The sequence below is a fragment of the Chelon labrosus genome (genome assembly GCF_963514085.1).
Source record: "Chelon labrosus genome assembly, chromosome: 12".
In the NCBI taxonomy this organism is placed as follows: Eukaryota; Metazoa; Chordata; class Actinopteri; order Mugiliformes; family Mugilidae; genus Chelon; species Chelon labrosus.
In genome coordinates this window covers 4,651,429-4,767,429 of record NC_140345.1, presented here as the reverse complement: position 1 = coordinate 4,767,429, position 116,001 = coordinate 4,651,429, and the positions used below count along the sequence as shown (strand labels likewise).

General features: G+C 41.4%; 11 protein-coding genes and 1 pseudogene across 13 annotated transcripts; 3 read left to right on the top strand and 9 right to left on the bottom strand.

Moving 5' to 3' along the window:
• Positions 1-26,286: 26,286 nt before the first annotated feature.
• hamp (hepcidin antimicrobial peptide) lies at positions 26,287-26,865 on the bottom strand. The gene is made up of 3 exons (XM_084557767.1): positions 26,760-26,865; positions 26,582-26,659; positions 26,287-26,419 (listed from the first exon to the last, which is right to left on the bottom strand). The coding sequence occupies exons 1-3, from the start codon at positions 26,844-26,846 to the stop codon at positions 26,312-26,314; spliced, it is 273 nt and encodes a 90-aa protein (XP_084413893.1). The 5' UTR covers positions 26,847-26,865; the 3' UTR covers positions 26,287-26,311.
• Positions 26,866-34,417: 7,552 nt separating this feature from the next.
• On the bottom strand, positions 34,418-49,023 carry usf2l (upstream transcription factor 2, c-fos interacting-like). Of its 2 annotated transcripts, XM_084556947.1 has the most exons (11): positions 48,734-49,023; positions 48,222-48,262; positions 47,848-47,954; positions 46,705-46,824; positions 45,731-45,878; positions 42,987-43,074; positions 41,419-41,457; positions 37,922-37,980; positions 37,554-37,648; positions 37,333-37,461; positions 34,418-36,470 (listed from the first exon to the last, which is right to left on the bottom strand). In XM_084556947.1, the coding sequence occupies exons 1-11, from the start codon at positions 48,766-48,768 to the stop codon at positions 36,381-36,383; spliced, it is 951 nt and encodes a 316-aa protein (XP_084413073.1). In that variant the 5' UTR covers positions 48,769-49,023; the 3' UTR covers positions 34,418-36,380. The 2 variants fall into 2 exon arrangements, with proteins under 2 accessions (XP_084413073.1, XP_084413074.1); XM_084556948.1 differs by lacking the exon at positions 41,419-41,457 and having other exon boundaries at positions 48,734-49,022.
• A 1,040-nt stretch (positions 49,024-50,063) lies between these two features.
• Positions 50,064-56,668, top strand: etfb (electron transfer flavoprotein subunit beta). The gene is made up of 7 exons (XM_084557766.1): positions 50,064-50,290; positions 51,647-51,805; positions 52,355-52,513; positions 52,617-52,679; positions 53,369-53,527; positions 53,700-53,915; positions 55,553-56,668. The coding sequence occupies exons 1-6, from the start codon at positions 50,237-50,239 to the stop codon at positions 53,868-53,870; spliced, it is 765 nt and encodes a 254-aa protein (XP_084413892.1). The 5' UTR covers positions 50,064-50,236; the 3' UTR covers positions 53,871-53,915; positions 55,553-56,668.
• A 741-nt stretch (positions 56,669-57,409) lies between these two features.
• Positions 57,410-64,166, top strand: vsig10l (V-set and immunoglobulin domain containing 10 like). The gene is made up of 12 exons (XM_084557709.1): positions 57,410-57,645; positions 57,828-58,157; positions 59,467-59,739; positions 59,828-60,094; positions 60,375-60,617; positions 61,002-61,274; positions 62,189-62,281; positions 62,688-62,912; positions 63,021-63,140; positions 63,224-63,264; positions 63,577-63,663; positions 63,755-64,166. The coding sequence occupies exons 1-12, from the start codon at positions 57,573-57,575 to the stop codon at positions 63,827-63,829; spliced, it is 2,100 nt and encodes a 699-aa protein (XP_084413835.1). The 5' UTR covers positions 57,410-57,572; the 3' UTR covers positions 63,830-64,166.
• A 5,008-nt stretch (positions 64,167-69,174) lies between these two features.
• Positions 69,175-80,876, top strand: lim2.5 (lens intrinsic membrane protein 2.5). The gene is made up of 4 exons (XM_084556946.1): positions 69,175-69,382; positions 70,303-70,452; positions 70,627-70,761; positions 80,730-80,876. The coding sequence occupies exons 1-4, from the start codon at positions 69,205-69,207 to the stop codon at positions 80,789-80,791; spliced, it is 525 nt and encodes a 174-aa protein (XP_084413072.1). The 5' UTR covers positions 69,175-69,204; the 3' UTR covers positions 80,792-80,876.
• On the bottom strand, positions 71,102-73,979 carry LOC311496913 (free fatty acid receptor 3-like). The gene is made up of 2 exons (XM_084556945.1): positions 72,833-73,979; positions 71,102-72,483 (listed from the first exon to the last, which is right to left on the bottom strand). The coding sequence occupies exon 2, from the start codon at positions 72,474-72,476 to the stop codon at positions 71,568-71,570; it is 909 nt and encodes a 302-aa protein (XP_084413071.1). The 5' UTR covers positions 72,477-72,483; positions 72,833-73,979; the 3' UTR covers positions 71,102-71,567.
• A 61-nt stretch (positions 80,877-80,937) lies between the features above and the next one.
• LOC311497445 (free fatty acid receptor 2-like) lies at positions 80,938-81,928 on the bottom strand. The gene has a single exon (XM_084557765.1). The coding sequence runs from the start codon at positions 81,911-81,913 to the stop codon at positions 80,996-80,998; it is 918 nt and encodes a 305-aa protein (XP_084413891.1). The 5' UTR covers positions 81,914-81,928; the 3' UTR covers positions 80,938-80,995.
• A 3,488-nt stretch (positions 81,929-85,416) lies between these two features.
• On the bottom strand, positions 85,417-87,074 carry LOC311496604 (free fatty acid receptor 2-like). Its single transcript, XM_084556494.1, has one exon. It carries the CDS (start codon positions 86,731-86,733, stop codon positions 85,825-85,827), a length of 909 nt encoding a protein of 302 aa, XP_084412620.1. The 5' UTR covers positions 86,734-87,074; the 3' UTR covers positions 85,417-85,824.
• Positions 87,075-90,263: 3,189 nt separating this feature from the next.
• Positions 90,264-92,387, bottom strand: LOC311496496 (free fatty acid receptor 2-like). Its single transcript, XM_084556380.1, has one exon. The coding sequence runs from the start codon at positions 91,579-91,581 to the stop codon at positions 90,664-90,666; it is 918 nt and encodes a 305-aa protein (XP_084412506.1). The 5' UTR covers positions 91,582-92,387; the 3' UTR covers positions 90,264-90,663.
• Positions 92,388-95,084: 2,697 nt separating this feature from the next.
• Positions 95,085-101,589, bottom strand: LOC311497511 (uncharacterized protein). Its single transcript, XM_084557828.1, has 2 exons — positions 100,336-101,589; positions 95,085-96,444 (listed from the first exon to the last, which is right to left on the bottom strand). Exons 1-2 carry the CDS (start codon positions 101,238-101,240, stop codon positions 95,493-95,495), a joined length of 1,857 nt encoding a protein of 618 aa, XP_084413954.1. The 5' UTR covers positions 101,241-101,589; the 3' UTR covers positions 95,085-95,492.
• A 3,565-nt stretch (positions 101,590-105,154) lies between these two features.
• On the bottom strand, positions 105,155-106,836 carry LOC311497510 (free fatty acid receptor 2-like; the record flags this gene model as incomplete). Its single annotated transcript, XM_084557827.1, has 1 exon — positions 105,155-106,836. The coding sequence occupies exon 1, from the start codon at positions 106,061-106,063 to the stop codon at positions 105,155-105,157; it is 909 nt and encodes a 302-aa protein (XP_084413953.1). The 5' UTR covers positions 106,064-106,836.
• A 2,343-nt stretch (positions 106,837-109,179) lies between these two features.
• LOC311497509 (free fatty acid receptor 2-like) lies at positions 109,180-110,708 on the bottom strand (annotated as a pseudogene). Its single transcript has one exon. The product of its transcript is annotated as a free fatty acid receptor 2-like (transcript).
• Positions 110,709-116,001: the final 5,293 nt, after the last annotated feature.

Below are 116,001 nucleotides of genomic sequence, written 5' to 3'. Positions count from 1 at the left end.
TTTTGTGTTTTCACTCTTTTTAGATTATCTCTGAAAGCAACATATCAAAATCCAGAAAGATAATTTCAAATCACAACAGGAGAGCTATGGAGAAGGCGGATAGTAATTTTTTGAATAAATGATCAGCTCATCTGGCTATTGGCAGACTGATTTATACTAAGCTCTGGAGATTTGACCGGAGCTCAACAGAGAAAACGCAGGTGACACATATTAACAGCTGTGGAGAATATTTCACTGTGATCTGAGCTTGATAATGAATAAAAGTGACCTGCAAGGCCATTGTGCATTCCCGCCTTAACGTCACACCCTGTCAGCAATACCCGCTCTGCGCTATGACATACTGTGCCCTGCGGCAGAAAAGAAGAAAAGAAGTTAAATGAAAAAGAGAAAAATAGGCAGACAGACACAAGTGGCACAAGCCTCTGTAGTCAGAACAAAATGTCTCACAGCGCCTTGATGGAGGTGAAGAGATGTCTTTAAAAAAGCTGAGGGGAAGACGGATTAAATACCATCTCTGACGGACCAAACACCACGAACACATACAGACTGTGGTTATATATAAAAAAAAACGTAATTAAACAAATTGTTTAACCTATAAATGATTTAATAGTTTGCGATTTCTTTGATACATACAAGGCTAACTGGAGATTGTACAGACAATTGCCTCATGAAATTCTGAATTGTCCTATAACAGAGAATGATGCCCACAAGTATATTTAATTATCAGGTCCACTTATAACATTACATGCATGGATATATCTGCAGTGCACATGGCACAGTATATATAGCAGTGTTTCTATGCATGCTGGGCACATACTGAGCATTGAGCTTAGAACCTTATTGTTAAGCTGTGTCCTTTTTACCTTGACTACAAAAGAAAGAAAGGGAGAATCCTAGGTTGTCCATCAACTACTATTCATTCTGCAGCCTGATAATAAATTGGAACTCAAGAGAGGTTATAAGGTGTATAGTCTGAAAACGAATGTGTGTCATGTAAGGGCCTGGCTTTGCAGCTTGTCATCAAAAGAAGAAAAAAAAAAAAGGAAAGTGCAAATAAAATGGGAAATTGTGTGCATTAAGTGAATAATAAAGCATAGTACCTACGCCTGTGTGCTTTTTTGTCAGACAGATTTATTTCACATCCTGAAAGAGAACCCATATGATGCAGACTTTGTGAAAATTACTTTTGTAGTCTCCTGAAAATCTTTAAGTAGGCGAAGATGTCCCTAGTAAATAGGTTGAAAAATATACAAAATTGCTGTTGTGTATTTGTGTGGTAACGGAACTTGCTTTGAGACTATTGGCCACATTTAGACACTGCAAAACCCATCACTACAAACCTGTAAGTGAGTCCGGCGCACCAAAATTGTGGAAACGTTTTTATATTTAACCCATGTAGCCTTAGCATGACAAAATGCTTGGCCTGTTTTTTGGCCATTCGGGGACAGCAGAAACAAGCTACAAACACCATGATCTTTTAAAGTAGATATTGCTGATATGGTGGGCTTGTTAGTGTGAAATATCCCCTTTACCTCTGTTTTGTGTCTCTACCATTTCCCAAAGAAATATCTGCTTCCTTTGCTGCTTAATGCTTTATGTTCATCTGCCAGTTGATTTAGTCTGTCTGTCTGTCTGTCTGTCTGTTGGTGGGCAGATTGGTTCCAATGGGCTTTTTTCCAATAGAATCAGCTGCCTGATGTACGTTGCAATGATAGTACCTGAAAAGTCAAAGTGAACTAAATCAATAAAGTTACTGACAGAAGGATCCCAAAACAATGAGATGGACAACGCTATGGAAAATGATTTGGAGCTGAGGGTAATTCAGTAAGGTATTCATTATCTCAATTTCAAAACATGATGTTCTGAAAATGCTTTGAGACCACTGACCTCATTTAGGTTGTCATGTAAGACACAACAAAACATAACGTAGCATTTGTCATGGATAATGTCACAGTTTTACATTTATTGCTTAATCAATAACTCCAACCCTAGCTTATCATGTATTAATGTTTTTTTCGAGTGAAGCTGCAAGTATGATAACCATCTAAAGACGATAGCGTTGCTATTTTGGATTTATTATTGTGAAATGTTATTTCAGTTTTAGCTCTGTTTTTGGTCTCCACCATATTTTTCAAACAAAATCCATTGTGTTCATATATTGGTTGCTGATTGCATCAGTCTACTGTTTGCTGTTGGGCATATAGGCTCCAGTAGGTTTTGAGAGTTTATTTTTTTCACTTCATGCTGCATCAGGAAATATTATTACCACAACAGTGAACCAAGTCAGGAAAGTTTCAGAAAGGATGATCCTAAAACAGTAAGGTGAAAGGCTGTGTAGCTCACTTGTGGCTGAGGGACATGCAGTAGGTCTCTTTGGTTTAGGTAATACAAATGACCAAATTCACATTACATGTTGCCGTCATATTTCCACTGTTATCATAAACACATACAGCAGCTTTTATGTTTGCTAATTGCCTTTCTAAAGTGTTTTGTGTGTCACCTCGCGAGTGAAGGAGATCAGATTGCGTCAGGGAATGTGTCTGTTATCATTCAAAGACATTCCTTGACATCAGACGGTGGGTAGAAAAGTACGAATTCAAAGCTGTGATTGATAAACATTGAATTTTCTATGTTTATCTGGTTTATGTATTAAGCATTTTGTATTATCCCTGATGGGATGCAGTTACCAGTGGGAGGACATAAAGTTGTTGCAATCACGAAGCAGCCTGGCCCTCCTTCAGTTGTGTGCTGGATAACAGATGTGTTGTATAGCCTGAAACGTATAAAAATCTGATGCGCACTATTGGATGCTGAAAGCAAATTCATCAAAACTTGAAAACCTTTATTGATTTTTTTTTGACAAACCCTCTACACAGGTGGAGGAGTGATATGGTCTGGCCCGAACACGCTGCCTCTGTGTGATTAGTAATATTTATTTTATGTTATTTATGTTATTTTATTTATTTATTTATTTATTCTATTTACTTTTATTACCAAGTGCCTTGAGCCACTGTGATGGTTCAGTTTGTGGAAACATGCCAGGTGGTGAACTCCTTTGTGTAATGAAACAGTTTCATCTTTTGGGTGACAGCTGCGGTTGGGGCGTGTTCTTGGTCGGGTGGGATTCTTTTAAACTTGTTTGTATGAACTTGCAGTTTTAGAAAATCACAATAAAAAGAACTGTGAAAGAATAGAAGCCATTTTTAATGAACGCACACTCCACTCTGCTCACCTGTTTGACCGTCAGCGCTGGCTTACTGAAAACTGTAGCCGATACCAAACTTCATTTTCCTGTTCAGCGTCTGCCAGGTCTTCTGCCCTCTACTCTGCCCTCTTCTTCTCCCTCATCTTCCTCTCTCGCTTTACCCTGCTGAGCGACTACACACACACACGCAAACATACACACTCTAGCACACGCATATTGTCCTATGGTGACAGATGACACCAAAGGCAGGGGTTCTACTGAGCCAGCCTCACCACCTCCCGACTGGCATATGCCAGCCCCTGCACCACTGCAGCACTCACCTGCTCAGCTGTCTGTTAATGGGCCAGGCGGACATAACTCCAGCCCCTAACTACTCTGCACTGAAGTGTTTGACTTTCACTCAGCGTCCCGGAGCTGTCCATTTCAGAAATCTGTCTGCAGGATCTGTCTTTGTCTGTGTCTGAGAGCATTTAGTGGAAGCAACTTCCATTGATACGGCCTGCTAGCGCGTTGCCAGGCGTCAGACTATTCCGTCACACATCAGTGCCTCCTCTTGGCGCGGTATGGCATTAAAGTGCATGGGCAAACTCGTGCATGTAGTCCAAGTTTGGATATTAATGGCAAAGGCTTGGGGCTGAGATTGTACCTGTATTACAAACTGAGAAGCATGCAAGGAAACATTAACAGTGTTCTCATTACCATCTTGCTAAAAGGTTTCAAATTGGATAATGAAATTAACGTTGCCCAAACCAGTTTGATCTCTAGAGCACAGAAAGTAGACTACAAAACAAAGTCACAGCAACATGCCTCAGTGAACAATCAATCTATTATAGCGCTAATGTGTTAGAAAACACTGACTAAACCGTGCTTACGCTTCCAGAAGAAGCGGAGCAACTCAGGCATTCAGTTGGACCTCCATTTCTCACCACCTGTTGAATGAAGTCCAACATCCACTGGCACTTTTTCCACAGTTTAGCCCGCCAGCTCCTGAGAAAAACATCTGGCTCGCTCTTGCTCCGTGCATGTTTGAATGCGTTCACTAGCCACTCAGATACTTTGGCTCTCCGTCCTTTCACGCTGGGCAGGAAGCCTACAATTAGTCTGTGTGTTCACGAGAGCTGAGAGTGGCTGCCCACAGTTTAATATGCAGGGGTTGGTTAGAAGTGACGCAACAAACCGAGACAGCGAGTGTGGCTCAAAGGAATCTAGATCTGTAGATTTTAGTAGACACTGGTGGTACATCAGCAGTCATAACCACTTCACGTTAGTCAGTGGCTTCATTTTAAACAAATACCACTGCTTCACGTACGTTTAACTGTAAAATATTTTACTCTGAACGCAGGTTTTCAGGATTTTATCATTTGTCACATTGCGATTCAGCAAAGTGAGAGCTCCTTCACTGATTCCATCACTCCCTGCCTCCATTTTTCAAGGCACAAGGAAGATTGAAACAGTAGACGTGGCAGATTCCCTGTGGATTAAAACCACCATCAAGCACCGCAATTATTACAAATCGCTCAATACGCCCAAGTGAAATTAGTCCCACAGGAAAAGGACTTTTCCCCTGTTTTTCGATCTTTCTTTGTTATATATTTCCTTCTTTTTCCTCGTTATCCCTTCTTTATCACATTTATATCTCAGTTTGGAACATGGCCTTAATTTTGGTTCCTTGTTTTGATACCTCCACAGTGAAGGTCTTTGCTTTTTTTGTGTGAAACAATGAAAAGGAAAGATCATCAAAACATTATGATATCACAATATTCATCTAGATAAATATACTACTGTTCTAATACCAAACATTTGTTTTACACTGATCCAAGCAATAATTTGTATAATGCAGACTGTGACTCCTCTTTCTCCCTATTTTCCTCCTCTGTTTTTGCCTCCCTAGTGACTCTTGGTCGCCCCCAGTTTTTTCAATGCATGTTGTTACGACACCCTTCAACTGCCTCTCAACAAAGAGGTCTAACGCTAAGAGGAACGCAAAGATTAATTAACAAAAATGTAAGCGACCCAAACAACAAACATAAACCTGATGGGCCAGTCAAAATAAGCTACACAGGTCAGGGCCTGATGTCTCCCCTCTAACCCTTCACTGTAATACATTTCATGTCAGTAAAACAAAAGTTCACCTGCTACCTAGTGATGTGCGGATCGATACTGAAATATCAATACCTCCGATACCAGATATTTATGCTCAAAAATCGATTCTCAAATCAAAATATCGATACTTTTGATACTTCAATCATTTGAAGTAATCTAGATCATTAACAGGAACACAGTGGAAAGTAACTAAACTATTGAGATCTTGTGTAAATGATACGCGATTGGTGGGAACTACTTTTTCTTCCGCCTGGGTAAGTGCGTAATGCGTAAGCACAGCAGGCTGCTCAATCAGTCAGTAAATCACTCAGTCTGTAGACACAATAGCAGAGCGTAAACAGAGTCATGTGTGGAACTATTTCAGCTCTTGCATTCTTCATGAAGCTATGATTTGAAATACACTACTTTTTTTAGATTTACCAGACACATTTGGTGTATTTGCACAAAGTATTGGTATTTTTATCAGAATCAGATCGGAAAGGAAATTGGTGGTATCGAACATCACCACTGCTGCCTTAAAAATGTGAGCAAACTCAACACGAAGAAAAGCTCAAAAACTTATAACTAATGATCATTTATTGTTTCAACGTGATACTATGAGTGAAAACAACTCATTAGGTTACATTATCCTTTGAAGAAAATTCATTTGAATTCACTATTTTAACTCACATTTCCAAGTTAAGGTAATTTTAATTATATTCATATCAATCGCTTGTCGTTTGTTCAGAAATTTGACAATTATTTTATTTAGGGCGTTTAGAGAGGAGGACGTTAAAATCTGATCCACCCAAAACAGCCACTTAGGAACGGATTCCTTGTAGGGAAATAGGTTCTAAAATCCGCTCATCTATTACGCTTATGGTGCCAATATTTTTGTTGACATTGTAATACCATGGTGTAATCCACTTTGTAGAGCCTTGTTTCAAAGATACCACTATTTTATAATTGTAATAGTTCTGTCTAATTAAAAAAGGGGAAGACAATGGATTACTTTAAGTTTTGTACAGTTAGAAAATTGAATTCAATATCAAAACCTTGTCATGATGGAGTTAAAGAAATATGTTCACATAACTGAATGGGGCTGTGATGTTATACATCAAAAGTAAACCCTGTTCAGAAATAAGAGCAAAAAGAAGGAAAGACCTCTGGACCCGTCAAACATAAAAAAATAAATAAAAAATTAGCAAATCAAAACCCACAATGAAAATAACACAGCCCCAGCTGCAGTGGATGGAAGAAGGAGTTGTAAGGTTTCTGCCCCTGTCATCAATGTGGTACAACCGTTCCGGTTATAAGCAAGCTTGCTTAATTATTATTGTTATTTCCCAGTGCCCCATAGTTCCAGCCTCCTCTGCCCATGCCCTTTCTCTTCAGTTTAACCAGCCAGACACACTCCATCCATTCGGTCTGCAATCTGCAACCCGCCTGACCTGCACTCAGCAGCCACTGGCGCTCATCTCCACCCCGCAACCTCCTATAATATTCAATAAAGCTGGTTCTCGTTCACCAGTCTGCCTCTGAGTTCTACTTTTAGGTCCTCAAGAAAAAAAAAGCAAAAAAAAAAACAAAAACATAACGAGCCACTGTAGCTTGGTGAAGTGTTTTTCTCTGATAGATTGCAACCATATTATTTATGGAGTGAATAGACAAGGGAAACACAAACAGAATACTTTCAATTAAATACTAGCAGACTCAAAGATATTTGCTCTGGCTTTTACATTAGAAGGGAAGTTTATGATTTAAAAGAAAAAAACAAGACTTTTTTAAGTGTCTTGATGCTGTTAAATGTGTCTCTCATCCATTTATTTTCAAAACATCTACTTTTCATCACTTTCCCAGTGGCTTTTTAATAGTTTATTTACTGCAAGGAGAGGGGGGATTTCTTAACACCTCCAGTTTAGCAGCAGAAAATAAGCCTGTGTTTTCACTTTATTCCTATGACTCAAATCTCAGATGTTTTGATAAATATGGATGCAATTATATAATAAGAAAAGACTGGTGCAATACTTTTTCATATCCCATATCTCGTCCTAACAATGTGCAGTATGGCCAGCCCTGAACTGTTTACACTGCACAACCTCAGTGAGTTGACCCCAAGACCATGTCTGATACTGATTTTGTGCCTATATTAGGCACATTTTGTCTATATTATATATATTGCATGTTGTTCTATGCCTATAAGTGCACTTTCTAACTTTAGTATATTTTAAAGTTTAAGTATATTTGTATTTTTTAAATATACCTGTTTTGTATGCCTGATATTTTTTTCATTTTTTTTATTTTATTTTATCTTTTATTGACTCAGGGAAAAACACACAAGAATTCCAATGTACCTGCACTGTAATGTGCCTGTGCAAATGCCAAATAAACTCTATTTTATTCCGTTCTATTCTATTCCTTTGTGAATGATGGTGCAATACATGCTTATATCACCAGAAATTACAAGAAAATTTAAGATTTTGCAGTTTATCATTTAAAACATCCTCATTCCTCTCTCCCGTCAGTGCTGATCAAAAAGGCTGCCCCTCCCTGGGTGATCCTGGTAGCTACTTTCGCAGAGTTAATGGGCCTTGTCCGTCTCTTCTCCTTTCCTTGAGCTACCTCTATAGACCCAGCCTGCAACTATCCCTGCTCCCAGAGCACACTCCTCTCTCTGACCCAGCAGCACATATTCCCAGGACACACTCCAGTGGGCCCCCTGGCTCTATTCATTTCATGCCCTTCACTCTGCAGGCCACAAATCTCTTTCATTCTTTTGCCATCTTTCCCTGTGTACACTATCTCGATCTGCTTGATGTACGTTGTCCCATTTGCCTTACTCGTGATGTCAATTTCTGTCTGTCTGTGCTTTGTTTTTCTCTCCTCCCTCTGCTCCTCCTTTCATATCACTTCCTTTTCTTCCATCTCTCCTCTTCCTCCTGTTCCTCTTTCTCGCATGTTTTATTGCTTTCTCCCTCCCGCACAACCCTCCAATCTGTTTACCCTTCCTCTTTCTTCCCAAATCCCCCAATGTGCTTTATTGGCATGGTGTGCAATCCATTCCTCATGGTTGAGGTGTAGCACCACATTCAAATATAATATGGAATCTGTCATGCAGAAACATTACAGGACATAAATATTTATTCTCCACTCTTCATTGCTGCTGCCTCCATCTTCATCTGTTCCTCTCCAAGACCCCCTCCCTCCCTCCCTCCCTCCCCTCTTGCTCTATTTTCTCCATAATTTCTTTGACTGCTCTCGTTCCAACCTGCGCTGGGTTAGGTCCAAGCCTGCGCTGTGCTCACCCGGGGAGGAAAAGGCCCTTGTTTATCAAAGAAAAACACTTCTGAAAAATTGATCCGCCATATCAAAGACCTCGCTTCTTTGTGAAAAAAAAATCAATTTCTGTGGTGCAAGCCAGACCAAACAACCATAAAGCTTATACTGTATGTCTTTGGCGGTCCCTGTGGGACTGCGGGAAACGGCACATTTAAGCAGATAAAAAATAATACTGTAAAGGTAAGAAATAATGAGGTACCGGAAAAATGTAATCATCCTCTTGCATGTATTATTTCACATATCTCTCTAATTATCCCCCCTGTTTCATTGTGGCCTTTGTGGGCCCTTGAGGAGGATCTTGATGAAAATATAAATTATGTTCACAAACAATAAGACAGAATTGCTCTCCTTGATTACATTTTGCCAACTTGCTTCGTTTTTTCTTCATGAAAAAATGAAAACACTTCATCACCTAGGCCTAACCGAAATCAGTACTGAGTTAATTTGTTCATTATGCTGGGAATGAAAACAAAAAAAAAGGCAACCTGAATAATTATAACAGAATCTCACCAACAGAATGCATATTGTAGCAGCTCTAAGATAAATTTTTATCTTACTCTTATTGTGTTGACTTTAATGATTTCGATGCTCTCTAATCCTGTTGTACTTCTCTCAGTTCTCCTTTCTCAGCCTGTTAATGCATTCACCAAAGCTGACAACCTTTCCATGCTTTTCTCTTGACCTTAAAGGTCCCATAGCCCCGACCTTACACAACCCTTTGACCCTCTGGCATACAAACCTTGTAATTCTGGGTGTCTCACACATCTGATCAGCTGGTTGACACTGTGTACAGTCATGACTCGGGCCTGACTGACGGGGAGGCGCTACCTGGTAGGAATTAAATCCACTGAAGTAGAGAGTTCGTTCCCACAATGCCCACAGCTCCAAATCAGCATTGGGATGAGCAAGACAGGGCATCAATCACTGTGCAACTCTACGTCAGTCTTTCCCTCCTTTCTAAGTAGTTCTCTGCAGGATCAGTGCAGGTTCAACAAATGAATCAGTGGAGCGATAAAGGCTGAATTACAATAGGTTTTTAGGTCTGACAGGATGTTGCACTTTGGGTTGAAGATTGTCTGATCATGCTGGTTAGTTTGATAAATACCGTATTTCTGAAGATGCATACGTGTTGATTCTGCACATGCTGGGTTTCATTGTCTGTGTATGCTCATGCAGTTGCGGTGTTTGCACACGAGTGACTGATTTCTCCTCCTATAAATATGCTCAGCCAAGCTTTCACCTAGCATATATATATATTCGAGGCCTATCTGTGTCAGCGGGATGTGTGAGCGCAACAATGGCAAGGTATTTATGATGTAGCTCGGCGTACGAGAGCGAGTGCATCTGGATTAAGGAGGCTTTTGCTCTGATGCATCAGTGTTCTTACAGGCGTTTCTCTTCTACCTGTCCTTGTTACATGACGCCTGCCTGTAGCTGGCACCACCTACAAGCCTGCTGTAATTAAAGTGTTTGATCTCCTCTCCTTCCCCGCCGAGTCACACATTTCCAGACCAGCAAACACTACGCTATTGCCATCTTGATCAATGACTGAATGAGAAGCGAGAGCCACAAACTGACAGTGCAGAGATTGAACAAGGGGGGTTGCGGGGATGGCGAAGGAGGGCGACAGGGTGGAGAGGAGAGGCGGAGGAAGTTAAGAGGAAAAATGAATGGGACAGGTGGTGAAGTGAGGGCTGATGAAATGAGCTGAGGAATGTACAGGCTTTATGTTGGGCTGGGAAAAACATTGCATTCTCATTGCTTGGAGCTGCAATACTGACATAAGAAGATGTTGCACTTTTGCAAGTATTGCGAAGCTCTCCAAAGACGAGAATAATTCAATTGCTATTGCGTTTTGACACAACTCAAATGTTGTGTAGGGGAAATCGCATTTTGATTAAAGCAGTTTTTAACCAGTACCCTGCTAGAAAATAAGCGATTTTAGTTGGGAAAGAGCTGTGTCTACATGTATTGCTATTTTCATTTCAGCTGCATTATTCAAAAAAATGCCCCATGATTTGCAGGCTAAGCTTTCAGAGTAAAGCTGGACTAAGATGTTTTGGAATAAAAAAAAGTATATGTTGTTGTTTTATGTTACCCTTATGGGGCACATTATAGATTTTTCTGAGCTATACTTACTCAGCTGCATCCAGAGATGAAGTGAGATTCATACAGTACACTCATGAGGCTGTCACGCACACACCTAAACATGTGGGTGTAGAGGGTAACAGCGGTCGGTGTAGCAAGTTTAAAACCAAAAGGATCTGAAGTCAGGTACCATACTCCACTTCATTCTGGTTTCAAAATCTGCTAGTTCAAAAATGCCATATCTTTCTACTTTATCTCAAGTTTCTCACCACAAGTCACGTCTGGCTCTCCTCCCCCAGGTCGAGACAGGAGGGATAAGGCAGCTCTAGCCACAAGGTGGAAAGTCCAATCCTAGTTTCAGAGAAGTATTTGAAGGAGGCATTTTAATCCACGGGTGATGTAAGAGAGCGCCAGTGACCAACAAACACCAACAGCAGCGAGCGGACAGGACGGTGTTAGCTGCACCGTTTAGCTAATTCAAACTGTCCCCGGGCCTTTCACATCAGCCGCACATGTTGTTAAAACTTCAAAAGTGTTTTATAGCTTTGAGTTTCTTCTTTTATCTCCAGATCTAAGTCCTAACCTTTACCATCCAAAATCAAATCCTTTTCCTAAAAAGGTTCAGTGCTTTTATCTGATCCTTGCTTCAGTGACGTTCCAGATAAAAGTGAGAATGGAGAGGTCGATTTGGTGATTGGGTCTGCAGCATGTCACACCTCTGTTCTGGAGATCAGAGTTTGTCACGGACCAGCATGGGTTGATGTATTTTTAGCCGACTGATTTGGTCACTTAACATTCAGAAAAACTCAAGAAATAATGTATATACTGTATATCACAAATCATTTGCAAACAAAACTAAACTGAGAGGGCTTTTATGAACATGATGAGGAATTATTTTTGCAAAGTTCTCCTAATGAAATAATTACTAAAGGATGAATAATCTGCCTTGTCTGTCTGTTTTTCTTTCCTTGAAGTTCCCTATCTGGTGTTTGAAATCTGAGCCTGAGAACTGAATGTGGATTTAAACTCCTGACTTCTGCTGTAGGCTACAGTGTTCTCTTTATTGTTGAAGTATCCCCATGCCAAGATCTAAAGAGCTTTGTAAGACTTTTCGACAAAAGGGTTGTAGAGGCCTACAATTCTGACAACAGAAAGAAAAAAGGTTGTCAAAATTATTTGAAATCAATCATTCCACTGGAAGGAAAATCTTCTAAAAGTGGCATAGATTTCAAACAACTGCTAATTTGCCCAGCACTCAGCGCCCCCAGAAAAATTCACAGCAGACTGATGAAAAAGAAGTCTCCAAGAACTTCATCACAGGATCCGTGGCTAACTCTTGTAACTGTCCATGCGGCTATGATCAGAAAGAGACTGCACAAGTTTCAAAAAGACCAGGCAGTCCTGAAGGCCATTAGAGCAAAACTAGGTTTGTCATTCCATTGAATAAATAGTTAAGAAATCGGACCATTTGGTCTGGATGGACGAATCAGTCATAAAGTTGTTTAGCTGTAGTAACACTTTGTTTGACATGCTTGGTCCAGATCAGAAACTACTTTTCCAGAGCAGAACTTTCTACAGACTGTGAAGCATTGTGGTAAACCAGGGTAAAGATTGCTTTGCTGCCTCGGGGACTGAGCAGCTTGCACACATTAATTCAGCAGTGGATTCCACATCATATCTAAAGGTGCATGAAGACAGTACGAGCCAATCTGTCCAAAAGTTGAACTAGACTCTTCTACAGGATACTGATCCTAAGCAGACTATAGCAAATCCAACAAGGAAGCACTTAATGGCTTAGTTAAGGCAAAAAAATAAAGAAAAATCCAGATTTGAATCCCGTTAAAATGTTCTAGGATTTCAATGAGGCAGAACATTTCAGCAAGTCATTTTCAGAGACAGGTGGATACGCTTTTTGTTTAATAAAGCATAAAAAGACAGCCAAACCATTTCTTCTCCAAATATGTCTAAAAAAAAGACAACCATTCCCAAAATGTGCTTATTTCTTCACCCCACTGTTTCTCTGCATTCTGTCAGGCGACATGTTTGGTGTGGAAAATGTCCACGGTATCTTTAAAAATCCAATTGGTTGACTGGCTTACAAGTCACGCTCATATATTGGCTGATTGGCGCTGGCTGTTTGCAGCATGCTTTGCAACAATTGGCTCATTCAGGCTAGCAATATGACTCAACATTTATCAATGTTCCCTCTGACATTCATGCTCACGCCAACACCCTTCCGCCACTTCAGCCTCCCCAGTGTTGTTTTTTTTTTTTGCAGTTGCTTAAACTACGCTGCTTTAATTGTCATATATGTGTTTCCTAAATGGGATTTACTCTATGAATGGGATCCCTTTCGCGTCTCACATTTAGTGAGACTTCCCTCAAAAATCTTCATAACCATTTCCAATAAATGGTCAATTCCTTAATAGTGAATGTCTGACTCAAATACAGTCTATATACAGTGTGTATAGACTTTACATTATTCATTTGGACTGATGTTTTCTCTTCTAACAGAAGAGCTGGGTGAACACATAAGTTGTCTTGGTTTCAATTCCGAGAGGCTGCGGAAACCAAAGCGAGACCAACGCACTTAACTGCAGGTGGGCCAAGCAAACGGCATGTTGGCAGGCTCCATCTCAGCAGCATGCTGATGGTGTTTGATGTATTTTTTTTTTTTTTTTTTTTGCGGTGCACACAGAAAAACACACATACACACTAAACAACCCACAGGACAAACAGAGGGCACACACGGACCTGCTCAGACCCAAGTCATGTACCTTCCTTGTAGATTCCCTGACATCTGTCTTCTCCCTCTAATACACACTCGCACACACCTCTGCCTCTGCCCCATCCACCTCTCTCTCTCTCTCTCTCTCTCTCTCTCCTCTGTCCTCAAGTCAGCCAGCCAACCAGCCCTCCCAGGCCCGCATTCCCATTCTCCACAACTCTGTGGCTGGCCGACCTTGGAGCAGCGAGGACAGATCAGAGACAGACAGGCCGGGAGAAGGAGCCGCTATTCATCTTACGTGAGCATGCCAGGCTGGCCAAACAAGCTTGGGGAAACAATCCCTAGCAAGGGAGAGCTGCAAGCATCACCAGCTTGAGTGGCACGATCCGTCAAATTACCTGAGCTCTCTGGGCTGTGGCCCGGCCCCATATTGAGAGGTTGGCTGCAGGCTTATGGCTGAGCACACAAACATACAGACTTTAAGGCTCCCCCACAGCAACAGGGGGGTTTGCAGTTTCTTCCATGACATTTATTTTTGGCAATGTGTTGCTTCTCTGTTGTTGATGCCTTTATGCTTTTGACCTTGTCTCAGCCCAGATTACCTATTCGACTTTCTTCTTCACTTTACTCGCATTGTATTAGCTTTATCCTGTTTTGAAGGGATTATGCAGCTTTTTCATCTTCACTTTCCCCTCCCTTTCCCTCCTTTATGATTGTCTAAAAGCAGCTAACCCATCTTCTCCTGCCACTCCCCATTTTCTCCTCATCTTTCTCTCCCAATCAGTTCTATTGTAGCCTTCCTTTTCCTCTGTCCTTTCCCTCCCTCACCCTTCTCCCTTTTTTCTGTGTCCCCTCCCCTCCTCTTCAAGTCTTCTTCTTTTCCATTTTCTGTGTTATTTTCTTTCTTTTTAGACAAAAAAAAGACACTTCTTCAGATTCACCGCTGTGTTTCTTTTTTTTCTTCTTACATGGTAATCAGTTTGCAAATCAGTGCAGTGTCAGGAAGAGTGTTGCCAAGTTGTTTGGATCACTCTGCCTTAATCTGCGAGACTGGAATCGTTGCGGACTGAGGAGCACGATAGTCTGGAGTGGATTTACGTTTTAAGGGAGGCTCAGGAGGCGGAGAAGAAAGAGATATTACGTTTGAGAAATAAAGTGCTCTATAAAAATACCCCAAGCACCAAGGATGCGACAGAATAAAGGGGCTCAAAGTCATAATAGCGTTCTTTATGATTCAGTGATGAATTACATTTTAAAAAGCACTAGCTCAATGGTAAGGAATCCATTTAGCTGTTCCATTCTGGCTAATAATTCTCAATTTTCAGAGCTTCTTAAATTTTAAGAAAAGGCTCAAATTAAAGTTTCATCAGTAAATGGTGGTATTCTCACTAATGCTGTGGTGTCACTAATGCATATTTTATAAATCTATTCTAGCATTCACCCTGAGTAAGCCCTGGCTAAGGCACTGGCAAATTGTCAGTTGCTTTGTTTTTCCTTGTCAAGAAAACAACTAAAGGTCATAATGGTTTACAAGCTTAGAAGTCAATACTTTATCTGCGTTGCTAGAATAATGGAAGCCTTAAAACGGGAGGAGCGGGAGGCGGGTTTTTATACAAGTTCCCCTCAGGGTCCTTATCTTAACACAAACTATATTTAGTGAAGATGAGAAATTGAAAAGGCTTTGTGAGTGTGCCGATTTTTCCGTGTAGACTTAGTTCAGTTTTGGCCTTGACAGCTTCAGTACAACCTGCGCAGTTTTGGATTATTGGTGGAAGTCTTTGTAAAGTGAGTAACATTTTGATAGGACTCATTGAAAGCCTTGGTTTTCAAAAATAACAGTGTTTGTTAAGTGTAATATTGGGCAGTACAGTGCTGCAGTGAATAGCACTGATGCCTGACAGCAAGAAAGTTCCTTATCTTATCTTATCTGGGTGCAGAGGTGCAGCAACAGGCAAGGCTGGCAACTGCTTAGAGCCCTGGGCCAGTAGGGGGCTCCAGAGAGCGAAAAAACTAACTACAGCAGTGACAATGTGCTAAGTTTTCAGTGACAGTAGGAGACACCCCTAAGAGGCCCCCATAGGACTAACTCTGCACACCAAATCCCGTGTGCATGAAACTTTAAAATACTAACTTATGACGATGGCGTCCAGTCCGAAATGAAAAGAAGTAGTTCACCTGGGAGTGACAAAAGAAAGAAAAAAGAGGAGGAGGAGAAACAAAAGCAAACGAGTGGTAAGAGAAGCGGATAACGACGATTAATAATAACAGTACTAATAGTCGACTTTACTGCTGTGCCATGAGCTTGAAGCAGTAAGTCGACTAGTCACTGATCACGTGACAATAAGTGGTTCATCAAGTGTGTGGAAATACTTTCTCACTAAAGATGAAGCCCATTCTCCCGTGACATGCAGAATATGTCAGTCAGTCCTGAAATCCAACAAATGTACTACTGCAACGGACACTCATCTGAAAAGGCATCTGCTAACGCTAGCAGAGGAACGGTCCAAGTCATATCAGCAGCAGTCATTTAACAACTTCACCTGCAGTAACAGAGGGAAGGAGGCTGCAAATCAACAATTTGATGGTGAATTTCATTATTTAAACTTATTAGACATTTAGCTGCTACACACGGAAAAGGCTTAGGAGATATACCGCTTTACAGTCTCATACTGACTGTGTTTATGGTGTTGGTGTTGGCGTGGGCTACAGCGGACAGTAGTTTGTGTTCAAGCTTCAGTTACCTTGCAGAAAAGCCTCTGTAACTTCTTTTGTGTGAGACGCTACAATATGTATTCAGGTCCAGAATATAGATTTCATTGTTTTGTACAAGTATTACTTTCTACTGGGTTTTTATGTGTGACGTCATCAACTAGTCGATGCCAACTCGACTTTCACCACATTAGTCAAATCGTTCAACCCCTAAATACTAACACTAGTATATGATTAGTTAGTACCATACTTAATATGATACTAACTAATCATACTGACTGAATGCTGTTAGTCTAGCATTGACTATGGAGAAGAGATCTGAATAAAATAACATCACTTCAAATAACATCACTTCCGTTTGTTCTTTCTTTGACAGATTATGAGCTAATTTAACAAGCATTGCAGTTTGTCCAGCTCTGTTGTCCGTGAACAAGTCTCTTGTGTGCACTGCCAGCTAATTTGGACAATTGATAGTTAATTATTAAAGGAACTTTTTGCCTTCGGCCCTAATAGACTCGAGAATCGCTAGTGTGTGTATATGAATGGTTGTTTGTCTCACCCCCACCCCCCACCCAATAAACCTTATAAGTAGTTAATGGATGGATAATGAAATAACTGAATGCCAACAGTTGCTCCCTGGACTCAGACATGTGGACAACCCCCAACATTACCTACGTACGAGCAACACACCAAGACTCAAAGAGATGCAAACTGACAAAAGCAGTGCAGTTGTGTGTGTCTTAGTGGTCCTTTTGCATCTGTTTGTTGTCATTCGAGCGACTTTCCAACAAATGTTAGAGTCAGTACATGCAGACGATCTGGACCAGTGCTTGGAAGTTCAGGAATCCTTCTACAATGCAAACTTCTGGCTCTGATAGTGAGTACCAGATTAAAGCAAGGGCCAGTGCCACCCCTGGCCACCTCTCTGGCCCTAAACCAGCCCATGAACGGTTAGAAAATGAGTCATCTTGGAGTCGAAGTGAGCTATGGTGGATGGGCAGTGGATTAACAAGGTATACTAACCAGAGCCAGGATTGGCACAGTTCATCTCACTGTGGGAACAGCTGGGTGCATCTCTCCTCCCCGTCCCAAAACTCTGTTCCTCTCCATTTAGCTCGTCATGCAGCAGCAAGCACAGATGGGATGTTTTTTGAGGGGAAGGCACATTTGAGGAGCAAAGGGACCCCCGGGCTGTGCCGTGTTGTAGCCATTTCACTCCCAGAATGCAGCCGCCTTGGAAAACCCTTGGATCGGGAGGGGCATTCGGTTGCAACAGATGATAGACACATACTGCACCACTTTACAGGGCCAGGAGCAGAGATAGATGGATGAATGTTTGGGGAATGAGGCTTGTGTTTGCTGATTTATGCTGTGGAGTGCCACTAGAGAGCTGAATCAGCAGGATGGAGAGATGCTGCATGTGTCTAATAAATAACTCCTCTTCAAGTGTGTGTCTGCCCCCAGTTTCTACCCACAGGAGAGTAGAGGAACCTTTTGGAGGCCTTTGCCCTCTGTGTCATCTTGTGTGTGATCGTTTTTTGATGAGAGTCATCTCCTCAGGGCTGGAGATGACATGACAGCTGTTCTAACAGGCTTGTTGATAAGTCATATTCTAACAAAACGACTGTGTCATCACACGCATACACTTTCACACATGCATACAGCACAGCTTGGTTTAAGCTACAGCTAGCTGCTCCGGGAACAAACTGAGACACCTTCCTTGAAATCCCTCCGAGGTGACATGATAAACAAATAAAGCTCTGTTGTTATCATTACGGTGTTTTTTTCAAGAGGTGCTTAGAAAATCCCTCTAAGGCCTTTTCTTAGGGAATCAATTCAGAGTTACATAAGAGGAAGTAAGAAAGTTGGGAGGCGTATGCATATGAGAGCACAGCAAAGACACCAGACAAGGGCTTTCTTAATTAAGGAGGATTTTCCTCTTCCATGATGCTGTGGTCTGGAGCATCCTTGGAGAGTCTGCACCACTGGAGATGAGTTAAACAGATATTGAGCTGTCCACAAGTCAGCGCATCCATTATTTACTAAAATATATTCCCATGTCTTTTTGTTGTTTACTGACCTATTTTCAGATAAAAGATTTTTCATTTTCGCCACTTAAGCAGCTTTTGGGAGAAACTCCCCATCATGTTTTGTTTTTCATTCATTCGTACAGAGTTCTTTTGCTGCTATCTGAATTGAACTGAAATGAAATTGTATTTTTACCAAAATAAAGTAGCACATGGCAGTTTGTGTAACTGTGTAACAAGGAAGCAAGCTGAAGAATAAGGAGCGAAGCTCCTTGACAGAAGTGCTTGCCAACAGTGGGGGAAGGGAGACAGAGAAGGAATCCTAGATCGATAGATGGTGCAACCTGAAACTCATTTTTAAGCTGGGAGGAAGTTATTTGTGGAAAAGCTGTGGCATTATCGATGGGGAAGCAGAAGACACACGCGCACATTTGCCTACAGAAGTGATGGCGTCAGCAGGAAACATGGCCCTCCTGAGACTCCAAACAGCCTGCTAATATCCGTTCCCAATGTACCACCGCACGTGACCTTACAAATCACCAGCCTCACAGCTCTCAACTCGCCGTGCCGCTGTCGAGCATATACACAGAGGCGGCTAATCGGAACCATCCATTATAAGAGGGCAGGCTTGTTTCAGGCCACCGGCCATTCATTGTGATGGATGTGAATGAGGGCTAAGGGAGAGACAGAGAAAGAGAGAGACCTTTAGAGTGTGAGAACGGATTAAGTAAGTCATCTACGGTATTATAGTATTACATGTAAACGCACCAATGCATGATCTCAGTGCAATGTATATTCCTTGTATTAGTTTATTACACAAATCTTGGACTAATCTAGCTACTTAACTGTGGACACGCTCTCACAGTTTTGCAGTATGACCCTTTGTTACAGGTGTGACTCTATACAAGCCTGTACAATAAAATATTAACATGCACCAACTGAAAAAAAAAAAAAATGTCTCTCTGGCAGAAAGAAAGAATCTCATTATCTTTTCTTATCTTTCACCCTGATCTGAAACAGTTACGTTTCTGCAGCGACACTAAACGACATTCATTTTAGTGTCTCAGCGCACAACGGCCGGTGAGAGATGGAACGCGCGTGAAAGCCAGAGTGACAAATCCATGCTGAATGATTTCGTAGTACCGTTACATTGACTACAGGCACACAGGGGAGCCTATACAGCTCCATAGTGGAGTGTGAGCCAGTAAAACAATGACAAGCCCTATCTATCCGCCCCAGGGTGGCTCCCTCGAAGTCTGGAGTATTAAACTGAGCCCTGAGATAAAGCGGCTTCTTGCACTGTTCAACCGTGGGGGAAGATGGGCCCAGTCTCCTTATGTATTCCAGTCGCGCTGCATATTGTTTGATATAATCAACATGGACTAGGGGTACCGCGTAGCAACTCAAACACATAGCCCTCCCAAGAGTAATATAGGTCTGAGTAACACTGACATGATATATGCAGATTTTAACACATAGCTATGTGCAATACTCCATGTGAGAGTACTACATGTTTTGGGAAGTAGTGGAATATGTGTGCACAATATATACTGAGTGTACAGTATGCATTGTGTACACAGCGTGTATTTATCCCCATGCAAGAAAGAAAGTTGCCTTAGTTTTGAGAAGCTGGCTTAATGCTTTAACTCAGATGCATTATCTTACCCACACGAGTTAGTCTCATATTCCAATGCAGGCTTGAAGTTGGAGCAATAGTTTTACACTGTATACATTTTTTACAGTTTGGCAGGGGCTCAAGAAACCTTGGAAAACGAAAAAAGTTCCACATGTCTGAACCAAGATAGGACTTTACATTCCAATGGGACTGACAGAGTGTTACAGGTTTTCAGAAACACTGGACTTATTTTTCAGAAATAAGTCCGTCAAACCCGCCGCCACCCGCCACCCGCCACCCCCAAGTTTGGCACACATGCGCTGCGAGGATGAGGTGCAGACTAAGCTATTCCAGTAGGCGGGAAGGCTGGGCTGAGTACTTTGACAGCAAGGGACTGGAAGATTTGATAGGTAATGTAAATCATGGAATATGCCTCAGTGGAGAGGAGGGAGGTGGTTGGAGCAGAGCGATTCTATCAGGAACCAAATCCTCCAAATGCAGCTTTGAATAAGAATGAAACAGATAAAGCTTGGAGGAGCCTTCATAGGAAGTGTAATATTAGACAAACAGGAGATTTGCAATACTGCTTCCTGAAATATCAGCAGACAATATCAGCGCGTACTGGCTAATCTCGTGCTTTTTCCTGAATTTAGAGTGCGGTGTGGTCCTTTATTTTTTTTCCCCCATTCCTCTGCTTGAGCTAACAAGGCATCTTTGAGGTGCGTGGGTGGAGTGTCAGGGCAGTGAAGGTGACAGCCGGTCTTACCAGTGTTGAGAGCGGGGTCACAAAGGGGAGGCCGTGTTTAAGGACACCAAAATCTACTGCTCAACTTCCTGCGCCTGTCGGGAGGTTAATTCCATGAAATATCTGCGGAGAGCTGCCCACTTGAGAAACCATATGTCATTCTCTCTCAGCTGACCTTTTCGACACAGATTCTGCTCCGGCGCCACACGTGGCTGTAAATAAGAACGACGCAGCAATTGACAGGAAAGCATTTTAATTAAGCAGCGGGGCTCATCAGTACGTTGACCTGATGACATTATAGTTAGTCGTCCACACGAACGCTTTGGATCTGTTACAGCAATTAAATAATAATAATAATAAAAGGATTGAAAAGAAAAAAAATATGCAGAAGTATGAGGGAGCATCAGTATTCAGCTGCTCTCCCCCAGAGGGGATAGGTGGGTGGGTGGGAGGCTGGTGAGAGGAGCTCCTATCACTCCCCTCCACTAATTAAAACTAACGACTCCAGGTGCTGCATGGTGCTGGGCAGAGGAACAACCAGGCGGCTTGTTTGTGTTGGTGGTTCGCCTTCATTACTAGCTCCATCCATTCTCCTTAGGAGCCCACCACAGTATCGACTCAAATCCCGACATGCAAGGTGCACTGCGAGAAGAAAAGGGGTGATCTAAATGCAAATGCTACTGTGTGATGCATTATACAGGGCGTGCGGGGGAGTGATACGGGCAGCAGGAAGAAGATGCTTTGTTTAAGCAAAAAGAGGTTGAATGGGCGCGATGGCGGCGGGTCAATAGCGGTACCAGCCCTCTAAATGTTCTCCAAAAGCTCGGGAACGGTGGAGGTTGTTTCTCAGCGGCTAAGGAGTCGATGAACATGTTCTCTCCCCAGCCTTTGAGGTATCTGCTGATCAATGGAAGGCTGGAAGAGAGTGAGATAGCAACAACGTCCGCTCCCATCCCCGCCTTACTGAATCACACCGGATCTCGAGAACCCTCGGGCCGTCCTGAAATTCCTCTGACGCGCGCACAGCGGAGTGTGGCGCTACCAAAAGGCTGCACTGCGCGGATCCATAATTGTGACAAATAGCACACCTCCTCGCTACTGCCGGCGCTATCACAAGTGCGAAATACGGCTGAATTTAATTCTGTGAAACTGATTTGAGTAAGAGGGCAGTTTGAGGGAGATGGTTGTCGTTTTGTGCAAGCTGAATCTTCACTAAGAGCGGGTGTCAGATCCCGGTGAATTTTTAAAATGACTAGATGTGAGGTTAAATAAATGACACCCACCAGCTTACCAATGCTGAATCAGTGCCTGTTTGACATAGAAGGGAAGAGAGATTCTGTGTTTCCTGCAGCTCCTGCTATTGAAGCGGTGATCAGCATAAACAAACAGTTGTCTTGATTAAGTTCAGGTCTTAATTAAAATATTGATGAATGCTGGGCCCCATTTAGTCACACTTGTGCATTTGTACTCTTTTTTGACGGATCTGTTATGAAAAAAAAAATGATAGTTTGGCTTTATTATACACTGCATACACTCTATACCCAGGTGAATGCAGTCTGCGTAATTAAATATGAATTTCCCTCCAGACTAAAACAATCACACAATGTGCTCTGATGAACCATTAAGGAACAAAAAATGTCTCTACAAAATGTCTGTATGCGGAAAGCGTTGACAAAAACGAGTGAAATTTGTGACCTACTTTGACTGTAAAGCATGCAGGGCCCTGACTCGGGATGCGGCATTTGTCTGCCAGAAGGAGGAGATGTGATCCTGCCGTGTTTGACATGAGGGATTCAGCCGTTCTCATAGGAAATAAATGGTGTCACTGGTTCACACCGCTCGTTTCATTTGTTGTAGCTCCCTGCAGACCCGCTGTACGTTGTTTTGTGCTGCCGTCATGTCACACCTGTCCACTAGATGCCCCCGGTGAGCTTCACCTGACACCTGACTGGCTTTATGATACCGTCCTGTCAGCGCGGATGTTTGTCCCCTGCACAAAGAAAAAATAATTACTCACACATGCATTATTAAGTCTGCAGTTGTTGCATTTAAGTGGACTAGTATTACACTTGGAATTGAAATTATAGCAAAATCAGAACATACTGGCTCAACCTGGAGCAGTATAAACCTTTTGATGATCTATTCAGTAGGAACATATTAACCATACCACGACCATAACAGTCATAACATTCTTAGTGGCCAGGATTGCCCCACATCGGGCAAAGATTAGATTATATGATAGTTACGCACCTTTTAAAATCTGTGCTCTTGTCAGTCCTTCTTGGCCATTTTTTTTTTTTTTTTGATGAATGAATTCAGTGCTGTTAATAAAGATCTTCCTCTGTTATATTACTGGCAAATTTGATGCCCCACAGCAGGCTGAACCACTTCACGCTTTCCAAAATAAAGTTGCGCCCCGGCTGATGTTTCGGCGGCGCCCATGTCAACAGATGAGTCCGCGTAGACGCAGCCGTTGTCTGTCTGCTTGTTGCCAGTTCTCATCTCCGTCTTACTCACAATAAGCTGCCTCTTGAACCCCTTGTTCGTCACGTGGACTCTCCAGCACTTCTTCCTCCTACGCATTAAATTTCACATTATTACACTCAATGACTTTAATTTGAATAAAATCCAATAAACAAACTTGCCCGCAGCCGGCAAGCTATCAAAGATGAGACAACACAGGGATCATTGCTGGTTATGCCTCTGGCATTCATTCTTGTTGTGTCATTAAAAAAAAATCTTATTGAACTTCCATTTGCCCTTAACGATGTTGATTTTCTTTTGATGACTCCTTTCTCCTCTAAGCATTTGACGATCACGGACGTATTAAAGGCCAAATCCTGGCTGTGTTAAGCAGGCAGGCAGAGCTTATTAGATGAATTTGGACTGGACACATCTGAGGTTTCTACAATTCTGTGTCGGCGCAGTAGTGACGGAGCAGCCCGTGATGTGCGGTAGCCAAGGCCTCGCAGCCACTTGATTTTCAGAGTAACTCGTGGTTTGAAATAACGCTCAAGGAGGAGTGGATTCTGAACTGACATGGCTTGGGCATATAGTTTACAATGTCAGCTTTGAGTAGCTCTGAAATAAAACATTTTGCCTTTTGGGTCCGAAGGTTTTCTCATTCCACCAGGCACTTAAATGAAAGAGCATTTTAAAAGCATGTTGTTTACTTGATGCACTTCCAAAACACACTGCTACAAGCCAATGTTGATGAAAATATAATATAGGGATTCATGAAAGCTTCTAAACATGTTGTTCTGAACTATTCTACGCAGAGTATTTCTTGGAGGCACTTAGCATTTACACCGGAGTAATGACCAGTTATTACGTTTTTAGCGAAAGAATCTCGCACATTTACATTCCTTTTTAAAGTGTGGGCTCACATCGGCTAAGATTTAAAGAGAATATTTAGTGTCCACATTCATCATGGAGTGACAGGACGCTCTGAGAGTATAATAAATGTTGAAGGATGTCTTGTATGTGAGTGGAAGTTTTGATGGCACGACAATACACTGAAGAAACGGCAATTTATGAAATGATCACCCATCGTTAGGCGTTGATTATTCTCCAAAATGATTCATTATCCATAATGAGTGATTGCAGAAATTTCTCTTATGGATTTGTGTGTTTGGGTGTGTGTGTGCGCGAGAGCACGTCTGCTGTGCGGAAAACGGCATGCTTGGTAGCCCGAACTGACTCCTTGCACGCTTCCCAAGCTGGTCACGGCTTATCACAAATTACGAGCTTGTTTATTCTGGCAACGTGTGCGATGTTGCTGCTGTGTGAGCTCACTGCTGGGTTGCTGCACTGCGTTTCCCCAAAAATGAATCAGCAACAGTGGTTCTGAACTTCGGCGCACCTATTTGAGAGTGTGGTGTATTAATCATATAAATTATACCAAAGGGAAATTGATAAATCTCACTATGAAAAACCAAAAGAAGATATGTTGTTAAGATATGTAGGTATGTACAAATTTAGTATATCTATAATTTAACATTAAAGCTGTAATGAGGCCTGGGTGTAAGTTAAAGACGATCTGTCCCCTCATGTTCCTCTTCTTTTCCTGTCTGATAATTACAGGCTGTTCCTGCTGTTCTGTTTCCTCATCTCCTCCACTTGAAGTCAAAATCCCAACATCACCAGTCTTGTCCACTGATCTCTTTGCCTGCCCTCTCTTCAATCCCTAGCCTCTGTTCTTTAAATTCCTTCTAAATCTGTCACTTGGCTTTCAGGCTGTCTTTCGTGCAGCCTTCCTCCTCCTCCTCCCCGTCTCCACCTCCTTTCTGGTTGCCCCAGGAGCCTTCAGCAGAGGTCTACATCAGCCACCTGCCAGCTCCATCTGCTGCACCTCGACCACCAGCCGCGTCTAGGCTCTGATGGGTCCCGTCTCCATACCCTGTTACGTGATACCGTTCCTCGTTGGAGTCCAACCAGCAAGTGAACAATTGCACATTTGCACATCCGGGAACTGCGCCTTTGCCCCTTTTCACCTTGTAGTCGCTAATTTTGCTTGTGTATGTTTGGCAGTGTTGCGGCGGAGGTCTCAAAACAGTCTTCGCCTTTAGCGGTTAGCAAGGAAGAATAATCTCTCAGTCCATGAACGTATTTCTTTTCTCTGGTTTGTGTCACGACTTGCCAGCTTTCGGTTGTAAATGTCACACTCGCTGTGGTGGAATAGTGAAGGCTGCATCTTTGAAAATAAAACTCCTTTAAAAGAAAATTCTCATCTGTAGTAGCTTCAGTTGATAGCTAAACAAGCAGAAGACAAAAGTGTCAGCACTTCAGCAAATCTGAGGAGCCAAGAAGCCTTTTCAATAATTTGCATCCGAGTGTTAAAGCTGCGGAGCTGGACTGGTTCCAGAGGCCGCTGTACATGATAATCAGCTTGAGCTGGTCTTAATATGCATGCTATGTAGATAACATGTTAAGTTATGATGATCATTTGCGGCCCCTGCTTAGAGGCCTAACAACCTGACTGTTAAATCGCTTCTGCTGACACTTCGTCTGGTTAATGTACTCCAAATAAGGAGTGTGTCAGGAGTTATGTGTTTTTGTACAAGAAACCCTAATTTAAATAAAAGCTTCTTTCAAGAATGTCGTTGCCAAGAACATCCTGCAATCACAAACAGTATGTCAGTTGATTCATTGCTGTGCAAAGGATTTGTCAGTGACAGAGAGCAGAACAAGTAGGTGTTAGTAGTGAATAGAAGTTATTCAGTGTCAACTGATGCTAAATCTCATTTTCTATCCAACTATTTCTTGAGTACTGTCCAACCATAATTCCAATTCAAATGAGATAAGTTGACTTTTAACCATAAATGTCTTTTTATCACATGTACTCAAATACAATATTTATCACATGGCCCGAGGATAACGATACTCCATTAAAGACTTATGATTGCGCAGTATTTGCATATTTCCATATCAATGACACAAAGCATCTTTGCAGTTGCTTCAGATGTTCATTATTTATTCAACTGAAAACATGAACACGAAAAAACAGCCACCTTTGACTTGTTCTTAAAAAGAAATTTACATCTCATTGAGCTTACAAAAAAAAGGGGTGAAAATGTTAAAACTTATAAAATAAATACAAAATATTACAGCTATTCATTTACCAGTGCTGCTCCTTGAATCATACCTCTTAAAACTACTACAAAAGTGTCTACAGCACTGCGAATGCGCCGCCCGCCGGAGAAAGAGATGAAGAGAGGGTCTTTAGACAAATAGAGCGTAATAAATTAATATTTTGTGGCCATTGCGGGACTCTTCAGAACTTGCAGCAGAAGCCGCAGCCCTTGTTGCCTCTGCAGCAGTTGCAGCACCAGCGGCACAGCGAGAGGTGGCTCTGGCGCTTTTGCCTGATGTGATTTGGCATCTGTGTGAAAGACAAGACACGTGAGCATGGTGTTCATCTCAAGCATTTCATCCCCTCCACACATGGAGGGAGTACCAGGCTACTCTATGGGGAAAACACACTCACTTAAAATTTAATTTGCTCATGGTAATTGGCTTAATTCATTCAGTATATTGGACATACCATCCAAGATTCCATTGACATCCCTTGATGTGCCACAACTGGAGTGTCATTGCTCCCTGCTTCCTCCGGCTCCTGCACCTGCTAATGAATTATGCACGCTTAGGAGCCATGCCTTAGCATCTTGGCAAAACATTTACAGTTAATAAGCAAATGAAGGGAGTTTAAGTCAAATTCTTACCCCAGCGAAGGGGACGGCAGAGCTCTCCAGAATGCAAATAAAGGCGAGCACGAGTGTCACTGCAACTGCAATGCTGAATGCCTTCATTTTGGTTGGGGTTCAGATGGTTTAGTTATTAAATCCTTTGAAGATTAGAGTTGATAGGTCTGCTTTCTCATGGGTGTTGGGCCAGCGAAGATCACCACAATGTCTTCAATTTATTCTTCAGCTTCAGTGATGGATGGCGATTGTCTGGGCAAGTGGATTTCTTCAGATCTCTCACTGACCCTTGTCAGCTCCTCCGCCGTTGGATGGTTGAGTATGCAGAGCGTGCTGGTATTTATACACACTTGGGCCCAGTGTTGCCTCATCACAGCTGGAGGCCCAGCCCATTCCTGGCAGCAGTTACCTAACTCCACTGGGGAAGTTATGACCTCCTCATTTCTCCTCTTCTTAGTTCTGCAACACTGGGGGAAATTCTCTGATCTATTTTTAATAGTGACCCCCTCACTGTCAGCAATATTAAATCAAGCACAAACTTTAATCAAATCACTTTCACAACACGGATAATTTCCCTAATGGACCAGCTACTGGAAACCATTGTTTTTATAACACATTAGAGAAAATGTATTGTGTAAATCATGCAAACCTGGACAGAGCACCGGAGTTTCCCCAGCAAAAGGCCAGGAATGCATGGGTCAGTCTATTGCACGGCTGAACGAGCTACTGAGCTGCACTTGTTTCGACCCGGGAAATCCTTCACCGTGGAGAAGGAGCCACTTTGGAATATCCATTGCTCAGTCTAAAGGATGTAATTACAACCTCTCAAATGGAATAATTAGCCCCTCATTTTCAACACGTTCAGTTCTTGCATAATACACAGGAACCTGCAGTTGAACCAAATTAAATCCCTTTGAGAGCTGCGGAGTAGTAGCCACGATTAAAATTCTGCGTTTGAGAGTCGAGGTGTTTCAATGTGCGTTAGTTAAACATGAATATGAAGCAATGCGATGAGGTTTATTATGTCTGGACATTGTGCCGCTTCAAACGTTTTATTCTGTAACTGTTTTATATCATATGTTTTCATATATTTCCATTCAGCATTCCTATGAAGAAAAAACACTACAGCGTAAGAAATATCATGTCCTGGCATGCAGCATGTTAACGTATGTCAGTAGGCTCATAAATATTTTAGACAGTGTGAAATTAAAACAGTGTTAATTACCCAGATTGTGAACTATTTCATAGGAAGACCTTAACTCTGAATTTGTAAGAATCATTTTTTCCCCCTTTTCACTGCAGCAGCCATAAACACATAGAGATTAATTAAGCTGTCAGTGCGAGAAAAACTACTCTGCAACAACATCAGGCCGTGAATAAATACAAAAATCAATAACGGTGGAAATGAAATAACAAAACAGCAAAATAAAGGTAGAAGCTGATAAACGGCGGGCAGCGCGCGCTGATAAAATCGGGGGCCATTTGAATTCTCATTATAGCTTCAAAGTCTTTCCAAATTGTCTGTGCTGACTCAATTAGGGAACAACATGTCGCTGGACCCCTGCGTCAGCCTGTCTCGTTTGCCGATAACCCCGCTGGCCTGCGTGCTTGCTTTGGGTGACCACAACGTTAGTGTCAACAAATACAGCCATGAATGGCTCCACTTCTTTTGGAAGCTGCCCATGCTTCTCTGTTATTCAGGGAGCTCGTCACATCATTACTACTTTGCGCATTCTCTTTGTTTTTTTGAATCAGCATGTGTAATCGAAAGGAGCGTCAGACCATTATTTGATCGGGAGCACATAATGTCTACTCACGATGAACATGTAATTTTGTCCTTGGGTTCTGAACATACTTGACTAAGACATACAAACGAATATGTTTGTGAGAGAAGAAGAAAGGGGCGAGAACAGAAAAAAAGAAAAGAGTTCTGTGTTTTCCAAGCATGCGTGTTTCTGACCTTTTTTTTTTCTGAGCACGCGTGTCCCTTAACAGTCCCCAAGGCCATCTGTAGGAATCTTCTGGCCAAACAAACCCAGGCACCAGCACGGCGGGCAGATTCACCTCAGCAGGCGCCACTCTACCTTTTCTCTCCAAATGGAGGGCATTGCCCCCGTCTGTGTTGCATCATCGTCCTCTGTTCCTGTCGCCGTTTCTCACCCCCATTTTCCCTCCTCCCCTCCGTCCCTACCAGCCTTGTATTGAGCAGCAAGACATTTCACACGATATACGTGCCCGCAGTCAAAGTCAACACACAGAACAGTCTCCAAAATATTGTCTTTCAGCAGAGCCAAAACGTTTCCCACAACTGATCCCTGACAACTGGGCCAGGGACGAACCGGTGCCGGGAACAACACATACTCGTATGTGTGTAAATAAACCTCAGAACATGATTGTGACCTCTAATCATGCACTTCTGTGCCAGACCTATGCCATGTGGCTTTGAGACTCATGAGGCAGAAAAGAGTTCAGGTCAGGAAGCTGCTGGTGACTGCAGGGATTTCCCCAGACTGTGTGGAATGAGAGGCACGTTACAACATATTTCTGGAAATTCCAGTTATTATGCTGGATCAGTTCTAACTCCGCACAGTAATGAGCCAAAATTCCCTTAAAATACATAGAAAGTAGGATTATTATTGGTATGATTTTATAGAAACTTGAATTAAATTATGAAATAAACACAGCTCTGAGGTTAAGGTTTCTTGACACCTAATAAAAAGCTCACTGGGCAAAGATGTAAAAAAAAAAAAAAAAAAATCTAGTTAAATTTAAACAGCTCAAAATATTACTGCAATAGAAATGCTCACTGAGGTGCCACAAAAATCATTTGTGGAATATAATTATGCAATTACGAAAGACTGCAAAAAAAAAAAAAAGCGTTCAAAAGTTTAGTTTAGGCATTCAAAGTTTTTGAAACTCAATATATACAGAGAGATGTGTGACACTTTGTGAGCTTTCAATTAGTTTCAGTGAAATTTCAAAGTCACCAGAAAAAAAAAAAAAGTGCTTTGTAATTGCAGCCTGCTTGAGATTGAAAAATGAATTAGCAGTTCAGGATCCTGCAGAAGTATAGACCGGAACAAACCGTGTCAGTATTACAGAGAGGAAAGACTGCTGCCTTGTTTGTTCTCTTGATATGTGAGTTAAAGCTGAGAGCTGAGTGTGATACACCTTTTGTCACGTCAGTGTAAAATTGCACCTAGATGTCTTTTATGGTCTTATGGTCTTTGTTGGTGTCTTTTCAATTCAAAGTAGCAGCTTCGTATGGTGCTTTACTGCTCTGCCTTTGCTTAGCTTAAACTGGCATGAAGTGTCATTGCTGAGGTCTACACCAATCAGGCATAAAATTATGACCACCTTCCTAATATTGTGTAGGTCTCCCTTGTGCCTCCAAAACAGTTGTGACTCATCAGAGAATGGACATGGGCCTTCTGAGGGTGAATGTTGTCAGTGGGGGCCTTTGGGTCCTATGGGTTGAGGGGAGGGGCCTCTGTGGATCATCCTGCAGATACTTGATCAGTTTTGGATCTAGTGAATTTGGAGGCCAGGTCAACACCTTGTGCTGTTCTTAATGATTTTTCAGTTGTTCCTGAAGCATTTTTGTGTGTGTGTCTGAGTCAGGCTGCATCCTGCTGGGGATGGCTGAGTGTCATTGCTATGGGGTGGGGGTGCCTGGTCTGGTCTAGGTGGGTGGTACATGTCTAAGTAACATCCACATGAATGCCAGGTCCAAAAGCTTCCCAGCAGAACACTGAATTGTCACAAGATGGTCAATGTTATTTACTTCTTCAGACAGTGGTTTTAATGTTTTTTTTTTTTTTATTATTAGTTTATTTGTCAGGGACAATGCAGCGCATATTATTACATACATAGCTATCACAGTCAATGCCATAACAATGTCTGTAGATGTGTTACATAAAAGGTTTCTAGCCAGTTGGCTAATTTGCAACCCCAGTCCCTGGTCAGACCTTTCTGTAAACATTTGTTGTGGCTGATCAGTGTACAACAATGTCTAACTCTCCTGGAATTGCTTAGAAAATCTTGAAAAATTATGATCTGAAACAGTAAAATCCATTTTTTTTTTTTACTTGTTGGTAATAATGGTGGACTAGTGGTTAGAGAATACATGGCTGAATTTTATTTCAGATGCTCATTTGATCTTGTCACAAGATTATTATTTTTTTTACCCTCCATTTAGTGTTAATTTGGTTGGTGTTCAGGGTTCCTGTCCTGATCAGACTTCCCTGAATCAAAGGAGCTAAATTAAAATACATGTGTTTTTTTTAAAAAAAACAAGTCATTTCTGCTGCAGCGTCTAGATCCTGAGCTCAGCTGTCAGAGTAATGATCAGAACTTGTAACAGTGGGTGAAGTGACATGTCTGATGTTTATCATCTGTGATATTACACCAAATATCACATTGGGGTGAAATCCAAACTGTATGTTTTTAAAGCTTTGAGAGGGAGTCAAACATGTCTTTAAATACTGACAAACAGTTTGGTCTGTCATTCTGATGTGTGCTAAAAATACTGTCAAATATGAGATTTAAAGAAAAAAAAAAACTGAGCTCAGTCCTCCATCTCTGACAGCAGCTGAAAACACACCGTTGCGCTGATACAACCACTCTTATGAGAGAGGCAGGTGGCATGTCGTTATTAATGAAGGCCCAAGAAAGATGAGAGTCAGTGTGCTGCACAAGGTATGAGGAACATTGCATGTCAGATGGAATATGACTCTTTCTGTCAGCCATTTCTAACAAATAACAGCCTCTGAGAGAAAAAGAGAGAGAGGGGGAAACATAATTAGGCAGTGGACAACACATGCTCCTGACAGTGTGCTAGTAGAGCTAAAAAAAACCCCACAAAGGTAAGACAAGCCTGCAGGCCATCTGTAGTTTTCTAGCTGAAGGTGTTAGCCAGCATGGGTTCAATGAAAACCAGACAACTGTGTGCTTCTGTACATGCGCTTAAACACACTTTTATTCCTTTTTTTTTCTTTTTTTTTTTTTGAAGGGACATTTTATTTTATTCACATAAAAGATTTTTTACAGCAGTGTCTTTGTCCCGTCCTCCGGGCAAATGAAACAGGCGTTCGCCCAGCGCTGACCAGACATAAACCGCTGTTCAAATCCATTAAATATAATTTCAGCAATAACAATTTATTGCTCAAAGCGGAGACACTTTCCTCTTCCAATTAATGCACCAATTAATTGTAAGTGAATTATCTGCACTGGAAGGTGAAAGTTGCAGTCCCCGGTACACGTTTCACATTATGTTTGTTAAAGGAACTCACATGCCTCCACGTCGTTTAATTTTCCTCTCGAGTTCATTTCGACTCTGCTTGCCTTCTGCAGGTTCGGGGTGGAAGAGGAAGACAGACAGACAGACAGACAGATAGACAGACAGATAGAGACTATGTATGTCTCAATCAGAGAGGGATCAGAGATCATCCACTTCAAACAGAAACAGGGACACACAGACGCCTGCCTGCCTGCCTGCCTGCCTGCGGAGCTGTGCATGTTCAAATGGCAGCTGACAAGCCCAGAAACACTGGAGGGGACGACAAGATCAAACCGAGGGAAATTTAACACATTGTGTCAGCCTAATGGCAATGAGTCCTAAAGTTGTAAATAGTCTTAAAATAAGCATCCAAATCATGGCTGCTTGCTTGCTCGCTCTTTAAGAACAGCAGAAAGTCTTAGACCTGCAGAGTCAAACTCAATCTCATCCAGAGCTTTTGATGCGCCTTTTATCAACCATTGATCTCTCACATCCAAGGTGCCCTGCGTGTGCTCTTACTGCTAACCGCTTCGAGTTTTCCACGTGTGTTCATCAGTCGATTGAATGAGATGGAGCGCACAGAGGACGCACGCCTCCTGCAAGGTCACACAGCCCGTAATAAATTAATTCTAATAATAGAAAATGCCTGAATATAAATTTATATTATTTTATCTGGACTGGCATCGCCGATACACAATCGTGATGATATCTAAACTTTTCTTGGTGGACACAAATTTTGTATCCTGGAGTGACAGTGAATTAACATGCATTGTGCCAGGACCTTGGCACTAACTCTTCTAAACTGAACGCTCTGGAGCTTTGTGTAAGATTGAATTTAACATATTTAAGGGAGTCAGACTGAGGGCTCTCACAATTTGCGGCCGCTTAAATGTATCATGTAACTGCAGGGCCATCTATAGGTGTGTGATATAAACTCTCTTCAGACAGACGCGTGCATTTCCCATCCAAATTTTACCATCTTTCTGGGATCATCTTAAACAGGCATGCAAACTGGTCAGGGGTCAAAAAGGTGAGAAGAGTGCGCGAAGAGGGAAATGGCCACGAACCCCCCCCCCCCCCCCCCCCGCTTGGTAAACAGAGATTTACAAAGACAACGGTTATATATACCGTATTTCCTCTAATACAGGCCCGGGCCTTTATTTTACTCAAGCGCATAGCGGTCCAGGCCTTTATTGGAAGGAAGCCAGAATTAGAGGCAGGCCTTAATTTCTATTTGAGCAAAACGAACTACGAGTAGAATTAATAAAAACAAGATTTTGAACCTATAAAATACCAGGTTCATTTATTGAAAACGTACAGTTACCATAACCTGGTATGCATACAGAACATTAACAACAAATGAGCGGCGCGACGCGGTCGGAGCGCACTGAGGACAGTGAGTCCGCGGGCCGGGAGCGAGTGGGCCCCGTCCCTCCCCGCAGGGAGAGAGGGCGCAGTGAGCACTGATTCCACGACCCCAGGGAAGCGGTGAAGTGAGATGCGGGGGGTCGCTGTAAAGCTCGCGGCCGGAGCCGACGAGCCACCTGCGCCCCGAGCACTTACAGGCCGCGCACCGCCACGGAGGAAATGCGCCCGGCGGGGGCCAGCCGACGCCGGGGAGAGGTCCCGCTGAGGGGATCCTCCCACACCGTGCCGCCGAAACCCTGACCCGCCGAGATGGTTCTAATAATAGCCCCGGCCGCTATTAGAGACCGGCCTTTATTTACCTCCGCTGACAGCGAGACCCGGCCGCTAATGGAATACAGGCCAATATTAGAGGATTTACGGTATATAGAACATTATACTATTATATTATTAAAATATATTAAAATAAAAGTCAACGAGTAGGCTACCCCCCCCCCCCCCCCCCACCAATAAATTATTTTCTCCTCGGATTTGCACGAATCACATAAGTCACCCAATTTGGATTGAAAACGGCGAATTTCGCCGAAAGGTGAGGAGTTTGCATGCCTGTTAAAGCTTCTCTGTTCCTCTCAGCGGTATTAAATGGAGCGGCTTTCATTATTAAAGGGGATGTTACGTATTTCTAAGCACTAATGAGGAACTGACATTAATAGAACTATAAAGACACATTATGTGTTGTGTTGCCAGTGCAAAATAAAGTTGAAATGCAGCAGGTTAGCTAGACTTTGATGAATTAATTCATAATATATATATATATATAAACTAGGTCCATTTAACTTTAATTATTGCAAATTTAGTCAGAAATATGTATAGAAAATTGACTTAAATACAAGAATCAAAATTCAAGACTATTGAGACAAATGAATTAGGCTGAGTAGCAGATAGACGAACACAAAAAGAACTGAAAACAAACCTTAGAGAAGAAATAATGAATCACGGGAAGCAAAATGAGCCACAACCAATGCCCATCAGGATTATTAGTGAAATATTTATTTTCCACCATTTTTCCTTAGAAAAGATGTCTCTAACCTGAGAACAGTGAGGCTGCTACACAGAGAGAAAAAAAAAAAAGGTCTTTTTTTATTCCTTTTGCCATTTCAAAAAAGAAATGCAGAAAAAAAAAAAATAGCCACGAATGACCTTTCATTTGTGAACATCCGTCTTCCAAAGCATTATTCATGTCTTCACATTCTGAACTCTCCTCCTGCCAAGGTGTGAAAAAAATAAAATAAAATAAAATAAAATCTATTGCGAAACATCTATCATTCAACGTTGGCCAGCAGCCTCGTTTGATGGATCAGACACTTGCACTATCCCTATCAGGTTTAAATCTAGCAGTTGTAGCAGAACAGCACTTCCAAAGCACAAGCTGTTAACTTACAGAGTGTGAGATATTAAAATGTGATAGTCTGACTGATTTTGCCAGGGGTCTGAGAGTTGGTTTTGCTTTGCTGGATCCTGAGCTGTTGATACACGGGGAAGAATTCGCACTCTAATAAGTGGCTCCGGAGCTTGATAGCCCTCTCCCAACTTTCACTCACATGGCCCCGAGCGGAACAAAAACACATCATGTATATTCATTCACAAAAACCATCAACAATGTTAATGTTGACTTTTGTCGTTCGTACAACCAATTACAGTTGAGTTATTGTTCGCCTGAGTGGGTGGAGAAACGTGAGATCATTTCCAAGTTTTCTACTTCCCAAGTATTCAGTCATTTCACGAGTTGTGTTCACCTAAAGAAGAACAACACAGAATCTCTGTGTACTCCTTTTCCATAGTGAGCGGAGTCTTTGAGTCCTGCTCTCCAGGGTGCCTCCCTCCCCTTGTGCGATGAGCTCCATTTGAAGTGTTGCAATACCAAAATAGAGCAAACAGCTTGAACAGAAACATGTGGGGATCATTCTTACACGTATAGAGACACAGATGATGGAAATAAAAATGCACAAAACCTAAATATAATTTGGCAAATGTTGGGATTTGCAACGCACTCCTCTCCAGTCCACGTTCCACTGAAACGTCCCGTCTACGTGATCCATACTTTTACATTTTCATTTGTAAATACTGTTGGACTTGAAAGCTATTTTTCTAGTAAAGCAAATGCCCAACAATTCAAGTATACCATTTTCTTTTCTCAAATCAAGCTTCACGATTGCACACTTTATGTTAATCATCATGACAAAGGGCCGGTGTGGAGTTAATGACTTATTGATTGTTTACTCCCAGAGATAACATTGTGTAACATCTGTATTAAAACATGAGAAGTTGCAAAAGGGCAGAAGCGTCAGCCCTTGTTTGTCTTTGGGTCTAGGTAAGCTATGTGTGTCACATTATTTCAGACTGCAGAATCATGTTTTGCATACTTTGATGTTTTTCTCGCTTAGAAATTCCATATTTAACGTAACTAGTCTCCATCAAGGCTGCCGTCAGCAAGCGGACTAATAAATTAGAAGAGCTAAAAACAACATAATAACACAGAACTCAAAAACACAAACAGAATAATAGCAGGAACTAAGATGAAATTCATAATTGGTGGTGGTGGTGGTGGGGAGTATTCTGGTCTGGGAACAAAATTAAAAGACAAACATCATAGTCCATGAGTGAGGCTACATAAATACGAAACCAGGGAGGAGTTCAGCAGAGGTTCGTTTTCAAAGCTAGTGCTTGTAAAGCACTCTGATGGAGGCTGAGTGGACATCTTTTCTTGAAGCACTTTTCTACTGAGCTGGAACGGGTGGTCACCTCAATAGAACTGAAACAGTCAAGTGCAGCCACAAAAGGCTGGTGAAGGGTTCGCAACCTGGGAACCCTGGGAAGGATGCATTCACTACAAAAAAGTGATTCTCCTCAAGTCCTTCAATAAACATCTCTCCTTATTTTCCACCGTGTCAGTTATATGTCTGAGTGGGCGGAGCTCCTCCCGGTTCCCGTCGTGTCTTTCACTGCGGCGGCGTCTCTCCCACCATCTCGATGCCGTGCTGCTGGAGTTGAGCTCGGAGCAACGCGTTCTCGTTCTTCAGCTCTTCAATCTTAAAGAAAAAGGACAGGTGGAAAAATCTCATCATCAACATCTTCATCCCTGTGACAGCTAAGCAGAGCTCGAAGTTTACAGAGCAAACTTTTTCGTTTGAAGGCTGAGGGCGCTGGCTGTGTGTAATGTACACACAGGGCTATGCAATCCCTGGGATTAGAGAGTAGCGTGTGCAGCCCTTTTCAAAGACCCCTGTCCACAACCAACTGGATTATCGAATCTTGAGGTGTGTCATCTCTTCTACATTTCCCTTGGGTGAATCCTGAATTCACTGCCTCCCGACTGAGGGACTGAGGGAAGGATATTGAGCTTTGAGCATCAGAATAAGAATATATTGCATAGTATATTGGAGGCCCGGGATACAAGGGGGAGACGTGGCTGCCTCAGAGGTGCAAGATTTCACAATACTTGGAGTGCATTAGCATGCACTTAGTTCTCACACAACCCCTGTGTATATTATTCCCACAGTCTCTCAGAGCGATGATTTCAGGTAACACTTCTCATTATATGAGTAGAAACTCTTTGATCCTCTCTGTGATGATCAGCTACACAGGCCGAAGCCTCAGGGGGGTTTGTTTTGGAGGAACGAAGGTGCACATGGGACTAGGTGGATTTCATGCTTGCGAGACTTAAGTGAAAGAATGTTGCAATGCACTATAAAGCAAACTAATCTATTCAGTGCAATGGCAATCTTCACAGCCACATATGCGGCCCACTATGGCTGCCCTATTATGAGCACGTTTATTTATCTGCTACACCCAACCACCTCAAAGGAAATTCTGAATTATCATTCATAGACTTTCTATCAACCATTACTGAAGCCATGCAAACTTCACTCAAAGCCACATTTGCTTTCATACCTGCTGTCTGCACAGCTCGTTGTCCAACTGTATCCTCTCCACCTCCTTCAGACTCTCTTGCAGTCGCTGGTTGCTTTGCCTCAGCTCACGGATGTAGTCGCAAGCTTTGGAGAGGATGCCTCCTTTGCTCTGGAAGGACAGAGACACGGTCACTCAGTTGAAAAGGGAATTTTTTAGTTTGAAGTCAGCAGAAGTTGAGAGTCAACTGAAAGACTGCGTACTGCTCCTGTCTTGGTGCTGTCCATACTGCAGTCTGGGATGATCTTGGAAAGTGTGACAATCCAGTTGTTGATCTTGTCTCTTCGCCGCCTCTCAACTGATAAATATAACAAATTTGTTAAGGTTTTAGGAACTGTTTTATTCCCAGGATGCTGCTGTTGCTACCAAATCTCCTGTCTGACTGTGACAGCTCAACAGTAGCCTCTGGTGGCCAGTCTAAAAACATATGTTATCTGCTCTTAATAGAATATTTTGACAGGGCTTGGAGATTTTCTTTCAGTGAAATAAAATGCTTCATTTACGCAACACGCTGCATTGTGTTACACTGCCTGATGAAATCAAAAAGCCACAATCATAGCTAATTACCCACCTTCATTATGTTGTGCTCTTCTCCTTTCATCTCTTGGTGTTCGGGGTCCGTCCATTTTCCTGCGGATAGACCGGAAAGAAAACACTTTTCATACAGAACAATATCTCTCATCTGTGAGCAGCACACAATCAGGAACAAATCCAGTCCAATCCCCCAAATTCAACTAATCCTGGGCCTATTAAAAAAACCCATTCTTCGCTGTTATCTTTAAATTCAAGCCTGTTGTAATTGCTAATTTAAAAGTGAGCCTCTGAAGTTGTGTGGTGCCTTTGGTGGAAATACTGAAGGATGCGCAGCCATATGAGGCCCTGACAACCCCGCCCTCCGCCTGGAGCTGGGCTGACTTGACTGAGACCCGGCCAACCTTCTTATCCTTACTGGCTGTCCACATCCCAGGTGAGGCCCAGAGGGAGCGAGCTGCTTTATTATGCCGTGAAATGACAACACTATAGAAAACCAGATGCTGTCTATTGGAGTCTGGGCGTTTGCCTAATAACACAACTGTCTCTTGTCTCTGTATCTTCCCCCAGGATTCCGTTAATTAAGTCCCAGAGACGTGACAGGAAGACTTATCAAACCACCCACCATGGCGTGAACAACACACTCACATATAATAATAGGTGGCCTACTCTATAGCTCAGCCGTGCCTCTCTCTTTCACTAATGGACTAGATCATACTCCACTCCACATCCTACTTCTTTCAATCAACGTTAATGAAAAAGAGGAGGAAGAATGCAGAAAAATGGTTGCTTCTGGATCACTTCTCCCGCTCTGTGCATGAAGTTAATAAACAGCCTCATAAGGTCATTCCTGTCCCTCTGCAACACCTCTTTATTCTGCAGCAGAGAATCAGCGCAACTCCACTGCTGATAGCTTCTTTTGAGATAGCCGGCTAAGCCAAACGACAGCCTCTCTTGTATCTCAACACATCTTAATGGGATTTCGGCAGTATAATGGACTCAGACCAACAGTACTCTTAGGCAAAATGTAAAAAAAAAACATGGATGGCTATATGAATAACTAAAGGCCTGGAGAAAGTTTTTTTTCTCCCTTGCTTTTACAATATAGGGTCAGACCTCATCTAAGTGCGCTGAGAGTTATTACTGCCAGAGAAATCAGAAAAACATTAACAGAGCACAGCCCCACCGCTGGAGCACTCTATCCATACTATTTGAAGCATGGCTGTGATAAAGAACCAAGTTTGTACAGTCTTTTATTGATCCGTGAGAGAGAAATGCAATTTTACTCCTCCTGGCCCCTCTTTTAAAGTATTATTATTATTACTACCAAACCATGGCCTAGACAATAAGTCAGTACACACTGAGACCCACTGGACTGCAGTATGGGCTTCACATCCTCTCACTGAATGATTTAACAGAGACGAGCCTTTGTGAGCATTAAAGGGATAGTTGGGTTTCTTTGAAGTGGGGTTGTATGAGGTTCTTATCCACAGTTGGTGAGTGGCACGCCCCCACTTTGGAGAAAACAGACAGGAGTGCCGGCAAAGGGGCCGCGTAATGAACTCATGTGGAGGCGTCCGCGGCCAAACGTACTTAAGCCACATAAAACAAGGGCTTATCTTGAATAAAAATCAATATCTGCTTAAGTGTATGCAGTCTCTGGAATATAATCACCGCCGCACCACGCCAACAGACAGTCTTTTTCCAACTGGGAACCGAAGCCGTTGTATCGATCTATGCTCTCCTCGATTGCACCAGGCTCCATTGACAAAAACAGTCATTTTATCCCACTGAACAAAGGAGGAGTCTCGTAGGTTAGTTTGTTTGAGTTACTGTGTAAATTTGGTGCGTTAACGTGTGAGCAAATTAAAACAGCAAAGTCACAAAGACGCAGACCAGGGGCCTCATGTACGAAGGTTGCGTGCGCACAAAAACGTTCCGTACGTACTCGCTCACGGAAAAGTTCGGATGTATCAAGAGTGAAATGTCCGGGAACTTTGTACGTCCCTACGCCAACGACGAGGCTGGCGTACGTAGGATTCTACAGATGTCGATCCTTTGGCGACACTTAGAGGTGATGCTGGGAAACTGTCATCAATGTGAAAACTATTACTCCGAATGATCGGGACTGAGCCAGTCGACCCTGAACAGAGCCATGCCAGCAGTGTGGGGCAGAGTTATACTCATGTCAGCCAGGTATATCAGATTCCCATACAATGCATCTGAACAGGTCAACATTAAAGAGCAATCTGCAGCGAGAGACGGTTTTCTGAATGTAATTGGAGCTATCGACTGCACACACATTGCTATAAAAGCGCCATCGCATGAATCTGTAAATGTCAACAGGAAACATTTTCATTCGATCAGTGTGCAGATCATACGTGATGCGCAAACGCAAGTAAACATTGTGGCAGCGTGCCAAAGAGGACATTTTTGCGCAACTCCACTCCAGTGAGTAGCGTCTCCAATTCACTTTCTGTGAAGTTCTTATTCTTTCCCGTCTTACTCATTCTTATGTTTTCGTTTTCTGATCGCCCAGAGAGGGGAATCTCAGGTGCAGGGTCAATTTAAATATAATTTGCATATTTAAAAGGGGTGTGCACAGGGAGGGGTCGGGTACGCTCGATTGGGATGTACAAAGGAAATGTGCTTCTAAATCTGAGCGTACGCCACGTTTTAGAAGGAAATCCACGCAAGTCTTCGTACATGAGGCCCCAGGAACTTACATGGTAAAATTTGCTTAGGTGGCTTTTAAGAGCGTTACAACAGCTTTGGTTTGCCATCATTAACAGCTGTTGGACTGCAGGGTAAAGCTGTGATAATATTCTTAATATATTGTACACTTACACTGAAATGATTGTTTTGGGTAGGTCTTGTTTGTAGGTGTTTTGCTGCTGACCTGTCGACACAGTTCATTGCTTGGCACCACTTTCTACCTCTTCAAATTTTGGCTGTACCAATAATCATCTACTATAGGTAAAACACTGACTCTGGACATCATAGAACCTCACTGCTAAGAAACCAAGCTATCCTTATAACTGGGCAGTAAACATTAACGGAGATTCTGACACTGACAACACTTGATTCAACTGTCCGGATACTCCAGTTCTATCAACATAATACACAAGTTTACTTACAGCATAGAAAACTTCAAATACTCTTCAGAACTAGGCTAAACGAGAACAAAACTAAAACAACTGCAACAGAGGACACTTTGAACATGATTCTAAAATAAATGTGCGGAGCGAGCCATTTGTTTCCACGTGGAGAACAATGACCTAATTTCTGGGTCCTAATGGAAAAATACAATTGCCACAAGCACAACTAACAACAACGAATCAGGGTCAGCACTGATGAAAGTCTACATCTGTGTCTCACACATCAAGGGTGGGGAGAATCACCGGGGACGTATGGGAAAGGGAGGAGGAGAGAAGGGCATAGGTTTGTGTGCTTCTTCTCTTCTGGTGATTTAATTTGATCAGTCAAAAAAAGAAAAAAGAAAAAGGAGTGTGGGAGAAATGTGGAAACTGTCCTCACCAGTTTAAACCTTCGGGCTGGAGCAGATCGTTTTCATCTCTGCGAACGGCAGATAGGGTGGAAAGTTTTCATTCACTTTCCTAATAATGTCACTGCTCATTGGTTTAAATGCAGCTCTGACACTTGAAATTATAAATTATTCATGTAGGAGGAAATAAATAGAAACAAACATATTTAAGATAGGCATTCTGAGAGATGGGAAAAAAACAATCCACTTTACATTTCAACACAAGGAAATACAGTGCAAACAAAGCTTGTTCTTCACTCTGGACTGGAAAACAAGTGTGCTGTGAAGATCAAGCAACATCAAACATGCTGCCAAATTTAAGGCAGATCTACAGCTCCCATTAGAGCTGCCCACAACAAAGGAGCTTTGAGAATTCCTGAAAATCACAGAAACACAAAAGCAGTCATCCATCTACAGTATATACCGGAACTGACAAATATTATATGAAAAATAGACACAGTTGTTAGTAAGGTGAATCATAAACTAGAGCATAGAATACGTTGCATTCTTGTATATAAGGCTTGCTCTGGGGGTTTCAGGCCAGGTTTTTGTAAAGCGTCTTGAGACGATTTGTATTGTTATTGACGCTATATAAATAAAATTGAATTGAATTGAATTGAATTATATAAAAAAAAAAAAACTGGTCTCTCCATATAGGAGCATTAGCTGGATGACTATAATCCAGTCACTTTCACGAGTTAGGCCGGGTGGAAAATGGAGCGATATTCACTTAAGTTAGAGCTAACTCAATTTGATAATGGGTCATGTGTTCATGTTTAGTGACCAAGCAAGCAAATGGCTGCGGCTACGCTTTTACCAAACAAGGGGACATGACTTCCTGGACATGAGAACACTCTTTTAATTAGTTTTTGCACCAGGCCAGAACGGGCCTGCAGTCATGCAATTAAAAAGACAAACTCTTTGCTCAGGTGAGCCCGCTGATCATCTTAATAACAGCAATCACAAGCATGTCGGGGGAGAACCTGAGACGGAGTTCCTTTGGTGCCTGATAACGATGATGCATGTGGTGAAGTTAAGAGATAAACTGTGTAGGGTTTTGCGGGAGAATAGAATAGAACTGGTCACCTGACATGTGCCAAAATGAAAAGAAACCAGGCATGAAAGGCAGAAGCAGGAGTAAAGAATCTGAGCATCAAAGTAGTTTTACAGTCATTCTCAAATATAAAACAAGAATTCAAAAACTAGTTGCTCTTTCGATCCACATTTTTTAACAATACATCCACTGGACATTTAGAGTTACACGAATTAAGCATGCTTTGTTAACTGAGTGCCAGTTTTGGGGGCATTACAGGAGCAGAATCACACCACCAAATGTGTTTTTGTCGCAGTAAATAGTTAAAGCCCAGACAACTGAGATTTAATTAACTGCTCTGAATTTTAAAGATTAAATCCACTTTTAAACTGCCACCAAAATTCACCATCAGACATCATTAAGGTGGGGGACAGCGCATGTGATTTAAAGGATCCGATAGTGTTTGTTTTGAGAAATAAATGGGTCCCAGACAGATTTTACACAGCAAATGACAGAGCTGATACTTACGCAGGGTAGGGTTGTGTGCGTGGGGCGATGGTTCGCGGTGTGCCTGTCTGAATGACATCAGGGGGGGTCATCATCACATAAAACTGACCTGTGGAAGGTGCGGGTGTATTCAGTCAGCGACAAGGAACGAGGCAGCGGAACATTTTATAAAAGACTGACCCCTTTCGACTATGAATAGCTCACGTCGCACGAGACTGTATTCACTTCAAAAAATAGATTCATCAAACCCTACACGTACAGCGGCAAGCACAAAATAATATATCCATAACTGGAAGCCCTGCCATGTACAATCAACAAGACATTAAGCAGAGCGCTGAATCTGCTGTAAATATAGCAGAAGAAGAAGAAGGTTCACTGACAGCAACACTGAAATCATGACAGATCATGGCTGACTAACAAACATAGACCCGTGTTCTCAACGCCGCCGGCCACATCCACTCCGGCTTCCTTCGACTATATTTACAACACAATAACAATACTTGTTTGAACGACTGGTTCTTCTGTGATTTCCATGTTTCTGTCCCTCCAGGAAACACATTGCATCACCTGATGTTTACCCCTAAGTGAGGCAAACATGCCCAGAAGAAAAGTGTTTATTCCAACCAGAAAGAAACAATCAGATCAAGCATTTACATGGCCATTAGGAGCTCCTTTTTTCCTACTATTTCTTATAAGTCTGCTCCAACGGAGGTGGATTCCTGAGACGCTTCGCTTCTGATTGAGTCATTATTCAGAATTTGTGTCCATATAACCACAGCACCTGTTATATGCTGCACAGCTAGAGTAAACACCTTATATTGTTGCTTCTGATGGCAAACCTAATTTGAAAAAACATTGAGCAACACAGCTTACTGCAATTTTAACGACTGACTAAATCAGGATAAAACTATAAGTAATTTCACAGAATACCTCCCCCTTTAACAGGACATAAGTAAAAAAAATCTAAAAAACACAAATTTACTTATTTATCTTATTTCAAAAGTCATGTGTTTACTCTGACTAGCTTGTAGTTCATACATTAAAAAAAACTATGATCTGGGACTAAAATGCTCTACAGTCACTCACAACAGCCGATAAAGAGGTAATACGACAAAAAAGGCATATCTGTGATAAAACCTAAATGATGCATTCAGTGTTATTTTCTAGACTCCTGTTACAACAGGCTGCAAAAGTTTCCACTTCACCGTCTCTAGATTCTCCACACCCCTTCATCACTTTACTGCTTACATTACACGTTGGCTCATATTTTGTCTCGCCTTTGGAGCCGCACCAAGAATCCATGATGCGTGTTACAACTGAGGTGTGTCAACCGAGATGGCCTTAAGGGCGTCTGACTTGTGTCACGTGATGCAGGCGGACGCACAGCGCTCGGCGAGAGAGACAGTCAGGGTGTGTGGACGCCTGGCGAGCTGCATCAGTAATCAGTTATGGGTGAAATACATCAAAGAGAGCTAATGGTTCGAGAACAACTCAATCGCTAGAGCAACACGATGACCGTGTGTGACTGCTTCTGTGCATTGTGTCGTTTCTGGAGTGTGACTGGACTCAAGTCGGATTCGTCTTATTAGAGATTAGAAACACAAATACGAGCTTTAGAATAACTTGGCAGGAAGAAGTTGATGGTTCATTACTGTGAAATGTTAGAGCCATATGGTGGCTGGAATTTGAGTTACTGCCACAAAGGAGTCATAAAAACTGTTTATCTGCCATTACAAGCTACATTTGCTTTGTGGCCAGCTCTTAGATGTATGCCTCATATGAGTATGTTAGGCTTAGCAATAATAATCAGGTCTAAATCCAGTATTTCTCTCTCTGGAATAAGGAATTATCAGCATATAACATAAGGTCACTTTAGGTTCAGTTTGTCTGGGTCAACACAGCGGCAAAAGGCCCAGACAGCAGCAGAAACACTCCATGATAAATTACAAGTTCCAACAATAACTGCTGTCCTGGCACAACACTAAATAAAACCCTGCGAGACCTGCAATGTTCAGCTCCTCAATAACAATCACAAAATAGTGACGACCCACCATTCAACTGCTAGCCATCTGTAACAGTGTGACAGCTAGAGCCAGGTCTGGCTGGATAACAATGAAAAAAAAAAAGCAGAAGCTGGTTGCTCAGAACAAAGCCAAAAGGCTACATCTTGCTCTTCAGGTCAAACAAGCTATCGTTATCCTCATCAAAAGCAGAGGGCGGCAAACTCCAGCCACCGAAATCCTGATCAGCCTCATCTGGACAACCACCATAGAAATCAAGGACAGAGGTAGTACAGCCAGACAGCAACATATGGCAGTTAAGAAGAGGAGAAGCAGAGTGGGAGGACATGTGACATGAAGTAAACAACAAGTAAATATGATAAGCGTTGCTAATTTCATTCTGGCCCCTGATAATATTTGACTGGGAACAGGCATATTTTAGTCATGGCAAAAAATGTTTCTGGCACATTACCGAGTCAAAAAATCATATTACTGATTTTTTGACTCAGTAATATGCATCAGTATCAGCTTGTATTTATAGCATCTGCTGTAAATTGGCTCTGCTTTCTTTTAAATCCACCAAAGATGAGCAGATCACGGTACATTTACAACTGCTAAAAAAAAAAAAAAAAGGGGGGGGGGGGGGGGCTGTCATTTTCCCATTAAGGTACTTTTTAATACACTCCTGCTTGTCAGTGCAAATAATGGCTAAATTAGGCCTGTAGCACCGTCATAAACCCAAATTAAGCGTGAGAAATGACTCACCTCCCGCCTGTGTGGGGTCCGTGGCGGCCTGCACAGACACAGTCCCGTCGCTCACCGCAGTTGCGGGGAAGTAAGCGAAGCGGGTCTCCCCTCCCACTGTGTCTCCTGCTGGGCTCCCTCCATTACTGAAAGGGTTTTGGATCACAGCCTGTGACAGACAAAAGAAAGACAGAGGAGAGGCATGAACAAGTAGCTATGGAGCACTCACAGCAGGTAAATGCACACCTCATTCTATGTCAGGCTTGATACTGGTATCTCTTTGAGACCCCCAAGCAAGGCGCAGCGGAGTTTGACAGCCGGGATAAAGAGAGGAAAAGGAGTAGCAGTGATCTTGTTAGCAGGTATAACAGCGGGGTCAGTGAAGATATCAGTATACTGTAAGTAAAAACATCTGTTCCTGCTAGAAAAACATTTATTTATTTTTTTTTTAAACCAAAAATATCTTCTATCCCTCACACTGCTGTAGTGACTGTTTTCATTGTTTTCCTATTTAACTCCAATTAATTATACCTGCAGCTTTAATCACAAGGAGTAACGATATCCCATAAATTAAATAATCAGCAATACGTTGTGTTAAAGACGTGATAAAAAGCAGCAGAAGTCACATTTCTAACTGCTCTTGTAGCAGGTCTCTGGGGCACGTAGGAATAGCAGCATTGGTATCACTGATTCTACTGACTAGAAGAAGAAGTCATGCTTAACAATTAACAGCAGGATAACATTACTGCAACAAAAAAATGTTCAGATTGTCTTTCTTATTGGCTAATGATATATATAACAGCTATCATTATATCATGCAACATTATAGAAAATTGGATACTCCTTAAAAGCTGTATAAGACTGTGTTTACAGGGTAAAAAACAATAAGTAGGGATAAGAGTGTCTCTTCAACAAATAGCACATATCTTACCTTTTGATCTAGGCCTAAAAATTAGCACTGTTACCATTTTCTTAAAGCACAAAATAAGTGGTACCTGTGCAACAGCCTGAGAAGCCCCGGTGAAGGCAGCTGTCGAGACAACGCTCACTGCTCCACCCGACTCATCTCGTCCCTCAAGGTGCGGGTCAGTCACGTGTACAACACGATACGTCACCTGCACAGGAAAGAAAAAAAAAAGCCTTAGAATGAGAGGGAAACAAGCAGAGCGACCAGCTTTAATTCACGATAGAGCCTACAGCGGCCGTACAGATCACAACCTTACCTGACTTGCGGATTTGTTTATCATGTCTGCTGTTTAAGTTCAGCCAAGCCTAGTATCTGTTGCTACAGTCCAACCCTCAGCAGTGTATTGATCTCACCATCCCACACAATGTGCTTACGCCTCAGAATGTGCTTGATTCAATTTTGAAAACAAGTGAAGAAAATGAGCTTGTTTGTTCCAAGAATCAGTATTTGTATCCCTCTATCATGTGACTCTCCTCCTGACTGACATGTGACAGCAGCCTCATGCCAATCCCAGGCCAGACTGGAATCACATGATCGCTCACACTAGCTCTGTTTACGCCAAATTAGCCACATGGATCACTGGCTTAATTCCCTCTGGTGCAAATCACCCAAATAAGGATACACCAACCTAAAATACTGCAATCGTCTTTTTGTTTTTTTGTTTCAGCACTTTCACTGCTGTAAGTGTCACTACGTCCATCGCTGACCACAGCTGAATGGAAGTCCACATTATAGTGGACAGCAAGGAGACACTCTTGACAAAGGTCACCAGTCAATCACGGGACTAGAAAAAGGAAAACACACATTCAGACCTTCAGGCAATTTACCGTCTGCTATCCTCCTGACTTTAGAATTGGGGAGGGAGCCAAAGCATCCGGAGGAAATACACAGTAGCTAAACAAGAATACGCAACCTTTAGCAAGAAGGATTGTGAAAATAACATCCCCACCAGTCTCAGATTGATGACACCTAAATTACAGTGCAGTGTAAAATGTTGTTTACACACAATCATGTTGTTTACAGAAACAACATACAACCGGACATCCCCAGAAAGTCTGAATGGTGCTGTTTTTAGATATGAGTGCTGGACAGATGCTATCTTACTTTAATTCTCTGGGCACGTATGGCAACAGGATCACTCTCTGAAGTGGAGCCCAACCTGGTTACTTACCTGCCCACCCTCTGTGCGGAACTGATACTGTATATTATGGTCAGCAAATGCTGCAGCCTGCTGAACGCTGGCTATTGTAACAGCTGTCTGCTCCTCTCCAGTTCCGTCTAAGGAGGACAAACACAAACAAACAGCGAGTTGTCAAAAAAGGTAAAAGACAGCTAACGAGAGTGCAGCTGCAGAAAACAATGGTGGATGCCGCAGAAGACGGAGAGTAGGAAATGCACGCCAAACCTCTCCTTTACCACATCAACCTCTTTAAATGTGTGGGAAATCCAACCCCCAGTTTGCTTTTTGCTATTTCAAAAAAGCTGCACACACATCGCTACTGCTCTAGAGCCAGATGCTGTGAGTCTTTCTAAATAAATTCCTACCTTCGGGTGCCAGGACAACTTCTTCTTCTTGCTTTTCTTGGCTGCAAATCGGATGAACAAATAACTTAAGTAACAAAAATACACAACAAGTTAATGTTCATTAGTATTCTGGATAAAATAAATAAACTTTGCTTTGGTTGAAGGCGAACTTGTGAACTTGCGAGCTGTCATCACCCAAAAGTATAAACGCAATGAAAAAAAAACAACAACATAATACTGCTACACGGCTATTTGCGTTTTAATAGCTAGCTTAAGCTATCTTAGCTGTTATTAGCTTATTATGAGTATGTATTTTTGCAACAGGTCATCTGTCTACTTGGTTCCAACTAGGCAGCGATGCCGCTTGTAATGTCTTCCACATTTCTTGCCAACCTGGCTGTAGTCTTCACACAAAATTCGTTTTGACGGCAGTTTTTAGGTCAGGCCTCGGTTAGCGTCGTAAACTAGCCACCCGAAATAGCATGTTGTTGCTAGCTTGTCTCAGTTAGCCATTTTGGCCGAGTCCCGGTTACCTTGCGGTGTCCAGACCCTGTTCGAGCATATCCATCAGAGTTAAAATAAAAAGTGATATTCGATGTCACAGACGGAGATGGAAGTGCTGATCACGGGAACAAACACTCGGGTCATGTGAGAGAGACAGCCCAGGACACGTGAGGTGCGGCTCGGTGTCGAAGTTAAAATGGAGGCCGCTGCTGCTGCCGCTAGGTGAAGTGAGGTGAACGCGCTCGATCAGCTGTCGCGCTGGAGGATTTGCTGCTCCCCGGAGACTGTGGTCAACACGTCCTAATAACAACGGGGTTCACCGGTGACGGCAGTACTTTATTATAATTATGTTGAATTAAAGATGAATTCGGATCCCCGATTTGAATGTTTCCAGTATTTCCTGATGAACTGGCATTTTCGTGTCTGTTTATTTTTATTTATACGTCTGAAGGGCAAAAAGAGTGCGAGAAAATAAAAACAACTATGCAGATAATTTGTAACTATTCCTTTATTTTGCTTCTGTAGCACAGATTCTTATAGAACAGGGAACTTGTCAAAACACTAAGGTAAATAAATAAAAAATTAAAAAAAAGTGGAAAAAGGTCCAGTTTGTTTTAATCTGAGTTCCCAGTTCACTAGACACGTTCATCTAAAAACAAACAAATAAATTAATTAAATTAAATTTAAAAAAGCAGTCTAATATCTTCATGAGAGTTCAGGATGTAGTGTGTGTTGCTGCCCATTTGTACAAAGTTTTTCTGGGTTAGGGGTATGGGAGACTGTGGACAGGTGTTAGAGCAGGTGATTTGCAATGTAACCTACTGCTAAAAATGTATTCACAAATCCCTGGTATGAGTGAACACACACACATATATATATATGGAAAATACAGTTTATTGTCAAACTGTTGATAGGTATGCACAGTAAACTGGCAACTGAGTGCATACACAACAATTAGTTTAATTACAGTTACTAAATATAGGACTACTTCATATGCACAATTAAAAATATACTGTATTATATAATGTATTTGTATGTACACGTGTCATTTGTAGCTCCAATGACCCGTTTGACCCTCATTATGTCCCCTTTCTGTCTACCGTGAACTTTGCTCTACATAAAGCGGAACGTTTCCGATATGGTCTTGTTTCCAGTACGGCTATGAGGAGCACCACATTACACTTACAGGCGATTCGTCATTATTCACATATTTTAAGCAGTTTGATCAATAAGATAATCAGTATTATTGCAATGCATGGGATCATAGAATATTTCCAATAAAGTCAAAATTAGTTTTTACTGTTTTTAAATCATTTTGTTTTGTTGACTTAAACAACGGCGTGTAGAGTGTTCAGCCAATCACTCTGCAGAGCGTACCATATTCTTGGCCTCTGGTTGGCTGGAATGGTAGGCGGTCCCCTCTTCGTCCTCCTCTGGGTTGCCCCGTAAAATAATTCCGATCTCTCCTCCTTGGGTGAAGGTTCATTGCGGTGACTGTCTATCGTTAGCTGTCTGCTACACGTTTAGCTACAATGTCTGGCCGTGTTCTCGTCGGAGTTAAGCGTGTCATTGACTACGCAGTGAAGGTAATTTTCCATTGCAGTTCTGGCTGGCACTGTTGCCCTTTTAAAACCTTTTTTTTTTCTGTGCTCACTCGATTGACTTTATGTGCTCTAGTAGCTAACGTTAGCCTGCTAATGTCAGCTGGTTGTGGCACAGGAGCTACACTACACAACTAAGTTTTCATGTTATATATTTAACTACTAACCTTTCAGTCCGCGGCTATTTGCATATATTACAAGATGTTGCATAGTAAAATGTTGAGATTTCTGTTAGCAGCACCACAGTGCGTGACTTCTTGCTAGTTACCTGGACTGCTGGAGTTCTCAGGTTGTGTAACATGTCCTCCCTGGAATCAGGTTTGGAGCTTTCTCCCACCTTGAATCGACCTGTTAGGTACAGACGTATGCTGGAGGCAAACAGTTATTGTAATCCCAATATTCAGTTGTCCTTCTGGAGATGGGGCACAAACACCATAATCAATAAACGTCAGCAGCTGTTTCACGTAACAGCAAGTGCACTCCTGCTCCAGCTGCTCTCAGCTGGAATTGTAAAGGGTCATTGCTTAGCACTGACACATCACCGTTGCCAGTAATATCAGGCAAATGATCCAAATGTAATCAACCGGATCAAGTACCTTCTGCTTTAAATTGGTTTGGAAAATACTCGTATTTGTCTGTCATATTATAGTATTTGTTGCGCATACATTCTCAGGATTCATCTGGCTGCAATATTGCCAGAATGTACATTTTAAATTAAGACTATTCAGTATATGTCAAGATCACTACATGGCCAGGTGGATATAGAAAGACATGCACATAGTATTCTCATGGTCTGCAGCTGCTTTCACGGCCCTGGGTTATTTTCCTTGCAGGAAATCCTCAGAGTCACAGAATACGGTGTCAATAAACAGCAATAGTACATGTCTTAAATTGATAGAGAAGATGATGCTTTATTGATCATGCAGTTGGGATAAGCAGTGTCACAGCAGCAGAGGGGATAAAATAGTATTTATCGATGCAATTACTAAAGTGTAAGTAAAGGTCAGTAGTGTGCCAGAATAAGTAAAAATAGTCTACATTGGGAAGTCTTCCCAGATGAGTGGTGGCTGTTTTAGCATTGATGCCCATAGTTTGGGAATGAAATAGTCACATGCTTCCTTTACATGCGGCAACATAGTGTGTCACCCCACAGTAGAGTGTGCTTCTAAACACCAGAGGTATCAGGGTTACTTACTTTATACCTTACAAGAAGTTCTTGTCTGAAGATATACTTCCACCGCCTATTTATGCATCTTTACTTTCAGGTTTCTCTCATCTGTCTTCCTGACACTTACTTAATCTAGCAACCCTGTGGTGACCTGCCATCTTGCTTCTTCACAGATTCGTGTGAGGCCGGACAACAGTGGCGTGGTGACGGATGGTGTTAAGCACTCAATGAACCCCTTCTGTGAGATCGCCGTTGAAGAGGCGGTCAAGCTGAGGGAGAAGAAGCTCATTAAGGAGGTTGTGGCTGTCAGCTGTGGGCCACAGCAGGCACAGGTGGGTGAGACGGGGCAGGACTCTGTTCCCATGTCTTGTTAACTAACCAGTGTCCTGGAGAAAAACAGTGTGGTTTGTCAGGTAACCTACTTTTGGAGGAGTTCTTTCAAGAAGTTTCAGACTTTACTGGTTCACTGCTGAGCTTTGGCTTTAATAATCTCGTACCAGAAGTCAAGTCAGTTGCGTTGTTTCAAATTGAATAAAAATTTAATGTAAATAACTGGTGAGGAGTCATTCAGAATAACTTACACCTTGTATACTCAAGCAGTGCAAACTGATAAAATCACTTCTTATTAAAAATGCCATTTGCCTGTATAGCAGATTTTGCTCTATTTTTTTAATTTTTTTTGTATATATCACCAATCTCAGTTGCAGGTCTACTCTTGATTTGCCAATGTAACACTTTTCTATTTAGATAATCAACATGGGAAAATAAAATAAAGTCAACATAAGAAAGGAGCTAGTATGACCTGCTGTTAAAATAAAAAAAAAGTTGTCAATGTCGTTTACATTTTCTAATTATTTAACATGTATTTCTTCCTTACTCAGGAGACCATCCGTACTGCCCTTGCCATGGGGGCCGATCGTGGCATTCATGTGGAGGTGTCTGGGAAAGACTATGATAATCTGGGACCCCTGCAGGTCTCTAAGATCATGGCTGCCTTGGCCAAGAAGGAGGACGCTCAGCTCATCATCCTGGGCAAGCAGGTTAAAGATGCAGATTGACTTAATGTCCCAATTTAATGTCATCTTTTGCTACTGTATCTACTCTGCAGTTACCTTCATTTTATGACGGGTGTTGTTTTCACAGGCCATTGATGATGACTGCAATCAGACTGGCCAGATGACAGCAGCCTTACTGGACTGGCCTCAGGTACGTTACATGCAGGAATTCTTAAAAGGATTTAGCTAACTTGACCCACAAGAAAGCATCACCGGAGATTGCTTTTAAATAGTCTGATTAGTTTGGTCTGATTAATTTTTTCATGTGTGGTGTAGCAGTACTGATATCAAGCCACACTCCTTTCCACACAACCTTATCAAGATTACTGAAGACTAGTCCGAGTCGGTAAGGCCTATAGTGCTCCTGCACTGGTCAAAGGCTGCCATGAGAAATGAACTGCAGTTCTACTAGTTGGCCAACAGATGGAGCACTTTGACATGTTATTTCACAGTGTTCAGGTTTTGCATTTTGCATTGCATTTTGACGCATACATAATGAATTAAATGCAAATACCTTCTAATTCATTTATATTTATTGCTTATCCATTCTAAGACTGGGCTGCATCCCACTCATACCGGTACTGCTGCTTCCTTTGATAATCAGCGTTAAAGAAGATGAATTATAGTTGAAAGTGTAATTACAAAGGCCGACCAGCAGATGGGGACATTGAGCGCCTCATGGCTTGAAGGAATCTTAGTTTTTGTCTGCTGTCTATATCACAGGATTAGAGATATGTTTCACTGTTTTGGGGATGGACTGGTTTAAAATATATATATATTTTAATTAAGTTTTATGATAGATTTTATGATTTAAAATGGTGCTGTATTTTCATTTTGCAGGGTACCTTTGCCTCAGAGGTGTCACTGGAAGGAGACAAGGTTAAGATTGTGAGAGAAATTGATGGTGGCCTGGAAACTATCAAGATCAAAACACCAGCTGTGGTGACCGCAGACCTTCGACTCAACACCCCAAGATATGCCACGCTGCCTAATATCATGGTAGCTGGCAGAGAATTGTGTTCTGAAATACAAGAGACAAAAAAAATGTATTAGTTAAAAATAATCTAGACAACACGTCTTGTATACAGCTTTCCCTTTCATAACTGTTGGGAGTTTTTTCATGTCAATTAATAATATAAGTTAAATGGAATCTATTTATCTTTCCTTTCAGAAAGCCAAGAAGAAGAAGATTGCTAATGTGAAGCCTGCAGACTTAGGGGTGGACATCACATCGCGGTTGGAGGTGGTTAGAGTGGACGAGCCCCCACAGAGGCAGGCAGGGGTGAAGGTGGAGACGGTCGACGACCTGGTGGGCAAACTCAAGGAGGCAGGAAGGGTATAGAGTCTTCAGGAACATAAGCAGGGGAGCGCAGAAACGAACAGATGGGTGAGTATTCAAGCATAAAAATGGCACATTCTTAGAAAGCTTCTGCAATAAGTTTGCACAGTTTGCAAAGGTGTACTCTATTTCAGCTGAGGTTAAATATTATTTTCATTAATAGTAAATCTGATTTCGAAGTGATGTCCTCATAGGTCATATTTATTGCTAATAAACATCACATTTGTTATTATATCAACTAGAAGAGCAGTTGCTGACACCAGGTGGAACCAGAGAATACTTTTACATGGAAAAGGACTTGACTTGATTATTTAGAATGATGACTTCACAAGCAAGGAAGATTTCTCAAAAGACTCAAAACCTTAGATGCTGCAGTTCAGTGCTGACATTTTAACCTCAAAGTCACTGGGTGCTAGTATTAACAGAACAGAATAGTTGCAGACTAAAGCTGAGCACAGATTATAGGAGTTTTAGCCAGATTCATCCACAAATTCAACCATGCCGGCAACTGACAGAGAAACCTTACTCAGTACAGGTTTAGCCCAGATGATCTGGTAACGTGAGATCTGTCCTTGAATCCCCTAGACTGTTCGCATTAGGGTCGCCATGAATAATATCAGACCATGTTGTAACGTGGAGTTGGAGAGAAGCTTAGCCACGATTGTTAGTAGCATGCTTCAGCATAAATAAAGTTGCAAGGAAGTGGAGGGATTTCCACACAATACAATTTATTCAACACAGATAAGGACCACATAAAGCCATGTCTCGCAGCATATTATACAACACTCACGGATAATAAACATAGGCTTGTAGCCTTCACCAGCGTCCCCATTACGGAAGTTGAGGAAGTCAAAAATAAGAGACAGATGTGAGAGTGACACTTGCTTTACTAAGCAGTGAAAACAAAGGAAGCACCACCCTGTGGTAATGCTCTATGTAATACTCTGGCTGTTACAATGTTTGATATTGGTCTATATGGACTCAGAGCAGCAAACTACGCTACTTTGAGTTCTTCCTCGTCTCTGTCTCTTCTTCTTCTTCTTCTGGTTTAATTGGTGGTTGGCAACCCAGTTTGAGACCCATTACCACCACCTACCTACTAATGGAGTATGGATCAGCAGATTTACAGCAAGTTACTGCACGACAGTCTCTCTTTTATTTATATCTGCTTCCTGTGAGAATCACACAAGGTGGTGCATTCAAATCTTGCTAATCTGATTATGTATTGTGCTGTTATTTTCAAATGGCATAGTGTGTGTGCCTGTGGTTCAGATTACAGAGATGAATATCTGAGAAGTTTTTCTTTAAGTGTGTGAAGCATCTCAGTTTCAAAAGTGGGTAGGATTTGATAACTGCTGCAGATTTACGCTTTTTCAGAACGCTGCATACCAAAAAGTAATCATTCTCAATAATAATAATAATAATAATAATGATACATTTAATTTATAAGCGCTTTTCAAGACACACAAGGACACTTGTAAGCCTGGATCTCCCTCTTGACTTTACACTATGCAGCAAGGTTACCTGTTGTGATGAATGATAGCATCTGTTTTTTAATTTTGCCATCTACTCATAAAGATTATGATAAAAAGTGGTGTTGATGGTGATAAAAGCAAGACTAATTATAGATTTTAATTGTAACTCTTGACTTAAATTGCTTGTTTTCATTCTCTCCTCTCCTCTAGGACTCTAATGAATAACCAGACTGCGTTACATAAGCACACCCAGAGGACTGGCTTATGTGTCGCTCTCATCCCTCTGTTTGAGACTGAGGCTTCGGAGGGGAGGAGCACTGAGAGACGTTGTCCTGCAGTCAGACAACCCCAAACGGATCAGGCTGTCTTCGATGTACATTTTGACTTGGCATATGTGTGGTTTATCTGTATCATAAGATCCTAATGTAAGAAGAAGAGCAGTCTTTATGCAATAATTTAAACCCAGAAACGTCCTTTCACTCATGCTGCTGTTGATCTGCATACTAACACCATTTGTGTGATGCATTTCAGCTGTAGTCACACTAATAGGTGGTGCAATTTTTGTAAATGTTATATGTAAATACAGAACCAAACAGGGAGGATTATGTCATTCAAGGTTAGTGTCATGACTACTGATAATTTGTATAGTTAATATACATTTAACTGGGTTTTAAGACTGACTAGACAGTGTCTCTCAGTATGAGCAAAGGAAGATGTTCATAAATCTGAATTTTACCATAAGCGCCTCACTTCTCTGTTGACTGTACAGAACATTACGATAACAATAAAGCAGCCAGTCTTTTTCATATCTACAGTGGTCTTCTCTGGTCGTTTGGCATTTCTAATTTCCCTTTTGTTATGAGAAATGTCCCTGTATATTTAATTTTCCACACAGATAGCAATGCATTGGTAGTGATGAAGCCTGTAAAATGGGTAATAGTTCTTTGTGGAAGTGGTGGTGAGATAAGTGATTTATTGGAGCGAGTGTGTTTCATCCATGGGGATTTGTTTTGGCAGAATTAGTGTGAATGTTCAGGAGTGACCGTGTCAAAGATCAGAACAGCTGGTGAATTGCTGTCCACACAGTCCCTTTGTAACCTGACAGAGCTTCATCAGTTCAGAATGTAGTAAAACTAAAGTGTCCATATTTGATTGAGAACTATCCACAGAGACTCGGAGCGGTGATTGCGGTCAAAGGTAAATCTAGTAAATATTGACTTGAGATGAATACTAATGCATTTACTTATTTTACAGTATATATTTTAATAGATTTACATTACTTTGTAGAAGACTGTTTGCACTTTGATGGTAAAGAAGTTTATAAAAGCAACTGGAAAACAGGAGGCGAATATTATTGCATAATTTTATTGATGAGGGAAAATTTTAACCATTACATGCATATATTAGATTAATCTGTATTTTTTTGTAATTTAATCTGTTCTTTTTTATAAAAAATCCCATAAGTTAATTCATTAGGAATCACTAGTGAGGAATTGCTAATCACATTAGCAACACTCCAAACTTATAAATAATTAAGATTATTATGGGAAAAGCAGCATATTGGCTCTTTTAAAAAGCTGGGACCCTTACATGTTGATATTTTAAAGGGAAAAAAAATTTAAAACTAAAACTAAATCTATACAACAACGACACTGCACATTATTTTATAACTTTTTCATATATTTAGGAATATAAAGGATCAAAATGGAACTGTAATACAGATACCTCAGGTTTGTACATAAATTGAATGAGTAGACTGGTTATAAAAATTAGTGATTGTTCAAACTTATTTAGAGAGGAAACGATTTACCTTTCTGTTTTCAACTTAAGATACTTAAGATACTATAAATGTACAATAAGTACATAAGATATTAAAGGGATAGACATAATGTGATCAAAATCATAATTGTTCTCTCAAATTATATTTCAAATATAGAGTATCCCATTTAAAGTATTTACACAGTAAAATGTATATTATTGTCTGCCTAAAATAAGGAAAACAGTTACTGCTTTGTGTAATTAGATAAGGGGCGTGGCCTCACCGCTACAATCAGGGCTTTGACTCCGCACAGGTGAGCTCCTCACGCGCCCTGCTGACAGGAGATTCACTAGTCACTGCTGTCCGAGACGCCAAGGACATTTTTCCTCCTGCCGTTTTCTTCTGGAATTATAACCCAGGCCGACTCTGTACTTTGTTAAAGGCGCCTCCGAAGTGGCACGCATTCTTAAAATGATTTGGCTGGAGAAATTAAAGAAATATAGCGCAGTTTTTCTGGCCATTTTATTTAACTTTACTTTTCAAGGTGAGGTTAAAACTTATAAGTTAGTCCTTCTATTTGTTTGACAATTTCCAAGAAAAGCCATGTTATGTTTTAAAAATATTTGTTAATATTAACAATATTCACACTTGGAACATATTTTTTGGTGATTATTTTTGTGGAAACAAATACTATTGCATAATAATTACTTTTCTCCATCCTGACAGGTGCCTACTGTCAACTGGTGGTTTCCCCTGCTGGTCCTACTCTGGTGAACACATTAGTTGGTAGCAATGTGACTCTGGCCGTGTCCTTCAGTGGTGCCTCTGACCCAGCGGTTACCTGGTTTATGGGAGATTTACCTGTCGCCACATGGACTATAAACTCCAGCGCTGCTCCAGACATAGATCGGAACCGCAGGAATGTGATCAGGATTGAGGAAAGTGGCTCCCTTACCTTTATCAATGTAACACGTGCCTACACTGAAAGGTACACTGTTGAAATGACAAAGTCTGGACTGGGAAAAGACTCAACTGCCTTCACTCTGAAAATATTCGGTCAGTATCTGAATTTTTGTTGTTGTAGTGGGAAGAAGTTGAAGTAGTAGTTTAAACTTTTTTCCTGATATTTCTGCTCAGATGCCATCACACACATTTTACGCAGAAGTGTTAAGATGAAGTTAATGGTTTAAAAGCTCTTGAGTTTCGTCAAATTAAAGTCAACTGCCCTAAAAATCTAAAATGTAGATCCAAATTTTGAGTCATACATTATATCTGCTACAATATCTATCATATCTTACCTTAATCCTTGATTGAATGTAGCATTTAATATTTAATGGTGCATTAAATTTAGGCAGCAGGGCAGTGGAGGACCCTGGTTTAATTCCTCTTGATGGGTTATGTGAGACTAAGACTTGGAATCTCTCCTAACTCTGTGGACGTTTTCTTCAGGGAAAGCAAAAAATTGATTCTTGAGAGTCTTCAGACATCTAGAACATTTATCAGTTTCTTATCTTTTCAAATATAGCCTAGATTTGCTCTTTAATAAAAACATTTTAGTGATTCATTTGAAATCAAAACCTCGACCTGATCCAAATACACCTGTTTGGGTTTTTTGAGTTTAAAGGCGTTTCACCACCCATTCAAGTGACCTCTCCCGCTCTAGAAGTGGCTGAAGTACACTTGGATGAGTGGTGAAACGTCTTCAAGTAAACTCAAGCAAGATCAGCTTTGTTTTTCGATATACCGTGTCTTGGGTGACTGAGAGTCTAAACGTGTTCTAATACCCAGAGCCGCCCCGCCCTATACGCAGAACACGCGCAGCGCGTGGGGCCCCGCGATCCATGGGGGGCCCCATGTCGCACAAGATGACGCATTTTCTAAAAATGCGCAAAGGACGCGCAGCGCTCCGGCGGCGGAGAGACCAGCGCGAGCGCTCCGCTGGTCCTCCCAATCCAATAAAAACAGCCCAAACCACGAAGTTGCCACCTATGGAAACCTGTCACACTCCCCCGCCGGACATAAACCAAGTAGCCCAATTTTGTGGAAAAACCGCCCAATCTGGCAACCGTGAGTACCATAAAGAGTCAGCCCGAGGCAGGAAGAAAAAAAAGGTGTAATGTGACACACTTCGCCGCAATGATTGGCACTTGGCAGCAGCATCCGATCAATCAGCGGTCAGATCATGGGTCAGGAGGTGCACTACAACCTAAATGGCATTTTGTGCTCGTCATTTCTTTACACGTGTGTGTGTGTGCGCGTGTGTGTGCGCGTGTCTGGTGGGGGGGCCCCAAAAGACATTTCTGCTTAGGGCCCCAGTTTGGCCAGGGGCGGCCCTGCTAATACCCCTCCACGTTTTTGTTCACAGAAACTCTCCCGGATGTGATTTTGAGCTCACAGCCAGAGTTTGCCAAAGAGGGAACTGACCAGTTCATGCTGCACTATAGCGTGCTGCAAGATGTGGTTGAGCAACAGACATGGTTCTTCAACGGCGAGAAAATTGAAAATGGCTCACGCTATTTGGTGGAGCGAGGGAGCCTTGTCATCCTCAGACCAAACCGAAGTGACACAGGACAGTACACGCTGTTAATCACAAACCCTTTCAGCCGTGCAGAAGTTCAGAAGAATGTCACTGTGCTATGTAAGGATAATAACTTTAAATGTCTTTCGAGAAGCGTTTGTTTTCCTCCATGTCGTTACAACTCTCTCCACTTTGTGATCTGTTATAGATGGACCAGATGAGCCTATACTAGAGGCCAGACCAGCTAAGCCTTTCTACCTATCAGGAGACTCTGTGATCCTCTCCTGTCAGGCTGAGGGATTCCCAAAGCCAACTCCTAAGTGGATGTTTGGTGGTCGGATACTTTCTGATTCCCCCAAGGGATTCCTGAGTCTAACAAATGTGCAGACCAGTCAAGGAGGAGTTTATGCATGTATGCTGATCAACGAGCTGACTGAAGAGAAGCGTCAAAAGAACCTGACTTTAAATGTTTATGGTATGTGAAAAGCAGGAGTATTATGTTCAAAATAATTTTACTTTATTCCCAACCGGTCTTAACATTTTAACTGTTTTCTCATTCTTAAAGATGGGGAACTCTGAGAAAGATGTGTAAATTCAAAACTGTTGTCCAAATCATAATTTATTATTACAAGTTTTTTGTCTGACGATGTTCATATTTATCTAAATAATATAAATGAATGGACACCCCAAACATCAGTACCTTTGCTGCTTGGTTCCACGTTAATAATACCAAATTAATTTTTGTCTTGAGACAGAGAGGCCGCAGGGCAAACCGCTGTGCTCCGTGCACTCCGTGAATGACGTCAAACTGCAGTATTCCTGTGAATGGATGGGGGGGACCCCACAGGCTCGGCTGTCTTTCCCAGCACTAAGCGACACCAGCAGTGGAGGAGGAAACTTCAGTCTGACTGTCAATGCCTCAGATAACCTGAACAGGAAAACTATCAAGTGCATGGCGGACCACCCAGTCGAACAGAATCACTGTAACATTACTGCAAGTAAGTTCAATAAGTGGAGATCATTTGGAAGTTAAGTGAATTTGTTGAAATAAGAAGAACTTGTGACAATAAATGTTTGTGATAAAACTGCGATCAATTTAAAGAACAGTGATTAAATTTGGGTCGTGAAGATGAATTTGAGAACGTGAAAGTGATTTTGACAGCTTGGGATTGATGGACAGAATGGAGCAAACTGAATCTAGAAAAGCAGAGATGGAACATGTGAACAACACTTTCGCCTCATTTAGATTTTTTTTTCTTTTTTCTTTTCTATGGATAATCAACCTTTGGATTTGTAACTGTCATTCAGAAAAAATGAGTAATTCATAATGTGTTTTGTTGACTTGAGCAGCCAACTCTGAACAAGAACTCTATGTCCTGCAGGTAGTCCGGTTGTGTTTCCTCCAGCTGTGAGAACCACACTTGAGGGCAAAATAGTGGTTACTATCCTCTGTATGAGCGAGGCCTCACCTAATGCTGTGGTGTCATGGTTCAGAGGCAGTGAGCAAATCACCAACAAGACAATGTACCAGATCAGCAGCAACACCACACAGCTTGAGATTCGCAATTCCAACGTCAGCAACTTTTTCCTCCAAAACTATACCTGCATCGGCCACAACCCACTGGGCAGCCAGAGAAGGGAAATTCAGCTACAAGGTAAAGAAAGAAACCAGATCCTAAATACAGTTTGAATTTTGTATGTAAATGTTACTTCCTTTACTACTATTTACTTTAATACATTTATAATAATAATAATAATAATAATAATAATAATACATTTTATTTATAAGTGCTTTTCAAGACACACAAGGACACTGTACAAAAACAATAAGACATTTATCTCATGGTGAGAGTTTCTGTTTACATGTACACAAAGATTTTTATATTTTTATATGTAAACCATTGTTGGAGGACTCAGACTACTACTTCAACCGAATAAAAAGTATGGAAAAATTATCAGCAAAACTAACATAGTATTGAAAGTCAAATAAAGAATTGGTGAGAATAGATGAACAGAAAATAAATCTGTGTTAAATTAAAAACAGACTTCTTTTAAAAATGATATCTAAATTCTCCAGTTTCCACTTGTATACACTTTGTAAGGTTTTCTGGCTTGTTTTGTCTTGTGTGTGATAAAAACCTATAGATGTTTGGATTCTGGACTGGATATGAGACTTTAGAGAATAGAGATGGGAATGTTTTACTGTATTAAACTTGGAAAGCAGTAAATAATATATAATGAAAGTAATCATTAATTACACCCCTACTTCAGAATGAAAGCTTTAGTGAATTTTGTGACATTATAGTGATGCTTAAGTAAAATACAGATTTGACACAGAACAGTACAGTGATTATTTGTGTCACCTTTAGATACTGTAAGCCTTCAGCTTCTAATTTGGCCTTCTACTAGAAACCAAAGACACAATGGGCCCTCAGAAAGAGGGCTAAGTAATACTCGAGATTGCTGTTTCCATTTAAACAAAGCTCTCCAGTCTTGGACTACTCTCCTCCTCCCCCTTTTTTCTGCACCCTCTGGATCTCTCCCTCGCTCACAATCCCTCTTTCTCCAGGGCCGTCAATCTCAGATTTCAGCTTGTTCCCTAATCAAGATGGAACCATCATCACTTTGACCTGGGAGGTCCCTCCTACCTCTGTTGTTACAGGTAAGCATGCCTGCAAAGCTCCAGGCTGTCTATCAACACACTAACTCAGCCTTCTTGTATTGAATTTGTACATCTAAGCAGAAATCCTTGGGAACAGTACTGAAAACAAAAACTCAACAGAGAAGATGAGGGTGTAAATATGGTGTCATGTGTGAAGCCCACAGGATGAGCAAGGCTGTGTTTTGGAAAAATATATTTTGAGGACAAAACCACTGTGGAAAGCAAATGCCAGCTTTTGTTTCCCATTTTTGGCATCCGCAAGTACATGAGTGATTGGCTGATAGGTGGCTGTTTTCCTGTTAAAATATGCATGTAATATTGACCTGTGAAGCCTTGATCTGTTGCTCCTATGTGGCTGAACGGTTAACTCTGGTGCTTCAAAACAGATTTGTGTGCTTTTGCACAGGTTTTGACATCCAAATGAAAGGACCAGACCTACTGAGCAAAAATCGTAATTCTACATACACTAAAGCCAGCTCAGACAAATTCCGCACTATTCAGCGGAAACCTGGTTCTGTCAGGAGTGCGGATGTCTTCATGCTCGACAGCGACTTGACCTACAGGTTTCGGGTCATCCCCAAAGCCCGCCTGACAGAAGGAGAGCCGTCTGTGGTCCTCAGAATTGGTCCAGGTATGGCGTATGTAATGTGTGCTTAATGCAAGACCTTTCTAATCACAGGGTTAGAGATGGATCCACAGTAGTACAACTATTGGTTGAAGTCTGTCCTGTTGATGTTAGGTGAAGGACTGAGCGGTCCTGCCATTGCTGGCATTGCAGCTGGAATTCCCTGCAGTCTTCTTTTCCTGCTCCTGTTATGCGGCCTCATCTACCTCGGCATTTACTGCAATAAAAATAAAAGTATGGGAAGTTGATATAAATCATATTTCAAATGCATTTATGTCCTTTACATTCATGATAAATATATTTTCTGTGCTTTGTAGATCGTCACACAAGATATCCAGTTTCCAGAGCGGTGGAGAAGGTTTGAGTCAAATCACTGGTCAACACAAAGTGCAGGAATTTGTTTATAGCTTTAGTGCTGCTGATTAGAGTAGTATTGTTTACTGTATTCATAAGGAGTCCATATGAATGGTCCCCCTCTTGAGGTATTCACTGGAAATGTTCTATAAGCTCAGGGTAGACAATTTATGACGTGTTCATGTTTTCAGAATTAGATATTGTAATTTAGTCGTATATTGGTTTCTTCATACTTTTTATAATATGTCTGATCACATTGCACAATGATTTCTCTTCCTTTGGTTTGTTGATTTAGTTAATTTCATGTCACTCACAGGCAAAAACAACCCAACCCGAGACATCTCCCCATAACCTGCTGACAGGAGGGCTGAAGTCTCCACCCGACTACAACCGATTACAGCAGGTAGACTTTCTATTAACAAATAAACATACACGATGAAACACTGCCTCCTTTTTTGTTGCGAATGAACTGCCTTGCGTCTGCTCTTTTTCAGACTCCCTCTGAACGATCTGTGACTCTGCCCTCATTCGTTCCTCCACTGCCTGTCAGAGTTGCTACAACGGTCTAAACTTTAACATTTGTTATAATCATTTTTACGTTTTGATTGTTTAATTTTAACTAAAATTTGTATGTGTAATAGATATTATATATTTTTTACTTCTTTCCTGTATAATCACTTCTTAATACTTTTTGTGAAAATATTTATTTGGATTTTATTAATAAATCAAAGTGTAAGAGTACTCAAAAGCCAGTTTTCTTTGTATTCACTGTAATTTTACAAATTCAGAGTTTTTTCACACATAAATCAAACAAATAAATAGTTTTGATGTCCCTGGTCACTCAATGAGTCAGTGGGATGTAATAAGTACTTCCACAAACGTCTGTTGCATTTTATAATTGGCATATTCATCAGTGGGATTCTTTTTCATCTTAGGGCTGCAATAAACACACAATTGATATTTTGGATTTTGTTGAAATAATCTTGCAATAATTTGTAGTTAAATGTGTAAAGCACAAACTTGTGTTCAACTTTTAAAGCATGTAGATGTCAGTTTAAGAAAATGCGTGTCTACCTCACTGTACTCTTGCAGTGAACTGCGGCCAGTGATTTAAAACACATGACTGCGTGAAAGTGGATGTCCATTTTCTCAAATAGTTGCAGTTAGTTTTAAATTGACCAAGATATTAAATTCCACAACTTCTTACTTGGTGCACAATCCCTCAAAGAGCTGAACCATGTGCATATAAGTAGAGCTGCATACCTTATTTTCTTAACCCACAAACCTTTCAATCAACCTTTGTATGCTGCTCTCATTCTCATGTGTCTTGCCATAGTCCATCGTCACTCCTAGAAATCCTGGACAGCCAGGCATCTAGACATTGTCAGTTTGATTCACCTATTCTCCTTAAATTCACCCAAATACAAACAGCTGTCCTGATCCATGCTACTTCACATCACCTACTTATCGAAAACTGCAAATAGAATAGAGAAAGAAAAGGCCTTAATCCAATGCAGTAAAAAGGAAATCCATTTTTTTTTTGTTCAATGGCCGCTTTAAACTCAGTGAAACCTGTCTGTGATGTGTTAACAGATTTTTCTTTGTGTTATATACTTCCATCACTCAGTACTTTGATCCATTTTTCAGAGTTGAGGAAATGGTCACAGGAGGAAAAAAAAAAATCCCCTGCTGTTTTCTATATGCGCTGTAGATGGTGCTATGGACCGTCAAAGACACCACCACATGGTTCATTCTGGTTCATTCTGGTTCATTCTGTTGAGAACATTTGAAACTTAAAGTAACTGAACAAATATAAATGAAAAATAATAACTTTTTGTTCCTGTCCTGCATCTACATGTTCTGAAACTGACTATCAAATGTTCAGTAATTGTGTAAACCTCTTAGAGATTACAGTACGCAGGAATAAACCCAAGGCGACAAAAATGACTGTTATCTGGAGCTATTAAAGATTTATCCGCATCATTGCAATAAAACATTTTGAATGTGAATTAGAAAATTCATTTGAAAAACACGTTTTCATATCTTAAGCTGCAACGGTTCAGTCTACATTTTGAGGAAGTCACTTAAATTGCAACAGCTCATGCTAATTGGGGAAAGGGTTGTGGTGGAGACTGTCTGTCTGGCTTTTCACAGATATGTCATGTATGCAAAACGATATACCACAGTTTCCATTTTGCTTCTTAGTTTGTGTCTTTTCTTCTTTTATATCCGAGCCGTTCTCTGTCGCGTCTCTCTCTGGAGAAGTCAGCAGCCCAGGTTTCTCTTACTGCATGTGCCACTAATGGAAACAACATCCCATTTAGTTCCTGTAGAGCAATATGATGGGTGGACTATTCACAGCACTTTCACGCTTCATAGTCAGCCTCTGACAACTTGGTGATAATATACTGCACTTCACATCAAATGTGTGAATACTCCCTAAAACGGTTCAAAAGAGTTTATGTAATACTTATGGTCTGTTTCCACCTTCAAATACTAACAACAATGTGTGATAACAATTTAGAGTCCTAACTAAAAAGAGTCTAGCCCTTTCTGCCGAGTAGATCACATTATTTCCAATCAGAGGACCTACAACTTCTTCATCACGGTCTCTCAGTTTCCTGTAAATAATATGCCACAATCCCATCATACGTCTCTAAACATTAGAGACATTATCAAGAAAATGGAGCTAAAAAATAACTCAAACCTTTGTGAAGTACTCATAGAGGTCAGTAGAGGGCACTCTTACTAAAAAAAAGTAATACAAACACATTAAACAAATTTCATCCTTCAAATTTAAATGATGTTAGAGTGCTTTGATCCAGTAGCTAAGAAAAATCCATAAAAGATCAAATTAAAAGGTGAAGAAGGCCGGCTCTGTTCTGGCCTGCCCTCTTAAGCCTGTAGAGGTGGTGGGTGATCGGAGGATGGAAACAAGGCTGTCAACACTGATGGAAAACCAGTCCCACCCCCTCCATGGCGCTGTAACGCCACTGAGCAGCATTACTGCAGGTCCTTCCTTCCTGCTGCTGTAAGCAAGCCTGCTCCCAGCAGACCACAAAAAACTGTTAACTTGCTATTTTTGTTTTTATTTAATGGTAACTTTTTCTTGTCTTATGCACTGTCCTTAACTATATGCTGTTGTAACACCGACAATTTAAAGTTAAAGGATTATCTGTCTATCGATCCATCTATCTATCTATTTACAAAAGATGGAATTACTACTCAGGTGTCCCAGAGACTACAAACCACCTGCGATGTACTTAGCTCACTTGCCAGTTCATCAGATACACTAGTTTGTGGCTGTGGCTCAGTAGATAGAGCAGGTTGTCCACACTTTAAGGATTAGTGCTACTATCCCCAGAACATGCCACACGCTGAAGTGTCCTTGCGCAAGACAGTACAACACAGTTTAGTGTCCTGCTGTGTGAATGTGTGTGTGCCTGTGTGAGCGAATGGGTACATGTGCCACTGTGATTGTAAAGCGCTTTGAGTACCAGAGAAAGGCTAAATAACCATTTACTAGTGAAAACTAATGCACTGTAGGAAAACCGTCTTGCACTACATCTTAGTTTCATGAAGACTATAGTATTCAACATTTGCATAAAGTAACTAAGAGAGCTGTTGATTCAATTGTTTTTATTTTATTTTGTAGTTCTGTTTAATCATGTTGTGTTGTGCTGACATGTGGGTGTTTAAATTTTTTTGACAACCCAGTTTTAGTGTGTAGTGGCAGTCCAGCACCAAAAACCACATCCTCCAACTACATCCTCACACAGTTGAATTACCACATTTCTGAGACCGTATCAACATAAATTGAACGTTAAAACGACTGTTGGAATGTTTTAGTTTTGACTAGTGTACCTAATAAACTGGCAAGTGAGTGTATATTTTAACAACCAGTAGCTGCTATGTTATATCAGCTGTGACTGTTCCATGAAAATCTGAATGATCATGGGAATTACATCCACTGGACACTTAATTAGGTACGGATGTACAGTTTAGTGCAAGATCTGCCACAATTTTGACATTTAGCAACATTATACTGTTCTTGGATTTGACTGACAATGACAGGGAAATGCTTATGGCACTGTTTATTGCTGGACTGGACTACAGTATAGTGTGGTGGGCCTCAACACAGCAAACATGTCTCTTTATGTTGCTATTAATATCTTTGCAATAGTGGATTTTGTGTAAGAGTACACCAGATTTTTGTCTAGATGCTGTGCAAGAGAACACAGGCAAACTGGAGAGGAGACAACGACGGGGGAGCGATTGGGTTCACTGGATGGGATTTTTGCTAAGTGAGATGCTATAGATCCTGGGTTACATTAGATTTGGTGAACTCAATGAAGTGGCCACTTAATATAGCGGGCAATGCCAGTAAGCACAGTGTATATACCGTAGGTGTTATATTTTCTGAAGATATTCAAATTTCGTGTGTGGCATGGTTCAGCCTTTTACTGTCAGCGCAAAGTTTCCACAACATCTTTACATATTCAGGGTGAACATGTCTACACGCACTGTGTCTTTTTGGGTCATATCTCTGTAGGCTTGTATGTGTCACCGTGACCACGCCCTCACTACACTGAAAGAAAGTGTGCGCTTCAGCATGTTCCATTGACCACAGCAGTACTGCAAGCCTTTGCACATCCACAGTTCCAGAACGCCGAATAGAACAACAGACAAGGACTGCGGCGCAGCGGCCTCATGTCCTCCCCCCCAGTCCCCCAGTGCCATCACCCCTCCCCCTCTCCCCCCGTGACCCCCCAAAATGCTCCCACGTAGTTCAATGTGAGCGAGTCAGGTGGCTTTTGCCCCACTAGCTCAAGTGCATTTGTTCTGTTCTGATTGTTTTAAAGGATTTTGCCTCCATCGACAGAAAAGTGGAGGGGATAACCTTTTGGAATTCAGCCTAGGGCTTCCTCTTTGACGTTTCGCTCACTCCTGGCTTTCACTCTCTCTCACTCTTTCCCTGAGGAAAGGCTGATACTTAAGAGGGTTAATTTAGCCTGAGGAATTCAGGTAAGGCGACGGTGTTGTTTGGTTGTTTGTGTTCTTCTAATTGCTGATTCCACTTTGTAAGAATAGGAAGTAAAAACAATTAAACAGAATGCACATTGTTAGATTCGAACGAACAAGTGCACGTCTTCCTGGCCGCCACTGTGTTCTAGTCTCTGACCTTCAGCATTTTACCAGACATCATTTACATGCAATTTGTGTATTTTGTATTAGATGTTGTTAGATTTTACTTTTCCCACCGTACATGATACATTTTTAAAGATTTAAGATTGAGATTCAAAGTTTATCTGGTTCATATTAAAAGATAAATACATATGGTGTTCAGACCAGATGGATTTTGTGTCTGGTAACACACATGTCTGAAAGCATGGTCCAATATTTACTTTTGGGCTTAGTAACTAATTTTTGTTTTATGTGGTCAGATGAGGAAGTGTATTCGTGGTAGCAGTGTGTTTAACAACCATATTCAAACAGAGAGAACTGTGAGCTGATGCATTGTGGTTAGCTTCATTTGTCTGTCCAGGCCAGCAGCTCTCACAACAAGTCGTACGCCACAGCTAACGACATAGTCAGAACAACATGCTCATTTTCATTTGCACGTCTCCACAATTCGCTTGAAAGAGGAAGTTTCAAATGTTGCTGCTTGTAGAATAGTTCAGAGTATTTTTGCAAGAAACTGAAGTAATGATGACTGAATGTCTTTAATGTCAATTTAAATCAAGGCAACACTACATTTACCACCTCTTATCTGCCTTTGCATCTTCTCCTTCAGGTCATTCATGTTTCCTTAGCCCATGTCCTACTAACTAAACACTATTTTTAGAAAACTACTAATATCATCTTCACTTGCACTACTTACTCTGACTTTTCTATCTGTTTTTGCACAGTGCATATAGCCTTAACCACCATCATAGTGTCACTCATGATGTACAGCTTCATGGGAGGGGGCCTGTTTTGTGCCATCGTGGGCAACATCCTGCTGGTGGTCTCCACAGCCACAGACTACTGGATGCAGTATCGTCTGTCTGGCAGCTTTGCTCATCAGGGCCTGTGGAGGTACTGCATGTCTGGCAAGTGCTACATGCAGACCGACAGCATTGGTAAGCACGGAAATAAATGTCTTTTTATAGCCCAGAAATGTCACTGAGGACTTCCTGGGGTACAGAAAGGCTCACTAGAGTCTAGGCCTCTTACTCTGAATCTGTTTAACTGCCATATGACAAGTGCATGCTGTTAGACTGGCGTGCCCGCGGCCTCTGTGACTTCTGCTTCAGTGTCACAATGCTAACATGACAGCGCTGGTGCACAAAGCACCTGACAGCAGTCCATCCAATAGTTGTGTGATATTATAGTCTCAACCAACAAGATGAGCTGACCATGCAACATTGCCAGAGGACATACATGGCTAAAGAAACCTCTGCCATATGCAGTATGTGCGCCAATAAAAAAATAAAAGTCAAAATCTAAAGGTCTTGATAAGAAATGCCTCTTTTAGTTTAAACTGTATCATTTTGTTAGTCTGTATCTGCTATTTTAATGTTTCATTAACTCCATACTCAACTATGTCAAAACAACAAAAACTATAGACTAATAGTCTCAATAGACTAATGAGAAGTTTTAGCATTGCATCATACCGATATTTAGAAAGACTAACCGCTGCTGCTGATCGTTCCAGATAAACATGAGTGGTGTAACATTTAGAAAAGTTCCAAAGAAATTATTAAAACCACATAATACACTGTCAAAAAAAATGAAATGAAAAAAACTGTATGTTCTATTTGTATGCGCGTATATTCCATTTTAGGACTGTCTGTCTTCAACAGCATGACGGAATTAATGACTTTCTGTCTGAGCACAGTAATGCACGGATCCCTTTAAGAATTAATGAGTTAGTAAGAATATTAGGAAATAGATTCATTCCCAGCAAGCCACACCACAAGTGTGTGATCTGCTATTAAGTTTATCTCTGTACATATCTTCAAAGTGTTTTCTCTTTTGTCTGTTTTCCTCCTATACTCAGCTTACTGGAACGCCACTCGTGCCTTCATGATCCTTTCTGCCATGTCATGCTTTGCTGGCATCATCGCAGGAATCCTCTCATTCGCTCACTTCTCTGCCTTTGAGAGGTTTAATCGCTCCTTCGCTGCTGGCATCATGTTCTTTGTTTCAAGTGAGTCATGGCTACAGTCACTGCTTAATGTTTCATTATTATTAATGCTATTTATTGCCACATGCGTATGTACAAACAAAGATCAGCAGGCCTGCCATAAATGTAATTGCACGACGTAACTTTCAACTAAAATGACCTTTACTTCTACTCGCTACTCTCTGCCCACCATTCCAGCTCTCTTTGTTCTGCTTGCAATGGCCATTTACACCGGGGTGACGGTGAACTTCCTGGGCAAGCGATTCGGTGACTGGCGTTTCTCTTGGTCCTACATACTAGGCTGGGTGGCTCTGCTCATGACCTTCTTTGCAGGTTTGTTCATATAAGACTTCAATAGACTCTTCTATGATGACTGTTAAACAGAATCATTTTCAGTTCCACCGTCTCACAACAATCAGTCAGCATCAGTTAAAAACAGTTAAGGTACAACAGCTCTGTCTTTTCTTGAGAAACAAATGATAAAATCTGATATACAATTCTGTCACATGAATGCTTTCATTTTTCTTCACATTAATTCTTGTAGTTGCTATTGTTTTGTGTCAGCACCAGGTCAAATTCACAGATTATTAAGACTAAAATATTTTTTTAAAAAAAATCCCAAAAAAAAACACATTTCCTGCATAATGGTTGTTGTTGTGGTGGCATTATTTTACTCTTGATCTGTCTGTGTAATGTAGAAACAAACTTCACAGTAATTAGAACCTGTTCATAGCTGACAGTGTGTTATTGTTTTGCAGGTATATTCTACATGTGTGCCTACAGAATGCATGAGTGCAGAAGAGTGGCTGGCCCACGTTAAAGTAAGCAGGAAGTAATATGTCTAGGCTACAAAGGATATCAGCTGAATCAACAATAAAATTTGGAAATTTGCATAAGTACCAAACATGTCTTGTGGTTTTCTTGTAAAATGGTCCACAGTGGTTTGGGGTAGAATACACAGTCTCAGCAGAATCAAATCAGCTTAACATTATCCATTAAAGATTAAGATATTTTAAGGGTGTCAGATCTTGCTCCATAAATGAACTATGCCATTTCACATTCTGATATCATTTCTAAGTTACAATAGAACAGTAACACTAAAGCTGAACATGTGAACACATTATATGAACAAGCAGATTTTACTTAGAGCTGCCTGTGCCTTGCTGATTTCCACCACTAGACCCATGTTTCCTGAAAATTGACTTTTGGCCTGTGCAGCGGAAGGTGGAGGAAGAAAAGTAGAAGATGATGGGATCAATGCAGGTGTTGAAAGTGCTAAGCAGCAAGGTGTAGTACCTCCACTCTAGGCTTCTACCCAGGAAGTAACCAATTACATGAGAGAAATTGAATGGCATAACACAAAAAAGGAACACAGCGAGAGTCCCCAGGGCCATGCCAATGGCCTTCTGCTTCTTCTTCTGAGATATCCCCGGTCGTCTGTACAGAATACAGATGCAGTTCAAGTAGCAATAAACACAAATTACAAGGGGTATAAAGCAAAGTACAATGAAAAACTCCAACCGAGCTGGGAGGAGGAACTCCAACTGTTTTTCTGTGAAGTCTTCATAGCACACAGTGGCGTTTTTGTTGGACAGGTCTGGGTGGTGTAGGCTGATGAAAGTAATGCTGCAGTGTGCTGCTGAGATCAGCCAAATAACAACACAGATACTAATGGTGTACGCAGGTTTTTGCAGCCGCTGATAGGTGATAGGGAATGCTACTGCTATGTAGCGCACCACACTGACTGCCATCAGCAGCAACGCGCTGATGTAGATTGGGGAGAAAAAGAAGAAGGAGGTGATGGAGCACATGAAGTTGGGCAGAGTCCATTCCATGCCAGAGGCTGCCTCATGCATCTTGAGAGGAAGGACGATCAAGAAGAGCAGGTCGGAGACAGTCAGGTTGAGCAGCAGGATGTCTGTTGGAAGTGGCTTGGAGCGGATCTTCATACTGAAGGCATAGAGAGCCAGGAGATTGGCCGGGAAACCAAACAGGAAGGAAACGATGTAAACTGAGAGAATGGCCTCGCTCTTCACCATTGACTCCATTATGGAACTAAACCAGAGAACATGATAAACATCAATGAGTGACCAGAGATTATAAGGTAATATAAAACAAACACATCAACTTTAAGTCCCAGTCTATAACACCTGTTCGTGTCAGACATTTTTATAAACTTGTTGGTTTTAAGTCAAATCAGAGTCCCGAGGTTTTGATCAACACTCTTATTAAAGATGGGGAAAAAGCCTCTCCATGACTCTGACTAGTACCAATTCAAATGAGTCACAATTGGTTCTCAGGCTCAGATTTCAAACACAAGATATGGAATATCTTGTGTTTGAAATCTGAAACAGGATTTGCAAAGTTTAGCTTGTCAAGGTCAAACATATAAAACAGACCTTACCTGGTAGCAGATGATTTTAGAAATGTTAAGAAAATGTTTTGAAATGAAAGCTAAGTTCTGTGACTTTCCTCAGAGACAACCAGTTTGTAACTTGCAGGCATCACCTCTGTCGTTTGTCTGTGGAAATGCACCAGTATAAATTAAGTCCTGTTGCCAGAAAGGGAAGTTATGGTGACGGGATACTAATGATTTAAATCTAGTGACGCTGATGGGTGTCAGCACAGCCGTCTGAAAGCATATGAAAATATTTCCTTCCTTTGCATCTTCAGGTTACTTCTGTCTCCTTTTTTTAATATCTTTTATAGAACACTGCTAACTTTATTTAGTCATTTGTTTACTGACTACATCTTCACCATCTTCACTTGCAATACTTAATCAGACTTTCATCAGTGTCACTCATGACGTAGTACTTGAGATACTGCATGTCTGGCAAGTGCTACATGCACTGGTAAAGAGGGGATTTTTTTTGGCATCCTAAAAATATCATTGGGGACTTTCTGGGGCACAGAGATGCTCATCAGAGTCTAGTCCTGTTTATCTGATTAAAACTAGTACACAAACCATCAAAATGACTGCTTGTACTTTTGAGGTACAATTACAGGAATGTCTGGAACTTTAATACTTGTCGAAATTAGAATCACAGTAGTAGTGGAACCACATCACCTTGACTTAACTGGAGGCTCTGTGACTGTTATGTTTGCTGTAACACAAAGCGTAAATGGAATGTCTGATGGGAATGTCTTTAGTTTTGTAGATTTGATCATAAATCAGAGAATGCACTAAATAAAGTTTTTTGGCCTGTTGATGGGAAAGACAGGTGATCACATTTGTTATTCATAATTCACAAACATTTCACATTTCATAACCAAAAACATGAACCTTGGTGCTATAGAAAACGTTCAGGGAAGTAATTTGCATACATTCTGTAGAATGTGTTGGCGATGGCAGTTACTACTGTAGTGGATGGATATTTTAGTGTGTCTAAAAAACACTGACGTTGCCTTTTCTTAAACCAGAGAGAATGCACAAAATTAAAACACTGCAGTAAATATGTTGTGCTACTTTAATGTTTCTTTATACTTGACCATTTCCCTGCGAAAAATAATAACGGTCGCAGCTTATCTTGGTGGAACTAAGCCCACCTCCTCAATACCGTTCTGAAAAGTTTCAGCACTGCATCATACTAATACATGTCAGGTTCTGTATTCTGCTCCCCGTCCTGTGTTCTCCAGCAACTAATCCCTGGCGTCTGTTGGGGGATTCTACTATCTTGATAAAAGCCCCTCACTATGATGCTATCCCAACTGTTAAAAACTGTTTATACAGTATATGGCACATAAAATAAGATTAGGTGTTTTTTTATCAGTCCATCTTTAAATTACCATAATAACGCGGTTTATTGATTTTGGATTCAGTGACAAATAGCAGCAGCATGTGCTGTTCATCTACAGGAATACTAAACAAAATGCTTTTGAGACGTGGCATTCTATCGGCATGCAAGTTTAAATAAAGTGTCAGCGAATAAAACAAATTTATAATAAACAGCTAGCATTTATATAGTTAAGCTAGTTCATGTTACGTCTGGAATCGTTTTGTTCGTGTTTAGACCAACTCTCTTTAAATAATTGTAAATCTCCATGGTCTAAAAGTCAAGACAAATTTGGTACCGAGCAGATGAGCGACCAGTGTGTGGAGTCTGGGCGGCGGAGACTTTTGGGAGGGTAGGGAATGCTTTCGGAAGCAAAAGGAAAAACAGCGCAAGCACAACGTTGTTTGAAACGCGCAAACATATTTCTGATTCGTTATGAGACCATGGCGAATGACCATGGTGTCTGCATTTGCAGTCTGGCAGGCCACCATAGTATTAACATTGTATGGGATACTGCATCAAGCCTCTGTACAAAGACTTGCATGGATTTCCTACTGAAACGTGGCGCAGATCCAGAAGCACATTTCCTTTGTACATCCCAATCAACGTGGAACTGAGCGCACGTTGTGCCTGACCCCTCCCTGTCCACGTCTATTTAGATTGACCCTGCACCTGAGATTCCTCTCTCTGCACGATCAGAAAATGAGTAAGAATGAGTAAGACGGGAAAAAGAAGAACTTCTCACTGGAATGGAGGTGTGCAAAAATGTACTTTTTGGCAGCTGTCCTCCATGCGCCACAATGTTGCTTAATTCAATGATCGAATGAAAATGTTTCCTGTTGACATTTACAAATTCATCATGTGATGGTGCTTTTATATAAATGTGTGCAGTCGATAGCTCTGATTACATTCGGAAAACCGGCTCTCGCTGCAAACTGTGCTTTAATGTTGACCTGTTCAGCTGCATTGTATGGGAATTTGATATACCTGTCTGACATGCGGGTAATTCCGTCCCACGCGGCTGGCATGGCTCTGCTCAGGGTCGACCAGCACAGTCACGATCGGTCGGACTAATAGTTTTCACATTTATGACAGTTTCCCAGCATCACCTCTAAGTGTCACCAAAGGATCAACATCTGTAGAAGCCAGCGTACGCCAGCCATGGCGTGGGCGTGAGGAACGTACAAGTTCGTGGTCATTTCACTGTTGATGCATCTGAACTTTTCCGTGAACAAGAACGTACGGAACATTTTTGTGCGCACGCACCCTTCGTACATGAGGCACCCTGTCTCTGAGTCCAGCTTTGCCAGTTTGTTCCCTCTTGGTCAGTGAGCTTTAATCTACGTCTTGGGTGCGTTTTAATCTATGTCTACCAACCTCTGCATTCAGTCCAGCTTTCTGTAGTCTACAGTACCACAGCCACCAGCCTTCAACTGCCTATGGATTCCACCATTTTCATTCATTTTCCACCTCGTGTGTTTTTCTTTCCTTTTTATTAAACTGTTCAGTTGCCTGGGTTTGAGTCAGTGTCTGCATATAGGTCCAGTTTTAAGGAAATCTATCAAATACAATTGAAACCTGAAGTTATACACTGTATAAAAAGACACATAACCTTTCATTTCTCACTGTGTGACATTAAGTCAGACTTAATATTTTCTGTTTTAGGTCATTTAGGATTACCTAAATTCTTTCTATCAGCTAAATGCCAGAATAATGAGATTTTTTTTTTTTTTTTTCATTCGTTAATCCACAGGATTAGATGTTACAATCCCTTGTGCCAAGATCCCAGGCAAAAAAACATTTAGAGGCCCTGTCCAACTGAGAAAACCTAACAAACCTACAGTCAAAAACCTACAGTCAACCTACAGTCAATTCGAACCTACACGCAATGCGTTCAAGAAATATGAACAAAACAAATGCTTTAGGTCAGTGGTTCCCAAACTTTTCACAGCCCGTACCCCTTCAGACATTTGACCTCCAGCCATGTACCCCCTACTCTACACACACTGTAAAATGCAATATTAATGCTGACTTGCATTTAATTGTTCACTTAACTATTTGGCGAAAGTATTTACATCTTAATGTTTTTTTTCAAGTAACACTTAATTGCAGGGTGAAGAAAGCAATTTACTTCATAATTCCAAGGTAAGGTCACTTACAAGAACCAAGTAAAGGAAGCAAGACATTACGACACCAGTTGGAGGCGGCAATGAGCATGTTTGTGCACGAAGCAGAAAAAGAAGAAGAGTGCTAATCATGTAAATAACCTACAGACAGTTCACAACTTGGTTGGTACTGGAGAGACGCTGCATTATTTTGACTGGTAAATTTGAGGTTTTTTCTGCCTTTCAAGCAGGAATAAAGAAGTGCTGAACTTTGAACTACTGTATATCATTGTGTTGAAATCTTATGTAACTGTAAATGTGATTTTAAAATAGAGCCTGGTTTTCATTTATTTGAAGTATACAAGCAACACTTACTTATTTGAAGGCAATCGTTTTGCTTTGAAGTTAAGATCAATTACTGTTCAAGTAAATGTAACTGAGATTGTAAGTTGCAGGAACTTCAATACATGTGTTGTGTTTTAATAAACACACAGTATACTTGACTTGTGATGACCATGTTAGGTGAAACAGGAATTCTCAGTAGTTTAAGTGCACTACACTAAGTGAGCATTAGTTAGGCCAACTTCAATGCATGTGTTGTGCTTAATAAACACTCAGTATACTTTACTCGTAATTACCTAGTTAGTTGAAATAGGAATTCTCAGTAGTGTAAGTGCACTACACTAAGTAAGCATTTGTTAGGCCAACTTCAATACATGTGTTGTGTTTAATCAACACACATTATACTTTACTTGTAATTGCCTAGTTAGGTAAAACACTGTAAGTGAACTACACTAAGTAAGCATTTGTTTGCACAACTTGCAATTCCTAGTCCAGATTAGTCTGTAATTTCAAGGCAATCGGTTTGCATGTTGTTTTTTAGTAATGTTTACTTATTAGATTTTGCAGTGCACTTCAGACTCGTCATCGCTGTCCGTGGCTATGCTAGCAGCTTCGCAAGCCACATCTGCACTGCTTCTAGCATCCCGGTCAAAGTTAGATATAGAAGTTGAGGAATAGCCTGGGTTGTTGTCACTGGCATGTGCATCTTCGCCTGTGGGCTGACTATTGGTAGCAGTTGAGGTCTCTCTGGAAGGGCAATCCATCCTTTTTAGCCATTTATCCATTTTTGGCAGTTAGCCAGGCGACCTAGTTTACCTCAGACTGATGACTTGACAGCTAAAATGACAGAAAGTTATCAGAATTGTTGACGACATAATTTAAAAACCCAATCAAGAACGAGATTTGCTTGTTTCTGGGGGGAAAATAACTGGAGTATAGCTATATCATCAGGAGATTTGCACCTGCCCACCAATCACAGACATTTCAGGGAGCTGATACATAGCTTCAAAGCCAGTTGTCCTACAATCTAGCTATTAACATAATTGACTCACATGAAAAACAGTCTTCTGTTTTTTCATTTAGGTGGAGAATCAGAAAATGAGAAAACAACCCGTTACCCGTTTTTTCAGTTTCAAAATGTAATCAGGCTGAGTTCAGAATCAACTCTTTCGCATACCCCCTACGTCACTTTGCGTACCACTGGGGGTACGCGTAATCGCTGCTTTAGGTATATCAAATGCTCTTTTGGGTTCCTGCTGGCTTGTACAGCCCGCTCAGCAGTAAACAAAGAAATATAGCTACTAACCAACATGAAGGCATCAGATACCTGGCCTATTCAACAGCAGTATGCAACATGTCATTGGGGTTTTCAAGTGGGCACCTCCCTTCACCGATTTTTTTGTTAAGTTAGGCACACGGCACCTTAAGAAGACTTAACAGTGAATTCCAGCGTCCTGGAGTCAAATGGAGCCACTTCAACTTCCTTTTCTCCACACTCTCCCAGTTCACCCATTGACCCTGCTTAGCCTTCGACACTGCCTTAGTGCATCTTACTGCTTCCTCTTGTTTATTTATCTCTTCCACTATCCCTTTTCTACTACTACTCCACAGAGGTTTCCCTGCGCACAGCCCTAGGCCTCCACGCCCTTGCTCTACATGGCCTATGATATCCCGATGCCTAAGGGCTGCCCGTGGTTGCTGTAATGCCTCTTTTGGGTTCCACTTCCTCCCTGTCTTAACCGTGGGACGTCTTTCCTCAGTCCTTCAAACTGCACCTCATCACTGAGAATTGCATCGTATTGTATTGTATTTCCTCAGTATTTTGTAGCATTGCCTTTAAACTATGACTTGGGTCAAACATTTTGTGTATCCTTCCACAAGCCTCACAGTAGTTTGCTGGAATTTTAGCCCATTCCTCCCAACAGAACTGGTATAACTAAATCAGGTTTATAGGCTGCTTTGCTCGCACATTCCTTTTCAGTTCTGCCCACCCATTTTCTATAGACTGAGATCAGGGCTTTTTAATGGCCACTCCATAACACTGACTTTGTTGTCCTTAGGCCACTTTGTAGCTAATTTGGCGGTGTGCTTAGGGTCATTGTACATTTGGAAGACCCATTTGCACCCAAGCTTTAACTTCCTGGCTGATGTCTTGAGATGTTGTTTCAATATTTCTACATAGCGTTCTTTTCTCATAATGCCATCTATTTTGGGAAGTGCACTGGTCCCTCCTGCAGCAAAACACCCCCACAACAGGATGCTGCCACCCCTGTACTTCACTGGTGGTATGGTGTTCTCAGGCTTGCAAGCTTCCCCCCGTTTCCTCCAAAAGTAACAGTGGCCATTATGTTGCTTTTGGAGTAATGACTTCTTCCTTTTTGAGTGGTATTTCAGGCCGTGTACAGGCCGGTACAGGACTCGTTTCGCTGTGGATAATCACACTCTCTTACTCTCATCTCTCTTTTGCTTATGTTATGGGCTGATAGGTGCATTTTACATCAAAGCATCATATCTGGGACACAGAAGCCATCTCCTTCCTGAGTGGTATGATGGCTGGATATTCACATTGTGTTTATCCTTGCGTATATTTGTTTGAACAGATCAACGTGGCACCTTCCAGCATGTGGACTCGTACCCAAGGATGAACCAGACTAGTGGAGGTACACACTTCTCTTCCTGATATCTTGGCTCATTTCTTTTTATTTTCCCATGGTGTCACACAAGAAAGCAGTGTGTTTGAGGTGTGCCTTAAAATACATCCACGGTTGTGCCTCCAATTAACTCAAATGGTGTCAATTAACCTTTAATAAGCTTTCAATTCCATGGCATCGTCATCTAGGCTTTCCCAAATTGTTTAAAGGCATAGTAGTAATCTTAGTGTCTGTATATCTCAATATTAATTTAGTATTTAGCAAATAGAAATCATTTTGGTAATCCTAACTGACCTAAAACAGGAAAAGTTTAGTCTCATTTAATGTCAGACAGTCAGAAAAAAAAGATGTTTGTCATTTTATACAATGTAAGTAAACTTCTCGTTTCAACTGTATTCAGCAACAGTAACCACTGCTGCTGTTTCCACATAAATGATAGTTGACAAATCCAGAGAAGTTCCCCTGAAATAACATTGAAAATGTTTCAAAGTATTTTGGCTTTGCTTTGCTTCGTCTCAGCTTACTAGAATGAGACACGTGTCTTCGTGATCCTGTCCTCCATCTCCTGCTTTGCTGGGATCAGCGGCAAAACATCTTTTGCCCACTTCTCTGCCTTTGAGAGGTTCAACTGCTGATTTGCTACTAGTATCATATTCAATGTTTCAGGTGAGTCATGGATACAGTAAATGCCATATAAAATTAGTTTTGTTACGTAACCTTCACCATGTATGACATGTTGTTTTTTGTGAATTTGCATATGTTCAAACAAAGCTCAGCATCACTGCCAAAAATGTAGTTGCACCAGGTAACCTTCAACTAAAATGACCTTTACTTCTATGAACATGAATTTTACTGTGTGCCACTCCCTGCTCGCCTGGGCTTGGTGGCTCTGCTCATGACATCCTTTGCAGGTTTGTTCATACAAGACTTCAATAGACTCTTCTTAAATGACTGTATCTTACTGGTGGCAAACAGAATCTGTTAGACTTTTTACAATTCTGTCTCAAATCGCCAAGTGAAATAGACGTCTGTCATGTGAACATTCATTCATTCCTTCAGTCATTCATCTTCTGTAACCGCTTGTCCTGCAAAAGGTCGCGGGGAGGCTGGAGCCTATCCCAACTGTCATTGGGCGAGAGGTGGGGTACACCCTGGACAGGCCGCCGGTCTATCGAGGGGCTAACACAGAGAGACAGACAACCATTCGTCATGTGAACATTTTTCTGTAAATTTATTTACAATATAGTCATTTACAGTAATTCTTGAAATTGCTGCTGTTCTGTGTTAATGCAGTCTTTAACAATTACACACATTTCCTGTACAGTGGTTTGTTGTGGTGACAATACATCACACTTCTGTGTCTGTGTAGTGTGGAAATGCTCTTCATGGTAATTCTACACTGTTTACAGCTGAGGTGTGTTATTTTGCAGTTATATTCTACATGTGTGCTGACAGAATACATGAGTGCGGAAGAGAGGCTGGCTCTGTTTAAAGTAAACAGGAAGTAATGCTTTGACGCTGCACAAGATATCAATGCACATTTAAATGGAAAGCAATAACATTTGGAAATATGCATATGTACCTAACATGTCTTGTGGTTCTGTTGTATAATGGCTTGTGGTGGAAGACACAGTCTAATAGCATTAGATCAGCTTTAATGTTTTAAGGGTGTCAGACACACCACTGAAGATGTATTTTACTCTTCACTAGACCTTGTGTCCTGCCTTTCCATTTCCACATCAGTAGACCCATGTTTCCTGAAAATGAACTTTTGGCCTGTGCAGTGGAAGGTGGAGGAAGAAAAGTAAAAGACGATGGGATCAATACAGGTGTTGAAAGTGCTAAGCAGCAAGGCATAGTACCTCCACTCTGGGCTTTTACTCTGGGAGTAACCAATTACATGAGAGATATTGTATGGTACAACACAAATAAGGAACACAGCAAGAGTCCCCAGGGCCATGCCAATGGCCTTCTGCTTCTGCATCCTTGATATCCTTGGACGGGTGTACAGAATATAGATGCAGTTCAAGTAGCAAAAAACACAAATTAGAAGGGGAACAAGGCAAAGCACAAAGAAAAACTCCAACCGAGCTGGGAGGAGGAACTTCATCTGCTTTTTTGTGAAGTTTTCATAGCACACAGTGGCATTTTCGTTGGACAGGTTTGGGTGGTGTAGGCTGATGAAAGTGATGCTGCAGTGTGCTGCTGAGATTAGCCAAATAACAACACAGATACTAATGGTGTACACAGGTTTTTGCAGCCGCTGATAGGTGATAGGGAATGCTACTGCTATGTAGCGCACCACACTGACTGCCATCAGCAGCAACGAGCTGGTGTAGATTGTGGAGAAAAAAAAGAAGGAGGTGATGGAGCACATGAAGCTGGGCAGAGTCCATTTCATGTCAGACGCTGCCTCATGCATTTTGAGAGGAAGGACGATCAAGAAGAGCAGGTCGGAGACGGTCAGGTTGAGCAGCAGGATGTCTGTTGGACGTGGCTTGGAGCGGATCTTCATACTGAAGGCATAGAGAGCCAGGAGATTGGCCGGGAAACCAAACAGGAAGGAAACGATGTAAACTGAGAGAATGGCCTCGCTCTTCACCACTGACTCCATTATGGAACTAAACCAGAGAACATGATAAACATCAATGGGAATGTGTGTAGAGACCAGAGATTATAAGGTAATATAAAACAAACACATCCACTTTATGTCCCAGACAATAACACCTGTTCATGTCAGACATAATCTTGTTGATTTTAAGTCAAATCAGAGTCCCGAGGTTTTGATCAATACTCTTATTAAAGATACTGTAAATACATCAGTTCTGTTTGCCATCCTTGTTATTTTTTACATAAGGAGGCAGGAAGGTAATGGGGGAAAAGCCTCTCCATGACTCTGACTAGTACCAAATCAAATGAGGCACAATTAGTTTTCAAGTTCACATTTCAAACACCAGATAGGAAATTTCAACACCAAACAGGACTTGCAAAGCTTAGCTTGTTAAGGTAAAACATATTTACTTACCTGGTAGCAGATTATTTTAGAATTGTTAAGGCTAAAGAAAAAAAAAGCTAAATTTGGTGACTTTCCTCAGAGACGACTTGTTTGTAACTTGCAGACATCACCTCTGTGGTTTGTCTGTGGCAACGCACTGGTATAAATTCAGTCCTGTTGCCAGAAAGGGAAGTTGTGGTGACAGGATATTGATGATTTAAATCCAGTGACGCTGATGGGTGTCAGCACAGCCGCCTGAAAGCATATGAAAAATTTTCATTCCTTTACATCTTCAGGTTACTACTGTTTCCTCAAGTAGTTTCCTATTTTTTAATATCTTTTATAGAAAATGACTAAGTATTTTGTATTTGTATACTGTATAATACTGGTAACTGTGCTACTTCCTGCGTGCTTCCCCTCTCATGAGTCCAGATACTACCAGTCTGAATTGTTGGGGCCCATTAGCCATGCTGGAAGCTACACTGCGTGGCTGTTGACGCATTTCCTCACGCTTCTTCTTTTCCTTATTGGATTGCCCCTTTTGGCTTTGCCTTATCCGTCCTTTATACCTGCATTGTCTTTTCACCTGATCTGCCTCTGGGACCTGTGCCCCTGGAATCTGTTTGCCCGGGGATATCTGAGCCTTTCAATTGCTTTTTCTTCTTGCTTCGCTTTAGGAACGTTAATATTTAGAGACGTTTTGGGCATAGTTTTCTGTTTTGCTGACTGTTACGTGCGGCTGTTCTTCCCGTCTCCTCCTGGTCACTCCTCCCCTGGCCTGCTAAGCACTTGAATCGCATTTGTGCTCAGGTAGGGGAGGAGACTATATAAGGAGACGAGGGAGGCAGTGCTGGGTCTCTCTCTCTCGCTCATTCTCTTACTCTCTCACCATCGCTGGCGCACGTCCCGACAACGTAGGCGTCCAGGTTTTGTCCATGTTTCTTTGTGTTTAAGCAGGTGGATTATTTCTTTAACCTACAAAGTATTTAAAACTTCGTAGGCTTTATTATTTTAGTTTGGATTGTAGGTGACCGGTAGTCCTGTTTTCGCTTTTTGTTCATGTTGTTTAGGTTTAGTTTAAGTACTTTAATTTAGTGGGAATGAGGTTGGGGTCCTACGGCCCTATGTGGGCTGGCCCCGTGTCCGAGTTCCTCTTTTGTTCTTTTTGGCTGGCACCTACAGTCCTTTTTGGTTTTTTGAGTTTGTTTGTTGTTTTTCTCCCCTGCTCTTGTTTTGAGTTTAAATAAAACACATTTTTGTAGAACCTCCAATTGTTGTCTGGCGTCCCTTTGATATGTTATGTGTCTATCGAGCCTTTTAAAAGAAGAGACTGTAACACTGACACAAGCCAACTTTCTTATTGTGCATAGCTAACCACGTTTGCTGTGCTGCTTGGCCTCCAGATGACCATCAGTGTGGTTGTAGATTTGCATTTAGTTCCTTTATATTTTGTATTTCTGTATTATTTTGTGTTCTTTTGCTGACTTGTTTTGTAAGGTGACTAACCCTAACCCTTGACATGAATAGTTTGAAAGTGCTCTTTTGTAGTTCTTCCTCTCTGGTGGGTTACTGTTAAGAGCAGGGAGGAGGACTTTTAGGCAGCTTAGGAGTTTCTTAAGCAGAGAAGAAAATGGCTGAAAGAGGCAGGAGAGATATTCTCCAAACACTGACTGACAATCCAGCTTGTTACAATCGCAATATCACCGGAAATGAAAGTCATCACAACACTGAGGTATTTAGCAACAGGAAAAATGCAAAAATGCAACAATGCAGCAGTGATGACTTGGGGGCAATTCTACGTCTCTAAACACTTTTATTCTCATTGACCAGTCGAGACAGAAGCAAACACAGTTCCTCTGTCCAGTTGGGTTTCCTACTTCATTTCTTCTCCACTGCTGTTTGGTTTGTGGAAGATTTGAACACCAACCAACACTGCTTCTTCTTCTTAGCAATCACAGAAATTGATGAAAGCTGAGCCATTTTACCCTCATTAATACCAAAAGGATGGAAAATGACCAGTATGGTAAATGAATGGAAGCAAATAAATAGAACTATCAGCATGTGAATACTGTGCAAGTGGGAGTTTTCACACATTTTGTAGGATAATTTTTAAAGTATAGCTTACTATTTATTTATTTTTTTCTGTAAAATCCATTTAATGTCAGACAGTCAGAACAAAAAAAGATGTTTGTCATTTTATACAATGTAAGTAAACTTCTCGTTTCAACTGTATTCAGCAACAGTAACCACTGCTGCTGTTTCCACATACATGATAGTTGACAAATCCAGAGAAGTTCCCCTGAAATAACATTGAAAATGTTTCAAAGTATTTTGGCTTTGCTTTGCTTCGTCTCAGCTTACTAGAATGAGACACGTGTCTTCGTGATCCTGTCCTCCATCTCCTGCTTTGCTGGGATCAGCGGCAAAACATCTTTTGCCCACTTCTCTGCCTTTGAGAGGTTCAACTGCTGATTTGCTACTAGTATCATATTCAATGTTTCAGGTGAGTCATGGATACAGTAAATGCCATATAAAATTAGTTTTGTTACGTAAAATTCACCATGTATGACATGTTGTTTTGTGAATTTGCATATGTTCAAACAAAGCTCAGCATCACTGCCATAAATGTAGTTGCACCAGGTAACCTTCAACTAAAATGACCTTTACTTCTATGAACATGAATTTTACTGTGTGCCACTCCCTGCTCGCCTGGGCTTGGTGGCTCTGCTCATGACATCCTTTGCAGGTTTGTTCATACAAGACTTCAATAGACTCTTCTTAAATGACTGTATCTTACTGGTGGCAAACAGAATCTGTTGGACTTTTTACAATTCTGTCTCAAATCGCCAAGTGAAATAGATGTCTGTCATGTGAACATTCATTCATTCCTTCAGTCATTCATCTTCTGTAACCGCTTGTCCTGCAAAAGGTCGCGGAGAGGCTGGAGCCTATCCCAACTGTCATCGGGCGAGAGGCGGGGTACACCCTGGACAGGCCGCCGGTCTATCGAGGGGCTAACAGAGAGACAGACAACCATTCGTCATGTGAACATTTTTCTGTAAATTTATTTACAATAATTAGTCATTTACAGTAATTCTTGAAATTGCTGCTGTTCTGTGTTAATGCAGTCTTTAAGAATAACACACCATTAACAATTACACACATTTCCTGTACAGTGGTTTGTTGTGGTGACATTATATCACACTTGATCTGTCTGTGTAGTGTAGAAATGCTCTTCATGGTAATTCAACACTGTTTACAGCTGAGGTGTGTTATTTTGCAGTTATATTCTACATGTGTGCTGACAGAATACATGAGTGTGGAAGAGAGGCTGGCCCTGTTTAAAGTAAACAGGAAGTAATGCTTTGACGCTGCACAAGATATCAATGCACATTTAAATGGAAAGCAATAACATTTGGAAATATGCAAATGTACCTAACATGTCTTGTGGTTCTGTTATATAATGGTCTAATAGCATTAGATCAGCTTAAATGTTTTAAGGGTGTCAGACACACCACTGAAGATGTATTTTACTCTTCACTAGACCTTGTGTCCTGCCTTTCCATTTCCACATCAGTAGACCCATGTTTCCTGAAAATGAACTTTTGGCCTGTGCAGTGGAAGGTGGAGGAAGAAAAGTAGAAGATGATGGGATCAAGACAGGTGTTGAAAGTGCTAAGCAGCAAGGTGTAGTACCTCCACTCTGGGCTTTTATCCTGGAAGTAACCAATTACATGAGAGATATTGTATGGTACAACACAAATAAGGAACACAGCAAGAGTCCCCAGGGCCATGCCAATGGCCTTCTTCTTCTGCATCCTTGATATCCTTGGACGGCTGTACAGAATATAGATGCAGTTCAAGTAGCAAAAAACACAAATTAGAAGGGGTCCAAGGCAAAGCACAAAGAAAACCTCCAACCGAGCCGGGAGGACGAAATCCAACTGTTTTTCTGTGAAGTTTTCAAAACACACAGTGGCGTTTTTGTTGGACAGGTCTGGGTCGTGTAGGGTGATCAAAATGATACTGCAGTGTGCTGCTGAGATCAGCCAAATAACAACACAGATACTAATGGTGTACGAAGGTTTTTGCAGCCGCTGATAGGTGATAGGGAATGCTACTGCTATGTAGCGCACCACACTGACTGCCATCAGCAGCAACGAGCTGGTGTAGACTGTGAAGAAAAAGATGTAGGAGGTGATGGAGCACATGAAGTTGGGCAGAGTCCATTTCATGCCAGACGCTGCCTCATGCATCTTGAGAGAAAGGACGATCAAGAAGAGCAGGTCGGAGACAGTCAGGTTGAGCAGCAGGATGTCTGTTGGACGTGGCTTGGAGCGGATCTTCATACTGAAGGCATAGAGAGCCAGGAGATTGGCCGGGAAACCAAACAGGAAGGAAATGATGTAAACTGAGAGAAGGGCCTTGCTCTTCACCATTATGGAACTAAACCAGAGAACATGATAAACATCAATGGGAATGTGTGTAGAGACCAGAGATTATAAGGTAATATAAAACAAACACATCCACTTTATGTCCCAGACAATAACACCTGTTCATGTCAGACATACACTTGTTGATTTTAAGTCAAATCAGAGTCCCGAGGTTTTGATCAACACTCTTATTAAAGATACTGTAAATACATCAGTTCTGTTTGCCATCCTTGTTCTTTTTTACATAAGGAGGCAGGAAGGTAATGGGGAAAAGCCTCTCCATGACTCTGACTAGTACCAAATCAAATGAGGCACAATTAGTTTTCAAGTTCACATTTCAAACACCAGATAGGAAATGTCAACACCAAACAGGACTTGCAAAGCTTAGCTTGTTAAGGTAAAACATATTTACTTACCTGGTAGCAGATTATTTTAGAATTGTTAAGGCTAAAGACAAAAAAAGCTAAATTTGGTGACTTTCCTCAGAGACGACTTGTTTGTAACTTGCAGACATCACCTCTGTCATTTGTCTGTGGCAATGCACTGGTATAAATTCAGTCCTGTTGCCAGAAAGGGAAGTTATGGTGACAGGATACTAATGATTTAAATCCAGTGACGCTGATGGGTGTCAGCACAGCCCCCTGAAAGCATATGAAAAATTTTCATTCCTTTGCATCTTCAGGTTACTACTGTTTCCTCAAGCAGTTTCCTATTTTTTAATATCTTTTATAGAAAATGACTAAGTATTTTGTATTTGTATACTGTATAATACTGGTAACTGTGCTTCTTCCTGCGTGCTTCCCCTCTCATGAGTCCAGATACTACCAGTCTGAATTGTTGGGGCCCATTAGCCATGCTGGAAGCTACACTGCGTGGCTGTTGACACATTTCCTCACGCTTCTTCTTTTCCTTATTGGATTGCCCCTTTTGGCTTTGCCTTATCCGTCCTTTATACCTGCATTGTCTTTTCACCTGATCTGCCTCTGGGACCTGTGCCCCTGGAATCTGTTTGCCCGGGGATATCTGAGCCTTTCAATTGCTTTTTCTTCTTGCTTCGCTTTAGGAACGTTAATATTTAGAGACGTTTTGGGCATAGTTTTCTGTTTTGCTGACTGTTACGTGCGGCTGTTCTTCCCGTCTCCTCCTGGTCACTCCTCCCCTGGCCTGCTAAGCACTTGAATCGCATTTGTGCTCAGGTAGGGGAGGAGACTATATAAGGAGACGAGGGAGGCAGTGCTGGGTCTCTCTCTCTCGCTCATTCTCTTACTCTCTCACCATCGGTGGCGCACGTCCCGACAACGTAGGCGTCCAGGTTTTGTCCATGTTTCTTTGTGTTTAAGCAGGTGGATTATTTCTTTAACCTACAAAGTATTTAAAACTTCGTAGGCTTTATTATTTTAGTTTGGATTGTAGGTGACCGGTAGTCCTGTTTTCGCTTTTTGTTCATGTTGTTTAGGTTTAGTTTAAGTACTTTAATTTAGTCGGAATGAGGTTGGGGTCCTACGGCCTTATGTGGGCTGGCCCCGTGTCCGAGTTCCTCTTTTGTTCTTTTTGGCCGGCACCTACAGTCCTTTTTGGTTCTTTGAGTTTGTTTGTTGTTTTTCTCCCCTGCTCTTGTTTTGAGTTTAAATAAAACACATTTTTGTAGAACCTCCAATTGTTGTCTGGCGTCCCTTTGATATGTTATGTGTCTATCGAGCCTTTTAAAAGAAGAGACTGTAACACTGACACAAGCCAACTTTCTTATTGTGCATAGCTAACCACGTTTGCTGTGCATCTTGGCCTCCAGATGACCATAAGTGTGGTTGTAGATTTGCGTTTAGTTCCTTTATATTTTGTATTTCTGTATTATTTTGTGTTCTTTTGCTGACTTGTTTTGTAAGGTGACTAACCCTAACCCTTGACATGAATAGTTTGAAAGTGCTCTTTTGTAGTTCTTCCTCTCTGGTGGGTTACTGTTAAGAGCAGGGAGGAGGACTTTTAGGCAGCTTAGGAGTTTCTTAAGCAGAGAAGAAAATGGCTGAAAGAGGCAGGAGAGATATTCTCCAAACACTGACTGACAATCCAGCTTGTTACAATCGCAATATCACCGGAAATGAAAGTCATCATAACACTGAGGTATTTAGTAACAGGAAAAATGCAAAAATACAACAATGCAGCAGTGATGACTTGGGGGCAATTCTACGTCTCTAAACACTTTTATTCTCATTGACCAGTCGAGACAGAAGCAAACACAGTTCCTCTGTCCAGTTGGGTTTCCTACTTCATTTCTTCTCCACTGCTGTTTGGTTTGTGGAAGATTTGAACACCAACCAACACTGCTTCTTCTTCTTAGCAATCACAGAAATTGATGAAAGCTGAGCCATTTTACCCTCATTAATACCAAAAGGATGGAAAATGACCAGTATGGTAAATGAATGGAAGCAAATAAATAGAACTATCAGCATGTGAATACTGTGCAAGTGGGAGTTTTCACACATTTTTTAGGATAATTTTTAAAGTATAGTTACTATTTATTTATTTTTTTCTGTAAAATCCATTTAATGTCAGACAGTCAGAACAAAAAAAGATGTTTGTCATTTTATACAATGTAAGTAAACTTCTCGTTTCAACTGTATTCAGCAACAGTAACCACTGCTGCTGTTTCCACATACATGATAGTTGACAAATCCAGAGAAGTTCCCCTGAAATAACATTGAAAATGTTTCAAAGTATTTTGGCTTTGCTTTGCTTCGTCTCAGCTTACTAGAATGAGACACGTGTCTTCGTGATCCTGTCCTCCATCTCCTGCTTTGCTGGGATCAGCGGCAAAACATCTTTTGCCCACTTCTCTGCCTTTGAGAGGTTCAACTGCTGATTTGCTACTAGTATCATATTCAATGTTTCAGGTGAGTCATGGATACAGTAAATGCCATATAAAATTAGTTTTGTTATGTAAAATTCACCATGTATGACATGTTGTTTTGTGAATTTGCATATGTTCAAACAAAGCTCAGCATCACTGCCATAAATTTGGTTGCACCAGGTAACCTTCAACTAAAATGACCTTTACTTCTATGAACATGAATTTTACTGTGTGCCACTCTCTGCTCGCCTGGGCTTGATGGCTCTGCTCATGACATCCTTTGCAGGTTTGTTCATACAAGACTTCAACAGACTCTTCTTAAATGACTGTATCTTACTGGTGGCAAACAGAATCTGTTGGACTTTTTACAATTCTGTCTCAAATCGCCAAGTGAAATAGACGTCTGTCATGTGAACATTCATTCATTCCTTCAGTCATTCATCTTCTGTAACCGCTTGTCCTGCAAAAGGTCGCGGGGAGGCTGGAGCCTATCCCAACTGTCATCGGGCGAGAGGCGGGGTACACCTTGGACAGGCCGCCGGTCTATCGAGGGGCTAACACAGAGAGACAGACAACCATTCGTCATGTGAACATTTTTCTGTAAATTTATTTACAATAATTAGTCATTTACAGTAATTCTTGAAATTGCTGCTGTTCTGTGTTAACGCAGTCTTTAAGAATAACACACCATTAACAATTACACACATTTCCTGTACAGTGGTTTGTTGTGGTGACATTACATCACACTTGATCTGTCTGTGTAGTGTGGAAATGCTCTTCATGGTAACTCAACACTGTTTACAGCTGAGGTGTGTTATTTTGCAGTTATATTCTACATGTGTGCTGACAGAATACATGAGTGCGGAAGAGAGGCTGGCCCTGTTTAAAGTAAACAGGAAGTAATGCTTTGACGCTGCACAAGATATCAATGCACATTTAAATGGAAAGCAATAACATTTGGAAAAATGCATAAGTACCTAACATGTCTTGTGGTTCTGTTATATAATGGCTTGTGGTGGAAGACACAGTCTAATAGCATTAGATCAGCTTTAATGTTTTAAGGGTGTCAGACACACCACTGAAGATGTATTTTACTCTTCGCCAGAGCTTGTGCCCTGCCTTTCCATTTCCATAGCACTAGACCCATGTTTCCTGAAAATGAACTTTTGGCCTGTGCAGTGGAAGGTGGAGGAAGAAAAGTAGAAGATGATGGGATCAATACAGGTGTTGAAAGTGCTAAGCAGCAAGGTGTAGTACCTCCACTCTGGGCTTTTACGCTGGGAGTAACCAATTACATGAGAGATATTGTATGGTACATCACAAATAAGGAACACAGCAAGAGTCCCCAGGGCCATGCCAATGGCCTTCTGCTTCTGCATCCTTGATATCCTTGGACGGGTGTACAGAATATAGATGCAGTTCAAGTAGCAAAAAACACAAATTAGAAGGGGTCCAAGGCAAAGCACAATGAAAAACTCCAACCGAGCTGGGAGGAGGAACTTCATCTGGTCTGTTGTGAAGTTTTCATAGCACACAGTGGCGTTTTTCTTGGACAGGTTTGGGTGGTGTAGGGTGATCAAAACGATGCTGCAGTGTGCTGCTGAGATCAGCCAAATAACAACACAGATACTAATGGTGTACACAGGTTTTTGCAGCCGCTGATAGGTGATAGGGAATGCTACTGCTATGTAGCGCACCACACTGACTGCCATCAGCAGCAACGAGCTGGTGTAGATTGTGAAGAAAAAGATGTAGGAGGTGATGGAGCACATGAAGCTGGGCAGAGTCCATTTCATGTCAGACGCTGCCTCATGCATCTTGAGAGGAAGGACGATCAAGAAGAGCAGGTCGGAGACAGTCAGGTTGAGCAGCAGGATGTGTGTTGGACGTGGCTTGGAGCGGATCTTCATACTGAAGGCATAGAGAGCCAGGAGATTGGCCGGGAAACCAAACAGGAAGGAAACGATGTAAACTGAGAGAATGGCCTCGCTCTTCACCACTGACTCCATTATGGAACTAAACCAGAGAACATGATAAACATCAATGGGAATGTGTGTAGAGACCAGAGATTATAAGGTAATATAAAACAAACACATCCACTTTATGTCCCAGACAATAACACCTGTTCATGTCAGACATAATCTTGTTGATTTTAAGTCAAATCAGAGTCCCGAGGTTTTGATCAATACTCTTATTAAAGATACTGTAAATACATCAGTTCTGTTTGCCATCCTTGTTATTTTTTACATAAGGAGGCAGGAAGGTAATGGGGGAAAAGCCTCTCCATGACTCTGACTAGTACCAAATCAAATGAGGCACAATTAGTTTTCAAGTTCACATTTCAAACACCAGATAGGAAATTTCAACACCAAACAGGACTTGCAAAGCTTAGCTTGTTAAGGTAAAACATATTTACTTACCTGGTAGCAGATTATTTTAGAATTGTTAAGGCTAAAGAAAAAAAAAGCTAAATTTGGTGACTTTCCTCAGAGACGACTTGTTTGTAACTTGCAGACATCACCTCTGTGGTTTGTCTGTGGCAACGCACTGGTATAAATTCAGTCCTGTTGCCAGAAAGGGAAGTTGTGGTGACAGGATATTGATGATTTAAATCCAGTGACGCTGATGGGTGTCAGCACAGCCGCCTGAAAGCATATGAAAAATTTTCATTCCTTTACATCTTCAGGTTACTACTGTTTCCTCAAGTAGTTTCCTATTTTTTAATATCTTTTATAGAAAATGACTAAGTATTTTGTATTTGTATACTGTATAATACTGGTAACTGTGCTTCTTCCTGCGTGCTTCCCCTCTCATGAGTCCAGATACTACCAGTCTGAATTGTTGGGGCCCATTAGCCATGCTGGAAGCTACACTGCGTGGCTGTTGACGCATTTCCTCACGCTTCTTCTTTTCCTTATTGGATTGCCCCTTTTGGCTTTGCCTTATCCGTCCTTTATACCTGCATTGTCTTTTCACCTGATCTGCCTCTGGGACCTGTGCCCCTGGAATCTGTTTGCCCGGGGATATCTGAGCCTTTCAATTGCTTTTTCTTCTTGCTTCGCTTTAGGAACGTTAATATTTAGAGACGTTTTGGGCATAGTTTTCTGTTTTGCTGACTGTTACGTGCGGCTGTTCTTCCCGTCTCCTCCTGGTCACTCCTCCCCTGGCCTGCTAAGCACTTGAATCGCATTTGTGCTCAGGTAGGGGAGGAGACTATATAAGGAGACGAGGGAGGCAGTGCTGGGTCTCTCTCTCTCGCTCATTCTCTTACTCTCTCACCATCGCTGGCGCACGTCCCGACAACGTAGGCGTCCAGGTTTTGTCCATGTTTCTTTGTGTTTAAGCAGGTGGATTATTTCTTTAACCTACAAAGTATTTAAAACTTCGTAGGCTTTATTATTTTAGTTTGGATTGTAGGTGACCGGTAGTCCTGTTTTCGCTTTTTGTTCATGTTGTTTAGGTTTAGTTTAAGTACTTTAATTTAGTGGGAATGAGGTTGGGGTCCTACGGCCCTATGTGGGCTGGCCCCGTGTCCGAGTTCCTCTTTTGTTCTTTTTGGCTGGCACCTACAGTCCTTTTTGGTTTTTTGAGTTTGTTTGTTGTTTTTCTCCCCTGCTCTTGTTTTGAGTTTAAATAAAACACATTTTTGTAGAACCTCCAATTGTTGTCTGGTGTCCCTTTGATATGTTATGTGTCTATCGAGCCTTTTAAAAGAAGAGACTGTAACACTGACACAAGCCAACTTTCTTATTGTGCATAGCTAACCACGTTTGCTGTGCTGCTTGGCCTCCAGATGACCATCAGTGTGGTTGTAGATTTGCATTTAGTTCCTTTATATTTTGTATTTCTGTATTATTTTGTGTTCTTTTGCTGACTTGTTTTGTAAGGTGACTAACCCTAACCCTTGACATGAATAGTTTGAAAGTGCTCTTTTGTAGTTCTTCCTCTCTGGTGGGTTACTGTTAAGAGCAGGGAGGAGGACTTTTAGGCAGCTTAGGAGTTTCTTAAGCAGAGAAGAAAATGGCTGAAAGAGGCAGGAGAGATATTCTCCAAACACTGACTGACAATCCAGCTTGTTACAATCGCAATATCACCGGAAATGAAAGTCATCACAACACTGAGGTATTTAGCAACAGGAAAAATGCAAAAATGCAACAATGCAGCAGTGATGACTTGGGGGCAATTCTACGTCTCTAAACACTTTTATTCTCATTGACCAGTCGAGACAGAAGCAAACACAGTTCCTCTGTCCAGTTGGGTTTCCTACTTCATTTCTTCTCCACTGCTGTTTGGTTTGTGGAAGATTTGAACACCAACCAACACTGCTTCTTCTTCTTAGCAATCACAGAAATTGATGAAAGCTGAGCCATTTTACCCTCATTAATACCAAAAGGATGGAAAATGACCAGTATGGTAAATGAATGGAAGCAAATAAATAGAACTATCAGCATGTGAATACTGTGCAAGTGGGAGTTTTCACACATTTTGTAGGATAATTTTTAAAGTATAGCTTACTATTTATTTATTTTTTTCTGTAAAATCCATTTAATGTCAGACAGTCAGAACAAAAAAAGATGTTTGTCATTTTATACAATGTAAGTAAACTTCTCGTTTCAACTGTATTCAGCAACAGTAACCACTGCTGCTGTTTCCACATACATGATAGTTGACAAATCCAGAGAAGTTCCCCTGAAATAACATTGAAAATGTTTCAAAGTATTTTGGCTTTGCTTTGCTTCGTCTCAGCTTACTAGAATGAGACACGTGTCTTCGTGATCCTGTCCTCCATCTCCTGCTTTGCTGGGATCAGCGGCAAAACATCTTTTGCCCACTTCTCTGCCTTTGAGAGGTTCAACTGCTGATTTGCTACTAGTATCATATTCAATGTTTCAGGTGAGTCATGGATACAGTAAATGCCATATAAAATTAGTTTTGTTACGTAAAATTCACCATGTATGACATGTTGTTTTGTGAATTTGCATATGTTCAAACAAAGCTCAGCATCACTGCCATAAATGTAGTTGCACCAGGTAACCTTCAACTAAAATGACCTTTACTTCTATGAACATGAATTTTACTGTGTGCCACTCCCTGCTCGCCTGGGCTTGGTGGCTCTGCTCATGACATCCTTTGCAGGTTTGTTCATACAAGACTTCAATAGACTCTTCTTAAATGACTGTATCTTACTGGTGGCAAACAGAATCTGTTGGACTTTTTACAATTCTGTCTCAAATCGCCAAGTGAAATAGATGTCTGTCATGTGAACATTCATTCATTCCTTCAGTCATTCATCTTCTGTAACCGCTTGTCCTGCAAAAGGTCGCGGAGAGGCTGGAGCCTATCCCAACTGTCATCGGGCGAGAGGCGGGGTACACCCTGGACAGGCCGCCGGTCTATCGAGGGGCTAACAGAGAGACAGACAACCATTCGTCATGTGAACATTTTTCTGTAAATTTATTTACAATAATTAGTCATTTACAGTAATTCTTGAAATTGCTGCTGTTCTGTGTTAATGCAGTCTTTAAGAATAACACACCATTAACAATTACACACATTTCCTGTACAGTGGTTTGTTGTGGTGACATTATATCACACTTGATCTGTCTGTGTAGTGTAGAAATGCTCTTCATGGTAATTCAACACTGTTTACAGCTGAGGTGTGTTATTTTGCAGTTATATTCTACATGTGTGCTGACAGAATACATGAGTGTGGAAGAGAGGCTGGCCCTGTTTAAAGTAAACAGGAAGTAATGCTTTGACGCTGCACAAGATATCAATGCACATTTAAATGGAAAGCAATAACATTTGGAAATATGCAAATGTACCTAACATGTCTTGTGGTTCTGTTATATAATGGTCTAATAGCATTAGATCAGCTTAAATGTTTTAAGGGTGTCAGACACACCACTGAAGATGTATTTTACTCTTCACTAGACCTTGTGTCCTGCCTTTCCATTTCCACATCAGTAGACCCATGTTTCCTGAAAATGAACTTTTGGCCTGTGCAGTGGAAGGTGGAGGAAGAAAAGTAGAAGATGATGGGATCAAGACAGGTGTTGAAAGTGCTAAGCAGCAAGGTGTAGTACCTCCACTCTGGGCTTTTATCCTGGAAGTAACCAATTACATGAGAGATATTGTATGGTACAACACAAATAAGGAACACAGCAAGAGTCCCCAGGGCCATGCCAATGGCCTTCTTCTTCTGCATCCTTGATATCCTTGGACGGCTGTACAGAATATAGATGCAGTTCAAGTAGCAAAAAACACAAATTAGAAGGGGTCCAAGGCAAAGCACAAAGAAAACCTCCAACCGAGCCGGGAGGACGAAATCCAACTGTTTTTCTGTGAAGTTTTCAAAACACACAGTGGCGTTTTTGTTGGACAGGTCTGGGTCGTGTAGGGTGATCAAAATGATACTGCAGTGTGCTGCTGAGATCAGCCAAATAACAACACAGATACTAATGGTGTACGAAGGTTTTTGCAGCCGCTGATAGGTGATAGGGAATGCTACTGCTATGTAGCGCACCACACTGACTGCCATCAGCAGCAACGAGCTGGTGTAGACTGTGAAGAAAAAGATGTAGGAGGTGATGGAGCACATGAAGTTGGGCAGAGTCCATTTCATGCCAGACGCTGCCTCATGCATCTTGAGAGAAAGGACGATCAAGAAGAGCAGGTCGGAGACAGTCAGGTTGAGCAGCAGGATGTCTGTTGGACGTGGCTTGGAGCGGATCTTCATACTGAAGGCATAGAGAGCCAGGAGATTGGCCGGGAAACCAAACAGGAAGGAAATGATGTAAACTGAGAGAAGGGCCTTGCTCTTCACCATTATGGAACTAAACCAGAGAACATGATAAACATCAATGGGAATGTGTGTAGAGACCAGAGATTATAAGGTAATATAAAACAAACACATCCACTTTATGTCCCAGACAATAACACCTGTTCATGTCAGACATACACTTGTTGATTTTAAGTCAAATCAGAGTCCCGAGGTTTTGATCAACACTCTTATTAAAGATACTGTAAATACATCAGTTCTGTTTGCCATCCTTGTTCTTTTTTACATAAGGAGGCAGGAAGGTAATGGGGAAAAGCCTCTCCATGACTCTGACTAGTACCAAATCAAATGAGGCACAATTAGTTTTCAAGTTCACATTTCAAACACCAGATAGGAAATGTCAACACCAAACAGGACTTGCAAAGCTTAGCTTGTTAAGGTAAAACATATTTACTTACCTGGTAGCAGATTATTTTAGAATTGTTAAGGCTAAAGACAAAAAAAGCTAAATTTGGTGACTTTCCTCAGAGACGACTTGTTTGTAACTTGCAGACATCACCTCTGTCATTTGTCTGTGGCAATGCACTGGTATAAATTCAGTCCTGTTGCCAGAAAGGGAAGTTATGGTGACAGGATACTAATGATTTAAATCCAGTGACGCTGATGGGTGTCAGCACAGCCCCCTGAAAGCATATGAAAAATTTTCATTCCTTTGCATCTTCAGGTTACTACTGTTTCCTCAAGCAGTTTCCTATTTTTTAATATCTTTTATAGAAAATGACTAAGTATTTTGTATTTGTATACTGTATAATACTGGTAACTGTGCTTCTTCCTGCGTGCTTCCCCTCTCATGAGTCCAGATACTACCAGTCTGAATTGTTGGGGCCCATTAGCCATGCTGGAAGCTACACTGCGTGGCTGTTGACACATTTCCTCACGCTTCTTCTTTTCCTTATTGGATTGCCCCTTTTGGCTTTGCCTTATCCGTCCTTTATACCTGCATTGTCTTTTCACCTGATCTGCCTCTGGGACCTGTGCCCCTGGAATCTGTTTGCCCGGGGATATCTGAGCCTTTCAATTGCTTTTTCTTCTTGCTTCGCTTTAGGAACGTTAATATTTAGAGACGTTTTGGGCATAGTTTTCTGTTTTGCTGACTGTTACGTGCGGCTGTTCTTCCCGTCTCCTCCTGGTCACTCCTCCCCTGGCCTGCTAAGCACTTGAATCGCATTTGTGCTCAGGTAGGGGAGGAGACTATATAAGGAGACGAGGGAGGCAGTGCTGGGTCTCTCTCTCTCGCTCATTCTCTTACTCTCTCACCATCGCTGGCGCACGTCCCGACAACGTAGGCGTCCAGGTTTTGTCCATGTTTCTTTGTGTTTAAGCAGGTGGATTATTTCTTTAACCTACAAAGTATTTAAAACTTCGTAGGCTTTATTATTTTAGTTTGGATTGTAGGTGACCGGTAGTCCTGTTTTCGCTTTTTGTTCATGTTGTTTAGGTTTAGTTTAAGTACTTTAATTTAGTCGGAATGAGGTTGGGGTCCTACGGCCCTATGTGGGCTGGCCCCGTGTCCGAGTTCCTCTTTTGTTCTTTTTGGCCGGCACCTACAGTCCTTTTTGGTTCTTTGAGTTTGTTTGTTGTTTTTCTCCCCTGCTCTTGTTTTGAGTTTAAATAAAACACATTTTTGTAGAACCTCCAATTGTTGTCTGGCGTCCCTTTGATATGTTATGTGTCTATCGAGCCTTTTAAAAGAAGAGACTGTAACACTGACACAAGCCAACTTTCTTATTGTGCATAGCTAACCACGTTTGCTGTGCATCTTGGCCTCCAGATGACCATAAGTGTGGTTGTAGATTTGCGTTTAGTTCCTTTATATTTTGTATTTCTGTATTATTTTGTGTTCTTTTGCTGACTTGTTTTGTAAGGTGACTAACCCTAACCCTTGACATGAATAGTTTGAAAGTGCTCTTTTGTAGTTCTTCCTCTCTGGTGGGTTACTGTTAAGAGCAGGGAGGAGGACTTTTAGGCAGCTTAGGAGTTTCTTAAGCAGAGAAGAAAATGGCTGAAAGAGGCAGGAGAGATATTCTCCAAACACTGACTGACAATCCAGCTTGTTACAATCGCAATATCACCGGAAATGAAAGTCATCATAACACTGAGGTATTTAGTAACAGGAAAAATGCAAAAATACAACAATGCAGCAGTGATGACTTGGGGGCAATTCTACGTCTCTAAACACTTTTATTCTCATTGACCAGTCGAGACAGAAGCAAACACAGTTCCTCTGTCCAGTTGGGTTTCCTACTTCATTTCTTCTCCACTGCTGTTTGGTTTGTGGAAGATTTGAACACCAACCAACACTGCTTCTTCTTCTTAGCAATCACAGAAATTGATGAAAGCTGAGCCATTTTACCCTCATTAATACCAAAAGGATGGAAAATGACCAGTATGGTAAATGAATGGAAGCAAATAAATAGAACTATCAGCATGTGAATACTGTGCAAGTGGGAGTTTTCACACATTTTTTAGGATAATTTTTAAAGTATAGTTACTATTTATTTATTTTTTTCTGTAAAATCCATTTAATGTCAGACAGTCAGAACAAAAAAAGATGTTTGTCATTTTATACAATGTAAGTAAACTTCTCGTTTCAACTGTATTCAGCAACAGTAACCACTGCTGCTGTTTCCACATACATGATAGTTGACAAATCCAGAGAAGTTCCCCTGAAATAACATTGAAAATGTTTCAAAGTATTTTGGCTTTGCTTTGCTTCGTCTCAGCTTACTAGAATGAGACACGTGTCTTCGTGATCCTGTCCTCCATCTCCTGCTTTGCTGGGATCAGCGGCAAAACATCTTTTGCCCACTTCTCTGCCTTTGAGAGGTTCAACTGCTGATTTGCTACTAGTATCATATTCAATGTTTCAGGTGAGTCATGGATACAGTAAATGCCATATAAAATTAGTTTTGTTATGTAAAATTCACCATGTATGACATGTTGTTTTGTGAATTTGCATATGTTCAAACAAAGCTCAGCATCACTGCCATAAATGTGGTTGCACCAGGTAACCTTCAACTAAAATGACCTTTACTTCTATGAACATGAATTTTACTGTGTGCCACTCTCTGCTCGCCTGGGCTTGATGGCTCTGCTCATGACATCCTTTGCAGGTTTGTTCATACAAGACTTCAACAGACTCTTCTTAAATGACTGTATCTTACTGGTGGCAAACAGAATCTGTTGGACTTTTTACAATTCTGTCTCAAATCGCCAAGTGAAATAGACGTCTGTCATGTGAACATTCATTCATTCCTTCAGTCATTCATCTTCTGTAACCGCTTGTCCTGCAAAAGGTCGCGGGGAGGCTGGAGCCTATCCCAACTGTCATCGGGCGAGAGGCGGGGTACACCTTGGACAGGCCGCCGGTCTATCGAGGGGCTAACACAGAGAGACAGACAACCATTCGTCATGTGAACATTTTTCTGTAAATTTATTTACAATAATTAGTCATTTACAGTAATTCTTGAAATTGCTGCTGTTCTGTGTTAACGCAGTCTTTAAGAATAACACACCATTAACAATTACACACATTTCCTGTACAGTGGTTTGTTGTGGTGACATTACATCACACTTGATCTGTCTGTGTAGTGTGGAAATGCTCTTCATGGTAACTCAACACTGTTTACAGCTGAGGTGTGTTATTTTGCAGTTATATTCTACATGTGTGCTGACAGAATACATGAGTGCGGAAGAGAGGCTGGCCCTGTTTAAAGTAAACAGGAAGTAATGCTTTGACGCTGCACAAGATATCAATGCACATTTAAATGGAAAGCAATAACATTTGGAAAAATGCATAAGTACCTAACATGTCTTGTGGTTCTGTTACATAATGGCTTGTGGTGGAAGACACAGTCTAATAGCATTAGATCAGCTTTAATGTTTTAAGGGTGTCAGACACACCACTGAAGATGTATTTTACTCTTCGCCAGAGCTTGTGCCCTGCCTTTCCATTTCCATAGCACTAGACCCATGTTTCCTGAAAATGAACTTTTGGCCTGTGCAGTGGAAGGTGGAGGAAGAAAAGTAGAAGATGATGGGATCAATACAGGTGTTGAAAGTGCTAAGCAGCAAGGTGTAGTACCTCCACTCTGGGCTTTTACGCTGGGAGTAACCAATTACATGAGAGATATTGTATGGTACATCACAAATAAGGAACACAGCAAGAGTCCCCAGGGCCATGCCAATGGCCTTCTGCTTCTGCATCCTTGATATCCTTGGACGGGTGTACAGAATATAGATGCAGTTCAAGTAGCAAAAAACACAAATTAGAAGGGGTCCAAGGCAAAGCACAATGAAAAACTCCAACCGAGCTGGGAGGAGGAACTTCATCTGGTCTGTTGTGAAGTTTTCATAGCACACAGTGGCGTTTTTGTTGGACAGGTTTGGGTGGTGTAGGGTGATCAAAACGATGCTGCAGTGTGCTGCTGAGATCAGCCAAATAACAACACAGATACTAATGGTGTACACAGGTTTTTGCAGCCACTGATAGGTGATAGGGAATGCTACTGCTATGTAGCGCACCACACTGACTGCCATCAGCAGCAACGAGCTGGTGTAGATTGTGAAGAAAAAGATGTAGGAGGTGATGGAGCACATGAAGCTGGGCAGAGTCCATTTCATGTCAGACGCTGCCTCATGCATCTTGAGAGGAAGGACGATCAAGAAGAGCAGGTCGGAGACAGTCAGGTTGAGCAGCAGGATGTGTGTTGGACGTGGCTTGGAGCGGATCTTCATACTGAAGGCATAGAGAGCCAGGAGATTGGCCGGGAAACCAAACAGGAAGGAAATGATGTAAACTGAGAGAAGGGCCTTGCTCTTCACCATTATGGAACTAAACCAGAGAACATGATAAACATCAATGGGAATGTGTGTAGAGACCAGAGATTATAAGGTAATATAAAACAAACACATCCACTTTATGTCCCAGACAATAACACCTGTTCATGTCAGACATACACTTGTTGATTTTAAGTCAAATCAGAGTCCCGAGGTTTTGATCAACACTCTTATTAAAGATACTGTAAATACATCAGTTCTGTTTGCCATCCTTGTTCTTTTTTACATAAGGAGGCAGGAAGGTAATGGGGAAAAGCCTCTCCATGACTCTGACTAGTACCAAATCAAATGAGGCACAATTAGTTTTCAAGTTCACATTTCAAACACCAGATAGGAAATGTCAACACCAAACAGGACTTGCAAAGCTTAGCTTGTTAAGGTAAAACATATTTACTTACCTGGTAGCAGATTATTTTAGAATTGTTAAGGCTAAAGACAAAAAAAGCTAAATTTGGTGACTTTCCTCAGAGACGACTTGTTTGTAACTTGCAGACATCACCTCTGTCATTTGTCTGTGGCAATGCACTGGTATAAATTCAGTCCTGTTGCCAGAAAGGGAAGTTATGGTGACAGGATACTAATGATTTAAATCCAGTGACGCTGATGGGTGTCAGCACAGCCGCCTGAAAGCATATGAAAAATTTTCATTCCTTTGCATCTTCAGGTTACTACTGTTTCCTCAAGCAGTTTCCTATTTTTTAATATCTTTTATAGAAAATGACTAAGTATTTTGTATTTGTATACTGTATAATACTGGTAACTGTGCTTCTTCCTGCGTGCTTCCCCTCTCATGAGTCCAGATACTACCAGTCTGAATTGTTGGGGCCCATTAGCCATGCTGGAAGCTACACTGCGTGGCTGTTGACACATTTCCTCACGCTTCTTCTTTTCCTTATTGGATTGCCCCTTTTGGCTTTGCCTTATCCGTCCTTTATACCTGCATTGTCTTTTCACCTGATCTGCCTCTGGGACCTGTGCCCCTGGAATCTGTTTGCCTGGGGATATCTGAGCCTTTCAATTGCTTTTTCTTCTTGCTTCGCTTTAGGAACGTTAATATTTAGAGACGTTTTGGGCATAGTTTTCTGTTTTGCTGACTGTTACGTGCGGCTGTTCTTCCCGTCTCCTCCTGGTCACTCCTCCCCTGGCCTGCTAAGCACTTGAATCGCATTTGTGCTCAGGTAGGGGAGGAGACTATATAAGGAGGCGAGGGAGGCAGTGCTGGGTCTCTCTCTCTCTATCTCATTCTCTTACTCTCTCACCATCGCTGGCGCACGTCCCGACAACGTAGGCGTCCAGGTTTTGTCCATGTTTCTTTGTGTTTAAGCAGGTGGATTATTTCTTTAACCTACAAAGTATTTAAAACTTCGTAGGCTTTATTATTTTAGTTTGGGTTGTAGGTGACCGGTAGTCCTGTTTTCGCTTTTTGTTCATGTTGTTTAGGTTTAGTTTAAGTACTTTAATTTAGTCGGAATGAGGTTGGGGTCCTACGGCCTTATGTGGGCTGGCCCCGTGTCCGAGTTCCTCTTTTGTTCTTTTTGGCTGGCACCTACAGTCCTTTTTGTTTTTTTGAGTTTGTTTGTTGTTTTTCTCCCCTGCTCTTGTTTTGAGTTTAAATAAAACACATTTTTGTAGAACCTCCAATTGTTGTCTGGCGTCCCTTTGATATGTTATGTGTCTATCGAGCCTTTTAAAAGAAGAGACCGTAACACTGACACAAGCCAACTTTCTTATTGTGCATAGCTAACCACGTTTGCTGTGCTGCTTGGCCTCCAGATGACCATCAGTGTGGTTGTAGATTTGCATTTAGTTCCTTTATATTTTGTATTTCTGTATTATTTTGTGTTCTTTTGCTGACTTGTTTTGTAAGGTGACTAACCCTAACCCTTGACATGAATAGTTTGAAAGTGCTCTTTTGTAGTTCTTCCTCTCTGGTGGGTTACTGTTAAGAGCAGGGAGGAGGACTTTTAGGCAGCTTAGGAGTTTCTTAAGCAGAGAAGAAAATGGCTGAAAGAGGCAGGAGAGATATTCTCCAAACACTGACTGACAATCCAGCTTGTTACAATCGCAATATCACCGGAAATGAAAGTCATCACAACACTGTGGTATTTAGCAACAGGAAAAATGCAAAAATGCAACAATGCAGCAGTGATGACTTGGGGGCAATTCTACGTCTCTAAACACTTTTATTCTCATTGACCAGTTGAGACAGAAGCAAACACAGTTCCTCTGTCCAGTTGGGTTTCCTACTTCATTTCTTCTCCACTGCTGTTTGGTTTGTGGAAGATTTGAACACCAACCAACACTGCTTCTTCTTCTTAGCAATCACAGAAATTGATGAAAGCTGAGCCATTTTACCCTCATTAATACCAAAAGGATGGAAAATGACCAGTATGGTAAATGAATGGAAGCAAATAAATAGAACTATCAGCATGTGAATACTGTGCAAGTGGGAGTTTTCACACATTTTGTAGGATAATTTTTAAAGTATAGCTTACTATTTCTTTATTTTTTTCTGTAAAATCCATTTAATGTCAGACAGTCAGAACAAAAAAAGATGTTTGTCATTTTATACAATGTAAGTAAACTTCTCATTTCAACTGTATTCAGCAACAGTAACCACTGCTGCTGTTTCCACATACATGATAGTTGACAAATCCAGAGAAGTTCCCCTGAAATAACATTGAAAATGTTTCAAAGTATTTTGGCTTTGCTTTGCTTCGTCTCAGCTTACTAGAATGAGACACGTGTCTTCGTGATCCTGTCCTCCATCTCCTGCTTTGCTGGGATCAGCGGCAAAACATCTTTTGCCCACTTCTCTGCCTTTGAGAGGTTCAACTGCTGATTTGCTACTAGTATCATAGTCAATGTTTCAGGTGAGTCATGGATACAGTAAATGCCATATAAAATTAGTTTTGTTACGTAACCTTCACCATGTATGACATGTTGTTTTGTGAATTTGCATATGTTCAAACAAAGCTCAGCATCACTGCCATAAATGTAGTTGCACCAGGTAACCTTCAACTAAAATGACCTTTACTTCTATGAACATGAATTTTACTGTGTGCCACTCCCTGCTCGCCTGGGCTTGATGGCTCTGCTCATGACATCCTTTGCAGGTTTGTTCATACAAGACTTCAATAGACTCTTCTTAAATGACTGTATCTTACTGGTGGCAAACAGAATCTGTTAGACTTTTTACAATTCTGTCTCAAATCGCCAAGTGAAATAGACGTCTGTCATGTGAACATTCATTCATTCCTTCAGTCATTCATCTTCTGTAACCGCTTGTCCTGCAAAAGGTCGCGGGGAGGCTGGAGCCTATCCCAACTGTCATTGGGCGAGAGGCGGGGTACACCCTGGACAGGCTGCCGGTCTATCGAGGGGCTAACACAGAGAGACAGACAACCATTCGTCATGTGAACATTTTTCTGTAAATTTATTTACAATAATTAGTCATTTACAGTAATTCTTGAAATTGCTGCTGTTCTGTGTTAATGCAGTCTTTAAGAATAACACACCATTAACAATTACACACATTTCCTGTACAGTGGTTTGTTGTGGTGACATTACATTACACTTGATCTGTCTGTGTAGTGTAGAAATGCTCTTCATGGTAATTCAACACTGTTTACAGCTGAGGTGTGTTATTTTGCAGTTATATTCTACATGTGTGCTGACAGAATACATGAGTGCGGAAGAGAGGCTGGCCCTGTTTAAAGTAAACAGGAAGTAATGCTTTGACGCTGCACAAGATATCAATGCACATTTAAATGGAAAGCAATAACATTTGGAAATATGCAAATGTACCTAACATGTCTTGTGGTTCTGTTATATAATGGTCTAATAGCATTAGATCAGCTTAAATGTTTTAAGGGTGTCAGACACACCACTGAAGATGTATTTTACACTTCACTAGACCTTGTGTCCTGCCTTTCCATTTCCACATCAGTAGACCCATGTTTCCTGAAAATGAACTTTTGGCCTGTGCAGTGGAAGGTAGAGGAAGAAAAGTAGAAGATGATGGGATCAAGACATGTGTTGAAAGTGCTAAGCAGCAAGGTGTAGTACCTCCACTCTGGGCTTTTACGCTGGATGTAACCAATTACATGAGAGATATTGTATGGTATAACACAAATAAGGAACACAGCAAGAGTCCCCAGGGCCATGCCAATGGCCTTCTTCTTCTGCATCCTTGATATCCTTGGACGGGTGTACAGAATATAGATGCAGTTCAAGTAGCAAAAAACACAAATTAGAAGGGGTCCAAGGCAAAGCACAAAGAAAACCTCCAACCGAGCCGGGAGGACGAAATCCAACTGTTTTTCTGTGAAGTTTTCAAAACACACAGTGGCGTTTTTGTTGGACAGGTCTGGGTCGTGTAGGGTGATCAAAATGATGCTGCAGTGTGCTGCTGAGATTAGCCAAATAACAACACAGATACTAATGGTGTACACAGGTTTTTGCAGCTGCTGATAGGTGATAGGGAATGCTACTGCTATGTAGCGCACCACACTGACTGCCATCAGCAGCAACGAGCTGGTGTAGACTGTGAAGAAAAATATGTAGGAGGTGATGGAGCACATGAAGTTGGGCAGAGTCCATTTCATGTCAGACGCTGCCTCATGCATCTTGAGAGAAAGGACGATCAAGAAGAGCAGGTCGGAGACAGTCAGGTTGAGCAGCAGGATGTGTGTTGGACGTGGCTTGGAGCGGATCTTCATACTGAAGGCATAGAGAGCCAGGAGATTGGCCGGGAAACCAAACAGGAAGGAAATGATGTAAACTGAGAGAAGGGCCTTGCTCTTCACCATTATGGAACTAAACCAGAGAACATGATAAACATCAATGGGAATGTGTGTAGAGACCAGAGATTATAAGGTAATATAAAACAAACACATCAACTTTATGTCCCAGACAATAACACCTGTTCATGTCAGACATTTTTATAAACTTGTTGGTTTTAAGTCAAATCAGAGTCCCGAGGTTTTGATCAACACTCTTATTAAAGATATTGTAAATACATCAGTTCTGTTTGCCATCCTTGTTCTTTTTTACATAAGGAGGCAGGAAGGTAATGGGGAAAAGCCTCTCCATGACTCTGACTAGTACCAAATCAAATGAGCCACAATTGGTTTTCAAGTTCACATTTCAAACACCAGATAGGAAATTTCAACACCAAACAGGACTTGCAAAGCTTAGCTTGTTAAGGTAAAACATATTTACTTACCTGGTAGCAGATGATTTTAGAATTGTTAAGGCTAAAGAAAAAAAAAAGCTAAATTTGGTGACTTTCCTCAGAGACGACTTGTTTGTAACTTGCAGACATCACCTCTGTCGTTTGTCTGTGGAAATGCACTGGTATAAATTCAGTCCTGTTGCCAGAAAGGGAAGTTATGGTGACAGGATACTAATGATTTAAATCCAGTGACGCTGATGGGTGTCAGCACAGCCCCCTGAAAGCATATGAAAAATTTTCATTCCTTTGCATCTTCAGGTTACTTCTTCGGTTATTTCCTCAAGTAGTTTCCTATTTTTTAATATCTTTTATAGAAAATGACTAAGTATTTTGTATTTGTATACTGTATAATACTGGTAACTGTGCTACTTCCTGCGTGCTTCCCCTCTCATGAGTCCAAATACTACCAGTCTGAATTGTTGGGGCCCATTAGCCATGCTGGAAGCTACACTGCGTGGCTGTTGACGCATTTCCTCACGCTTCTTCTTTTCCTTATTGGATTGCCCCTTTTGGCTTTGCCGTATCCGTCCTTTATACCTGCATTGTCTTTTCACCTGATCTGCCTCTGGGACCTGTGCCCCTGGAATCTGTTTGCCCGGGGATATCTGAGCCTTTCAATTGCTTTTTGTTCTTGCTTCGCTTTAGGAACGTTAATATTTAGAGACGTTTTGGGCATAGTTTTCTGTTTTGCTGACTGTTACGTGCGGCTGTTCTTCCCGTCTCCTCTTTTTGGCTGGCACCTACAGTCCTTTTTGGTTCTTTGAGTTTGTTTGTTGTTTTTCTCCCCTGCTCTTGTTTTGAGTTTAAATAAAACACATTTTTGTAGAACCTCCAATTGTTGTCTGGCGTCCCTTTGATATGTTATGTGTCTATCGAGCCTTTTAAAAGAAGAGACCGTAACACTGACACAAGTCAACTTTCTTATTGTGCATAGCTAACCACGTTTGCTGTGCTGCTTGGCCTCCAGATGACCATAAGTGTGGTTGTAGATTTGCGTTTAGTTCCTTTATATTTTGTATTTCTGTATTATTTTGTGTTCTTTTGCTGACTTGTTTTGTAAGGTGACTAACCCTAACCCTTGACATGAATAGTTTGAAAGTGCTCTTTTGTAGTTCTTCCTCTCTGGTGGGTTACTGTTAAGAGCAGGGAGGAGGACTTTTAGGCAGCTTAGGAGTTTCTTAAGCAGAGAAGAAAATGGCTGAAAGAGGCAGGAGAGATATTCTCCAAACACTGACTGACAATCCAGCTTGTTACAATCGCAATATCACCGGAAATGAAAGTCATCACAACACTGAGGTATTTAGCAACAGGAAAAATGCAAAAATGCAACAATGCAGCAGTGATGACTTGGGGGCAAATCTACGTCTCTAAACACTTTTATTCTCATTGACCAGTAGAGACAGAAGCAAACACAGTTCCTCTGTCCAGTTGGGTTTCCTACTTCATTTCTTCTCCACTGCTGTTTGGTTTGTGGAAGATTTGAACACCAACCAACACTGCTTCTTCTTCTTAGCAATCACAGAAATTGATGAAAGCTGAGCCATTTTACCCTCATTAATACCAAAAGGATGGAAAATGACCAGTATGGTAAATGAATGGAAGCAAATAAATAGAACTATCAGTATGTGAATACTGTGCAAGTGGGAGTTTTCACACATTTTGTAGGATAATTTTTAAAGTATAGCTTACTATTTATTTATTTTTTCTGTAAAATTCATTCATTCATTCATCTTCTATACCCAGTTATTCCTGTTGAGGGTCGTGGGGTCTGCTGGAGCCTATCCCAGCTGTCATCGGGCGAGAGGCAGGGGTACACCCTGGACAGGTCTCCAGTCCATCGCAGGGCTAACACAGAGAGAGACAACCATTCACACTCTCACTCATACCTACAGCCAATTTCGAATCACCAATTAACCTAATGAGCATGTCTTTGGATGGTGGGAGGAAGCCGGAGTACCCAGAGAGAACCCACGCAGACACAGGGAGAACATGCAAACTCCACACAGAAAGGCCCAGCCAGCCCATTGAGTCGAACCGGTGACCTTCTCGCTGTGAGGCATCAGTGCTAACCACCTCGCCACTGTGCCGCCCCTTTTTCTGTAAAATATTATTTATAATTACACAGTCTTCATACAGATTAGATTCTATTATTAAGTCTATTGATTTGACGGTCCATTCTAGGCACATTATCACCACAAGTGTATTTTTATCTAGCTTTTAGGATCAACCAATCACACCTTCTGAAATGATGACTCATACCTAGCAACGGGGTCAACCACACCTCCTCACTAAAATAAGAGTTTCTGTCAATTCTTTGCTCAGAGTTCTCTGAGAATTTTCTGGAATCACTCCTAAGCTAAGACTCCTAGCTAGGAATTTTTAGGCTAAGTTAGGAGCTCTCTGAGAGGATTCTCAGAATCTCCTGGGAATACGGGCCCAGGAGTGTAACAAGTTGAGCTATAGTTCCATGAAACTGGAGTTCTGAGCACTCAAATAGGCAATGACGGAGAAGTTCAGGGAGTATCTGTTGGGACCAGTGTTGGGAACGTTACTTTAAAAAAGTAATTAGTGATAGTTACTCACTACTTGTTCCAAAAAGTAACTGAGTTAGTAACTGAATTACTCTATAATAAAAGGAACTCGTTACCAGGGAAAGTAACTATTTGCGTTACTGTTAAAAAAAAAAAGTTGCTATATGTCAAAGAATTTGGATCTCGTGCCCTGCATTTCCATTTCCACAGCACTAGACCCATGTTTCCTGAAAATGAACTTTTGGCCTGTGCAGTGGAAGGTGGAGGAAGAAAAGTAGAAGATGATGGGATCAAGAAATGTGTTGAAAGTGCTAAGCAGCAAGGCATAGTACCTCCACTGGGGGCTTTTACCCTGGAAGTAACCAATTACATGAGAGATATTGAATGGTATAACACAAAAAAGGAACACAGCAAGAGTCCCCAGGCCATGCCAATGGCCTTCTGCTTCTGCATCCTTGATATCCTTGGACGGGTGTACAGAATATAGATGCAGTTCAAGTAGCAAAAAACACAAATTAGAAGGGGAACAAGGCAAAGCACAATGAAAAACTCCAACCGAGACGGGAGGAGGAACTCCAACTGCTCTCTTGTGAAGTTTTCATAGCACACAGTTGCATTTTTGTTGGACAGGGCTGGGTGGTGTAGGCTGATGAAAGTAATGCTGCAGTGTGCTGCTGAGATCAGCCAAATAACAACACAGATACTAATCGCAAAGACAGGTTTTTGCAGCCGCTGATAGGTGATAGGGAATGCTACTGCTATGTAGCGCACCACACTGACTGCCATCAGCAGCAACGAGCTGGTGTAGATTGTGGAGAAAAAAAAGAAGGCGCTGATGGAGCACATGAAGCTGGGCAGAGTCCATTTCATGTCAGACGCTGCCTCGTGCATCTTGAGAGGAAGGACGATCAAGAAGAGCAGGTCGGAGACAGTCAGGTTGAGCAGCAGGATGTCTGTTGGACGTGGCTTGGAGCGGATCTTTATACTGAAAGCATAGAGAGCCAGGAGATTGGCCGGGAAACCAATCACGAAGGAAACGATGTAAACTGAGAGAATGGCCTCGCTCTTCACCATTGACCCCATTATGGAACTAAACCAGAGAATGTGATAAACATCAATGAGAATGTATGTGTAATGTGTAGTGACCAGAGTTTTTAAAGTAATATAAAATATGTTGATTTTAAGTCAAATCAGAGTCCCGAGGTTTTGATCAACACTCTTATTAAAGATACTGTAAATACATCAGTTCTGTTTGCCATCCTTGTTATTTTTTACATAAGGAGGGAAGAAGGAGATGGGGAAAAAGCCTCTCCATGACTCTGACTAGTACCAAATCAAATGAGCCACAATTGGTTCTCAAGCTCTCATTTCAAACACCAGATATGGAATTCCAACACCAAACAGTACTTGCAAAGCTTAGCTTGTTAAGGTAAAACATATTTACTTACCTGGCAGCAGATGATTTTAGAAATGTTGAGGTTTAAGAAACAAAAAAGCTTTCCTCTGAGACAACTAGTTTGTAACTTCGAGGAATCACTTCTGTCTTTTGTCTGTGGCGATGCACTGGTATAAAGGGAAGTTATGATTACAGGGTATTGGCGATTTAAATCCAGTGACGCTGATAGGTCTAAGAATAGCCGCCTGAAAGCATGAATTTTTTTCCTTCCTTTGCATCTTCAGGTTACTACTGTTTCCTCAATTAATTTCCTATTTTTAATAACTTTTATAGAAAATTACTAACTTTATTTAGTATTTTTTTACGAACTACTCCCTCTTTACAACGTCCATCTCTGTCTATTCAGGTCAGTTGCTGTGTGCTTTTGATTGGTTTGTCAGCCAGTTTCACCATGAAAACAGGAAGTTGTGTGCTGAGCTCGTCCCTGACTCTGAGGGCATGCATCCCTTGTTCCAGGTTGCCTGACCTCCATGAGTGTTGCAGATTTTCTGTGCGAGTCCAGTCCTGTGGAACTTCGTTGTTCACAGACCACTTCTGATGATTATACTACTTCCTGCGTGCTTCCCCTCTCCTGATTCCAAATACTGCCTATCTGAGTTTTTTTCCCTTGGGTGTGCTTCACTTTAGGAGCGTTAATATTTAGAGACGTTTTGTGCATAGTTTTCTGTTTTGCTGCCACAAGCCAACTTTCTTATTGTGCATAGCTAACCATGTTTGCTGTGCTGCTTGGCCTCCAGATGACAATCAGTGTGGTTGTAGATTTGCATTTAGTTCCTTTATATTTTGCATTTCTGCATTATTTTGCGTACTTTTGCTGACTTGTTTTGTAAGGTGACTTAGAATTCTGTTTTTTTTGACGTGAATATTTTGAAAGTGTTCTTTTGTAGTTCTTTCTTTTCTTCCACTGCTGTTGTATCTTGTATTGCAGAAGCTGAGAGCCTAAAGTGGTGGTGGCTGGTCCTCTCTGATGGCAGCATCTCCTTCACTAAGTACCCACTGTTTGCTTGTTCACGTGTGTGTGTTGGCTTTGTGTGTTTGGGGTGACCCTTCCCCGAGGTACCTCCTCTCCATCCAACTCGGAAGCAACTCTTAATGGACGAGTGTGTGACAGTTGGCTCTTTTTAATATTTTTGTATCAATAATAACTGCTTTTACAGATGCAATGTCATCTCCTGCCTGTTTGCATAACGAACCTGAGTGCCTTATAAGAATTTGTTTAATTAGGGTGAAATTCCTAGGATGTTGTTGCCGGATTGTTCAATTTCAGTTGGGGCAGAAAACCTTAGCTCCACCACCTGTGGCACGCGATCGTTCCTTTAGTAAAGGCCCCATAGTTTTATTAGACTCGGTCAGGAGCCGGGCCATTTCGCTAGGGAGTGTAATAGTGTACGTGTTCCACCTAACTCCCAGGCACCTTTCTCACTATAGTAGGCAGCCTTGTCCCAGTTCGGCTTCAGAAAACTAGTGCCCACAGTTCGAGTGGGGCATCCACTGGCTCAGGGCTTGTTTCATGTGGTGTGGGATGTTAATGTTAATGTCAGCATGCCCACATCTACAGGTGGACATGGCTGGAGTTCAAGTGCCTTGTTTGAGAGATACTGGGTCCATGGTGTCTACCATCACCAACTGCAACTTAAGGCAGCCAAACTCCAGTATTGGCTTGTAACGAAGCACAGTTTGTTACTTGTAAATATTGCACATGGGTAACAACTTGAGCTATTGCAATAATTGCACATTGCACTTTAGTCACGATAGCACTTTATTTGCCAAGATATGCACGGTACATTTTGCACATTGCTTATTTGCACATTGTTGGTACAGATATGTAAATTACTTTAGTTATTGAATGTTTAATGAACTTTTAAGTAACCTCGTGACCACGGATGTTTGCGTGCTGTCGGGCAGGTGCAGGAGTGCGCACTCGGCTCCACCTGCAAGAGGAGAGGAAAGTTAAGCTCCGCCAAAATTGTGCATTGAATTGGAAAGACTAAACCATAAGCATGCAGAAGTAATTGTAAAGAAGTGTGGTGCAAGATCGTTAAGTGGTAAGGGTGCAATCTGGTGCAATAGCGATAAAAGTGAGTTGTTTGTGTTTAACACCTACCTGTCCAGTCCGTGTCTTCTCCAGGGTGCGTGGCCAAAAGATTCCGGGCACAGTTATAAACGTTCCGGGAGAGACCAAGCGGCAGAATAGGAAGTGGGGGAATTTCAAGTGCTGGTGTTCATTTCTATATTTTGTATTTATATTTATATATGTGTATTTGGGGTCAGGATAGCAGCATATTATGTGTTATGAGTAATGGGGAAATTTGTCATTGGAAAGAAAGCCATTTGATAATATTTTAACTTACCTCTGAGTGGATTAGTCCAGTAATTAGGACCGGGGACACAGTACTTAAGGCGCCAGTTACAATCTGTCTGTGTTGCAGGTCTGATCTCACAGGACATATATCACTCTTGTTTGTAGCTGCTATGTTGATGTTAGTTAAATAAATGTAACAAAAACTGGGAAACCGGAGTCTGCTGCTTTTCTTCGGCATCATCCAGCCGCTCACAGGTCATCCATTTCACATGGCTATATAGAGTTAAGCGTTGAGCTATGTGGTAAGTTGATGCCCCACTGTGGAGTATTGGTTGTTGAGGATCCCCCCTGGTGATGTGTCTTCTCAGGTCCCTGGTATTGTGGGGATGAATGTGATTTGCAAATGCTACCAAGAGATTTTGGGCAGCACAGTTTGGCCTTGTTTGAACTTCCCCTTGATGTCTGAGTCCTCAAAGCCTTTTGTGCAGGCATTGCAAAAGTGCTATTGTGCTTGTGTGCAGGCACCTCAGAACCTTTCAGGAAAGGTAAAAGTTTGAAGAAGGAAGACGTGTTGCATCCCGGGAGGAGTGATGAAGATGGTGGCCACCATCTGTTGTTTAAGCCTCTGGACTCTGGTTTACCTGCTGGGCTGCTTGTTTCCTCATTTCTGGTCCAGGTCTTTAGAGGCACTGCGTATACTAGTTATCAGTGTGGGCTCCACTAAGATATTACTTTACCACACTACTGTAGGAATTGGACACGGTTAATGTTGTCAGTTTACCCGCAGGAGTCAAAGAGGTGCCATGTGGTCTAACCACCATAGCCTCCCAAATGTTTTTTTCCATTTGCCCAATCAAATGGAAGCAACTGACAATCCCAATTATCTTCCGAAGAGCAGGGTCAGATAGGGTTCCTCTATCTTAGCACTAATTCCTCACAGTAAGACCTGTCCAGGGTATTCCCCGCCTCTTGCCCAGTGACAGCTGGGATAGGGTCCAGCTGCCCTGTGACCCTGAGGACAAGTAGTTACAGACCCAGAGTACAACTGGTTACAGAAAATGATATCATAGATGATGTACCTGTTAAGCAGCGTTACAGGGGCATGCCTCCATCTGAATATGACGTAGTAAAAGAGCACATCAACCAACTGCTAGGAGCTGAGACAGTGTGCCAACCGGTGGCTTTCTTAGCTGTTCCCTCTACTAGTTATTCTGACACCAGTGATGCAGTGGTACAGAGTACAACATGGTCAAAAAAGACGGAGTTGTTTGCAGAGCTCTTCCCTCACTCTGAGCGCATGCATCCCTTGTTCCATGTTTCCTGAAACTCTGAGTGTTGCAGGTTTTCTATGCGAGTCCAGTCCTGTGGAACTTCATTGTCATTCACAGACCACTACTGGTAACTGTGCTATTTCCTGCATGCTTCCCCTCTCATGAGTCCTAATACTACAATCTGAATTGTTGGGGCCTATTAGTCATGCTGGAAGCTACACTGCGTGGCTGCTGACACATTTTCGCACGCTGCTGCTTTGCCTTATTAAATTGCTCCTTTTTGGGCTTTGCCTTCTCCGTCCTTAATACCTGCTTTGTCCATTTACCTGACCTGCCTCTGGGACTTGTGCCTCAGGAATCAGTTTGCCCGTGGATCTCTGAGCCTTATGTACATTTATTTTGATATGAATAGTTTTAGTGTTCTTTTGTAATAGTTTTCTTTGTGTGGACTCCAACTGACTGTTGTACCTTGTATTTCAGAAGCTGAGAGCCTAAAGTGGTGGTGACTAGGCCTCTGTGGTGGCATCTCCTTCACTGTGTACCCCCTTGTTTGCATGTTTAAGTGTGAGTTTGATTTGTGTGTTTGGGGTGACCCTTCCCCGAGATACCTCTCCTTGATAGCCCTCCTCTCCACCGGTGCATCAATAAAAAACGATTTTACGGATGGAACCTCGTCTCCAGCTCCTTTGCATAATGAAGCTGAGTGCCTTATAAAATTTTATTAAATTCATAATCCCTGATGCAACCTTTCTTTTCTCGCAGTGTGACTTTAAGACTGAACTTATTCTGTTTTAGGCCATTTAAGATAATGAAATTATTAGCTGAATGCCAGAATAATGAGATGTTTTTTAAATTACTTTCTTCAAAGTCAGAATTTTTTTTTCCTCAGTATTTTGTAGCATTGCCTTTAAACTATGACTTGGGTCAAACGTCTTGTGTATCTTTCCACAAGGCTCACAATAGTTTGCTTGAATTTTGGCCCATTCCTCCTGATAGAACTGGTATAACTGAATCAGGTTTATAGGCTGCCTGGCTTGCACACTAATTTTCAGCTCTGCCCACAAATTTTCTATAGACCGAAGTCAGGGCTTTGGCCACACCAAAAAACTGACTTTGTTGTCCTTAGGCCACTTTGTAACTAAATTGGCGGTATGCTTAGGGTCATTGTCCATTTGGAAGACCAATTTAACATCCCAGCTGATGTCTCCAGATGTTGCTTCAGTATTTCTACATAGTGTTCTTTTCTCATAATGCCATCTACTTTGTGAAGTGCACTAGTCCCTCCTGCAGCAAAACATCCCCACAACAGGATGTTGCCACCCCTGTACTTTACAGTTGTGATGGTGTTCTCAGGCTTGCAAGCGTCCCCCTTTTTCCTCCAAAGATAACACTGGTCATTAAGGCCAAACAGTTCTATTTTAGTTTCATCAAACCACAGAATGTGTCTCCAAAAATTAACGTTTTTGTCCCTGTGTGCATTTGCAACCTGTAATCCGGCTTTTATATGTTGCTTTTGGAGTAATGGCATATGCTTACGTATATCTGTTTGAACAGATGAACGTGGCACCTTCCAGCATCTGGAAGTTGTACCCAAGGATGAACCAGACTAGTGGAGGTCCACACTTCTCTTCCTGATATCTCGGCTTATTTCTTTTGATTATTCCATGGTGTCACAGAAGAAAGCAGTGTGTTTGAGGTGTGCCTTAAAGTACATCCACAGGTGTGCCTCCAATTAACTCAAATGTTGTCAATTAACCTTATAATAATAATAAACAGCAGCATCATCTGGGCTTTCCTAAATTGTTTAAGGTCATAGTACTCTTAGTGAATGTAAACTTCTGATTTTGAAGAAAGTAATAAAAAATCTCTCTTATTATTTTGGTATTTAGCAAATAGAAATTATTTTGGTTATCCTTACAGACCTAAAACAGATTTATTCTGATTTAAGACTAA

Coding starts and splice junctions, on each gene's coding strand:
- etfb (XM_084557766.1), top strand. CDS start 50,237: ATGTCTGGCCGTGTTCTCGTCGGAGTTAAGCGTGTCATTGACTACGCA. Junction 52,680..53,368: donor CCTTACTGGACTGGCCTCAG/GTACGTTACATG, acceptor TTCATTTTGCAG/GGTACCTTTGCCTCAGAGGT. Junction 53,528..53,699: donor CCACGCTGCCTAATATCATG/GTAGCTGGCAGA, acceptor CTTTCCTTTCAG/AAAGCCAAGAAGAAGAAGAT.
- lim2.5 (XM_084556946.1), top strand. CDS start 69,205: ATGATGTACAGCTTCATGGGAGGGGGCCTGTTTTGTGCCATCGTGGGC. Junction 69,383..70,302: donor CATGCAGACCGACAGCATTG/GTAAGCACGGAA, acceptor TCCTATACTCAG/CTTACTGGAACGCCACTCGT. Junction 70,762..80,729: donor GCTCATGACCTTCTTTGCAG/GTTTGTTCATAT, acceptor GTTATTTTGCAG/TTATATTCTACATGTGTGCT.
- LOC311497511 (XM_084557828.1), bottom strand. CDS start 101,240: ATGGTGAAGAGCAAGGCCCTTCTCTCAGTTTACATCATTTCCTTCCTG. Junction 96,445..100,335: donor GGCACAAGCTCTGGCGAAGA/GTAAAATACATC, acceptor GGTCTCTACACA/CATTCCCATTGATGTTTATC.
- usf2l (XM_084556947.1), bottom strand. CDS start 48,768: ATGGATATGCTCGAACAGGGTCTGGACACCGCAAG. Junction 45,879..46,704: donor CTTCTCAGGCTGTTGCACAG/GTACCACTTATT, acceptor TGTCTGTCACAG/GCTGTGATCCAAAACCCTTT. Junction 43,075..45,730: donor GGACCCCACACAGGCGGGAG/GTGAGTCATTTC, acceptor CACCTTCCACAG/GTCAGTTTTATGTGATGATG.
- LOC311497445 (XM_084557765.1), bottom strand. CDS start 81,913: ATGGAGTCAGTGGTGAAGAGCGAGGCCATTCTCTCAGTTTACATCGTT.
- vsig10l (XM_084557709.1), top strand. CDS start 57,573: ATGATTTGGCTGGAGAAATTAAAGAAATATAGCGCAGTTTTTCTGGCC. Junction 61,275..62,188: donor AAGGGAAATTCAGCTACAAG/GTAAAGAAAGAA, acceptor CTCTTTCTCCAG/GGCCGTCAATCTCAGATTTC. Junction 63,141..63,223: donor TTACTGCAATAAAAATAAAA/GTATGGGAAGTT, acceptor TGTGCTTTGTAG/ATCGTCACACAAGATATCCA.
- LOC311496913 (XM_084556945.1), bottom strand. CDS start 72,476: ATGGAGTCAATGGTGAAGAGCGAGGCCATTCTCTCAGTTTACATCGTT.
- LOC311496604 (XM_084556494.1), bottom strand. CDS start 86,733: ATGGTGAAGAGCAAGGCCCTTCTCTCAGTTTACATCATTTCCTTCCTG.
- LOC311496496 (XM_084556380.1), bottom strand. CDS start 91,581: ATGGAGTCAGTGGTGAAGAGCGAGGCCATTCTCTCAGTTTACATCGTT.
- hamp (XM_084557767.1), bottom strand. CDS start 26,846: ATGAAGGCATTCAGCATTGCAGTTGCAGTGACACTCGTGCTCGCCTTT. Junction 26,660..26,759: donor CTGCCGTCCCCTTCGCTGGG/GTAAGAATTTGA, acceptor ATTCATTAGCAG/GTGCAGGAGCCGGAGGAAGC. Junction 26,420..26,581: donor TGTCAATGGAATCTTGGATG/GTATGTCCAATA, acceptor TCTTTCACACAG/ATGCCAAATCACATCAGGCA.